The sequence below is a fragment of the Anolis sagrei genome, chromosome 6 (genome assembly GCF_037176765.1).
Source record: "Anolis sagrei isolate rAnoSag1 chromosome 6, rAnoSag1.mat, whole genome shotgun sequence".
In the NCBI taxonomy this organism is placed as follows: domain Eukaryota; kingdom Metazoa; phylum Chordata; class Lepidosauria; order Squamata; family Dactyloidae; genus Anolis; species Anolis sagrei.
Window position 1 is genome coordinate 18457267 of NC_090026.1, and position 144179 is coordinate 18601445.

Consider the following 144179-nt stretch of genomic DNA (forward strand, 5'->3'; position numbering starts at 1 on the left):
TTGGAATGCAATCTTCCTGCTTCTTGACAGGGGGTTTGGACTGGATGACCCACGAGGTCTCTTCCAACTCAATTATTCTATCCTTGGATGTGTAGTTTGCTGAGGCACTAGAGCTCTGTGGCTAATAAATAGCAAACCCAGTTCTATTAGGTCAAAAGAAATGTGACCAACCCAGGGTTACTGAGATGCAAGAGGGAAAGATTGGCATGTAGTTTGCAGAACTACAAGTGTATCTTTTAAAAGCATAATACAATGGGAAGCATGCTGTCTTGAACACATGCTCAGTGATTCCTAGGAACCATTGGAATATTGACTGAAAAGAACTGAACTGAAATTGGGGCTTGGAGGATGAATATGTTGTCTTACTTGATCCCCTAATAGCCGAGTGTTTTGAAAAATTACTTCTTTGGATTTTTAACTCCGGGAATGGTCCAATTAGCCATGTCTACCTACTATGTTGGCTGATGTAAGTGGGAATTGCTCTCCAAAAAAGTACCTTTTACATCAACTGCACAATCTTCCATTTTGCCTCCCTAAGACCTCAAAGGTCTACCTTTTATTCCCAAATCAGAAGTGACTCACTGGAAGGTTAATTCTGGCGTTGAAAAAGGCTATTTCGGACCAGTAAAAGGCCAAGGATACCCCTAAAATAGATCTTAAATAAATGGAGGGAGGAGGCAAGAGAAGTTGAAGGCCACTTTATTCGTCATCTGCAATATTCTGCATCTGGCATTATATCCTAGGCCCCCATCTACACTGACCATTTAATACAATGTCAAACTGGCTTTGAAGAAAGTGATTTCACTGTGCAGAGGATTACAGAGGAAATCCTGGATGTGATTTGAGGCCCGGATGGCGATTACACAAACCACAGAGCATGGATGTACATTAAGGACTAACTTTTGTGCGCTTTTGAAGGAGTTTGTTGTTGAGCCACTGCAGCTTGAAGTTAGATTTGAACTGCATTAAAGGATCAGTGTATATGGGGCCATGGTCAACTAGGACCTTGAATCTTATATATGTCTATATCTCCACCTGCAGACTTGGCACTGAAAAAATGTTGCTTTTTTTGTTGATTGTTGGTCTTTGCTTTTCAACCAGAAGGGGCAGAAATCATCGCAGGATGGCCTTCAATGTGAACAGAGCAGTCCTCTTGTCCCTGCAGAGCATTCATTGAAATATGGACCTTCTTCTCCTGCCAGACAGGAGTGACGGAGGTGGGCATCTTTGCCGGGTCCCCTTTGCCCTTTCCCAGTGGCTGCTGTCGGGCCACGGGGAGTGTTTCTTCGCACAACAGGTGTCACCTGTTGCCAGCCGTCCAGGGCCCGCGCTGGATTTCACTGACGCGGCGGATCAGGTTCTGACCAGGGTATTTAAAGTCAAACATGCTCCCTGCCCTGCCCTCTACGATGGGCCCTGCCCCTTGGCACCACCCTCGGCCCACCTTCTTCTGAAGCCCAGCCAGCACTGCAGATGGAGGGAAAGGTCTCATAGAATCATAGCATCATAGCTTTGGAAGAGATCCTCAAGGGCCATCCAGTCCAACCCCATTCTGCCATTCAGGAATATCCCATCAAGGCACTCCTGACAGATGGCCATTCAGCCGCTGCTTGAACACCTCAGGAGAAAGAGACTCCTCCACACTCCGAGGCTGCCTCTTCCACTACCAAACAGCTTATATCATCAGAAAGTTCTTCCAAATGTTTAGTTGCCATTGTTTTTCAATTTGCAATTTGTGTGCCCAAGTGTATGTACGTTTGTGTGGGTACGATGGACATAATGGTTTGACCAAATGAGCAACACTGACCTCTCATGGATGTGGGTGCAAAAGACATCCCCCCCCTCACCCAAATTCAGCAGTAGCATAAATTTGTGCGATGGACTAAAAAAGCCAATGAAGAGAGTGTGTGCCCTGGGGTAATCATGTGGTATGAATAATAATATTTATTATTATTATTTTATTTTTATACTCCACCTCCATCTCCCCTAAGGGACTCGGGGCAGCTTACAAAGGGACAAGCCCAGGGAGCACAAAGTTAAAAACAACACAATATGATAGCATCAAAACAAAACCAAATAAAAGCATATCATATAAGACATGAAAGGTATACACTTGTGTCAATTCCTGCTTTTCTCTTAAAATTGACACAAAAAGAGGCCAAGTGCTTAGCAAAATGACTCTTTAAGACAACAGCCCTCATAATCCCCAGCCAACAAGTTAGCTGGGGATTCTGAGAATTGAGGTCCTCAGAAAAGTTCTCCTATGCATGACTTTGTATTTTAAAGAGAAAGGTTGGGACAGGGGCATACTCTTCATCCGCAGTACAATGTGCTTGTGTTTTGTTCTGCACCCCAACATATAGGACTTGTGCATTTGTGTCCACCATTTAAACCACAGTGGCCAGTTCCTCTAAGGCTGAGGACATGTGTGTAGGACTTCCCCTTGCAGCATTTGTCAAGGTGGACAGTAAGGAATAGGGCCTCGTGATTCAGATCTAAAATGTCCTACTTATGCATGGTGAATACTTGTGCTTTTTCTTTGCCCTTGTCTGCCCCACAGCTGTGTCTCAGGTGAATGGTGCTGGATTCCCACTCCTTGGCTGTGAGATCAGACCAGGATTCCTTTGCTAGGAGCTCCAAAGGGTGCCTGGGCATGGGAGGAGGGGGATGAGCTCATAGGTCTTTCCCAGTCTCAGATTTCAGAGATTAATTCCAGGAGCAGCCGTGGGCCTGACGCTGCTGACAAAGATAGCACTTGTGCTCTGGGACAATGGAAACGAGGCACGTCCCAGAGAGACTACGAGACTTGTATTGAAGACTCCAAAGAAGCACAATGTCCTGGCTCCTAACCCTTAAAAGTTCCAGTATTTTACATACGGTAGATGCATGCTTTTTGACTTATGCTTTACCAAAAAAACAAAAACAAAACCACCTAGTTATACTACTCATCATTATTCTGATCATTCTGGAGATCATTGCTTGCTACTGTGACTGCAATCTAGAAAGGTTACACACTCTTTATTGAAATGATGCTGTTACTGCTGTGCCATTGGAAAATGCAGGGAAAGGCTCGCTGGTTCCCGCAAGAGGTCAATTCAGATATTGCTTCTTGAAAATTCTGAGAAAAACTGCAAGAAGTACTTCAAAGTGATAGAATCATAGAATCAGAAGAGACCTCATGGGCCATCCAGTCTATCCCCCTGCCAAACTGGAAAATCGCATTCAAAGCACCCCCAACAGATGGCCATCCAGCCTCTGTTACAAGCCTCCAAAGAAGGGGCTTCCACCACTTTCAAGCGGAGAGTTACATTGCTGAACAGCTCTCACAGTGAGCAAGTCCTTCCTAATGTTCAGACAAAATCTCATTCCCTGCGTCCTAGTCTCCAGAGCAGCAAAATAAAAATAAATAAATAAATAAATAAATAAATAAATGGCTGCTCCCTCCTCCCTATGACTTCCCCTCACATATTTATCCATGGCCCTCATCATGTCTCATCTCAGCCTTCTCTTCTGCAGGCTAAACATGCCCAGCTCTTGAGGCCACTTTTCATAGGGCTTGTTCTCCAGACCCTTGATCATTTTATTCACCCTCCTCTGGACATACTGTCAACATCTCCCCTAAATTGCAGTGCCTAGAATTGGACACAGTATTCAAGACGTAGTCGAATGGGGGTCCTTGATGAAGGCCTTACTGAAATCCAGATATACTACATTCATGGTGTTCCCTGTATCTACCAAGCTTGTAATTCTATTGAAAAGAGAGATCACATCAGTCTGGCATGACTTGTTTTTGATAAATCCATGTTGACTATTATCAATGACAGCATTCCTTTCTAAGTGTTCCTTAATTATCTTTTCCAGAATCTTGTCTGGTATTGACGTGAGGCTGACTGGATGGTAATTGTTTGGGTCATCCTTTTTTCCCTTCTTGAAGACAAGGACCACATTTGCCTTCCTCCAATATGCTGGAACTTGTCCCGTTCTCCAAGAACCCTCAAAGATGATTGCCAGTAGTTCCGAGATGACTTCTACTGGTACATTCAATACTCTTGAATGTAGTTGATCTTGGATGTAGTTGTTACTTCTTATGTGGCATCCACCTATGCGGCCCTTCCTTCTTCCATTCCCATTACTCAGACTGAGATAGTACATGTATTAATAATAAATACCATAACAGGCACACAATTCTTACCCTGTTCTTTTAAAAGTACCAAAAAGTAATTCCATTGTATCTTGTTATTGCAAACTAGAAGCCAAAGCCACTCATTAGAAAACCGTCTTCCACACAGCTATATAACCCAGAATATCAAGGCAGATAATCCACAATATCTGCTTTGAATTGAATTATCTGAGTCCACACTGACTCAGTTCAATGTGGATCCAGTTCAGTGTGATTTGAACTGTGAATCCAGTTCAATGTGGAAGGGTCCAAAGTTATTTCCTAGCTTACTTATGCTGCCTCACTTTTTCACACAGATACAAAGATCAACATAAAATATAAACATGTCCCAGATGTCGTGTAATGGAGACACCCCCAAATCCCAAAACATCCCAGTGATTTAAACACACACACAACAATACTGGCAGTGGTGTAGCCAAAATTTTGTCTCCCATTCAATTTTTTGTAACAATGTGTACTGGGAATGGTCTGTATTCACCAAGAAGTCTCCTTTGACATCAAAATATGTCTGACTTTACTATCATAATTAACTAGCTTTATTGCAGTGAAGAAAGGAATACATAGTTGCTACAAACAACATGATGTGAGGTCAGGAAATGAACATGAACAGTTTGGAAGAGGTTGTAATCTCAAAGGAATTTTGAAGTTGATCTTCAAGATGACCAGAACTTGCCAATAGATAGCAATGAACAGGAAATTATGACAGCAGCAGATGGGCTACTTTTAATGACCTTGGATATACTTAAGGACTTTAATCTTCAGGACAATTCTGCATTTAGACAAATTATCACTGTTTCAGGTGTTTCTGACTCCTCCAAACCCAGCTTCAGGGTCTCCATACATAGTTAGGAATGATCAGGCAAGAATTCCCGGGGACCAAGAACCATTTTAAACACTTGCATGTCACTGACTGGGATCCAGCCCATATGCTGCCCTTTGGTTGGCTGGGAGGGACTCACGCTCCAGCTCCCAGAGAAAGCGGCGCAGGCGAATAAGTTGGCGATGGAGGACGTCATCGGACACAGGCTCCGAAAGACGCAAGCGGAAACCATCACATGGAAGAATCAGTGGTGGATGATCTGTGAAGCTCTCAAATATATCACCTTGGAGAGAACAGACATTTTAGAAAGGAGAAGTGTGGATAGGCAAGCCCACCTAAATGTGCCGCACCCTTCTCACCACTCCTAGCTAGCTGCTCCCTGGCCACCTCCACCAAAACATAGCAAAGTCACCTTTTTGGAAGACAGCTTCCAGGAATCCTCTAACCAGTATGACAGCAGCTATCTTGTTGGGGAGGGGGGGGGGGGGAGGATTCTGGGAGTGTGATCCAAAACAATATCTACATATATTTATAAACTCTGGCTATACCTTTATCTATAGCTTTGGTTAATGCTTTTGGGAGGTGACTGTGGGAGAAGAGAATCTCTTTTAACACTCATCTATATCTGTAGCCCAATATTGGGAGAGGAATTTGGGAAACTAGAGAGTGACTCAGGTTGCAGTAGGAAGGGCGAGTTTCCAAGCATGGATATATGCAGTGGTGCAGAGAAAAGCTTCCCTTTGTACCCACTAAGTGGCTGCTGAAGGCCACAGAAACCCTGGGAGAAGTACGTGTCAAAAGGTGGCAAGTAAGCAGAGGGAGTGGCTGGAGAATCCTGTGTGTTGAGAATAAAATGGCATTTACTTACTGTGTGCAATCTCCTCTCTTTCCTGTTCTGGGGTTTGCCAGGAGTCAGGGGGCACTCGGCCCGGTCCCAGCTGGTAATTCCGAAGCACATGCTGGAGCTGGGCTGGAGTTAGAGCTGGATAATCATCTCTCAGTCGAGACCAGGTTGCCTGTGTATGGGCAGAAGACAGCCAACAAGTCTAATGGTTAGGTTATAGGAGACTCAGTTTCAATTGAGCATTTTAGAAGGAACTTCTTGACAGAGAGTTTCAGCAGTGGAATCAACTATCTAAACAGGAGATGGGCCTTTTGTCTCTGAACATCTTCGAAAAGAGTCTGTACAAGTACTTTCTGGGAATGATTTAACTGGAGATTCTGCACCAAGTACATATTTGGACTCAGTGGCCCATATTTATTATTTACAGTATTTATATACCGCTTTTTTTCACTCCTAGGGTGAGAATTTTTTCATTCTAAGATTCCATGACATTATAAGAAAGGTTTTGCCAAATTCATCACAAAGATGTGCCTTCTTGGCCATTCTGAGGTTTTTATTCAATTAATTTAACCCAGTGGTTCCCAACCTTTTTTTGACCAGGGACCACTTTGACCAGGGACAATTTCCAACATTAGTAAGAAAAGGGTTACAAATCAATTTTTGGTCAACTTTAGATTTGGTTTGGTTATTTGGGGTGCTGATTCAGAAAATTGCATTGGATAGACTACATCAGCTTTAGTTTCTGATATAGAGCATATGCCACCCATTAGTTGCCATCTGCTCACCCACAGAAAACCATATTCAATAAGCTTTGGCACTATAAGAGAGTTTTACGTGACCAGTTGCTCTCATTACAACGGTGTAGTAATGGTGAGGCCACAGACTATATGTTAGTTCTTGCTGACCAGTGGTGGTCCACGGACCACAGGTTAGGAACCACTGATTTAACCACTGAATTGACAGAAGACTTCAGCCTCAGTTACAAGTACAGAGCAGATACCCAATCTGCTGCAAGGCATAACCATTTATCCTATAGGCCTCACTTTCCAGCACCCGCCTAGTCAAACAATAGGCCATAATGTATTCTGAGCATTATGTGTAGAAAGCTGATTGCAGAAGAAATGAATTGATGTGGGTCCTTATAAACCCTATTGTGTACCAGGAAAAAAGGAATTCTGTCATGTCTTTAATTTATGAAAATTTGGATGTTTGAATATTTTTGATTTGCATAACAACATGCTGTGCAAAGAAAGACTCGCACACACTTTGAGAGGAAAGGGAGAGTGGAAAAAACACTTCCCTGCCCTGTCTCTTCAGGCAGCTGTTCACAGATGAAAGGTGACCCTTAGTCTGTGCACGTAAATTTTCCAAGCTTGACTTCAAAGATGGAGGAACTGCTCCTGGTGCCTCAGAGCTGAGGTTCAGTCTCCTCTTTCAAGGCCTGAAGATGGGTTTTACCTGAAGCAAGCCGGTTTTGGGGACACAGAGCAGGTTGGCTGTTGTGCTGAGCTTGCGGAAAAATTCAGCAGCAATGTCCCCAAGGCCCACCCCTTGCAGCCAGTCCAGCACCAGGTCGAGGTTGGTTCGGATCTGCACCGCCTTGGCCCACAGGAACAGGCCCTGAGAACCACCTGGGAAGAGAAAAAGGCGGGTTGAGAACAGCCCAGTGGGGGTACCTCTTAATCCCAACTCTTTGCTCATTCCTGTGGTCCTTCCCCACCCTCACCCACTCTGCAACTGTGGAATGAATGTGGGAGCCGCCCAAGTCAGGCCAGCCTCCTTATTTCCTGTCCTGCTTGGGGGCAGCCCTGAACTCTAGGACAGGCAGGAAACAGCCTGCTTCCCCCAGAGCCTATGGCAGAAAATAGGAGGAAACAGGGGGAGGGGAAGAAGACTGAAGGCAGATTTGTTCTTTTCACTGGTTAGGAGCAAAGAACAGAGCCTGAGTGAGATCTTGTTCTCTTTCAAGTCTCTCTGGGTCTTTTGGTGAGTCAGCTGGGAAGAAGGTCTTGTTCCAGTTTTTAATGAGAACACAATGACTGTATTAGTCTGGAATAGCCAGAGGCTGGAACAGGTATTTTTCTGGACCACAACACTCAGAATCCTCCAGCCAGCACAGCAGGTTTTTATCCCCAGAAGGGTCTTAAAAATGCTTTCTCAGAAGAGTGCCTTTCTCCTGCTTTTCATTTTACATCAGCAACAAAATTAACCTCAAAATAAGATTTTAGTCCCACACGGGTTGGAAATACGGCAATGCTGTTGGAGAGTTGCATTCCAAAAATTAAAATGTCCAGTCTCAGGATAAAAACACTCTCAGTTGTAGTGCATTTATCACAATTCATATAGAGATCTTTGTGCCCTTCCAGACAGGCCCTATATCCCAGGATCTGATCCCAGATTTTCTGTTTATCCCAGATATCTGGTAGTGCAGACTCATATAATCCAGTTTAAAGCAGAAATCCTGGGATATAGAGCCTGTCTGCAAGGGCCCACAGAGACCATGATCCTGGCTCCCTCCTGTTCTCCTCCACAATAATTTGATTCCCCTTTCCACATAAATCCAGAACAAAACTCATTCAAACAGCCTTTTCCTACAGACCCAAATCCCACACCAATCGGTTCTGCTACCTGCAACCCCTTTGCTGCTGCAGTCCTTTCCTTTGTATGACTCCCAGCTGTCCAAAAAGGGTAATCCTTCAAATAACTCTACCATTGCTATCCTGAATGCCTTAAAATGTCTCCCCAAATATCTGGGATGCCACCACTCTGACTTTCAGTCTATTTGTTACTGAGGTTCTGAGTCCAAATCCAGAACTCCTGAGGTCCAAATCCAGCTCCTCGAAGGTTTCATGATGGTTATTCCCATTTACTCATCATAGCATGGCTTTTCAGTTTTTTAGTGTGTTTTCCTCCTATTTTAACAACTTAATGTGCCTCTGACATGGCTTCATAGCTAATAACTGCTTTCTTCTAAATCTAAGTAATGATAAAGGGAAAGGTTTTCCCTGACATTAAGTCCAGTCGTGTCCAACTCTGGGACGGTGGTGCTCATCTCCATTTCTAAGCCAATCAGCCAATGTTGTCTGTAGACACCTCCTAGGATATGGGGCCAGCATGACTGCATAGAGCACCATTACCTATTGATCTACTCACATTTCCATGTTTTCGAACTGCTAGGGCTAACAGCGGGAGCTCATCCTGTCCCTGGATTTGAACCACCAACCTTTTGGTCAGCAAGTTCAGCAGCTCAGTAGTTTAAATCACTGTGCCAGCAGGAGGCCCTTTCTCAATCTAAAGTATACTGGTATTCCCTTGTTCCTTTGAACCCTGTACACCACTAGAAGGCATCTCCAAGACTGAATTTTGATGTTTCATACACATGCTTTTTAAAATGAAGACTTTCATCTCCTCACCCCAGTAAAATGAAGTTGCACATGTAGAAAAAAAATGACTAGATGTTCCCCTTGTTTACTCTTCTCTCTATTCCCTGCCCCTTTCCTTACAGTGTTTCTCCTCTGCAGAATATTGCACTGTAAGCTAATAAGAGAGGGTCTTCTGGACATTGTAAAGCACAATGCAGTAAAATGGCAGTGCACTATGTAAAATAGCAATAGGAATAGGAACACCCTCTTTCCATGATTTTTTAAAATGAAAGAGTATTTTGATCAGTTCTTCCCACTCCTCTATCACCCCAAGATATCTGGTGATTATTGTAAATCCCACCTCTCTCCATGAGGGTGTTAAAGAGCGAGGCATTGGAGAAGAAGAAAAGGTATCCAAAGGTCTGCGAGACGAGGTCTGGGTGCAGGTCACAGTCCCGGGTCAACTCAAGGGTGGCCTGGTATATGGCAAGAGTCCCACGGATCCCCTCAGGCATGCTGCTGATCTCAGGCACATGGGACAGGTCAGCCGTAGCTGTGAAGGGGTTGCTGTCTATCAAGGCAGGAAGGGCTGAGTAGAGAGTCTGTCAAGGGAAGAATGGTTTAGAAACACAGGCCAGTGCGGGCAGAGTAGAAGTCTAAGTTTGTCTTGGGATATGCTCACTCACCTTAGTGAGGTAGTATACAGACTGCTGGAATGTGGACATGATGACTTCATCCAAGACTGCCATTGCCTCATCACAGGTCTCCAAGTCACTGGAGAGCAATGCACTGTGGGAAACTCCTACAGGGATGAAAGAGTCTGAGGACATCAATATACTAGAAGTAGGCAAGTTGGTATCACAGGGCCCTGGAATATATGGCAGTCTGGACTCAGATAATCCACTTCAAAGCAGATATTGTGGGATTTTCTGCCTTGATATTCTGGGATTTATGGCTGTGTGGAAGGGCCCACACTTTCCTGGAAACTCCTGTTGTTAGACTGCAGTTGTTAACATCTCATCCTCACTATTGGCAATATCTGCTAGGAACTGCAGAACCTGGAGGACTATACTTTGCTCTTCCACAATTTAATTGATGCCTCTTCTGGGTGGTGGAATCTCATTCTCTGAAGGTTTTAAAGCAGTTAGACGGCCATCTCTCAGGGGTGCTTTGATTGTGTTTTCCTGCATGGCAGGGGATTGGGCAGGATGGTCCTTGTGGTCTCTTACAACCCTATGATTCCATTATTTTTCCTTACTCAGGAATCTGATACCTCCATTTTCTGCCCTTGCAATCCTCAGGAACCTTCATTGACTATTATTATTGCTCTGTTGGGATACTGCCCCTGCTCTTCTTCTGCACTCCACTCTGTCCCTAGCCTAGTGAACAGGACCCATGGCTTACCCTCCAAGTCCAGATCTTTCTCGATGTCCAGGACTCTCTTTTGCACTAAATTGAGCAATTCCATTGAGTTGGCCATCCATAGCATAAGAGGGCGCAAGTCAGCAGCCACCTCCTCGACACTGAGATTCCTCGACTCTCCTTTGTCCTGCTGGCTGCAAGGATGATCAGACAGAGAGCAAGGGAGATTAGCTGAGTGACAGGGGCTGCTCTCACCTGCCACCAAGAGACAGCTGGCTCTCAGTCAAACAACAACTGGGCAGCATATTTCAAATTCAAACCATTCCACAAATTTTCAGAGTTCACACCAAGTTCAGAGTTTCTCTGCATTTGTGAACTTTGTTTCCAAAGGGCAAAAACACATGGCTTCCCACTTTTGTCACTTGTGTGTCTGCAGCTGGCCTTCCCCATCAGCAGTGATGCTACTGAGAGAACATCACAGTTAGGCCTTGGACATTTTTACAGGCCTTTCAGGACTGTTTCAAGGTAAGATTGTTACCCTTTTCTGTAACTAGTTCAATTGCTAGTTTCAATAAGAACAAACATTCAATCACTTGCCGAGTGGTAAGTCAACACTTACATAAATTCAATACCTTCCTACATTACACAGATGGAAATAGTCTACATATGGCCAAGCAATATCAGACTGTGGTTCTGATGGCAAATGTTATCATTGAGCGAGAACACAAAAACTAAGAGGAGCTGCAACATATTGCTTTTGCCTGAGTATACTGGGAAGAGCAAGAACCCCCCTTTCCTCTCCCTTCTCCTGAGAGAACTGATTGTAAATTGCTTCTCCATATTATTATTTTTTTACCACACCAAAAAAAGCCATTCTTCTATCATTCCTAGTATATTAGGCCTTACGTACGTTTCCGATTGTCGATCTCCAATCTCTTTGATCTTCTCCTGGAAAGAAGAATATGAAAAAATAAAATGTAAATAATTATATTGAACCGGAAAGTAACACACTGTAGCTTCAGGTCTCTTCCATACCTGAAAACCATGGAAAGAAAAATCTAGTATTCCAGAGTTTTGGCCAGACTACGGAATCTGAGATTTGTAGTTCCAAAAAACAAACTTTTGAATAGCCTTTATCTTCTAAAAAATTTAGATCCTGACATCATACTCTTGGGTTTATGGTACACACAGTCTCAAAGAGAGAGTGTCTAATTCTGCTTTGTTGTAGAGGTAGAAATGTCAGAAATATTAAAAATTAACCAGGTATTTTTAATTACAAAAATGTGAGTCGAGCACTAAAAGGGTTAAACGGATACAATGACTCAGAGAAAGCTGCAGGTCGATATAAGCAGGTGTACTTGTAGCTTAAAAGCCCTCTGACTGTGAGAGGCTTCTGTGGAAGAAGGGCTTCAGTGTGTTAGTAGGCCTCAGTATGAGTAGGCTTTAATCTTAGTTCAACTCTCAGTCTGAGAGAGCCCTCAGTGTGAGAAGGCCTCTGTGGGAGAAAGGCCTCAGTGTGAGGTAGGCTTCAGTGTTAGTAGGCCTCAGTATGAGTAGGACTGGTGTGAGACACTTTGGTGAGAGAAGCCCCAACTTGAAGGCCATCGTGTGTGAAGGCTGCTGTGTGTAAAGGTACTGTATGAAGCTCCTGTGTAAGTTTGGTGTGAGAAGAGACTGCGAGAACAAAGTTATTTATCTGCATGAAACAGAAGCCCAGAGTGGAAGCACAGAAGAAGAATAAGGAACTTTGTTCATGTTATGAAAACCTTGTTCTTGTAAATAGTACAACCATATTATTTTGCTATAAAGAAAAGCCTCCAATGAAGAGATAACATTGGTCTGTGTGTTTTTGTTCTTTTGATCACTTTGGGCTGCTGGTGCTGGTCCACACTGCTGTTGATAAGTTACTCTGTTACACATTTATGGGGGGGGGGGGCTTTTGTTAATAAGCCCACTCGCCCAACATGAACTGCTTCTGTTATCTTCAAGCAGTTCACAAAGACTAGAAATCTGGTTCTTTTAAATTATATATACACACACAAACACACACACACTTTGATTAACCATAATCAGTAAAGTTATAGTACATTTTATAAAGGAAATGAAATATTAATTCCACCCACAATTCTATATCACATAAGACCCGTCGCAAACTAGGTTCCTGCGGGAGAAAACCTTGCTAGCACGTCCCTGACGTCACGAGACTCCACCTCTCGCCCCGTCCCTTTCTCCGCCCCTTTCTCCGTGCGAGAGTGGTTTTTCCTTTGCTAGGGCAGCATTGCCAGTGTACTCTCTCAGTTGGCAGAATTCAACTGAGAGAAAATGCGGGCAATGCTGCCCTAGCAAAGGAAAAACCACGCTGGCAAAGAGAAAGGGGCGGAGAAAGGGGTGGGGAGAGAGGTGCAGGCTCATGATGTCAGGGACGTGCTAGCAAGGTTTTCTCCCGCAGGAACCTAGTTTGTGGCGGCTCTAAGCCTACATTGTTCAATCAGAAGATTAGACATATCTTCTTTCGTTTGTATTCTTCTGTTCTGATATATTTTTTAAAGACATAACTGAAAGCATGAGGGGAGGAACAAGAGCACTGTTTTGCCCACAACCATAAAGTTTAGTGTCTTGTATTTATTTTTTAAAAAGACAGCACAAATGTCATTGTCAAATATCAAATTTATATCATGGACATGCATGCAGACTTTAATAGAGTGCATCGTAAGGGAATGTGGAGAGTAAGAGTTGTCCTAAAAGAAGGGAATGGTTCTGAATTGTTCTGAATCGGTATAAACATTATTTACCCAAACAGCCTCTTTGACCAGCTGAGCAATCCTGGCTATCAATCTGGGGAGATGTCCTGGTTCTAGTTCCCTGGCAGCATGCTCCAGACACAGCCCAAAGAGAAAAGCAGGGCCCAGCTTGCATCCAGGAGTCTCCTGAAGCCTCACAATTTCAGCCAAGAGAGCCTCCTGCTCTTGGGGCCGATAGCGCAGTTGAGGTTCTCGGCTCTTCAGATAGGCCCGAAACGCCTCTTGCCGTTCCTGCAGGGAACGGCCACAAGCCTGGCATGCCAAGGCCCCTACCAACCCTGGGGACACCCACGCTTTGGGCAACCAGGCAGGTGGCACGGCTGCAGCCCGTGGGTCCTTATACATGAAGAGGAAGTGCTGCCCCATCCCTAGCAAGTCTCCAGGGGCCAGCTCCACCTGGCGATGGAGTGGGGCACCATTGTGTGTGATGGATGCTCCACGGAAAGGCCGCACCATGGCAGAACCCCGGGGCTGGCTGGGATCTGCGGGGGGCACCGAAGACACCACGCAGCAATGGCGTGGCAGAATGTCTGGGGCACTCAGGAATGTGTCCACATAGTTGGATTGGTCTGAGGCCTGGCGGCGTTCAGGACGTCCAAATATGTGTCGCCGACGTGTCATCACATGGATCACAAACTCCTGTGAAGAGAGGAAGGAGAGATTTGAAGGAGGCAGAGAAGAAATGGTAAGCAATTGTGACAAGAAGTGTAAATATTAAATAATCTCTTCAGTGCATATGAGGACAAATAATATGTAGTTTTCTCCCCATTTTGTGTGTGTGTTTGTGATGGGAATACAGTATTTCTTTATAGCTCTCAGTCAGTATTTGCATGTCTTGAACTGTTTGTCAAGACCAGGTTTTTCTGTGTGTATGGAAAATGTTTGGGTATTTCACAAATAATAATACTATTGCACGCATAGAAAAATGTGGGCTTCTGGAAAGTGGTTTTCACATTAAAATGACCTTCCAATGTACATTTTTACACAGATTTACTTGTCTAAACACAGCATGGTAAGGAAGAAATAAGATATTCTGTGGTGTGGACCCTCTTTGAGGAGGCTCAGATTGAAAGCCATAAACAGTTTGGGACGTTGATACTTGAAGGACTGCTTCTCTCTATATAAGACTGAGATCAATTGGAGATCTGTGTCCCACTAGTGACAATACACTATATGGTGATGTGAGTGTGGACTTTTTCTGCTATGGCCCCCAATTTATGGAGTTCCCTTCCCTTGGAGGTCCACTTGGTGCAAACTGTCTTCTTTTAGGGACCAAGTTAAAATACAGCTTTTTGCTAACACCTGTGTAGTCTAATTTCTTTCCATTTTGATGTACATGTATATGATTTTGTTTTATTTTATTATACTTTTGCTTTTAAAAACTGTTTTGACTCATCTATATGATGTACCTTTGTCCTATTTATTTTATGTTTTTATTTTGATTGCTTTTTTGCATTGCCTCAGTTGAATGCTATTTTGAGATCTCACAGCAAAGGGAAGTACATAAATATTTCAAATTAAAATATAAATATTGTCACAGTGAACTGGCACAAGACTGAAACAGGAAAAAACTTGCCTGCTTTTCATTGTAGCCCAACAACTGTAAAAAATAAGGGTGTTCTGTTGGTGGCTGAATGAGGCACTGGGTGAGCTGCTCTAAACTGGCCACATCCACGGCCTCTTCTTCGGAGGCTGGAGGAGCTGATGTGCCATCCGCGGCTACTTTGAGCCGTGACTCCTCAGAGGGACTCCCTTCTGCGGGTTCTCCTACGGCCATGCTGAGCACACCTTTGCGGTCCTTGCGGCGTTTTATGCTGAGGTTCATCTCACTGATGCTGCGACGGAGGGAGAGGTTGTCTGCCCTCTCTTTGGGGGCTGCATGGCCTCCTGAAGCTGCCCGAGAGCGGCGGGATTGTTGCCGACGATTCTGGGAATTGCCACCTTTGGGAGATGGAGAGGAATAGAGAAGGAAAGTATTTAAATATAAGGTGAACTAGAGAAGAAACAGAAATTTTCATGTTAAAAAGTTATCTCAACCCTCTGTGATCATCAAATTCAGGTCATGGGAAAGGTTATACAATATTACGTAACGGCCACGGAAAGGCAGAGATGAAGGGACATATAGTGTTTGTACAAATGGAGGTCAGCTGTGACCAGCAGAGCTGTAGAATTTGAAGAGGCATGAATGGAGGGCGAAAGAGAGAAACATGCCAAGAGGAAAGTGTGTCAAGCCAACCCCAACCGGGACCGCCTTCCATCTGGAAACCAATGCCCTCACTGTGGGAGATGATGCAGATCAAGAATAGGGCTCTACAGTCACCTACGGACCCACTGCCAGGACACTACACTTGGAGGACCATCATCCTCGGACTACGAAGGATCGCCTAAGAAGATGAAGGTACAAGTGGATGGCTCCCAGAACTTACATAGGGAAAACTGCAATCCAAAACAACTTTCACCAGCTCTGTACTATAGAACAGTCACAGGATACTTTTGTGTTTGCATTTCTCAACCTTTGGGTCCCCGGGTGTTTTGGCCTACTACTCCCAGAAATCATAACCAGTTTATCAGCTATTCTGGGAATTGAAGGCCAAAACATCTGGGGACCCACAGGTTGAGAATCACTGCATTAGATCAAGGTAAGAATAATTCAGTTGCATTGTGCAAAAGATCATAGGCAAAAGATCATCATTCTCTCTCCATCCATGATCTTCTGAGACACCACATGGAAGTGATTAGTGTTCCCTAGTCTAGGGTAAGGAGAATAACAAGACTAATGTTTTTGTCCTTGGAGTACACCCCCCTTGTTCAAAGGTCGGTCTATCACCCCATCTCTCTATGAGTTCTTACAAATAATTCTGCTCCTTTATCTCACCCTGAGTTTTTAAATCATTTTATGTACAGGCGGCCCGCTCACTGTCATTATGTTTGGTTTACTGCTCTTTTTTGTATTTTGTTTATTTTAGTCATATGTTATGTATTTTACTGTGATGTTGTTTATTTTATTGTCACTTGTATCTTATTTTATTGTAATTTGTTGTTTGGGCTTGGCCTCATGTAAGCCGCCCCAAGTCCCCGTTGGGGAGATGGTGGCGGGGTATAAATAAAGATTATTATTATTATTATTATTATTATTATTATTATTATTCTAACAGATGCCCTCCATCCCCTCCTAAAAGTCCTTGAGACTATTCTGCAAGAAATTCTCATAGTCTCCAATTAATGGAGCTTCCTTTTCTCGCTTCACATACTCCTCCCTTTTCCAGGTCCTTGGCTGAAATGCCCAGTGGGAAAACTTCAACTGGAGCTTCAGCTTTGTGCATTATATCAGTAGGTGAGGGCATGGCTCAATGTTGGGATGTAATCGTGCTGGCATCCTGACATCATTGAATTGCCCAGAGCTAGGGCTTGGGGAAGTCTATCCACCTGTTGGCTAGATATCCACACACCTGCCCTATTGCTTGTCTGCAGCTTTTGGTATATCACCATATGCACCTCTGACTATAGATATTCAATTTCATAGCTTTCATGTGGAATTGCCACTGAAAGACCCATTTATTTATTTATTTACTGTATTTATACCCTGCCCTTCTCAACCCCGTAAGGGACTCAAGGCGGCTTATATATTACCTATATAACAATTAGATGCCAAAAAACAACCATAATAAAAGCATATGCATTAAATAATTTCTCCAAGTTCGTTATGCATTGGGCATGGAAAGACTTCAATTCTTGGTAACTCTTCCTCACTACCATAAAGACAAGAAGACTATCCTTCATTTTCTTCCCACTGCCCATGGAAGCAAAGCACCGGAAGATTTTTGGTATCTTTACAGTGGAACACCAGAACAGAATTTGGAAATTTCATTTTGAGACTATAGCTCCTAGCCATGCTGTCTTGGGGATTCTAGGAGTTGTGGTTGTAAAAAGTAACCTTTCTAAGTTCTGGACAAGATCTATCACGGGGTGGGGGGAAAGTCCCATTTGGGATATCTCAAGCACAACATACCTGCATCGTCATCCTCGCCTTCTATCATTCTCTCCACATCACATCGCCGCCGGATTTCAAAACGACGGGTGCAACCAGTCTTGGGTTTCCACACATCCTGCAGTACGAGGGGCCGTTCGGAGTCACCCACTGCTCGGAGGTGCTGGGCCTGCCAGGTGCCATCTGTGCTATGAACACTGCCGACAACATCACACAACACGTAGGCATCTTCAGCATTGGCCTGTGCCACACCATAGCGCTCCAGTGCCTCTCTCACCAGCTGGCGAGCGGTGGAGCGCACAGTGGCCAAGACACTCTTGTAATTGGCACCTGAGGAGATGTCTCCACCATAGATCTTCAGGATTCCTGGCACTTCTCCTTGGGATGGGGGCTCGACTCGGTCTTCAGGCAAAGGATCAATGAGGTCAGCCAGTTTCTTCTCACTGGCCCAGCGGCCTGCAGTTCCACTGGTTGGGCCTCCTGTTCCTCCTCTCTGGAAGAGTGTTGACAGCCTCTTATGTCGACTGGCCTTATTCTTGGTGGCTGGCCGCATCTCCACGGATTCACTGCCACGGCTGGCTGTATCTGAGGATGTTGACCTGTGAAGAAGACAGAAATGCTAGAAGAAGTAGGCTTGGTTGTTGTGAGTTTTCCAGCTGTGTGGCCATGTTCCAGAAGTATTCTCTCCTGACGTTTCACCCACATCTATGATAAGCATCTTCAGAGGTTGTGAGACTTCACAACCAGGCCATTAAAGCCTTTGACAGCACAGAAGTAGGCTTGATTTCAAACCAAAACTACAGTGCACCAATCAGAGTTCTATAAATGTGAAATTAACCATTCTCTGAAATATGTAAATAAGTTTAGAGAAATAAATCATAAATCTGTACAAAAAGGTCCCAATTTGACAAGAAAAGCTCCAATTTATTATGCTTGTCTTTTTTCTCACCCCCTTTTAAAAATGTCCTAGCTTTTCTCTGTCCCTTCAACTTTTCATCTTTGTTGCAAACTTACTTTAACTGAGTTCAAAGTGTAAAAATAGTTTGCATGCAGGAGCAGAGGAAAGGGTGAAATCATGGCCTTCCCAATAGACTCGGTCAACAGCAAATGGCTGGAGCTTCTCTTTGCTTGTGTGTTTCCTTATTAATAACTTTGGCTATCTTGACTACACTCTGATATTGCTTGGCCACATTATGTCCTGGTTGCCATCTGTGAAATGTTAAAAGCTTCAGCAATGAAGAAATAACTGAAATTCCCATCAAAGAGAAGAGAACCCTGGACGTATGTATTAAGGATGATAAAAATTAACAAGGACATTTAGTTCAAAAATATAAGTTTATCAAAAACTGAAAACAAGGCTTGACATGAAGCTAGTTGCTTGGGCTTCCAGGCGAAGAGAAGCACTTACTTGACCGACCCCACGCTTGGCCACCTGCGTCCCAGCTTGGCAAAATGTTTCTTTGGGGAGTTGATCCAAAGGCCAACAGGAAAGTGAAGCTTCCCAAAGCGGGGGCTCCCGTCCTTCCGCTCATCTGAAAACATGGCCACAGGGACCAAGAACCTTTGAGAGGAAAAGTGAAAGAGAGAACACAAAAGGTCAATTCTTAATAGATACTGATTCCAGGAATATCTGGGCTTCCATCTTCCATTCCATATACAGAAACTGTCAATGGAATGGAGGGGTGCCATCTTGGGTAGCAAAGGAAAGAGTCTCAACTGCTTAAGGCCCATGTTAATATATCCTTCACACTCTTATTTTGCTCAAGGTCCTTTCAAAATGTAGTTTATTACCTATAAAGCTCTATAGCTTCGCGTTCAACCTATCTTTGAGACTGCATCTCTTTCTATGAGCCAGCACGGGCACTAAGTTTTATCAGGGAGGCCCTACTCTTGGTCCCACCCCCATCTCAAGTACAGTTGGTGGAGACGAGAGAGAGGGTCTTCTTGGTGGTGGCCCCCCGGCTTTGGAATGCCCTCTCAAGGGAGATCAGACTAGCCCCCACTCTCCAAGCCTTCTGTACACAATTGAAGATATAGTTTTCAACAAGCCTTTGACCAAATGAATATATGCACTTTACAAGACTGATCACAGATTATTATTATTATTATTATTATTATTATTATTATTATTATTATTATTCCTTGTATTAAAATCCAAATCCCACCAATTTCCAAGGGAACCCTTGGAACTATCCCTTGCCCATTGTTCTTTATGTATTCTGTACAAAAGTACAGCATTCCTGCATTATAGACTTAAAAGTGAGATCAAAGCTAAATGTCTGCTCTGGCCACGAGGGGGTGAGTCAGAATCTCTGAGTCAAACCATGACGTCAACAGGAAAAAGATGAGATAAGAGTCAGGATAGCTGGAGCCTCACCTCAGAGAGGCACCCCTTCAATTCCTTGGTTCTTAAAGATGGAACATGATCAACAGGGTTGGATCTTTGTGTTCTTACTGATTAACGTACTCATGATCCAAAATTGGGAAGTCAAATATTCACTCCCATCACTGTCTATGAGAAGAAGAACCTAGTGGTTTAGCCATTCATGACACTTATTGTATGAGTGTCAACTCCAGGTCAATGTATTTTTGCCCACATGGTTAATTCATATTAACATACTAGGCCTAGTCAACATTCATATTCTATGCGTTTATAGCCCCACCCTCTTCTCTTCCTGCTCCCCCCCCCATCCCCTTGTTTTGCATTTAGATTTTAAAATTAATATTAATAATGCAATACAACGTTATCCTACACAGGTGGTAAACCAACTATCTTCAATATACTGTTTTGTAATGGTATGACCCCAAGCTACCCATTGAAGCAGAAATTCTTGCTTTGCCTTACATTGAGCTCAGAGCCAATTAGAAATTTATGTTTCCCTCCAAAAGGGTTTTGGTGTCTGTTCCTCCCATTCTACCAGCTTTCTGGTCCTTCTAGAATAGTTCTTTGAGGTGGTAGCACAGAATAGGAAGAGAAGGCAGGAAGGAATAAGCTTTCGATTCTGTGGAATGGGATCTAATGAATCTGCACACAGACAAGCAAAGAGCTAGGATTGCTGGGTTTATAAGAGGAAGCAAAAGACAAGATGAGAAGGATGGCTTAGACCAGATCTCCTTGAGTTGCCTTTGAGATGTGGGGAAGAGGGGTGAAAATACACACATATCCATGCCCATTTTACCACCTGTTTGATGTCCATTCCCAGTTTTGAATTCTGCGTATCAATCTACAGGATTATTGGTACATGCATACAGCTATAGGTTTAGCATTGTTACCTGCTCCAAAGGGAGTCCTAGCTGGTGCAGTCTCCAGATGTTACTCTCTCTCATGCATCCTACAGCCAGCCAGGCTCCATCTTCTTCTTCTCTAGGATACGGTGGCCAGTCTCTGCTAGGGCGTTCTTGTGTGCGCTGTGTGACTTAAGTCCGGCGATGACTGCGCACGGATTTCCTCTGGTCATTCACACACAGGAGGTGGGGCAGGAAAAGGAGATGGGGGGAGCAGGAAACTGGCTGGGAAGCAGGGCCTCTCCCAAGAACTGGGGGGGGGGGAATGGGACAGAAAGGCGAAGACATCTGAACTAATAGATGCAGGGCCAGGAAATCCCTGGCAGTAAAACTGAGATGGGGAAGGGGTGGATTTAAACAATTAGAAGTTGGTTCCTTGACACTTCATACTACAGTTGCCAAATACTTAGGCGTACAGACACAATAATTTGGCTGGCCTTGGAGGAACCATGGGAAAGACCTGCCTGGACTGACTCATCTTTCTGCTGTTGCCAACATTTGCCCTCAAAAAAACTTGCCAACATTCTTACTACTCTAGCAGAAGCTAGGTAATGGTGTTAACAAGCAGGTTCAGCATTCTTAACTTCTTATGCTAAAAACATTTATTTACTTATTTATTTAAAGCATTTATATTCTGCCCTTCTCACCCCAAAGGGGACTCAGGCCAGAGCACAACATATATACGGCAAACATTCAATGCCGGAACATAAAATAAACTATAAATATACATAAACACTAAAATCAGTTATCTCCACTTTAAAATCAATTGTTTAAAACCATCTCAGATCTTCCATACTGAATCTGATCAGAAGGGTAAAATTTGCTATCGTTGCCTTATTGCACTGTCCCAAAGGTTTGGTCCCATAGCCAAGTTTTTACCATCTTTCTGAAGGACAGGAGGTTGGGGGGGGGGGGGGGCTGATCTAATCTCACCAGGGAGGGAGTTCCATAGCTGTAGGGTGATCATTGAGAAGACCTTCTCCATCATCCCTGTCAATTATGCCTGTGATGGTGGCAGGACCGAGAGTGGGGCCTCCCTGGAAGATCTTAATCTCTGCGATGGTTCATAGAGGGAGATGCATTCAGATGGGTAGATTGCGCCGGGGCCATTTAGGGCTTCATAGGCCACAGCCAGGACTTTGAATTGGGCTTGGTAGCAAACCAGTGGACCTGACACAACATGGGAGTTGTGTGCTCCCTGTATGCCAACCCAGTTATTAACCTGGCTGCCTCTCGTTGGACTGTTTGAAGCTTCTGAACAGTCTTCAAAGGCAACCCCACATAGAACTCGTTGCAGTAGTATATCCTAGAGGTAACAAGAGCGTGGACTACCATGGCCGTCTGACTTTCCAAGGTACAGGTGCAACTGGCATACAAGTTTTAATAAAGCCCCCCTAGCCACCACCGCAACCTGAGGTTCCAGGCTCAGCAATGAGTCCAGGAGAACTTATGCTAAAAACATCAATTATTTTCAATCAGCTGGCAAGACTCTGTTCCAAAAAGCAGTACTTGAGGTGGCATACCTATGGCTGAATCCTATTCTTGTTAGTATCCGGTTCCTATTACTGGCTGAAAAGAGGCTATGCAGTAAAATGTGCCTATCTCGTGCCCATATTAGCTGGTGATACTGATATGATGAAAGAAATAGTTACAGCGTTGATCCTAGTGTGGACAATGATAGTGGATCTCTGTGGCAGGTTTGTAAAATTGTTAGGCATTCTAATAAACACAATTTATAGCATATTGATATCATTTCTACTATCATAGACAAATTAGTATTATTTGTAGTTTGAAAGAATTTAGATTCTCTGCACTGGAGCTTTCTAGCAGATAATTCTCACCAAATTATATGTGCCAAGATTTTGTCTGATAGAGGTGTGTCCATGGGCATAAAACTGCTATAAATGGATAATGTGTATACACCATAGAACAGGCATCTTTAAGCTGAGGCCCTCCAGCTGTTTGGACCTCCAACTCCAAGAATTCCTGGCCATTAAACAAGCTGGCTAGGTCTTCTGGGAGTTGGAGGGCCAAACAACTGCAGGGCAAAAGTTTGTGGATGCCTGCTCTAAAATGTTGTCCATCAGAGAGTTGTTTCACACTAGTCCCATTAGTGAGAATAAGGCTTGTTTTTCAATTGATTTTCGTCTATTGAATTGTACACTCAATGGAATCACAGCTGGCAGGCATAATGTACGGCCAACCAAACGGTCAGTTTCAGAATCCCCACATCAACTCCACATTTCCTAAACATCAACTCCAGATATCCCAAGTCAACCAGTTAATCAATTCCTTGGATGAACAGCTCAAAACCTTAGTTTAACATATACTGCATGTTGGTGATTCTATTCTAGGGTTTTCTTGGCAAGCAAGATGTATATTGGAGGCTGGCTATTGCCTGCCATGAAGTGAGAGAAAATAACTTGCTGAAAAGTCCCCCAGTGGGTTTCCATGACGGATTGTGGGTTTGAACCCTGCTTTCTTGGAGTCATAATCCAATATTCAAATCACTACAACATGCTGCCCCTTAAGATAATTATTATTTATCTTTAAACTAAACTCAGACTGGCTAGCCCTCAAACAGAAGAAAATCCTCGGTAAAGCCGTAGTGGGACACTCAGCAGCACTCGAGGTGGCAGTATGCACAGTAGTGTACTGCGGAGGTCAGGGAGTAGTAACCTTGTGCTTGCTGCCAGGCCTCTGAATACTACATGTGCATAACTGTATTTCCTACACCTGTTTCCTCAATCATTATTCTAGGAAGAGACTTGTTTTCCCTTTGCCACACTCTTCTTTATAGGCACACTTGCTCTTTTTCAGTTGTCCTTGCAGGGTGTGTTCAGTCACTTTCCCCGACCCCAGCCAGGATTTTAGGTGTGTACCTGCTCAGTACGTGAGCATTCATTTCCCTCACACCCTTGTGTTCTGTGCCAGCATCTTTGGGCGTGGGCAGGGGAGTTGTGTTTATGCCTTGACTTCACACCTTTTGTATTCATTACTTCGGGTGTCTACTGGGCGTGCATTTGCTACATCCATTTTTTTAAAAAAAAAAATCCAATAAACCCTTAGAGTTAAGGGAGCTTCACTGTTTTTATTGAATTGTTTCTTAACTGTGTTTAAATCCCTTATTTTTAATTTTTGAAATATATTATGAGTAGCTTATTTCAATTTTAATATTAACCTTTGTATGGTTTAGTTATATTACTTGTTTCTTTTATAATTCATTTTTATTTGAATGACTTAGACATAGACAAATAAAACAAATAGACAAATTTTAGCATTAATTAAGAAAATTATGTATACATGTATGTATGTGTGTGTGTGTATTAAACATAAAAAATATTTTTTTTACTTTTTTCTGTTTATTATATATAAAGGCTCATAGAAGAATAAAAAAAATTCTTGATAGTAAGGCATTAGGAAATAGGGAATGAAAATGTTGCATTTTTATATTTTCAGTAATAAATATTAGAAATGATTTTTCTCTTAATTTTCTTTACAATTTTTATTGGTAGGTTTTAAAAAATAAGTTCACAAACATATCTGAATAATTCAATCTGCTGAAACAATTCACAGCTTGGTTGATCAATCTAGACGGGGTTAGAATAGAATCATAGGGTTGTAATAATAGCCATTGTGAGGACTTTCCAAGGGTATCTCCATTTTAGATGAAGAGGACTGGGAGATTCATATTTTGCCAGCAAAAGTTCCCTGTGCACGCTGCTCATCCCAGCGCTTTACCTGCAGAAAGGGAAAGCAGACAGGAAGTTGGGCACCTTAAGAGAGGAAGCAAGACATATGGATCCACAGCAAAATAAATCACATTATATTCTTTTCCCTCCCACACAATCCCTATATAGTTGTGTGTCTTCAAGTTGTGTCTGGGGTTGACTACACAAGAAAAAGAAAACAGTGACTATCTTTATTTGGGTGCTGTAGGAACACATGACACATGATCATTTTAACAGTGAAAGAGCTTTTTAAAGGCTGTAATGTGTTGTTTTTTTTTTAATCTATAGTTTCAAGAGGGGGAGTATTTTTTTCAGTGTGTCTATCTGGATCAAGGTGGCATTGAGGAGTGGGGAGGTTCAAATCAGTGGATGGCAAACCACATTTTTTTTAAAAAAATGTCTAATTGGGGCCCTCATTGCTGAAAAGGCAAAACAAACAGTGCCTGTCTCTTTGGGGCCGGCAAAGCATTACCTCTGACTTCCCTGTCAAGCATCATCCCAGCAGAGCCCCACTTGGTCTGAAGTCAGGAGGTGCTGCCTAGCCATGAGATTGGGGGGCGGGGGGGGGGGGGGGAGCAATCCATATGTTATGCTGCATGCATCATTTGTAGCAAAACAGCATGTTCTTTACTCTAATATGAGTATGTGCTAACTAGATATACATAGGGGATAGTTTGAAACTTTGTTTTGGTTTTTCTTAAAACTTTATTTTATCCAAATTATTTTTAAATCTGGAATTATTTCAAATCCTTTTTTAAAATGCTTCCCTGATATCATGTTTGAGAGCAAGATAGACATATTCTAATAAATAAATAAATAAATAAATAGCTTCAGATTTCACATTTAATACCAGTGTGCTGCTTGACTCTTTTTGCAATGCTTGCTTAGGAATTCAAATGTCACGTACCCAAGAAATTGGACATAGGGACTTGTAAACCCTGTGGTACCACTCACATACTGCAGTGTCCTTTCCTTTGGCTTTCATAATCTTCACACATCGGTAATAATCTGTAAGGAAGAAGGAGAAGCGACGTCATAACATCTTTTGAAGTGCTGTCAGTGTCTGCCTAAACTGAGTCATTTAATATTTGTTTAATGTGCTTAATCTGCTTCATAGCTGTGTTTAATGAGCTTCTCAGTTATGGCATCTGTGTCGTGCATAGCCAGGAATACCCTTCTCTCTCTCCACTGAAAATCAAGCTAACCAAGAATACTTTCCAATATTTCACTCTTAATCTACCAAGGAAATATGGCTGAAGTAGAATGACATCTGACCCTATTTTGCTTTGGCTCCTGAGACACTGGTCCTACCCATGTTTACTCAGAAGTCCCATTATGTTCAACAGGACTTACTTCCAAGGAAGTATGATGGGAGCTCAAGATGAGAGCATTCAAGAATGACAAGGATGGTCAATTGGGTGTCCAGAAGTGTTCTGCCTACAGCTCCCATCATTCCAGCCTGTATCACTAATGATGAGAAGATATAGGTGCTGTGGTCCAGACACATTTGGAGGGCCACAGTTGCAATCCTGAAGTGACTCAAAATATAACCCTTGCTGTCAGGTTGCATCCTTCTTTCTTGAATGAAATAATTTAGTATTGCATTTAATTAGTTGTTTGTCAGGCATGCTGCAGATTCAGAGTTAAAGTAGAGTCTCGCTTATCCAACATAAATGGGCCGACAGAATGCTGGAGAAGCGAAAATGTTGTATAATAAGGAGGGATTAAGGAAAAGCCTATTAAGCGTCAAATTATGTTATGGTTTTACAAATTAAGCACCAAAACATCATGTTTTACAACAAAACGACAGAAAAAGTAGTTGAATATACGGTAAGTGTATGTAGTAATTACTGTATTTACGAATGTAGCACCAAAACATCGCAATGTATTGAAACAGCTGTGGATCTCGGCAGGAGGCAGACTGCATTGGAGAATACAGAACGCTGGATGAGCAAAGGTTGGATAAGCAAGACTCTATGTGTAAATAACATACAAAGCTGGAGGGAAAAATACTTAAGCTTGTATGATCATTGTTACCATTGTTATCATGTCCCTCCAAAATATAACAGAAACAGTTCAACATCACAAATAAAATTCATTCACTGCAATGCATCTATCCTCTTTTAAAACTCACCCAAATAATTCTGATAACAGTTACGAGTTTGGTTGGTGTTTGGAAAACGTGGGTCAAATGGAGCTGTGAGATAGTCGCCTTGTTTTTTCTTCAGCTTGGAGAAGTCTTCAGCTGCAAAAACTTTCTGCATTTCTGTGAGGCAGAGAAAGAAAACTCATTCAGAAGAACTGCCACAAAAAACCCCAGAACAATCCCAGCCACCCACTCTTGCTTTTTAGAAAATGTTGGAACTCTGTATCTGAGTGATATCTACCAATTTTTCTGGTGGAAAATTGCCCCAAAAGATATTACAAGATTAAGAAATGGCAATGCTTTTCTAGGCCAATCCAACCTGTATCTTTAGCTGAGCAGTTACAATATCTTCTTATCTACAAAACATTCAACCACGTTCAATGCTCCAGTGGGAAGGAATCCCACTAGAGCATTGAAGCACACCAAAATACCTGTGAGTTACCCTGAACCATGCTTTGACTTACAAGAAACACTGCTTGACTATCAGCAAAATTGGGTGCGAGAAATAATGTCATATGAAAGCTGCCTGGCACAACTGGGAATCATAAACTCCCTCCTGGGCACACATAAGACTACCAATGCCTCAAATCAAGAAACAGCTTTCTAAGATCTACAGAGATACTCGCAGGAACACCTCAGGAAGCAGTTCAAAAGTGGCTGCTTGAAACCCGGAACCTCAATCAGTGGCTGAGACCTGAGGAAAAAACTCCCTCCTGGGGACACATAAGACTGGGCGACTTGGAAGGTACTGAACAGACTGTGTTCTGGCATCACGAGATGCAGAGTCAAACTTAAGAAATGGGGCCACAAAGTGGAGTCCACAACATGCGAGTGTGGAGAAGAGCAGAACATTGTTTGGATACTTTATAAATACCAGAGATCTACAACAACAAAAACTGTGCCCTATTGAGATATTTGCCCCATCTGCCCAAGGATATTCAGACCATTTTATTCTCAGTGCTTAGATTACAGTATTGTGTTATTTCCCTATGAAATTGAGCACTACCTACTGAAGATAAGAGTTATCAGCATAATTGTGCATTCATATAGGTTCTGAATTTTCTTTGTAGTGAACACAGCTATTGTTTGTACAGGAATTTAAAGAGAAATACTCCCCCACCTCCAAATTATAACACACGGTTACAACATTTTCAACAAATTTTAGCCTTTGAGTCACCCTTGAAATGATATGGAAGTGAATTGAGAGATTATTAACAATGCAGTCTAGGAGCCCATCCAGACAGTTCCTTTATCCCAGGAGCTTCCGCAGCAAATAGGAGAGTGGCCAAGCGCCATTCCCTGTAAACGCTGAAGCAATTGCTACAAAAGGCAAAACATGTGAGCATTCCAGGTGTGGGAATATTGCAGTTTTTAACCAAATATGCGAATCTTCACATGTCTGTATGTCCCTGTAATCGGAAATCACAGGTTTTTTAACTGGGCTTGTTCCCAGGTTTTAGATGTTTGTTCCTGATTGGTTGGTTCCTAAAAGGGTGACACTTGAGTAGAAGGCAAAAACTTTGTTTTTGTTCCAGGTACTTCTTGACACGTGTGGAGGGCACATTTTCTGTGGCCAGGACGAAGTTGTGGCCCACGAGTCAATGTTGCACATCTTTTCACAAGAAGAGCGATCAGGAATAGCCACGTATAACCCAGGAACAGCACCCTGCTGTTTGATGCCACAAGTACACAACCAAATCTGTCTGGGCAGGTGACCAGTCAGCCAGGCTCTTAAAAGTGTCAATAATGGCAAAGTTCTGTTCCTGGCTTGAAAGTGTGTGCTCCTGTTTGAGAAGTGGTCCTAACCCATAAGCTTTGTGTGGCAGATACTTCATGAAAAATATGAACGGCACAGTTTCTCTGGCCAGGACCAAGAACAGAACTGTTGCAGTGATTTGCTGCAGTGATTCTCCGTATATCCACAGCTTGAGTCTTAAAAAAATCACTGAAATTTCCAGCAAAAGTCCTGCAGCAGCCATCTTGGGAGTCTCTAAATCTCGCAACAAAACATCAAGTTTGGACAACGGAGGCAGAAATTCCAGGACCAAACACTCTGTATGTGGACCTCTTCTGAATTCCCAGGATTTTTTGCCCTTGTTTAAAACTCGTGATTTAGTGCCGTCTGGAAGCGCCCTAATTCATTGTACATGAGTTAACTGCTACATGCCGGATAAATAGTGTCTTGTTGCTTGAGAGTTACTATCAAAATAGGCCTAACTAATACAGATTGGTTCAAGATTGAGAAAGGCGTACGACAGGGTTGTATACTCTCACCCAACCTATTCAACTTGTATGCAGAACACATCTTGATGAATGCAAGGCTGGGCAAAAATAGCTGAAAGAAACATTAGCAACCTTAGATATGCAGATGATACCACTTTGATGGAGGAGCTGAGGAGCCTTCTAATCAAGGTGAAAGAAGAAAGTGCAAAAGCTGGGTTGCAGTAAAACTTTAAAAAAACCCCAAGATTATGGCAACCGGACTGATTGATAACTGGCAAATAGAGGGAGAAAACGTGGAGGCAGTGACAGACTTCGTATTTCTAGGTGCAAAGATTATTGCAGATGCAGACTGCAGCCAGGAAATCAGAAGATGCTTACGGTACTTATTGAGAGGAGAGCAATGACCAATCTCGATAAAATAGTGAAGAGACATCACACTGGCAACAAAAATACGTACAGTTAAAGCTTTGTATTTCTAGGTACAAAGATTATTGCAGTTGCAGACTACAGCCAGGAAATCAGAAGATGCTTACTTCTTGGGAGGAGAGCAATTGCCAATCTTGATAAAATAGTGAAGAGTAGAGACATCACACTGGCAACAAAGATTTGCATAGTTAAAGCAATGGTATTCCCCAGTCACCTACGGGATGTGAGAGCTGGACCATAAGGAAGGCTGAGCGAAGGATGATAGATGCTTTTGAATTTTGGTGTTGGAAGAAAGTTCTGAGAGTGCCTTGGACCGCGAGAAGATCCAACCAGTCCATACTTCAGGAAATAAAGCCCGGCTGCTCATTGGAGGGAAGAATAGTAGAGGCCAAGATGAAGTATTTTGGCCACATCATGAGAAGACAGAAAAACTTAGAGAAGACAATGATGCTGGGGAAAATGGAAGGAAAAAGGAAGAGGGGCCGACCAAGGGCAAGATGGATGGATGGTATCCTTGAAGTGCCTGGCTTGATCTTGAAGGAGCTGGGGGTGGTGACGGCCGACAGGGAGCTCTGGCATGGACTGGTCCACGAGGTCACAAATGAACAACAACTAATACTATATCCCATGGTAGTCCATACCATAAACCAGGCTGGGCAAACTTGGGCCCTCTCAGTGTTTTGGACTTCAACTCCCACCATTCCTAACAGCCTCAGGCCCCTTCCTTTTCCCCCTCAGCCGCTTAAGCGGCTGAGGGGGGAAAGGAAAGGGCCTGAAGCTGTTAGGAATGATGGGAGTTGAAGTCCAAAACAGAGAGGGCCCAAGTTTGACTATGCCTACACGAATGTATGTGAGACCCTCTTCTGAATCCATAAATCATAGGATTTAATCAATTTGAGCCACACCCAGAACACTAACTCAAGGCTTTGAAAATGCCTCTGCAGCCAGCTCTGGAAGGGTTTTAAATGGCAGAAATGGCTGAGGTTTTCTTCAGAAGGATGTTTGGCTTCCTTTCACTCTTGTGTACTGCCATAGAATGGAACAGAAGTAAGGAAGATGAATGGGCAAAACACTCTAGCCAATCAGATACCAGTTGCTTATCTGGCACCTGCTCATTGGCCCAAGATTTGAAGCAACGGACAGAGACAAAATGGCCGCCATATTGTTACAACTTGAGGGCTCTTCCACACAGCCCTATATCCCAGAATATCAAGGCAGGAAATCCCACAATTTCTGCTTTGAACTGGGTTATCTGAGTCCACACTGCCATATATTACCGTTCAAAGCAGATATTGTGGGATTTCCTGCCTTGATATTCTGGGTTATATGGCTGTGTGGAAGGGCCCCTAGAGTATCCCTCATCCGAAATGTGTGGGCTTTGGGCCCTTCCATACAGTCCTATATCCCAGAATATCAAGGCAGAAGAAAAATCCCACAATATCTGAGTGTGGACTCAGATAACCCAGTTCAAAGCAGATATTGTGGGATTTCCTGCCTTGACATTCAGGGTTATATGGCTGTGTGGAAGGGCCCTGGGTATCCCTCATCTGAAATGTTTGGGCTTTGGGCCCTTCCATACAGCCCTATATCCCAGAATATCAAGGCAGAAAAAATCCCACAATATCTGAGTGTGGACTCAGCTAAACCAGTTCAAAGTAGATATTGTGGGATTTCCTGCCTTGATATTCTGGGTTATAGGGCTGTGTGGAAGGGCCCCGAGTTTCCCTCATTCAAAATGTGTGAGCTTTGGGCCCTTCCATACAGCCCTGTATTCCAGAATATCTAAGCAGGAAAAAAATCCCACAATATCTGAGTGTGGACTCAGATAACCCAGTTCAAAGCAGATATTGTGAGATTTTCTGCCTTGATATTCTGGGATATAGGGTTATGTGGAAGAGTCATTTTTGTAACAGACTTGAATTATTTATTAGATGACACTTCCAGGCATGGTCAAAAATCGAACCAGAAACTCCTGGGAACCAGTTTAGGTCATTCACATCTTGTCATGTAACTTTTTAGGCAGGTTGTAAGTATTTTGAAAGCTTAGAGAAGACAATTATGCTGGGGAAAATGGAAGAAAAAAGGAAGAGGGGCCGACCAAGGACAAGATCGATGGGCGGTATCCTTGAAGTGACTGGATTGGCCTTGAAGGAGCTGGGGGTGGTGACCACCAACAGGGAGCTCTGGCGTGGACTGATTCATGAAGTCATGAAGAGTCCGAAACGACTGAACGAATGAACAAGTATTTTGCAGCTCTGTACTGCCATCTTGAGGAAGACTGGAATACACTGGAAAAGTCTGTTGTGGAAAGAAACCCCATTGAAACAAAAAGAAATTCCATATGAATACCACAGTATTCTTCTTCATAACTTTGGGTGATGAATAATAAGACTGATCTTTAGGGCCCCTTCCAAACAGCTAAATAAAGTTCCACATTTTCTGCTTTGGTTTAGAATATATGGCAGTGTGGATTCAGGTAGTCCAGGGCCCTTCCACAGAGCCCTATATCCCAGAATATCAAGGCAGAAAATCCCACATTATCTGAGTGTGAATCAGATAACCCAGTTCAAAGCAGATAATGTGGGATTTTCTGCCTTGATATCCTGGGTTATATGGCTGTGTGGAAGGGCCCTGGGAGTCTGCTCTTGTTAGGTGAGAAGAACACACCATGTTGGCCTGTATAGGAAACAGAAAACTCTGGAATAAAAATGGAATTGCCACACCATTTCAATGTCTCAGCTTCCACACAACTGAATAAAATCCCACATTGTCTGTTTTGAACTGGTATATATGGCAGTGTGGACTCAGACAGGTCAGGGCCCTTCCACACAGCCGTATAGCCCAGAATTTCAAGGGAGGATAACCCAGTTCAAAGCAGATATTGTGGGATTTTCTGCCTTGATATTCTGGAATATCAGACTGTGTGGAAGGGCCCTTAGTTCCAAGCATTTATTGTGGGATTTTCTGCCTTGATATTCTGGGTTATATGGCTGTGTGGAAGGGCTCCTAGAAATGAAGTGCAAGTGGAGATATCACAAACGGAGTGACCAGAACACTGGTTATTGCTTTCCACCCATTAAGCCTTTCTCTTGACCCCACCACCTTCATAGGTGAGGCTGATAAGGCCATGAAAGAGGAACTTCTCGGGTCCCTTCCACACAGCCATATAACTCAGAATATCAAAGCAGAAAATCCCACAATATCTACTTTGAACTGGGTTATGAGTCCACACTGCTATATATCCCAGTTCAAAGTAGATAATGTGTGATTTTATTCAGTTGTGTGGAAGGAGCCTCAGTAGTTGCTCCTAAACTGTGGGAGTTTCTCCCAAAGGAAATCCCACTAGCTCCCTTTATGCTCCCTTTCCACTGACAGATTAAGACCTTTCTATTTACACAAGTCTTTGATTGATTTTAACTGTATAGCACAGCATTGTTTCAAATGTTGTGCTCTGTCCTTTTCTGTATTTTAAATGCAATGCATTTTATATAATAATTTTTATTGAAGGTTTTGATTTTTTATTTTAAAACTGGTTTTAACTATGTGTTTTTAACTGCATTGGCATTTAAGCAGGTTTTAAAAAAACTTTTGTATAGTACATTTCTTAATTAAATAGTTAATTTAAATGTTGTATTCTGCCATAAATCCTTTGACAGGGGAAAGATGGGATATAAATTGAATAAATAAATAAATAAATAAATAGTGTGAGATTCAATCAGACTATTTCCCATGGGGAGTTCCTCCAGATAGGGAAAACAAACAGAGGTTATGTTATTTGTTGCTATGTGTCTTTAAAAATATCCAAATGAAAACTTTGTTGTTCCAGATTATTTTCTGGAAATTCCTGTCACCAGCACATTTTATTCTCAGCTTAAATGGGTTTCTTTTTAAACCTGATACTGAGTAAAGGGAATCTTTCACCCTTGTCTTGCTCACTCTGCTCCTGTTCTGAGTCCTTTATTTATTGGAAGATGTGCTCATTATGTGGAGGGCTGTGGGGTCTGAGTTCATTAAAAAATAGCCTTGAAATAACTAAGTGATCAGGCATTTAGGTTATCTAACCACAAGTCTTTCCTGTTAATCATTATTTTCACATTTATGTGCATGCCATAAATTAGGATGTGAACAGTTTATGTAAATAAGTGTTATATTTTCTCTTTCTCCTTGGGTGGATATTTCATTGAAATGTTGTTGTTCTATCTCACACCTTACAGTTATGTTCCCTGTTGTGAGTAGGACATTTATCATGTGGCAGATAGATTTTAGAGTCCTTGTTACCCTTATAGTCAAATGTTAACAGTTGTTCTGTGGAATAGTTTGCATTAGTGACCTTGTCTGTTTCTTCTTCTTCTTTTTTTGCATGTATTTGACATTTGAGACCTGGAAAAGATATGGAAGCCGTGAACAGACTGGGGAGAGTGCATTTACCTGTTTCCCAACTGTATATTGATCATCGCTGTTACCAAGGAGGTAGTTTGGACTTGCACACTTTTTCTGTTTGTTGCCTCATGTTTATTTCATCTTCCACCAGGCCCTCCTTGGAGGAGGTGCAATCCTATCCAAGGAATCCTATATAGCCAATTATTGGGGATTTGAACAATGGCAGAGGGTCATCTTTGTAGAGTTTTTTGTTTAAGGACCCCATTCCACCATTGAATATGTGAGATACCAGACCCATTAAAAAAAAGAACTGTCAAGCTTCTCTATGTATACTATTTGCTGCACCATTTACCTCCACTAAAGCTTATGCTGCAGTAGGAATGTGTGTATTTGGTCCTAAACAAACTCTTGGAACTTCACCAAGGTCCAACATAGAACAGATCCTAAATACCACATCTACAAAGCTGGAAGTTCGTAACTTTCAGGTCACTTTTAAAAAATAAAAATGGGAGCGTGTGCTCTATGTGAAGCAGTAAAAAACAGGGTAGAGTACTCCATGCATCCTATCTGGATACTCACCCTTCCTGTGTGGCATGCATGGAGATTGGCGGTGGTGTCATTGTTGCCTGCACCACTGAGATTCCTAATGGGAAGATGCTGTGACATCATTTTATGTATCATTCTGGGGATACTTCCCTACAAGCAGAATCCAAAGCCTCCCTCCATGGATAAGTGCCATGTGGATATAACTAACTGACATAGAAATCCATTGAGTTTTGGTAACTGCAGACACATCTAATGTATTATTCTCCAACTAGATTTTTTTCTTTCAAATAGTAAACATTCATTTTGTCCTCTCAAGCTGAGAATGCATAAGTCAGGATGGTTGCTCCACTTTAACATTCTCATTCCTGCCCCAGCCCTGTGTAATTGGAGGATTAGTCGGCCACATGGACTACCAGTTGTCTTACCAGATAATCTGTGTAAGAATTGGAGTCTGAATGTGTTCATGTATTTTTGTCCATGTCCTGACCCCACTCACCACCATCTTACTCACTGCCAATGGTTGTTAATTACTATCAAGTTGGCTCTGAATTACAAGCACTCAATGAATGAGGGACTCCAGAACTTTCTGTTATTGACAACCTTGTTAAGATCTTGCAAACTCAGGTTTCCAGCTGCCTTGACAGACTGCAATAATCTATAATGCGGTCTTCTTATTTCCACTCTGCTGAGCATAGTCATCGTTCCCAATGTTATCTTATGCTATGTCCAAAATAAGAAAGTCTCAATTACTGTATATACTCGTGTAAAAGCCAACCTGAATATAAGCTAAGGCACCTAATTTTACCACAAAAAAAAACTGGGAAAATGTATTGACTTGAGTATAAGCCAAGGGTGGGAAATGCAGCAGCTACTGGTAAATTTCAAACTAAAATAGATACCAACAAAATCACATGAATTGAGGCATTAGTAGGTTAAATGTTTTTGAATATTTACATAAAACTGTAATTTAAGATAAGACTGTCTAACTCTGATTAAACTATTATTCTAACATTCTTCAATGTAATTGCATTTAGGTATCCTTTCAATAATAATAAAGTGAATAAGACAATAAATATAGTAGCAATAGTAGTAATAGTAGTAGTAGCAGTAGTAGTAGTAGAGTAAAATAATGGAACTGTAATAACAGTAATAACAGAGTAAAATAATAAATGTAATAATAATACAGTAAAATAATAAATGTAACAACAACAACAATAATAACAGAGTAAATTATAAATAACCTTGACTCAAGTATAAGCTGAGGGGGGCTTTTTCAGCTTAAAAAAGGGCTGAAAAACTCGGCTTATATTCAAGTATATACAATAATTCATGTTCCTTAGGGTTCTGCATTTTCTTCATCCCAACATCTGAAGAAGCCATCCTCCCTTTTGCTGGAATAACCAAAATATGCGTTGCATGTCTCAGAATTGGCTCTTGCTGATTAGAAGAACACTAAAACAAAAAATCAAAGGAGATGTTGACTCTCTGTTTTATGAACCATTCTAGAGAAACCAGTTACAGTCTGGTTCAGTGCAAAGAAGAGTACAGGCTAAATGAATAAATAAATAAGTGTAAAGCTTTATTGAGAAACTGTCTGACAGAAAAAGATCCTGAGATGTTGCCAGAGGCTCCTATTAGCCCACTGAACAAGACAAACAACAAACAGCAACCCTGAGAAACTTAACAGTGCAGCGTGTGTCTTGACCCTGGCATCATTGCGGTACTCCAGGCAGGATCAGGTTCACTCAACATCTCCAGAAACCATCCAATGCCTGTCCAGCTTCTAGAGCAAAACAGCTCCCCCTTGAGAATACTCTTAAGAAGCATCACAGCTTACGCAGAACAGCATTGTCAAGTCTGTGCCTGTTATTTCCAGATCTTCCAGTTCTTGTTCCCATGTTCCAACCCACAGAACCAGAAATGCATCAGAAAAACATACTCAAAACTGGGTGCCACAAGGACAGGGGAAGGCCATCGTTCTAATCAACCTAAAACTTTCCTCCTCTTTCAGAACTGACTGAAAGCCCCAGCTCTTGGTCTCTCGTGCTCCAAATAATCGAAAACCCCCTCCTCTCACCACTTTTTCACTTCCAACTGGTACTATAGCCCTTTAACAAGCCCTAAGCATTCTGAACTGTGGCGCCCACCCACCTGGGTAGTAAGAGGCAAGCTGCTACTGGTTTGCAACACAGGGAAGACTGATCAAATGCAGCAGGATTGGAAGGGGGAAGGACAGTCCATAACAGAGCAGGGACATTTATTATACAGGCACATCCTGTTTAAAAGCAATGGGAAGGGAAGGGTTTTTAAAAAATGGGGAGGTCAGGTGCACCAGCTGTAGATTTCCTGTGCAAAACAGATCCTGGTATCCAGATGGCTTTCCCCCACATCACTGGCTTGTGCACGTTTTACTTCAAACCCTGCAGACCCCAGAGACTTAACCAAGTTGAAGGGAAAGAGGGCAAGAGGCAGTGAAGGAAAGGTGAGGAGAAGACACCAATATCTGGCAAACGTGCCATTCCTTCCGAGGGGGAAGTCAAGCCATACCACCGAAAGCAGTACTCGTGCCCATCACCATTGCTGCTGCTACCTCAGGCCTGCACCTGCCAAACAATCAGGTGGCTTCGCTCAGCTCGACGGAGGCGTGGGTTCGGGAACAGAAGGTCACCATAGCGCTCATCTGTGTCATCCCCTAGGAGAGCACAGGAATACTGAGTCCAAATGAGGTAAAAAATGCCATTATCCCTGACAGTAGGACAAGAGCAGCCAAAAGGACCCCCAAGGCTGTTTTTGTGGCCCCTGAATCTCCAAGTCGGCCCTTTTCTGCCTCACAACAGAATCAATTGCTTTCCTTGGAAGTTTCTAAGAATGGTAATACTCCTTTGAAAAACACACTTGTTTTTCAAAACCAGAAGTGAATTTCTGGCCATTTAGGGCTTTCCATTTCATTTCATGTATTTTTAGCATCCCATGTAGTCCCCCAGATGGCTCAAGGAACAGAAATCTGGTCCTTGGACTCATACAGTTGCCCACTCCTCTGCTAATGGGATATCACAAACTCTCCCTCCATATATACCTGCAAAGCAGAGCCTAGACCCAAACCAGGGCAGCCCGGATGTTACATGTGTCCTTTCAACCCCATTTTAAATCCCCTGATATTCCCAATGACCCCCAATTTTAAAAAGTAGGGTGATTTTTGGCCCCTAAACACCCCTAATTCCACATTAATGTTGTACTTTAGGACTCCTTGCCACCCACTATCTTCAAAATCAGCTGTGCTTCAGCTAAGACTTAGAACCCAACTGACATAGAAGTAGAGTCCTACAGAGGCATCAATGTCCTTCAGAGATGGCTTTCCCTGCTATAAAGCAAAGGCCTTACCTATCCTGAGATTGATATACCCCTCTCCTCCGCTGAGCACCAAGCTGCAGTGTCTGCTTGGTTTCTCTTGGCTGTGCAGTTCTTTGGGGCTTTCAGAGGCAGATGGATTCACACATCCTACAGACAGCAAGACATCAGTCACAGTTTAATTTTTATATGTTATGAATCGCTTCCAACAAAACGGTATACATTATAAGATTTTCTGATCACAGGATGGCAGCTTTCATTCAGCAATTAAAATAACAAGTTTTCTATTCTTCCCTTGAACACTCATCTGCATTCCGCTCACATTCCGTTTAGACTATTGTAATATCTTATTCAAAGACCTTCCCTTAAAGATGATCTGGAACCTGCAACTCATTCACAATACTAAGATTTTAACATGTGTTTTGAGAGACCTAGATAGTGGTTTGGTTGTGAGTTCAATTCAAGGGGTTGAATTTTATCTCCATAACCAGGTCCCGTCTCTCATGTCAACTTGTCAGATGTTATTTTGACTTCAACTCACATATCTTTCACCCAAATTTGATTGGTGGCAACTATAGTTCTATCATATCAATTTTCCTGTGTATTAAAGAGTATCAATTTAGGCTCTTTTAAGAGCCATGGCTCTAAGTTCTCCTTCCTATATGTCAGAAATTCCATTCTTCTTCCAAAGGCTCAAGGAGGAGAACCCAGTCTTTCACGTAGGTTACCTGGGACTGAGACAAAAAAGCGGACAGCATCACGATGCCCATGGTAGCTGATCTGTGCTTGCTCCATGGCACAGTAGGGGATGCTGGTTGGGGAAGAAGGCTCTGAGCTTCCCACAAATTCTGGAAAGACAAAGAAATAAGGGAGAATTTCCATATTTAGCCAGCAGGTGACATCACTGAATACTTCTCCACAAACCATTATACATATGGGCTTACCTGAGACAAAGGGCAAAGAGATGATGGTGCCACCAGATGTGCCAACCCATAGCCGCCTCCCAAAAGCACCAAGTGCTGAGATGTTCAACGCTAAACTAAGGCTGTTAGGCCCTATGGGAGAAGGAAAAAAGAAAAAGAAAAATACACCAATAATTAACTTCATGTTGGGTGGAGGAATCCAGAATGGCCATCCAAAACAAACCCAAGCACTGAGCCGGAAAGGACTGTCAAGTACTAAGAGTCAGGTTATTTATGGCCAGGAAGCCCAGGGCTTGGTTACTGACTCACAAATTTGGGATTTTTTTGTTAACTGGTATTCTTCTTGATATTCTTTTCCATTCTCAGCTACTAATAATTTCTGGTGGCTAACATCTTATCTTGCCAATTCTTTCCCACAGTCTCTTTGGTCCCTACCAGGTCCTGCCCACTCACCAAGCATGCGGCTCATGAAAGGGCCCAGCTCCACTTCCTGCAAGGGCTGCCCAGTCTCCGCATGCAGGAGGCGCAGAGTGGAATCCAGCCGGACAGATACCCAGACGCCACCACCGGCTGCCACCATGTGCCGCACTTGGGTTTCTGGGTGTGAGGTCACCTCAAAATACCGCTGGGAGAAGATAAAACCAGAGGTTACAAAAGATTCAACCTATTCCCTTCTCATACACAAACAAATGCACAACTTCATGAAGTGGATAATAAATGATCCTCCTAAAGTTCTTGGATGGCAGCCCCTATCGGCTTCGTAGCCAGCATAACCAATGGTGAGGGATGACAGGAACTGAAGTCCACAGACTTTCTCCCATCCTCCAAATTGTTCTTAGCAATCTCCTGAGTTGCCTCAACTAAAACCAACCACTGCTGACTTATTGTTTCTTTGTTTAAAAGTAAAAACAGATCCCTTAGAGCTCTTTCTTCAAATGATCTCAACAGACCCACTCAGGAACTCCTCTTATAATTCTGCTCATCCAACAGTAGCACTCCGGATCTCAAATTTGTCATTTGTATAGCTTCTGCTTGCCACACTGAACTCAAGCTTTGGACACCCACCTGGAAGCGAGCTGTACGAGGGTCTAATACATAGACCCGGTTCCCATACCCGCACCACAGCCGGTCCAGCACAGGAATGGCACAACGGATGGAGCGCCGTGGCCTTCCCAGGTCAACCAGGCGTGGGGTACGCAGGTCCCAGTTCCGGACTAAGAAAAGACAGGGAATTTCATAAGACAGAGAGGAGCCAAACTACAGAAGAGAAAGAAGGGAAGAAGTACCCACTTACCTGGGTTCCGATGAAAAATAGCCAGAGATCCATCTCCTAATGTAGCTACTACTCGGCCCTGGGTGCAGCTGAAACAAAGACAACAGGGTTAAGCCAAGGGAAAGAAAGCCCAATCAGCACCAGATTGGGATAGAGTGCAACTTTCGCAAGGAGCACACATTAGGCTCCTGGCCTTTCAAGAGAAAGTTGAAGGGTTGCATACACACACAATACAGTGGACAGCGTCCTTCAGCTGCACCCGTCCCCTGCAGCGTCGGCAGTCAGTCTTCGCAGAGTGAATGTAGATACTGGGAGGGAAGAAAAGACAGCAAGGAATTTCCAACAGTGTAAATATCTGAGCTTTCCTGTCTAAACCTATGATAGCCCTAGCCCCTGGACTATCTATTTTACTGCTTTCATTGGCAATCATCATTTAAGGCCCAGCTGTCAAATTTCCCAATGACACTGAGCAGCCTTAGTACAGATTTAGTTGGAGGAGGTGATAGTATGAGTTGCCATACTGGGTGACATCAATTCTATTGATAATAGTAGGCCACAGAAGTGACAGAAAAAGTTACTGGCTACATAGTCCCATATGGTACTACTTGATGTTCACAAAAATAAGAAATGGCAGTCTGCTTTGAGAGGCTCAGTAAATCCAACAGACTGTGGGTGACCAACTCAGGAAAAGGCTCCTAAACTACAAAAGTTCACCTGCTCTTGTTTTTCCCCCACCATACACCAAGGTCACATTTACCGGCCTTCCTGGGTTCCAAACCAGATGGTGGGTTCAGTACCAATGGCCTCCATCTCCCGTGTTTCATCTTCACTGTCAGATCCGGGTGCCAGAGGATCATCAAGAATCTCAGGCTCTAGCTGTGGGCTCTCGCTGTCAGGGACATTAAGGCCTGCGAAGGACAGCCACAGAGAAAAGAAAACAATTTTGTCAGGGAACACAGCAGCAAGTGGAGACACTGCCTTGAAGTGCTCATGTTCTCACCAACCTTACCTGTGAATATGGTAGAACTGAAAAAGGCCTCTCCTGTGAATAGCAGGGTCTGGAAAGGCTTACTAAAAGTGATATAGTCTATCAGATAGTCTGGACCTAAGCTATATTGATCTTTATAAATCAAAATCAGCACTTTGTGCGTGGAATCAGACTGGCAGCCAATGGAATTGTTGGAACAAGGAAACTGTGTGATTCCCTGTAACCAGTCCCACTTAGTGCTCACCCTACAGCTCTCTGTACCAACTGAAGTTTCCAAACACTAATCAAAGACATCTTTAAGTAGAATGTGTAACCAGATTCGGCACCTCTAGGAATAAGTACAGTTGTTCTATACCTTTAAGTGCGGAAAAGCACTCTTGGGCACTGCAGAAAACTTGAGCTTCCAGATTCAAGACTGAGTTCAGAAGTACCATTTGTTTGAGGCTGAAAAAGTCCTGTTTGACAATCAGGAGAAATGACTGGATGGTCACTTCTGGTTTCTGTACAAGGCTCCTTGGGGCCCAGTAATAAATTCTGCACATATAAGTCCAGCACAAAATAAATGTATCATTTCCACAGAGCTGCCTATTATCATTATCATGATAGCTAAACTTTGTACTCTCCCCTCCAATTGTCAGTTCTGTGGCCGTACCTTATTTATCAGCCTTATTTGCATGCAGTTTATTACTGGAATGGAGTCCTTACCCATGAATGGAACAGGTGCCCTTTGCATATAGGAACATTTCTACAAGTCCAAGATCTTGTAGAATTTCATGTGACATGGCTGAAAAAGACCTTTGCAAGGGACCTTGGGCAGTGCTAACAATTCAAGCAGTCAGTGCTGAACAATTAGGCCAGTGATCTGGCTTGGTGGAAGACAGTGCCATCTCTCTTTCAGGAATACTTCTAAAATAATAATGGCACTTAGGAGAAGAAATGCACTACACCAAATAACTCACAACATTTGGAAAACATTTTCCCAGCAAACCAAAGACACTGTGAGATGAGGCAATAGAATATGCTACATGTTATTTATCTGAACATTTAAAGCAGGGATTGGGAAATTGTGGCCCTCCAAATGGTGTACAACTACCAGTTCCATAATTCTGAATGGAAAAAAGTTATAGTCCAAAGCATCTAGATCATGCATTTTCTCTCCCCCTCTCTCTTTTTAAGGAGTATCTGTGCATTTTGTTCTGTTCTTTGTTTTGATCTGTTTTCTGATCTTAAACAGATCAGAAAACAACCTTTCATTTTATGCTTCAGCAATGCAATCCTTGGCTTTGAAAAACCACAGACTTCACATTCAGTGTTAATTCTATGATTATATATGGTCTTGGAAGGAGTATTTTAAGAAGAAACATAGAGAATCAGATTCACAAGAAAATAGGTTCAAAATGTGCTTTTACGTACACTTCCATAAAATGCAAATAGAAGCTTGTAATGGAATATGGACAGTATGGAGCAGAGTTTGGACAAGTTATTTCTGAACTGCAGCTCCCATCACTCTGCTTTCTCCCAGTTATTACATTTACTAGCCTTGATGGGTAGAACTGCATATTCTAGGAGCTGCACTCAAAGCAAAACAACTTGTCCAAGCTCTGGAATCCCTCCCTTTCTATAATCCAAATGCAAGGAGGAAAACTGGCTGCTGTAAAGAAGCAAGAACTCTTGCCATAGAAAACCAGAATTTCACTCTAAAGTCCAAATTATCCTCCTGAGTGAAGCCCTAACGATTTTGCAAACGTCTTCCCTTAGTATGTCCCTCCCAGATGCCCTCTCATCCTTCCTTGTACTGACCAGGCACACAGGCGATGGAGAGAATGTGAACTCCAGGCAAGACAAAATGCTCCAGGAGTTGGTTTGAGTTCTGGGCATTGAAAAGAGTCACTTCACTTGCAGAGTGAGTTCCAGCAGCCACCCAGAGCTGTGAGCTGGCTGCGATGCACTGATGGGGGCTACCCTATAAGTGAGAGAAAATCAGGCGTCAAACTGAAAGCCAACCTAAATAACAGAGAGTCGTCACTAACCTATGCAAAACCGAAAGCTACATGAACCTCCCAGGGGGCAATGAGTTGTCCCTCCACATTCGCAACTTTGATTTTTGTGATTTTGATAATCCACAGTTTTGATTTAAAATATTCTCTCTAGAAATCTCTAGGACCTCTAGTATGATTCTATGGTCAATATTCATGCAGGAGGACCTAAGTGATTTTGAGAGATAATACCTCTCTAGGAATGTTTAGGTCCTTCAGTGCTATTCTATATTCAACTTGCAGCTGAAGTTGACAGTGGAGTCATGCAGAAATTCCTAGATATATGTTCACTCCGGAAAAAGTATACCTATCTCTATATTCACAGCTTTTCACTTTCACAGGGACTCTGTGCCTCTAACCCCAGAAACTGTGGAGGGCTGACTGCATTAAATCTAGGCTGAAACCCAATACTTACAGCCTCTGGCATTTCTTGAGACTCAGGTCCAAGTGATGCTGCAGCACACCAGAGCTACAAGGGAAGAGACACAAGTAAGCTTTTGAGACCTGCTGGTTCTTCCTATAAGCTTTTTGACAAGAATTCTACCATCCTCATTTCAGCTACAGTCAGAAGCTTTAGCAAGGTAAAAGTGGCAAATACACACACCGGAAGAGAATTAAAAGTGTGCCAGTTCAATTTTTAAAAAGATTTCCTCTTAACTCGTGGCCATATCTACATAGGAGCTGACCACAGTCACTCGTGTGTGATTCCCTGCATTCTTTTCAATGGGTTTTAAATTAGAGTGCCTCAAGTTTGGGGGTATGTGTGTGTATCCAATTGCTTTATTTACCCTCTGCCTTTCCTCCAAACCTGAAACTCAAGCAAGTTGGAAAAAGGAATGAGCACCCCTCTCCCAATTACTTGATATCTGGAGATATTGTGCTTTACTACCTTGGTGCTGGGGTCTTTCTGGTCCAACATCCGGAGCTGCACAAGTGTAGGGATGTTAGCGCCCCATGGAGATGGGTCTTGGCTCTGCAATGATAGGGGAACCAAATCTGACCATGTGGAAACTCACCTTGATAAGTTGCCAGTCACGTGAAGGATGATTTTTCATTATATGGTTGGAGGAAAACAAACACAGGTGGTCAAAGTCATTCCCTGGCTTGACCACATAGGATCAAATATATGCAGCCTTATTTTCCACATTGCCATTTTTATTCCATGATCAAATGATAGGGAGTACATACACAAATTAAATACATGCATGAAGAACATCACAGTAACTTCCTCTATCACCCTTCTCTGGCTCTAATCTCATAAAGCAAGGATGTGGGCAAGGGTGCTGACCTGGAGCTCAGGTGGCTGGCTCCAGCCATGGATCTGTGCCCGGCCGTGCTCCTGCCAGATGTGTGAGCGGATCTCCCGGTACAGTTCTCGCCGCTTCTGCTGTGGAGAGGTATCCGCTCTGCAGAAACAGAAAGATTGATAACTGGCGGCTCCATGCAACCATGGAAGCTAATCCTGCACACAACTAATGAACATCAACCTCAAATATTTTGGTACAATTTATTCAGAAGTGATGCCATCAAATTGTTGCCCAACGCTGACTATATTTCTGACCCTGACCTTGGAGAAGTCTTGCCAGTCAGTGGTGGGCTAGAGGGACAATTGGTCTGTCTCATTACCATAGTGCTTATTTTGTGCAGATAGAATGATTAGCATGTTTTCAATATATGTCAAGTGAGCAAAGAGAAGGGATGCAATTCTAAGCATCCCTAGTTTTTTTTACAAAATGTCAAGAGGATCACAATGAGCAGAAAGCTATCTACCCAAGATTCTAGAACAGCCTTTTCCGATGCATATTTCCATGTTCAATGAACTACATCATGAGCCAGGATTTGTGAGGATAGCGGGAAATGCAATCTAACCGATTGCAAAGGACCCCAGGTTCCATCTGGAGCAGACAATACCAAGCAGGATGAACTGCAGGGTACTTCTGGGACCACAGCAGTACATTTTAAATTGAATATTGATTATAAGAATCATGTACTCAGTTGATATGCTCTCCCATTCCTACATCTTCCTTCTGCAAAGTGCTGATGGTATCATCATAGACTCCTAAATTGGTGGGGACCACAAGGGTAATCTAGTCCAACTCTATGCCATGCAAGAATACATAACTAAAAGACTCCTAAAAGTTTCCCATCCAACTCCTATTTGAAGACCCCCAAAGAAGAGAGTCCACTAGCCTTTTTGGCAGTCCATTCTGTTCTTTAACAGTAAAGAGATTCTTCCTAATGTTTACGTGGTATATAACTTACTCGCCGGTGGGTGAGGTAGCTCGAGGGATATATCGCAAGGCTGGAGACAACTGTCCGCCGTTCCGCCCCAGTTCATTGCGGGCACCGGGACTAGATCGGGCTCTCCCTGGAGGCAGCGGAGAAGCGGGTGATCTCTCTGGAGAATCCGAGGGGCTGAACAAACGGTCAAAGCTGCAGGGGAAAGAGAAGTGAGGAGCACTTAGGGCTCTCGCCTTGGAAAGTATATACATGTTTAGCAATTTAAAAACCCTCAAAGATGTCTGTGCTGAAAGCAGTGGAGTTCTTTATGAACAGAATAAACCGTGTATTGTGTTGCTGATTTGTAAAGACCTTACATGGCACCTACATTTTCCAGAAAGACGACTTTTTCATCTGGACAGCTTGTTCCTCTCGTGAAGCCCTGGAAAGAAGAAAATGTTGTCTAAAGGCTGCCCGATGCCTCAACAATAACTCTTTTTCTTGTGGCCTTATCAGCCAATGTATAATTGTCAAGGTTATAAAATGGAAGTAGACAACCGTATATGTAGCCGTTTCTCTTCTAACACAGAGAAACACTGAGCAGGAGTGGGAATCATGGCCTAATCTAGGGTGGGCAAAGTGTGATTTGAAGGCTGCATGAGGTCCCCAGACCACAAAAATGCCACACATGCTCTCTAGTATAGGTAGAGTCATTATTTCCACATCCCACATCTCTTGGGCCTTATTAAGCCCAAGAGAGACCTTTTTTAAAAGTAGGAACTAAAGTTACTTCTCAATTTTCCATTTTTTTTAAAAGCTTCTCTTAGACCCAAAATGACCTAGGAGGGCCTAAAAGCACAGTGAAAATGCTTGCCATGGCCACTAAAAGGAATGTATTGTTGGGAGGGGTGGTTATTTGCAAGGATGGTGGTATTTCAAAAGACCTGAGCCCAGGGCCTGTCAGAACCTCAGTGCCACAGACCTGAGTAGCTCAGTGCGTCGAACAGCTTCTTGTAGTTCCATCAGTCTCTCTTTGTAGAGGTTGCGTTCCATCACCACCCGTGCCATCTCAGCTCGTGTGAACCTCTGAGGCCGTGATGAGCTTCCTTCAGCCTAAGGACAAAGATGGGGATGCTGCCTCATCAGCACATACACAAACATACCCTCACTTCCTTCAGAGTCAGGTCCAGAGTCCTGACTCCCACTTCTGTCCTGTCAGAAGTTTGGAGACTCTTCCTGGTCCCCATCGGCTCTCCACAGACCCCAACAACCCCAGCAGACATGACACATCCCAGGCATAGATGGCCTAGTTACCTCCCCCTCTTCACTGGAACGTCTTGTATCCTCAAACTCCTGTCGGATCCTGGAATTAGAAGAATGAATGGCTTGAATACATGCTCACAGATTGATAACAACTAAAACCGTATTAATTGCAAGCTGATATCCTGGGATGGGAATGAAGTTTCTTTCCCTTTTAACTGAGAGATCCCTAGTCTCATGATCAGCTCAACATGAATTGATTACATAAATAATGCTTAGGGGCAGCAGCTACCAAACAAATAGCTTGTTGCTCTGTATTGCTATTTAGAGATACTGCTCTCCTCTGCTTTACTGGAACCTATACAATCAGTACTTGCTGATTGTATAAATAACTGCAAGTACTGTGACTAGATCTTACCGGATGAGTTCTAACTCAGCCTCCTTCAGCTGGGCTTGGCAGCGGCTCAGGGCCCCCAATGTCCCCTCACGCTCCAACCGCAGTGACTCGCGCTCTTCGGTAAGCTCTTCCACACGGGCAATGAGGTGGCGACGAGCAGTATCCAAAGCGATCCTGGTGAAAGGATGAGGTAGTCACCAAGACCTGAGATCAACGGCATGCTCCCAAAGGACATCCAACTGAAACTAAGGCATGGCAGAGCAGCTACAATAGACTGGGAATGGCTAGATCCAGGTTTGTTTTAACTTTTTGCTAAGTCAAGTGCCTTTAAGTATAGCAAACAAAGTTCTTTCCCTCAATGATGTGGGGTGCTCCCATCACTTTAGGCCAGCGATTTCCAACCTTTTTCTAACCAGGGACCACTTGACCAGGGACCAATTTGACCAGGGACCACTTTGACCAGAGATCACTCTCCAACATTAGTACCAAAAGGGTTACGAATCAGTTTTTGGCCAACTTTAGATTTGGTTTGGTTATTTGGGGTACTGATTCAGAAAATTACATTGGATAGACCACATCAGCTCTAGTTTCAGATACAGAACATATGGCATCCAGCAGTCGCCATCTGCTTGCCCACAGAAAACCATATTCAATAAGCCCCAGCACTATAAGTGGGTTTCGCAAGAACAATCACTTTCATTGCAATGGTGTAGTAACGGTGAGGCCAAGGACCATATTTTAGTTCTTGCAAACCACTGGTGGTCCATGGACCACAGGTTGGGAACCACTGCTTTAGGCTAAGGAGGGAAGGCTTTATTCTTACCGTGTTTCTTGCAATTTAGCATTTTCTGCCATGACAGTTTCTAAGGCATCCCCTATAAAGACATACAAATAGAGACAGCACTTAACTGTTAGGGCACAGGGCCCGTTCCTAGCTCTACACAGACTGGGGAAATTAGGAACCAGGATTTACAGGAAATGACTGACATGAAGGAGTGAGACCAAGATTTTCACACTCTCTGGGAGGAAAAAATCCTAGTAGGAAATGAATGCAGAATGAGAGTGATTGAGAGGGTTTTCCCTACTCACCCTGCAAATCAGCACCGTCGTCCATATCACTGAGAAGTTCAGGGCTGAGGCCCGAGACCTCGGCGAAAAGGGAGACCGTGTTGCGCTCGAGGGTGGTACTCAAGGGGCTGAGAGACAGACAGACAAACAAACAAACAAATAGACAGACAAGAGTTCCCCCCTCCCACCACCCTCCAGGTGGCCACGCACACCCATGTCTGACACCACAGTAGACAGAAACCAATGGGGTGATATGGGATTGTGCACATGTGTGTTATCCAAGGAAAACAAGGAACGTAGTGGTGTAATCTTCAAAATATTACCCTCGTTCTTGATCTCATGACTGCTATGCTTTGAAAATTTCAGTCGTAGAAGGGACTATACGGAAAAAGTGAATACCTATCTGGCTACCATATTTAATGTTAGGTGTTTATCCAAAACAGCAAGTATGATAGCAAGAAGGGCGAAATCTCTTGATATAAGAGCACTCATAGAGTGAGTAGGACAGAAGAAACACCAGGAGATGGGATGGTCATGCTGAAGTTATGGAGAGAGGAAGGAAAGTTGAAAGGGTTTCCCTACCCTGCTAGAGAAGTGCCAGTGAGCAAGAAAGCAACAAGTGTTTTGACACTATGTGCTTCTTTCTCAGGGGCGTAATAATTGAACACATTCCTCTTACCTGCTTGTTTGTTGTGGGTCACATCCCAGTTCTGGAGTGGAGTTTACAAGATCATCCAAGTCAAAACACTGCTTTTGAGTAGGAGAGGCTAATGATGAAAGAAGGAATGGGGGCGTGGAAGAACATAACACTTAGCAATTCTGATGGATTATCAATGAGTACAGCGTCTACACCAAAGACCCCCAAACTAGGATCCGCAGGCTGGATGCAGCCCTCCAAAGTAATTTACCCACCCCCTGCCCTAAACTTTAGATTTAGGGTTGCCCTAAGTCTGAAACAACTTGAAGGAATACAACAACAACAATCCAAATTAACTTGACTATCACAGGCCCACATTTCCCACTAAAATACTGAAAAGTTGACATTGGTTAAAACTGCTCTTTATTTTAAATATTGCATTGTTCTTTCATGTTTTTTTTCCAATGCAAATAAGACATGTGCAGTATTCATAGGAATTTGTTCATGTTTTTTTTTTTTTCAAACTATAGCCCGGCCCGTCAATTCTCTGAACTGCCTGGAGGATAGTGAACAAGCCCTTGGCTTTAAAAGTTTGAGGACCCCTGGTCTAGACCGAAATAAGTAATAGTACAACTCTACTCTGCTTTGATTAGGCCATACCTGGAAAACTGTCCAGTTCTGAACATCATTCAGGAAGTATATTGGCAAACTGCAGTGTGCCCAGAAAAGGGCAACCAAAATTGTAAAAGGCCTGGAAGCTAAAATCTACGAGGGGGGCTTAAAGAGCTTGGTATGGTTAGCTTGGAGAAAAGAAGGCTAAGAAGGGCCGGGCTTTAGCACGGCGGGTTAAACCGCCAGCTGCAGAAAATCTTGCCAATTGAAAGGTCGGCAGATCAAGCCCGGGTTGGGGTGAGCTCCCAACCATCAGCCCAGCTTCTGCTCACCTAGCAGTTCGAAAACAGTAATGTGGGTAGATAAATAGGTACCACTTTGACAGGGAGGTAATAAAAGGCACCCATGTGGACATGTCAGCGATTCAATCAGGAGAGCATCTAAAGACGACAAAGCTCCTCAGCATGGAAAATGGAGTGACAGCACTCCCTCCCCCATGGGCAGAGTAGAGCACAGCCTCCAGATGCCAGAGATGGAAAAAGATGGGAAGACTTTACCTCTGTTTATGTACTGTCTGACTTTGTTAATTGTATAATGGCATTGAATGTTTGCCGTATATGTGTACGGCAAATCTGCCCTGAGTCCCCTTGGGGAGATAGGGTGGAATATAAATAAAATATATATGTATGTGTGTATATTGGTAAAGGTAAAGGTTTCCCCTGTCATTAATTCTAATTGTGTCAAACTCTGTGGGGTGGTGCTCATCTCCATTTCTAAGCCAAAGAGCCGGTGTTATCTGTAGACACCTCCAAAGTCATGTGGTTGGCATGACTGCATGGAGCACCATTACCTTCCTGCCAAGGCGGTGTCTATTGATCTGTTCACATTTGCATGTTTTCGAACTGCTAGGTAGGCAGAAGCTGGGACTAACTGTGGAAGCTCACCTTGCTCCCCGGATTCAAACCACCACCTTTTCAGCCAGCAAGTTCAGCAACTCAGTGGTTTAACCCGCTGTGCCACTGAACAATGTCATATTGACAACAGATTCAGTTTGTCTTCTGCTGCTCTAGAGATTAGGACACTAAGCAAAGAATTCAGACTACAGGAAAGGAGATGCCACCTAAACATTGGGAAGAACTTTCTGATGGCAAGAGCTGTTTGACAGTCTAGGAGTGTGTAGAGTCTCCTTCTTTTAAGGTTTTATAATAGAGGCCAGTTGGCAATCTATTAGGAGTGCTTTGATTGTGTATCCCTGCATAGCAGGGGCTGGATTATTTCACCCAGCCAGATTCTGCATTCCAACATATATGAAAGCTGCCAGGGGGAGGATGGTTATCTTAAGGCTTTCTCTATTTCATCAACTTAATCCTGTGGGAAGCTCCTTTTGCTGAGTAGTGCTGATGTTTATCAACAGTGAGCCGAAACCTTGGTCAATATTTTACTGCAAATCGGCCAGAAATCTATTAGTCAATCCCAATTTACCTCCTGCTCTAGTGTTGCCAAGCTGAATAGCAGTGTAGCTTAAATGTTAACAAGATCCTCGAGCACTGTGATATTCCACTAGGAATCCCCTCCTCCCTCACATCCTCAATCCACCTTTTATCTGCTACATCCCTCCCAAACACAATTATTTACTGGTGGAGAGAGGTGAAGCAGGGCAGCAGAGAAGCAGACTACATTATGTCTTCCTAGGTGTGTTACCTCCTAAAGCAGAGTTTCTCAACCTGGGGGTCGGGGCCCCGGGGGGGGGGGGTCGCAAGGAGGTGTCATAGAGGTCACCAAAGACCATCAGAAAACACTGTATTTGCTGTTTGTCATAGGGGTGCTGTGTGGAAAGTTTGGCCCAATTTTATTGTTGGTGGAGTTCAGAATGCTCTTTGATTGAAGGTGAACTATAAATCCCAGCTATCCCAGCAACTTCAACTCCCAAATGTCAAGGTCTATTTCCCCCAAATTACACCAGTGTTTACATTTGGGCATATTGAGTATTCAGGCCAAGTTTGGTCCAGATCCATCATTGTTTGAGTCCATAGTCGTCTCTGGATATAGGTGAACTACAACTCCAAAACTCAAGGTCAATGCCCACTAAACCTTTCTAGTATTTTCTGTTGGTCATTGGAGTTCTGTGTGCGAAGTTTGGTTCAATTCCATTATAGGTGGAGTTCAGAATGCTCTTTGATTGTAGGTGAACTATAAATCCCAGCAACTACAACTTCCAAATGAAAAATCAATCTCCCCCCAACCCCACAAGTATTCTAATTTGGGCGTATTAGGTATTTGTGCCAAATTTGATCCAGTGAATTAAAATACACGCTGTATATCAGATATTTACATGATGATTCATAACAAAATTACAGTTATGAAGTAGCAACAAAAATAATTTTATGGTTGGGGGTCACTACAACATGAGGAACTGTATTAAAGGGTCGCAGCATCAGGAAGGTTGAGAACCACTGTCCTAAAGTTAGGGAAGCAACCTTCTCCAGCGCTAGCATTATGTTTCAATATGTAATCAGTTCTGCTGCCCTGTCCTGAAAGATCTCAGCTAAAAACCTTGGGAATCTCTTAATCAATCAGAGGAGAGAATACTGGGAAAGACAGAGCAATGGTCCAATAAAGTATTAAAAGCGGTATTGAGTGTATTAAAAGTGTATTCTAGAAAGGAGGAGGAAGAGAGAAGAAAAGAGACATAGATGGGGAAAGAGAGGGAGGGAGGGAGTGGGAGAGGCTTGCTTTCCATACCATCTTTCTCAAGGTGCACTATTTCTTGCGCCAAGGGGAAAGAGTTCCTTTTTGTGTCGCTCTCAGGCACCTTTTCGGAACTAGGAAGCTCTTGAATCTCTCTAGGTTCCTGAGGAAAGGAGGGGAACAGGGAGGAAAAGATAAAAAGGCTACAGCCTGGTTTCCTTCAAAAAGGGGGATTCTGCTTTGCCTCCCTTGCTTTTTTTAGTGTTCATTCTAAATACCATATTATGTGAATTGGAGCATATTATTTGTTTTCACATTGTGTGTTAAGTTGTATTTTCATTCCCATCATATTAGCTAGTTTGTTATGGGGTTTTTTTTCCATTTGTGTTTTCTGGTCATGTTTTTTCTCTTTATGTACTATGTTGCATGTTTGGCTTTACCCTTGCCTTTTTGTGTGTCTACTGTGGGCTTTGGTATCCACTGGGGTTTGGTTCCAGGTTATTGATTTATCGTACAGAAGGGAACTGAGGGTATAGTTCTAATGTATTTAAAACAACACAGAGTTTTAAAAACTTGGCATTATACTAAATGTCCTTTGACTAGTAACTAGCCACTTGGAGTGCCTCTGGTGTTGCTATAAGAAGGTCTTCCATTGTGCATTGTACTATATATAAAAAGCTTATACCAAATGAGTTTCTGGAAAAAAAAATTCCCCTAATATTTTTGATTCATGGTTGGTTGAATCTGTGGATACAGAGAGCCCACTGTATATTGCAATCTTTTTCAGAAGATTTTTTTAATATATATTTCTCCTATTGACCATTGACACAGTTGTTTTGTATACTGAAGTATATTACTGACTCTAACTGTATCAGCTTTCTACTTTTTGAACATATGACTTATTTGCTTGATTTATATTTCATGAGTGCCTTTATCTGACTGGGATCCTTTTTGTAACAGCTCCCTTCAGCAGAAGCCTTGTTGACTGGAAGATTTTGGGGAGCAAAGTACCTTTTCTCAAGAATTAGCTTTGTAAATATGCAGCTTTTCCACCCACCACTGCTGCCATTTGTGAAGTGTCAAGAAACTGTGTCAGGCTTAGGCCTCCCCCCATAAACCATCCACTTACTTCTGGGGAATTCGGCATTTCAGGAGGCCCAGGGTCTGAGGTTTGTGACAGAAATGCAGGGGGCACTTGGAGTGGAAGGGGTTTCAACCTGTCCAGGAAAAAAAAACCATATGTGGAATATTTCATGACTACCTGGAAATATCCATCTTATGATGTTCTTATCCCTCCAACACTGACTTTTCACAGACATCTTTCTTTCCCATCCTAAAAGTCTTGGATGTTGCCAACATGACTATCTAAATAAGCAAACAACAATCAGGAAACACCTAAAGAAAGAGGGAGGTTTGCACAGGAATTACCTTCCAAAAGAGACCAGTGTTGTCATGTGCAAACAAGAAGAAGGCACTTGGGGAATCTCTATTGTTCTTAGGAGAACAGAATGAATATTGTGTTGTTGAATGCTTTCATGGCCGGAATCACTAGGTTGCTGTGAGTTTTCCGGGCTGCATGGCCATGTTTCCAGAAGCATTATCTCCTGATGTTTCACCCACATCTAGATCAGGCATCCTCAGAGGTTGTGAGGTCTATTGAAAACTAGGCAAGTGAGGTTTATATATCTGTGGAATAATGTCCAGGGTAGGAGAAAGGATTCTTGTCTGCTTAAAGCAAGTGTGAATGTTGCAAATGGCCACCTTGATTAGCATTGAATGGCCTTGCAGTTTTAAAGCCTCACTGGTTGCTGCCTGGGGGAATCCTTTGTTGGGAAGTGTTAGCTGACCCTGATTGATTCTTGTCTGGAATTCCCCTGCTTTTTGAGTAGTGCTCTGTATTTACTGTCCTGATTTTAGAGTTTTTAATACTGTTCTTTTTTATGGTCTCCACCTTTGTATTGAAATTGTCCACATGCTTGTGGATTTCAATGGTTTCTCCATGTAGTCTGACATGGTGGTTGTTAGAGTGGTCCAGCATTTCTGTGTTCTCAGATAATATGCTATGTCCAGGTTGGTTCTTCAAGTGCTCTGCTATGACTGACTTCTCCGGCTGAACTAGTTTGCAGTGCCTTTCATATGTTCCTTGATTCTTGTTTAAGCAAAGCTGCATTTGGTTGTCTGTATATAGACTTGTCCACAGCTGCATGGCATTAGGTAGACTCCTGCAGAGGTGAGAGGATCCCTCTTGTCCTTTGCTGAAGGTAGCATGTGTTGGATACTCTTTGTGGGTCTGTAGATAGGTTGTGTTTCTTCATCAGCTTCATTATGTGGTCAGTGGTTCCCATGATGTATGGTAAGAACTCTTTTCCTCTGGGTGGATCTTTGTCTTTACTCTCGTGGCTTGTTCTTGGCCTTGCAGCTCTTCTGATGTCCATTGGCCCATAGAGCCCAATTTATGTGGTTCAGTTCACCTTGGAGGAGGTGGGATTCACAGATTCTTTTTGCATGGTCAACCAGGGTTTTAATTGTGCTTCTTTTTTTTGACATGGGTGATGGTTGGAGTCTTTATATAGCAACACTCAAAAAACAGGGGAATTCCAGACAAAAACCAATCAGGGCCAGCTAACAACTCCCAACAAAGGATCCCCATGCAGCAACCAACTAGGTTTTGAAGCTGCAGGGCCATTCAATTCTAATCAAGTTGGCCAATAGCAACATTCACAACAGAAAAGAGTTCTTTCTCCCACCTTGGACATGTCACAGATATATAAACCCCTACTTGCCTAGTTTCCAGCAGACCTCACAACCTCTGAGGATGCCTGCCATAGATGTGGGTGAAACGTCAGAAGAGAATACCTCTGGAACATGGCCCGGAAAACTCACAGCCCGGAAAACTCACAGCAACCCAGAATAAATCTTATTTTATTTTAATGGCAAAATAAAAAAAAGAAAAGGGAAAAGGAAATTCTTTAACTGGGGCATTAAAACATTCCATTTTTTTACTTGTCTAGCTTCTCAAGACAGTCTGGGGTAGGGATCACTTTCTTCCCCAATGTGGGGCTTGGGATAATTACATTTTTGACAATTGCTCAAGGAGGCGATGTTGAGAATCTAGAGGCAGACAAACCTGGGATGCATAGCAACACCACAGCATTTCAGCACCTTGGACAAAAATATCCCTTCCTCTTGTGAGATGGGTGAGAGCAGAGAGCCTGGGGAAAGTTACAATGGGTCTCTAGTCATACTCCACAATTAAATCAGTTGGGTAATTCCACCCTGTGGATGCTGGGATATGTAGTTTCATGAAGTGCTCGGAATTCTCTAGTACACTCCCTTGAACTAAAGCTATTTGAAAAAGCATGTCACGAAACCACAGATCCCAAAATTCAATAGGATGGAACTATCACAATTTGCACATTCCTCCAACCAGTGTGGCCACTGAGCACTGACCATGTTGAGCTGGGGGGGGGGGGGAGGTTCTGAGAGTCGCAGTCCAAGAAAACGTAGCTTTTCCCAAGCTCTGGCAGTCAAGATGTAGTTTATTGACTGTACAGTCCATCTTCCATGTCCAATTGTCTTTTCCAACCCCCCCCCCCCCGCCCAACTGTCTTTTCCAAACCTTTTCGTTTCTGCAGACGAAGATCCAGTTTGACCCACAACAACTGAAGCCCTCTGCAGTTTCAGCTCCTTGTAGCTTTGCATCATCTGCATGAAACAGAGATGGAAGTGAAAATGCTATCCATCTTGGAAGGGACAAAAAAAAAGGGGGAAAGGAGATAACAATCTTGGAAAGGTTGTTCTTTGTCAAACTTACCTTGGAGTGGGTCTGGCTGAGATTGGAGAGCTCTTTCAGCAATGAAGATTTTTGCTCCTCCAGGCTGGCCACTAGGAAGAGAAGGATGATAGTAATAATTATGTATGTGTTTTTGCTATCTATTTAAATAAACCACTGAGCTGCTGAACTTGCTGGCCAAAAGGTCTGTGGTTTGAATCTGCAGAGCAGGGTGAGCTCCCACTGTTAGCCCCAGCTTCTGCCAACCAAGCAGTTTGAAAACATGCAAATGTGATTAGATCAATAGGCATCGCTCTGGCAGGAATGTAATGGCGCTCCATGCAGTCATGCCGGCCACATGACATTGGCGGTGTCTACGGACAACGCCAGCTCTTCGGTTTAGAAACGGACATGAGCACCACCTCCCAGAGTCGGACACAACAAGACTTAATGTTAGGGGAAACGTTTCCCCTTAAATAACTTAATCAACTGTAAGCTGCTCTGGCTTTTTTTTAAAACTTAAGGACAAGACATAAATACGTTCAATCAATAACAATAAATACATATATATTACAAGAAGGTGGACTCAAGTAAGAGAGGGCCCACCACAGATTGCTATCCTTTTGCTCTGTATTTTCCTCCTGTGAAGATTCATATATGTTTGTGTGTGCACATGGTTTCAAGTTTCCTGTTGATGTGAATTTGATACCCTTTTCTCAGGCAAGGAATACTCAGTGGTGGCTTTCCTTCCACTGAAACATAGCACAAATACACAGGCACAAATGTACCTCCAAGAGACCAAAAGATGCACAAGGAAGAGGTTTCTCCCACTCTGTGGGTGCATCTAAACCAGGCCTGGGCAAACTTTGGTACTCCCGGTGTTTTGGACTTCAACTTCCACAATTCCTAACAGCCGGTAGCCAGTCCAAAACACCGGGAGCACCAAAGTTTGCCCAGGTCTGATCTAAACTGTAGAATTAATGTAATTTGACATCACTTAAATTGCCATGTCTCAGTGCTATGGAATCCTGGGAGTTGTAATTTTACAAGGTTTGTCCTCTGTCAAAGAGTGTTGGTGCCTCACTAAACTACAAACAACATGATTCCATAGCATTGAGGCATGGCAATTAAAGTAAGGCCAAACCAACTTGACAGTCTCCATTAGGCTGAGCTGGGGAGTCTGAACGGAGTGAAATGCCTACAAGGTTAAATGGGCTCAGTGTAAATGAGCCTCACCTTGATCAGCGTAGCTCCTTGCTTTGCCATCCAAGGTGCGGGTCTGTCCTTCGAGCCGGTTCATAGCTGTCCCATGTGCCTTGCGCTCCTGCTCCATGGCATCTTCCAGCTCCATGAACCTCTGCAGGGAAAGAACCAAAGGACAACTGTTATTTCATAGCATTACTGGGACTAGAGGTTAATTTCCACTGGAGCCATGCCTTGCTCCCTCATAGCTATGCCTGTATCTGGATTGCTGTGAGTTTTCCGGGCTGAATGGCCATGTTCCAGAAGCATTCTCTCTTGACGTTTCACCCACATCTATGGCAGGCATCCTCAGAGCTTGAGAGGTCTGTTGGAAACTAGGTAAATGAGGTTTATATATCTGTGAAATGTTCAGGATGGGAGGGAAAAAAACTCTTGTCTGCTTGAGGCAAGTGTGAATGTTGCAATTGGCCACCTTGATTAGCATTTAATGGCCTTGCAGCTCCAAAGCCTGGCTGGTTGCTGCCTGGGAATGGAGAGAATGTCAGGAGAGAATGCTTGAATATAGCCTAGAAAACTCACAGCAATCCAATGATTTTGGCTATGAAAGCCTTGACAACACTTTGTCTGTATCCCTTCCAGCAATGCTTGGCGGTCAGCCTTGACCCCACTCCAGGTCATGCAACACATTACCACTAGGCAATCCCTCATTCAACGCAACCTGAACAAGAACCATAAACTCTCGCTTGTTTTGATATTGTTCAGGATGTAAGGAGAGCCAAAGGTGAAGGCAGTAGGTGGGAAATCTGTAGAAACGTTTATGTGGCTTTTTATGAGCAACTCACAGGATCTCATTGCTGGCTAAAAAGCTGTGGTCTATATAAAAATACTTCCCCAAGCTCTGGAAATGGAACAAAGTTTCTTTAAAATCTCCAGCAATGTTGTGCCCTTGCTCCTATCTCCTCTCCACAGTGCAAAGAAATGCAAGGACATCCACTGAAACCAGATGGAGTACAAGGTTTGAGACAAAACAAGTGCTGTTCTGCTCAAAGCAAACGCAATTTGGGGTCCGTGCCATGGGATACTACAACATCAGCTACTGGGAAGCATCTGTCATTACAGCAATTCAAAAACACAGTTCCAATTTTGAAAAATCCTTTATCAAAAGATAAGAAGAGTCCTGGCTGAGCTTATCAAAATCTTATTTATTCCAGTATTGCGTTTGCAGTGGCAAACAAAATGGCCCTGCGAGTTGGCCCAAAACACCTGGAGGAATAGAGTTTAGAAATCATTGGGGATGTATCTATACCAGGTATGGGCAAACCCAGCCCCAGATGTGGCCCCTTGGGCTCTTTTCTCAGGCCCTCCTCTCACACACCATCCTATCCTATTTATCCTATCTATCTATCCTATCTATCCTTTCTTCCTCCTTCCCTCCCTTCCTTATCTCCCTCCCTGCTTCCCTTCCATGTTTTCCCCTCCTTCCTTCCCTTTTGTCTTTCCTTCCATCTCTTTTTCATTCCTCCTTCCCTCTTTACATCTTTCTCCCTCCTTCCTCCCCCTTCCCTCTCTTTCCTTCCCCTTTGTCTTTCCTTTCTTCCCTCCTTTACCTCCCTTTCTCCCTCCCTTCCACACCTTTGTCCTTCCTTCCCTTTCCTCCTTCCTTCCTTTTGTCTTTCCTTCCTTCTTGCTTTCACTCATCCTTCCCTACTTTGCATCCCTTTCTTCCTCCCTCCCTCCCTCCATTCTACACTTTTGTCCTTCCTTCCCTCTTTCCTCCTTCCCCCCTTCCCTCTCTTTTTCTCCTACCTTCCTTCTCTTTTGTCTTTCCTTCATTCCTTTCTTTCTTTCCTCCCTTCTTCCTTCCCTCCCTCCATTCCCTTCTTTCTTTCAATGCTTGTCTTAATCCCTTTCTTCCTTCTCCTTTTCCAGCTTCCTTTCCTCCTGGGGAATGTTTACCTGGGAGAACCATGTCTCAAGATCCGAAAGGGTGTCCTATTGGGGGGGGGGGGGAGGGGGGTACTGCTGCTCTAGCTCTAGAGACCTGGGAACAAGGGAGCAATGGGTTCAAATGTCAGGGGAAGAGATTTGACTTCCTGAGAGCTATTGGAGAGTGGCATAGGTTGCCTCCAAGTGTAGTTGAGTCTCCTTCTCAAGAGGCTTTTCCGCAGAGGATGTCTATCAGGAGTGCTTTGATTGTGCCTTCTTGTATGGTAAAGGGTTAGACTGGATGGCTTTTGGGGGTCTTTTCCAAGAACTTCCTGAGTGTAAGAGCTATTGGAGAGTGGCATAGGCTGCCTCAGAGTGTGGTGGAGTCTCCTTCTCTGGAGGTTTTTCCACAGAGGCTGTCTATGGAGAGTGCTTTGATTGTGCCTTCATGTATGGCAGAGGGTTGGACTGGGTGGCCGTGGGGGTCTCTTCCAAGAACTTCCTGAGAGTAAGAACTGTCACTTCCAACAGACCTTCTCAACCTCTGAGGATGCTTGCCATAGATGCAGGCGAAACGTTAGGAGAAATGCCTCTAGAACATGGCTCTATAGCCCGAAAAAACCCACAAGAACCTAGTGATTCCAGCCATGAAAGCCTTCGACAATACATTGTCAGAAAATGGTGTAGGCTGCCTGGGAGTGTGGTGGAGTCTCCTTCTCTGGATACTTTTCCACAGAGGTTCTCTATCAGGGAGTGCTTTGATTGTGTCTTCCTACATGGTAGGAGGTTGGACTGGATGGCCTTTGGGGGTCTCTTCCAAGAACTTCCTGAGAGTAAGAGCTATTGGAGAGTGGCATAGGCTGCCTCAGAGTGTGGTGGAGTTTCCTTCTCTGGATACTTTTCCTCAGAGGTTGTCTATCAGGAGTGCTTTGATTGTGCCTTCCTGCATGGCAAAGGGTTGGACTGGATGGCCCTTGGTGATCTCTTCCAGCTCTAGGATTCTATATCAGGAGTAGGCAATACGGGGTTTCATGGATGTACTCTTTTGGGATCTTTCCTTCACTTTCTGCCTCTGAAAGAGAAGAGGAAGGGGAGGAAAGGGCAGGGAGGGGGCTTGGAAAGTTTGCCCATGCCTGGTTTAAGGCATTGAATAATTGCCATATGTAAACCGCCTTGAAGGAGCCCCCCCCCCCCCCGATGGTGCAGTGGGGTTAATGTGCTGAGCTGCTGAACTTGCTGACCAAAAGGTTGCAGGTTTGAATCCAGGGAGCGGTGTGAGCTCCCGCTGTTAGCCCCAGCTTCTGCCAACCTAGCAGTTTGAAAACATGAAAATGTGAGATCAATAAGTACCGCTCATCCTGAAGTCCAAAACACCTAGAGGGTGTTAAGCTTTTTGGGGATCCAAACGTTTCCTGTGTTTCCCTCACTTTCAGCCTCCGAAAGAGAAGAGGAAGGGGAGCCTGTAGGTTGTTGGGAATTGTGGGAGTTGAAGTCCAAAACACCTAGAAGGAGGGCCGAAGTTTGCAATGCTGGGTGCTCTTTCCCAGCATGCCATGCACACCCTCCCCCCCCCCCCCCCCGCAAAGTTAGAAAGTTTGTCCATATGTACACCGTGGAATAAAATCAATTTGACCTCACCTGGCACTTCAAAAATCAACTTAAAATCCGGTTTCTGCCTTTGGCAGAATTCTGGGTTTTGTAGTTTAGTGAGGCTGTTAAAGGCTCCTCCCTAAACTACAAATCCCAAAATTCTGCATTACACTAGAGAAAAAACCCCACTTAAAATCTGGTTTCTGCTTCCTGCAGAATTCTGGGATTTGTAGTTTAGTGGGGGCTTTTAAAGGCTCCTCCTTAAACTACAAACCCCAGAATTCTGCATTACACTAGAGAGAGAAAAAATCCACTTAAAATCCGGTTTCTGCCTCCTGCAGAATTCTGGGGTTTGTAGTTTAGTGGGGGTTAAAGGCTCCTCCCTAAACTACAAATCCCAGAATTCTGCTGAAAGCAGAAACTGGATTTTAAGTGGATTTTTTCTCTAGTGTGATGAGGCCCAAGTGTCAGGGCTTGGGCAAACTTCGGCCCTCCCTCTAGGTGTTTTGGACTTCAACTCCCACAATTCCCAACCGGCTGTTGGGAATTGTGGGAGTTGAAGTCCAAAACACCTAGAGGGAGGGCCGAAGTTTGCCCATGCCCTGGTGTACATGCATTGTCTCCCTGCTATGGAATGTCTGGGCAAAGGACAGCTCCCAGGATGCCACAGCAGTTGTAGCGGTGTCAAACCGCGCTAAGCGGGACGGTGCGGACGCACAAACCTCTTCGGCCCGCTTGCGCCCGGCCCGCTCTCGCTCGTACTGCTCGAGGAGGCGGAGCCGGTCGTCTCGCAGCCTCTCCAAGGCCTGGTCCCGCTCCCGGACTTGCCCGCAGGCGCCTTGCAGCGACTCCAGGACGGAGACCAGCTGGGGCAGGAGGCCCGAGACCGCCCCGGGCCCGTGGGCCGCCACCAGCCGCTCCAGCTCCCCGTAGAGGCCCCCGGCTAGGGCCGAGACCAGCTCCTCGTAGGGGGCCGGGTTGGGGTCCCCGTCGCCCCCGAAGGTCTCCTCCGGGTCGCCCATGGCTGCCCAACGCTCCGGCTCCACCTGTTGAACTGCCTCTGGCGCAAGCTCTCTCTCTCTCTCTCTCCCTCCTCCGTCCTTCTTACTGCCCTGGCCCTTTAAGGCTTCCGAGCGCACTCCTCCTTTGGGACACTCGCATCCGCATACTTCTCCAACCACTAGGCAACACTCCCCCTCTCGGAGTCTATACGCAGGGACTTCTTTTCTCTGCTCTGTCCCTTTAAGAAGAAAAGTGGTGGTCTTCCCCGGCCAGGAAGAGGTCACAATCCCCGGATGTCCCCGCTCCTCTAACTCTCTCTTAACTTCAGACCACTTTCCAAAGACCCAAGAGAGAGAGAGAGAGAGAGGAAAAGAAGGCGGGCTCAGAATCCTCAAGCCCGTCCAATAGCGAAAGAGGAGAGGCCCCACGACTGGCCAATAGGACGCCGAGTTGAGCCGTGCTAACCAATCGGGGCGCTTTCCCCCCAAAGACGAGGAAGGAGGAGGTTAGTATTAACTTTCTGGCGTCACATGATCGGGAAAGGTCACGTGACCTGCGAGAGCTTGGTGGGTCGTGTGGGACATGCACGTCTCAATGGTCTCTTGGTCACCCCCTCCCTTTTAAACATTGGATTTTCCTCCTCCTAACTGAATATTGCAACTTTCTTTCAGAGCCACTTGTTGCTGTCAAAGTAAACTAAAGCCTTCAGAGATTATAATGATATCAATAATAGCAAAATTAGGTCAATATCAATAACAATATAATAACAATATAATATTACGTTTTGTTGATATAATATAGTATTAATATTACTGTTCTTTACATAAATTGTTAATATGAATGATAGTAATATATTAATAATAATAAACTTTATTTAATACCCCGCCACCATGTCCCCAATGGGGACTCGGGGCGGCTTACATGAGGCCAAGCCCAACAGCATATTACAATAAAGTAATAATATAATAATAAATAATAAACTTTATTTCTACCCTGCCACAATCTCCCCGATGGGGACCTGGAGCGGCTTACATGGGGCCAAGCCCGGACAACATAATACAGCAATAAAACCAAAGCGTATACAACAGACAACAACAACATTATCAAAACGACATTTAAAATAATAATAAAATAAAATAAAAATTCCAATCGACACAATCATAATAGAGATGACAATGGGCGGGCCACATATTCCGAATAAAAAACAATTAAATAGGAGTGGGACATTTAAATGGAACTCATAAAACACACAGCGTTGTGGGACAGAACATCCTATTTGGAGAGCACGAACTCCATTAGCCGAAAAACTTTGAGGGGGTGTAAAATATGCTGTGCACCTACTCGCCAAAAGCGCAGAGGAAAGGCCAGGTTTTGAGGTTCTTTTTAAATTCTTTTTAAAAATAAAACCAAAACACAACATACATACAATATATGATTACAAAGACCATAAAGCAAAATCATACACAGTAAAATAAAATAACATAACAATGAGCGGGCCGCATGTGCAAGATAAAAACTAAGATTCTAAAAATACTAAAATCAAGATGAGATAGCGATGGAGCAGATTGTTTGTGGGGGAGAAAGGAACGGGGTCATAAATATAGATTGATATTGATATTACTATTAATATTAATATTAATTATAGTAATGTAATGATAGTAATATAGTAATATATAAATATTACTATATTAATGTACAGTACTACTATTCATAATATTAATATTATTCATACTTTTTTTGTTGTGTCAGGAGTGACTTGAGAAACTGCAAGTATCTTCTGGTTTGAGGGAATTGGCTGTCTGCAAGGACATTGCCCAGAGGACGCCCAGATGTTTTGATGTTTTGACCATCCTTGTGGGAGGCTTCTCTCATGTCCCCGCATGAGGAGCTGGAGCTGATAGAGGGAGCTCATCCGCCTCTCCACGGATTTGAACCTGCGACCTGTCGGTCTTCAGTCCTGCCGTCACATGAGTTTAACCCACTGCACCACCGGGGGGCTCCATTATTCATACATTAATAGCAATGATAGTATATTAATATTACTATTGTCATATATTAATACTATAGTATTGATATTACTATTGTTCATATTAATATTAATGATATTAATGTATTAATATTACTGTAGTAATATTATAATAGTAATATATATTAATATAGTAAAATATTACTATTACTATTATTCATAGTATTAATATTACTATTGTTCATAAATATATTAATAGTAATGATAGTCTATTAATATTACTATTGGTATTAATTAATAGTAATATCCTATTGATATTACTATTGTTCATATTAATATTAACCGCAAGAGGAATTGACGCCAAATTTGTCCACAACATACCTACTAACCCAAGGCGTGACGATCACTCAGAAAAAAACCCCAAAAAACACAGTGACAGGAACTTAAAATTCCCCAAAATCTAGAATATGCTACAGCACGTGCTTGCAAATGACTTGCCTGGTCCCTACAGGAAATTCCACCTGAACATTAGGAAGAACTTTATAACTGTGAGAGCTGTTCAGCAGTGGAACTCTCTGCCCCGGAGTGTGGTGGAGGCTCCTTCTTGGAGGTTTTTAAACAGAGGCTGGATGGCCATCTGCCAGGGGTACTTTGAATGTGATTTTCCTGCTTGGCTGATTGGGGTTGGACTGGATGGCCCACGAGGTCTCTTCCAGTTCTATGATTCTATGACTTGACAATCCACAGATTTTAGTTTTTGCAATAGGATCCTGGAACCAAACCCTAACGGATACCACGGTACTGCAATGTTTACTATATTTATTATCATTTAAAATTGGAAAAGCCACAACAGTTAAAGATATTGCTGTGTTGTCATGGCTTTCTTTGGTTGGAATGACAAAGGAAAAATACAGTGGGGGGAAAACCCAGTACAGTTATAATGAGATTTTCATCAGTTAAGGAACAGACACCAAAGAAAAAGAAAATGACAAAACAAGTAGAGTGGAAATCCTGCAGTGTTCAGAGCAGCATTTGTTTAAAATGTCAATGAGATAACTCTCTGGAGACTTGACTGAAATGCTTTAGTTCAAAAAGCTGCATAGATCAATATGCGGTGCATATGTGTGAGTTTGAAATGTCTTGATCTTCTTTTAAAACACTCACTCCTAGAAGTTGTAGGATTTTGAAATGGCAGAAAATTTGTATATTTCATGTATACCTCAGCTGTTAGGAAATGAGCAGTGGACCTTTTTGTAGACCTTTTTGTAGATACATTTACACTGTTGGAATTAATGCGGTTTGACACCACTTTACCGCCCTGTGGAATTACAGAATCATAAAGTTGGAAGAGACCACAAGGACCACCTGGTCCAACCCCCTGCCATGCTGGAAAATGACAATCGAAGCATTCCTGACAGATGTCCAGCCAGCCAGCCGGCCTCTGCTTTAAAACTTCCAAAGGATAATGGGATTTGTAGTTTTACAAGGGCTTTAACCTTATCTTCCAAAGAGTGCTGGTGCCTCACCAAACTACAACTTCCATTATTCCATAGCATTGAACCATGAGCAGTGAGCAGTGTAGATGCACCATAGGAGAGATATCGGAGACATGCTTTCTTCATTATTGATACCCAAAGGAGCTTTGGTAACGTTTGTGTCCCATGAGACGAGATGAAGAGTTCCCATATCAGTGCCGCTGTTCCTTATGGATCGGTGGCGCTGCTGATGTGAGCATTTAGCACATGATCCACGGCTGTGGTCTGAATGCTCTCTGTGTAGCGCTGGATCCAGCTCCAGGGAAGCAGCAGTCATGCCACTTGGGTAACATGAATCAGGCTTTTGTACTTTACTGTGGAGTTAAATACAGTGTAGTTACACTTCCTTGAAATTTCTGAACAGCTGCACAGTGGCAGAAATGAGAGGGAGAGGCTATATTTAGACAACATTTGAGGCTCATCTGCACTGTAGAATTCATGCAGTTTAAATGCCATGGCTCAATACTGTGGCATCCTGGGAGTTGTCATTTAGCAAGACCTTTATTCTCCTTTGCCAAAAAGTGTTGGCACCTCAACAAACGATAACTCCCCAGATTCCATAGCAATGAGCCATGGCAGTTAAAGTGGTGTCACAGTGCATTAATTCTACAGTGTAGATGCACTTTATGGGCAGACTGTAGCGTAATGTAGAATAAACCACGTGTAGTTCACGTTTGATCAGTCTCACTCTGCCTTGCCAGAGACAGAACATATGTCACGGAGGTGATCAATAAGAAACAAGTAGTTTACTCTTCGTAATTCAGAACAACATATGTACAATCATGTGATCAGTTGCATCAACTCACATAATGTCCTTTTGGAAATATTTTAAAATGGTCTTTCTTTGTCCATGTGGATAAACTCCTTCCAGCAGCTTATGAAGCAAGAACTCACTGCAAACACTGTCTCTCTCTTCTTCTCTGCAAGCACCTGCATAGCTCAAACCTGAAAAATGTAACAGTATCCAAAAGTCCCAGACTCAGCCAGCTCCTCCGGCATGGCCCAATCAATCAGCTTCGTTCACATTATTTTACAGTTGACACACACTGATTTCTTACATGATCCAACACGGAGGACAAAACAGGAAAGGGAAATGCAGACCCATCTGCTCACCAGCTTCTTCAAACATGTTATTAAAAGGTCTGAAAGTGATCCTCAAAGTAAAAATCATAAAAAAGTGGAAGCTGGTAAAAGAACAACAATAATCCCCGGAGGCATATCGGAAAGGGCTTTGAAGTGATCTCTAGAAGGTCCAAATATTTTTATTTACTTATGCATCATTTACCTGACCTGGGTTTTTATTTCACATGTCCGTATTATTAGTTCAGTATATTTTTCAAAAATTGCTGGAAAATTGAGAAAAACCGTTTTTTATGATGTGGAAATCAAGATGCATTCTTTCTCTCTTATTTCTAGCTCTGATATCATTTTTTTCTATTCAAAAGGCAATGCCCAGAAAACATCTGGTTTGTTTACTGTAAAAACAGAGTTGAGGAAATGTTCTGCAATATCATCTTTATCTGTATTTACTCAGATGTAAGTACCATTACATTTATTGGAATTTTGACCCTAGCTGAGCATGCTTAAAGTCGTCTTCCTGCGTTTACAAAAACAGTCTTTGGAAATCCACATGGCACAGTGAGCAGATCATTGTGAATACTCCTGAGTGTTTATGTCTGGGTGGGTGCATCTACACTGTAGAATTAATGCAGTTTGACTCCACTTTAACTGCCATGGCTGAATACTATGCAGCCCTGGGATCATAGAATCATAGAGTTGGAAGAGACCTCGTGGGCCATCTAGTCCAACTCCCTGCCAAGAAGCAGGAAATTCACATTCAAAGCACCCCCCACAGATGGCTATCCAACCTCTGTTGAAAAGCCTCCAAAGAAGAAGGTAGTTTATTGAATCACCAGCACACATTTGTTGAGAAGGCTAAAGACCTTATAAAACCACAACTCCCATCATTCCATATGAAAGGGTTAACAGAACTTAGAAGTGTTTAAGTGCTGAAATGCAAACCTAAAGAGAGGCTTGTCCCTCTCCTCTGGCCTGCAGAAGACCAAAAGCTAAGAGGAGATAATGAATCTGGAAGACACAAGATACTGTATTGTCAAGTTCGCCTAGGGAGTACTCAGGGTGGGTTAACACCCAAAATGCTTATCTGTAACAATAATGTGTGTGTTTACGTAGTTTGTAGAAGGTTAGCAGTGAAAGACACTGAAGTGGCAAAATATGAGAAAAACATGTTTTTGAATGGTTGATCCGATAAGAGAGGTGTGTGCCCATGACACAGTGAAAAGACATGTATATAAGGTGACTGAAATATCCAAATATCAGAGACAGCCTTTTTTGAAGACACTGGTTTGTCTTGGTTGTTTCTCCCTGTGTGGCCACACTTGAAATAAAGAGATTTCTGCTTTACCTTTGGAGACTAGACTCTCTTCATTTTGCTGCCCTCTGTGACGGACTCAGCAAGGACCCCAAGCAGGGGGTCCCCTACATTTCTGGAGGTTCCACCGAGATATAGCAGAGGTGCCGGTTTGATGAGATTCTAGAGGTTGTTGGCAACCCATTCCTGAAGGCGAAGGCTGCCCAATTGGGATGTATCAACAGAGGTCGAGAAGGGATCCCAAAACAACAGACCGATCCTTTTGTTCATCTTTGTTGGGTGCCCTCGTCAGCAGGAACGCTCCACTTGAGAGGAAAGTTGGAAATCTCATCCCCAGGAACGTCAGGGAACGCAAGTCATCGTGACCAGGCGAGTAGAGTTTTTCTTGGGGAAAGGGAAAGTCTAGACTAGTAAACAGGCGCCAGAAGGGTGGAAGGTTGGAAAGTATTGTCTGTTTGGGAGTGTGATACAACTGAATAGGCACCACCCTTAGGAAAATGGGGCAAAAAGGGAGTAAGAAATGCTCAAGCCCATTGGAATGTATGGTTAAGAATTTCTCTAAGTTTAGGCAACAGATGCCAGGATGTAACAATGCCCAGAAATTGCAATTTCTGTGTCAGGTGGAATGGCTGAAATTTAATTCAAATCCCAGATGGCCAGAAACCGGAACTTATGATTTGAAAATAGTAAGGCAATGCCTTCGTTACATAGCTGCCAACCATCTAGATTCAAGAATGTATGTAAGAATGAAGGAAAGGCAGGATGAATTGGATACAGAAAGGGACCATATGTGTCATAAGTACTTTTAAAAACATTAAATAGGTTCTTTTATTCCGCTTTTAGTGAGACAGGTTGCATTAGGCACTTTCAGGAAAAAAAATAGACACAGACTCCAGTACTTACATGCTCTGCTCCATGGGAAGGACAGAGGTAGTGTATTTAGAGAGTGTCAGATATGCTATGGGAAAGCATGATTCTGGACACTTTGGGGCTTCTTTCTCAAGGGAAGAGGAAGAAGTGCGCTTGTGGAGTCTTAGATTTTGTGCAGGAAGTCAGGTTCTGCTGTATGGAAAACAGAGGTCTGGTCCTTGGCATTGTGCTTAGGGAAAGAAGTTTTGGCATTTCAGTGTTTTGAAGTTATGGCATTATGGAAGTTATGGAACTGTGCATTGGCAGGCTGCAGGAAAGCAGGGTCTGGCCTTACAGGTGCTTCTCCAAGGAGGGAGAAAAGGATATGGTAATATTTGGATGCATGTGGATGAATGCGTGTACATGTGTATGAATGTTGACTGAAAATATAATTCCCCTTTGTTTGTTTGTTAACCAATGTAATTGTGAATCCAATGTAGTTGCATAGAATCTGTATGTCTGTATGTCCAATGTCATTCTTTGTCTAAATGTTTTCTGTAATCTTATATACCTTCTCACACTGGAAATTGCACTAAAAAGAACCTATGCTTTAAAATCATTGAAAAGTCATTCATGACATATGTAATTTTAGATTTTATTTAGTCTCACTCTTATTGATGATAGTTTTCATAAAGTGTTTGCAGTTTTGAGCAGAAGACCCTCATCCTTATTGATTACAGGCTAATGACAAACAGAAGTGGGTTCATCCGAACCAGGAAAAACTTGGAAAGCTGTGCAAGTTAATTAACAGTTTTCATAGAATCATAGAATCATAGAATCAAAGAGTTGGAAGAGACCACATGGGCCATCCAGTCCAACCCCCTGCCAAGAAGCAGGAATATTGCATTCAAATCACCCCTGACAGATGGCCATCCAGCCTCTGCTTAAAAGCCTCCAAAGAAGGAGCCTCCACCACACTCCGGGGCAGAGAGTTCCACTGCTGAACGGCTCTCACAGTCAGGAAGTTCTTCCTCATGTTCAGATGGAATCTCCTTTCTTGTAGTTTGAAGCCATTGTTCCGCGTCCTAGTCTCCAGGGAAGCAGAAAACAAGCTTGCTCCCTCCTCCCTGTGGCTTCCTCTCACATATTTATACATGGCTATCATATCCCCCTTTATTTGGTTTCTAAATAGGAATGCAACTGGCCACCAATTAAAAGGATGCAAAGCTTATGAAAAAAATTGCAATTGGACTATTAATTGGAACAGTAAATATATGTATTGTTTGTGTTTTATAGTTTTTAAGGAGTGCAATAATAATAATAATAATAATAATAATAATAATGGTGACTCATATTATTATCTGGTACCAGAACCTATTGGCAGTTGTTTTTCTAGAGGCCAGAGCTATTCAGCATCAGACCTTTTTGAAAAACAAAGCAAATGAGATATCAAAGTGCAGAATTTGCTAAGATTGGTTTACATGACTTGTAAAGAACAATTGCTCTAACACAAATGAAAGCAATATATGGTATAAAGTATAAGATTTATTGTATAAAGGGTATAAAAAAAATAAGGATGAAATGATGTTTCGAATCAGATCAACCAAGTGATAGAAGGAAAGACAGAGAATACAATGGATGGAAAATATTGAGCTTCAAATAGAGAAGTACAGCTTTGGTATATGGGATTTTTCAAATAGCAAATGTGATTTTATTTATTTATCGTGTCATCAGCAACCATTGTATTACAATTTTAACAGAGCAAAACAAACACAGAGATTAAAAAGAAAAAGAAAAGAAAGAAAGAAAGGGAAAAAAACCACACAGATTTTGCAAATTTGGTATTTGGTTAAATGTCCTTTGACCAGTATCTGGCCACTTGGAGTGCCTCTGGGGTTGCCGCAAGAAGGTCCTCCATCGTGCATGTGGCAGGGCTCAGGGTGCATTGCAGCAGGTGGTCAGTGGTTTGTTCTTCTCCGCACTCGCATGCTGAGGATTCCACCCTGTAGCCCCATTTCTTAAGATTGGCTCTGCATCTCGTGGTGCCAGAGCGCAATCTGTTCAGTGCCTTCCAAGTCGCCCAGTCTTCTGAGTGCCCAGGGGGGAGTCTCTCATCTGGTATCACCCATGAATTGAGGTGCTGGATTTGGGCCTGCCACTTTTTGACTCTCGCTTGCTGGGGTGTTCCAGCGAGTGTCTCTGTAGATCTAAGAAAACTATGTCTTGATTTAAGTCGTTGACGTGCTGGCTGATAGCCAAAAAGGGGATGAGCTGGAGATGTCTCTGCCTTGGTCCTTTCACTATTGGCTGCTACTTCCCGGTGGATGTCAGGTGGTGCAATACCGGCTAAGCAGTGTAATTTCTCCAGTGGTGTGGGTCGCAGACACCCTGTGATAATGCGGCATGTCTCATTAAGAGCCAAATCTACTGTTTTAGTGTGGAGAGATGTGTTCCACACTGGGCATGCATACTCAGCAGCAGAGTAGCATAGCGCAAGGGCAGATGTCTTCACTGTGTCTGGTTGTGATCCCCAGGTTGTGCCAGTCAGCTTTTGTATGATGTTGTTTCTAGCACCCACTTTTTGTTTGATGTTCAGGCAGTGCTTCTTGTAGGTCAGAGCACGGTCCAAAGTGACTCCCAGGTATTTGGGTGTGCTGCAATGCTCCAGTGGGATTCCTTCCCAGGTAATCCTCAGAGCTCGGGAAGCTTGTCTGTTCTTAAGGTGAAAGGCGCATGTCTGTGTTTTAGATGGATTAGGGATCAGTTGGTTTTCCCTGTAATAGGCAGTAAGAGCACCTAGAGCTTCGGAAAGCTTCTGTTCTACCATCTCAAAGCTCCCTGCTTGAGCAGTAATGGCACGATCATCAGCATAGATGAAACTTTCTGTCCCTTCTGGCAGTGGCTGGTCATTTGTGTAGATGTTAAACATGGATGGAGCAAGCACGCTCCCCTGAGGCAGGCCGTTCTTCTGTTTCCGCCATCTGCTTCTCTGGCCCTGGAACTCAACAAAGAAGCTCCTGTTTTGTAGCAGGTTTCCTATGAGGCGGGTGAGATGGTAATCCTGGTCGTCTCTGGTTGCTTCTGGGTTGAGAGAATCGGCCGTCTACGAAGACGTTGCCCAGGGGACGCCCGGATGTCTTGCAATCCTGCGAGGAGGCTTCTCTCATGTCCCCCAGCAAATGTTTGTGGGAACATTCAGGACTCATGGGATTACTGCCGGATTGCAATTAAGTATATTTGACCAGCTGAATCATCCTTGGTTGCTTTAATGAAAGATAAAAATGAAACCTTACAACTAATAAGTAAGTCTATGAGTTGTTTGACTATGGAAATAAATTTGAGATATTGGAAAGAAAAATGTTGATGTTAATAATGGGAGGACACTCAGAAGCCTTCCTAGAATTAACAAAATTACATTATTGGTTAAGAACAGATTATAAAGGATGAAGTAAGCTTGTCAAATGTTCTTGGGAAGATGATATACTAAGATTGGAACTGGAAACCTTGGGGAAAATGGTCAATATTGAAGAAAATTTGGTTTGTGATATAGTTCCTATGCCTATGCATGTGGGGAAATGGTTCTGGGTTCCATATTTGTTATCCAAGAAAACCATATGCACAAGGTCCAAATATACAAATTTGAATGAAACAATTGATATTGATAGATACAATAAATGGGATATGTATGTCCTTTAACAGTAAAACAAGTTGAACCATGTGCATTGGAAATGGCAGATGCAATCTGCAGGTTACAAAAGCTAAAGCCCAAAACCATGGTATATGACAATGGAATATAATGCCTATGTGTTATATCACCTAATGATTTATATTGGTCTGATGGGGAAACACAGAACACCACTGGTATGATATCTTCACTGGATACATCCAATAGTATGGATAGGGATACTTATATTGTTGCTAATCATTTGGATCTTATGGCCTCTTAGACGAATGAGAGGACTGACAAATCGATTACCTATATTTGAAAACAAGTTAACATGTTTAGAAACACAATTATGAACTATGATGTTTGATTAATCAAACAAGTTCAATATTAACCTAAACATATATACTCTACACTTAATCAAGTTTGATTATAAGTATAACCAACACTGAATTGCTTATCATGTATGGATCATGTATGTGATACGATAAATTAGCATTTATGTATCAAGGGGAGGAATATGTGAGGAATGAATGTTTGAATGCATGGAAAAGAGAAGAAACAGGCCTGAAGAAAAACCAACGTGGAGTTATGGTATGGGACGAACTTGGCAGTCGAAGCGAGGAGGCAGTAAGGCATAACTGAACAACAATGGACAATGAGGTGTGCGGCCGAGCATGTAAGGAGTGCAGGAGGTACCCAATAAGTCATGAGGCCTGGAATGTGAATGTCTTGAACTTTGGAGAGAACAAAGACATATTGTCCTTTAGTAAGAGGACAGAGCAACCTGACTGTTGAAATGAAGAAAAATGGATTTTGGCCTATAAATGCAGGGGACCCCTGACAATCTCCACGCTTCCTGAACTGCAGCAATAGAGCGTCCACGCTTCCTCAGAAAAGACTGATCATCTTCGCCGGAGGAGGCCTGTGTGTGCATGAGTATGAATGAATGTGTGTGTGCACGAGAGCTCTCCTTGATGTGATTCTGATATGATTCTATGACTTAGGCTGTAGCATCCTTATGCCATACCTGTGCCAAAAAGAAACTTGTGTGACTCTAAATACTACAGTTGCCGTTAGTACACATTTAGGACATTACCCCACCTGTGAGAAGATTATTGCTATGGTACAATCTATCTACTCCCCAACAGGTGAAAGTTGGTGGAATTGGCTAACCTCAGGGTTACCAGATTTCGGATGGCTAAAGGGATTATTCCTGGGTATTGTCCTGTTGATTATTGTATTTTTTATAATTGTGATGTGTTTTCCCATCATCATGAAGATGTGTTATAAGTTCACCACAAGTGCGGTTCCCAAATGCCAGGGTATCGTAAAAATGTTATAACTAGATATTGATCTTGCTTCAGCTTCTGTATGATCAGCTTTCGCAAAAAGAAAAGGGAGGAGTGAAAGGGTTAACAGAACTTAGAAGTGTTTAAGTGCTGAAATGCAAACCTAAAGAGAGGCTTGTCCCTCTCCTCTGGCCTGCAGAAGACCAAAAGCTAAGAGGAGATAATGAATCTGGAAGACACAAGATACTGTATTGTCAAGTTCGCCTAGGGAGTACTCAGGGTGGGTTAACACCCAAAATGCTTATCTGTAACAATAATGTGTGTGTTTACGTAGTTTGTAGAAGGTTAGCAGTGAAAGACACTGAAGTGGCAAAATATGAGAAAAACATGTTTTTGAATGGTTGATCCGATAAGAGAGGTGTGTGCCCATGACACAGTGAAAAGACATGTATATAAGGTGACTGAAATATCCAAATATCAGAGACAGCCTTTTTTGAAGACACTGGTTTGTCTTGGTTGTTTCTCCCTGTGTGGCCACACTTGAAATAAAGAGATTTCTGCTTTACCTTTGGAGACTAGACTCTCTTCATTTTGCTGCCCTCTGTGACGGACTCAGCAAGGACCCCAAGCAGGGGGTCCCCTACACATAGAATTGAGCCATGCCAGTTAAAGTGGTGCCAAACTGCATTAATTCTACAGTGTGGATGTACCCTTTATCATTCATCAGCACACTTTTGGTTTGCTATCAATGCAAAGGTGAGCGGGAAGAATTTTATTACACCAATAGGATTGAATAGAATCCCACTTCAGAGAGGTGTGTTTGTTTGTTCTTGTGTAGGAAGGAAAATTCTTAAAAGACAAGCTGCTCTTTTATGACCAGCTCAGTATGCTATGCAAAGGGAGAGGAGCAAAGAATTGGCAATACATAACTCCTGGTGTGAATCTACACTGTAAAATTAATGCGGGTTGACACTACTGGAACTGTCTTGGCTCAATGCTTTGGAATAATAGGAGTTGTAGTTTGGTGAGGCACCAACACTCTTTGGCAGAAAAAGCTAAAGATCTACCCAAGACTCCCACAAACCCAGAGCATAAAGCCATGGGAGTAAAGTATCAAACTGCATTAATTCTATAGTGTACACCAGTGTTTATCAACCTGAGGGTCAGAACCCCTGAGGGGAGCTGCGGGAGGATGTCAGAGGGGTCGCAAAAGACCATCAGAAAACACAGTATTTTATGTTGGTCATGGGGGTTCTGTGTGGGAAGTTTGGCCCAATTCTATCATTGGTGGAGTTCAGAATACTCTTTGATTGTAGGTGAATTATAAATCACAGAAACTACAACTCCCATATGTCAAGGTTTATTTTCCCCAAACTCCACCAGTGTTCACATTTGGGCATTTTGAGTATCCATGCCAAGTTTGGTCCAGATCCATCATTGTTTGAGTCCACAGTGCTCTCTGGATGTAGGTGAACTACAACTCCCAAACTCAAGGTCAATGCCCACCAAACTCTTTCAGTATTTTCTATTGGTCTTGGGTGTTCTGTGTACCAAGTTTGATTCAATTCCATCATTGGTGGAGTTCAGAATAGTCTTTGATTATAGGTGAACTATAAATCCCAGCAATTACAACTCCTTAATGATAAAATTGATCCCCCTACCCCACCACACTAGTATTCACATTTGGGCGTATTGGGTATTTGTGTCAAATTTGGTCCAGTGAATGAAAATATATCCTGCATATCAGATATTTACATTACGATTCAGAACAGTTGCAAAATTACAATCATAAAGTAGCAACGAAAATAATTTTATGGTTGGGGGTCACCACAACATGAGGAACTGTGTTAAGCGGTCACGGCATTAGGGAGGTTGAGAACCAGTGGTGTAGATGCACCCCTGGAATCATAGAGCTGCTAAATAGATGGAAAAGGAGGGATAGAAATCTGGAACCTGCCTAATTCTTCAGAAACAGGGGCAAGGATTCCAAATAGTGACAACAAAGAAGAGGGAAGACTCACAACATGTTAGGGATGAAGTTTGCCAAGGGCAGACTCTATATTCCATGGAAGGGATTTAATATTCTGAGTGAAAGGGACATGAAAGCCTGAATTCTTGTCTCGTGAGGTCAGGTCAGAGTTAATTCCTTTGATACCTGAGTTTTGATCCCTCCCCTTCTGAAACTGGTTGGACAGCTTTCCTGGGTCTCTTACCTGGGCCACTCCTTCTTTCTTTCTTTCCTGGACTTCAGCAGGCCTTTCCTTTCCTGGTATCCTATCCCTTCTTGCTCTTTCCTGGGTAGATTTTGCCCCCAATTGAACTTGCCCTCTAATAACGTCTTCTCTTTGTCCACTCTTTGCCCTGAGACTCTCCAAACAAGAAGCAAAGTTGAAGGGTCCCCTCCAGGACCCTTGGAGACCATGCGTTCCTCAGGATTGGGTCGCTGTCGACTGGCGCTGGCCTTTGCAGTGCTGATGGACGCTGCAGGCACTGGGGCGCTGCTGACGGGCATCTTTGCCAGGCTTCGGCTCCGAGGCCGGGACTTTGGGGATCTTCTGATCTACTCCGGAGCCGTTCTGGTGTTCCTGAGCCTGTTGGGCTGGATCATGTGGTATACGGGCAATATTGAGATCGCCCCTGAAGAACTGGCAAGGGATTATGGTGCCAAGGGAGGCACTCTGGCCCGACTTGCCAGAAAGATCTCCCGGACCTGGTCCCGACGCCAAGGTGGTGGACTGGCCATGCGTACGGTGCCAAGCAGCCGGGAAGCAGCCTAGAGGTAACATAAACACTATAGACTCTGAACATGGAAATGCTATCTTTTTGGATTACAACTTCCAGAATCCTCCAACCAGCATAGCCAGCATTAGAGATAATTGAGGTTTGGTTCTGGGAGCTGACATCCTAACATTAACTGCTCTTTCCCATGCTAGTTTTCTTGGGACTGTGTCTGTCTATAGCAGGCATTCTCAAGCTGTGGCCCTCCAGTTGTTTGGGATCCCAACTCCCAAAATTGCCAACATTGGGAACTGAGCCCCCAGTGGCGCAATGGGTTAAACCCTTGTGCTGGCAGGACTGAAGACCGACAGGTTGGAGGTTTGAATCCGGGGAGAGTGCAGACGAGCTCCCTCTGTCAGCTCCAGCTCCCCATGCAGGGACATGAGAGAAGCCTCCCACAAGGATGGTAAAACTTTAAAACATCTGGGCTTCCCCTGGGCAAAGTCCTTGCAGATGGCCAATTATCTCACACCAGAAGCAACTGCAATTTCTCAAATCAATCCTGACATGAAAAAAAGCAAAAACAAAATACAATTGAACAAGCTGTCTAGCGCTTCTGAGAATTGGAGGTTCAAACAGCTGGAGGGGCACAGATTGAGGATGCCTGGTCTATAGCCACTAGATTCAGCAATCTTTCAGCCAGCCATTGTAATGGCGTGTTCTGCTGTTGCTTTGTATGTCAGGGACATTAACAGGGATCGATATTTTACTCCGTACTGAAAAAGGCTCATTCTCCTGAGTTTTGCATATCACCGTGCTGTTAAAATACATCACAGTGTTATCATGCTATGTTTATATTACTTGGATATAAACATAGACACATGGAACCTGGTTGCCAGATGGCTATTAAGCAGAAATGGCCATTTCACGACCAGGTTATGCCTGTCTAAATCTCCCCCCCCCCCCATTATATTGAGGTGTATGTTTTAACTTGGATCCGCTACCTCTTTAGCATCATTTTTATCCACCTTGTCCTAAGGTGGTGCTTCCCAGTGGTGCAGTGGGTTAAACTGCTGATCTGCTGAACTTGTTGACTGAAAAGTCAGCAGTTCAAATCCAGGGAGCAGGGTGAGCTCCTGCTGTTAGCCCTAGCTTCTGCCAACCTAGCAGTTCAAAAACATGCAAATGTGAGTAGATAAATAGGAATTGCTCAGGCAGGAAGGTGGTCCATACAGTCATACCAGCTCTTGACCTTGGAGGCAGTTCAAAAACATGCAAATGTGAGTAGATAAAAGGAACCTCTCTGGCAGGAAGGTAATGGCACTCCATTCAGTCTTGCCGGCCCCATGACCTTGGAGGTGTCTATGGACAATGCCAGCTCTTCGGCTTAGAAATGGAGATGAGCACCACCCCCCAGAGTTGAACATGACAACTTAATGTCAAAAGGAAACCATTATCTTTACCGGCCCTACATTACTTAGTCTGTCCGTGTCCCCAAATCTACTTCAGTGGATGCTCTTGGGAATTCTTTTCTGCTTTACTGAATGGGCATTTGAAAACCTGGAGTTATTCTGGTAGAAGAACACAGTTGGATGTATAAGACGAAAAGCTACATTTTTTTAATTCTTGCATGCTGTTGTTGCAACATGCTGATGCTACCAGAATTCCCTCTCCTGCACAGCTTTTAAAGATAAAGGGCTCGATTTATAATAATTTTTCCCAAACGGCCTCTAGTTCAGTGGGAATTGGCTGTGCTTGCTGAGGACGGTGGGAATTGTAGACCCAACATAAACAAAAAAAGCACTATTCAGCTAGATGCACAGACTGGAAAACAACTTCCTTGATTTTCTAGCTAGCATTCAGTTAGGAATAGATAAGCATTTTTAAACATTAGTACAATTATAGAGCACTTTAACTGTTGAAAGCCACTGTCCATACTTTCTGGGGGTTAGGTTCTGGGTACTGTAATTTTAAAAATGATTTTTCAAGCTTTCATACATACATTTGGAATGCATGCATGACCTCCTCCTTCACTTAATCACTGAACTTATGATGCACCCACTAGCCCTGCCTGCCTCTACTTCCTTTGTTGTCACATCAAGAATTTCATGTGTCATTTGCAACCCTAGACCAGACAATGAGGATTCCTGGCTGTAGGGAATGGCCTTATGAATGAAATACATTTTTCACAGATGTGAGGAAGGAGAAAGAAGGGAGATGAAATCAAGAAAGGAAGGAGATATATAGTACAGAGGAGCATGGTCAGTAATCATGGTCCTTTTTCTTCCTTCCAACATGGGCCAAGCTTCTGACCATTCTTCCCCACATTGCCAATCCACCTGCCATCCACATCTCACTGCTTGCTTGACTTTATTAAGAAGGGTCTTTCATGCATAATGCTGATCCCTGCAAATAGAAACCCCTGATTGGTTGGCTCAAGATTCCTAACAAGAGTGTATACACACAGCATCCCCATCATAATCTTTACAACCATTTTAAAGGAAAAGGTAAAGGCTTTCCCTTGACATTGAGTCTAGTCGTGTCCAACTCTGGGGGGTGGTGCTCATCTCCATTTCTAAGCCGAAGAGCCGGCTTTGTCCATAGACACCTCCAAGGTCATGTGGCTGGCATGACGACATGAAGCGCCATTACTTTCCCACAGGATCAGTACTTATTTATCTACTCACATTTATATGTTTTCAAACTGCTAGGTTGGCAGAAGCTGGGGCTAACAGCGGGAGCTCACCCCCGCTCCCTGGATTCGATCCACCAGCCTTTCATTCAGCAAGCTCAGCAGCTCCGCATTTAACCCACTGCATCACTAATGCTACAACCATTTTACAAGGCAGTTATTCATGTTGCAGATGGCAGAAGGGAAGGGGGCATAAAGGTTGGGCCGAAACCAAGAGCAGAAGTAAGAGTGAAAGTGGGACTTCCCAATTTATATTTCAGTCCCTTCCCCACAATAGTTACCAGTTTTCACCATCACAGAACAAGCTGCAGATTTACATATTGCATGTGTATCTTCCTGCTGGTTGAGTACAATCTTCACTTTCAAGAAGTAAATCTCAATTCTGAAGAGGCTAAAAAAAAGTGTTTTATCACATTGCTCTGTTTCATTCCCTGAATATTAGGGTAGCTTCCAGTGCTCATAACCATCACTTGTTTTTCCACTGTTTGGAAAAGTCACTCTTCCTTGTTTTTCCATGACTGTGCCAGCATTTTTCCCCTTTTAACCTGGGAATTGGTTAAAATTAGAATAGGTTTCACTGTGGTGTTCAATTGCTAGGATAAAGAAGCCTTTTATGACCAATTGTGAATGAAAGTTGGCCATATGTGGACTGAAAGAAATCTACCTCTGGGCATAGTTAACCTTTCCTGTGCTGAAGGCTAAAAAGAAAGAATATCTTGTATCTCTCCTGGATGAAGCTTCTGCCACTAGCAGGATTCCCAGCTTTGCATGTTTGGTTATTTTTACAAAGTGGATCTGCTCCCCTTCCAGTCACTACAACTTTTCCAAACTGGTTTTAAATATATAAACATTTAAAAAGTCCCACTGGATCAGACAAAGTCCTGTCTAATCCTTTTCCATATTGGCCAATCGGCATAGATTCAAGGACTGCAACTTTGCTCTCTTTGACAGTGTTAGTTCCCTTCTCACGTTTGTCCCTCTTTTACTACCTCCATTAATCTTTTAACGCTGTTTCACTGCCTGAAACTAGAGACAGTGGATGTTGTTTCGTGGCTGACACAAAAGATCCTCCCCTCCTCCTTGGAGTTATTGTTTCTTCTGGGCATCCTTGCATCATATCCACCTTGTCGAACAACACCTGTCAAGGTGTGCTTGTGTCACAGTAAAGTGAAGTGTCAATATATCCTCCCTGACCTTGGCAAGGGGTTGGATTGGTTGGTCTCTTCTAACACAGGAGTCTATGATTCTATGAGGGGCATTCATGAAAGATTTCCCCTGACCCACTTCCTATGGACCGAGAACAATGATACTTGGCACAGTTATTAGTCCTTCTCTACCTAGGTGCCACCTAGGGACACACACTTCTCCCATCATTTTGAGCAACTGTAAACACCTCGCTTGTAGAAGTCGAGAGATTGCTCCAAAAGCCATGTTGTGACTTTGGAAATCAGAGTCTCATCATCTGAAAAATTCTTGCTCTTCGAAAAGAACTTCATTGTTGGAAAGAGGTGAAAGTCCGATGGTGCAAGGTCAGTGAATAAGGGGGATGCGGTAGAATTTCAAAGCCACAGGAGCATGCATCAATTTGGGCAACATGTGAGTTGTGAACTGGTGCATTGTCTTGCAAAAAGCAGGCACCTTTGGTGAGCATGCCACATCTCTTGGTTTTGATGGCCTCCCACAATTTCCACATCAGTGAAGCATAGTTTGCCCCAGTGAACATGGTACCCTTTGCTAGGAAATCCATCAATACTAATCCATGCTGGTCCCAAAATACTGTGAGCATGACCTTGTCTCCAGGAGTTGGGCACATACCTTCTTTGAAGGCGGTGATCTTCCATTGCATCGACTGGACTTTAGTCTCAGGATCATAGTGATGGACCTAGCTTTCATCCTGTGTGATCAGTCAGTTTAAAAAGTCCTCTTGGTTTCCATGGCACATTGTCAATAGAGCCTGAGGGCATTCGACTTGTTCCTGCTCCTGGAAAGGTGTGAGCAGCCAAGGGACCCAGCAAGCGGATACCTTATGCATGTGAAGATGGTCTTGGATTATTTTTTCCACTGACCCCACACTAATCTTGACATTTTGGGCTAGGTTTTAAAATTGTTTTATAATACTGTGTATACTGTTTTGTTGGAAACTGCCTTGAGTCGGCGATAGGCTGAGAAAGGCAGTATACAAATACAGTAAATAAATAAATAATTAAATCATGTCTCCTCTCAGCCTTCTCTTCTTCAGGGAGAAAACATGCCCACCTCTTTAAGCCACTCCTCATAGGGATTGTTCTTCAGACCCTTGATCATTTTAGTCGCCCTCCTCTGGGCACATTTCAGCTTGTCAATATCTCTTTCAATTGTGGTGCCCAGAATTGGACACAGTATGATTCCAGGTGTGGTCTGACCAAAGCAGAATAGTGGGGGTAGCATGGCTTCCCTGGATCTAGACACTATGCTCCTATTTATGCAGGCCAAAATCCCATTGGCTTTTTTAGCTGCACCATCACATGGTAAAGCTCCATGTTTAACTTGTTGTCCATGAGAACTCCAAGATCTTTTTCACACGTATTGCTCCTGAGCCAGTTATTCCTCATTCTGTATCCTTGCATTTTGTTTTTTCTGCCTGAGTGGAGTATCTTGCATTTGTCCCCATTGAACTTCATTTTGTTAGTTTTGGCCAAGCATCTCTCTAATCTGTTAAGATCATTTTGAATTCTGCTTCTGTCTTCTGGAGTATTGGTTATCTCTCTCAATTTGGTGTCTGCAAACTTGATGATCATGCCTTCTAACCCTTCATAGAAGGCACTCTCAGCAATAACTGGCTTTGTAGATGGAAATGTGGCTGCATTACCCAGTCATTGTGTTTCATTCAGCTTTATGAAGTACACATTGTTCAGACTTACGACAATTTATACTGGAATTAACAAAACTACACAGTTTTTCAAAACTCTATTATGTATTTGTCCAATTGATCTATCAAGAAGTGAACAGCTCCATATACCTTCCCTTCTAGGCTTTTTAAAAGGCTATTTTTAAACAATGTAGTTGCATGCAATTATATGGCAATTTATACACATAGTTGCAGGGCCCCATACTCCTTACCACTGGATTTAGGCTTCCTGGGTCTCAAGTGACAAGGGAAAGGAATGTCAGGGTGAAAGCACCATCTTGAAAATTATATGTGTACATAGATATTCCATTGACATTATGCTTCTTTTATATACTGTGTATAATAGTGCTTGATGTCAAAGCTATCCAGACTCTTTTCTGCAACATCAAAAGGTTCAGGTTCTAGGTCTGAGATAGAGACCTGGCAACCCCAACTGGGATTCCTTTTGTCTGCTGGTAAAGCTCCAGCCAGTACACTAGGTTTGTGTGTACAACAAAATGATTGTGGAAGAAAGAGAACTGCTTTTGGTGCTTCTTCTGCTAGTAAAAGTTATGCTATAGCATTGGCTGTGGTGGCTGAGGTTCATGGGAGTTTTGTTGTCCAAAAGCAACTGGAGGGGTGTAAGATCCCCATATCTTCTGTAGATGGCAACCTTCTTAAAGAGCCAGTTACACTGCTTGGGTGAAAAATAGTGACCCTGTGAGCGCTGAGCCCAACCCATCTTATCAAAAGGAAGTCTGTCATATCCCGTCATTTTTTGTCTTCTCCTCTTCCCCATTTCCCTGATATTAAGTCCAGTCATGTCTGACTCTGGGGTGTGGTGCTCATCTTCATTTCTAAGCTGAAGAGCCGGCGTTGTCCATAGACACCTCCTAGGTCATGTGGCCGGCATGACTACAAGGAGTGCCGTTATCTTCCTGCCCAAGCGGTACCTATTGATCTACTCATATTTGCATGTTTTTGAACTGCTAGATTGGCAGAAGCTGGGGCTAACAGCGGGTGCTCACGCCGCTCCCCGGATTCGAACCTGCGACCTTTTTGTCAACAAGTTCAGCAGCTCAGTACTTTAACCCACTGCGCCACCAGGGGCTCCTCTTCCCCATAGCTCAGTAATTCTCAATCTGGGGTCCCCAGATGTTGTTGGCCTACAACTCCCAGAAATCCCAGCCAGTTCACCAGCTGTTATGATTTCTGGAAGTTGAAGGCCAAAAACACCTGGGGACCCCAGGTTGAGAACCACTGTGCTGATATCAAACTGGAAGAATTTGGTGGTGCTATCGCCAGTTCCTGTCTTGCCTCAAGCCCACACCCCAATGTTATCTTTTGGAGAGTTTGGAAAAGTTTCTACTTCCCAGAATCCCCCAATTACCAAGGTGTTAGGAGCACAAAAAGCTGCCATGCTTTCCCATATATGCTTATATTATCAACTTAAGACTTGCAATTCCTCTCCAGGGTTTCAGGCAAGATATTCACCTTGTCCTAAATGGCGATTCTTGGCATTCCTTGCAGGTCTGAACTCTCTTCCAAGTATAAACCAGACCCAGCCTTGCTTAGCTACTGAAACTAGTTAAGCTATGATAGTTCACAGTGGCTTGATGAAATTTGGACTTAGGTTCAGAAAAAAAGTAACCTTTCCATGCTCTGTTCTTTTGAAAATGTGTTCATAGCAAGCTTGTGATTAACTTTTGGAATCTATGCTCTATCTGTAGGATGGATGGTTGAATGGACTTATCAGGATAAATGATGCTCATCTATGGGAACTGGACCTGAGCTGAGATCCACCACATTAGAAGAGGATGCTGAGACTCATTTCTTCACCTGTATGTTCAGAACAAAGTTGCCTTTCTTCCTCTGTACCTTTTGTAAAAACGTTGTTTAAAATGCTTTTCAATAATATTTCCACCCAAAAACAAAGGGCTCTGGTTTTCTTTTTGCTGCAATATGGGTTGCCCCATTTCCAGATCCTCACTCATATCTCTCCAAGCCATAGCAAGCCCAGCATTCTGCACAATGGCGTGAAAGCTGCATCTGTTGAATTCCTGCAGAGCCACACAAGACAATGCAGTGAAACGGACAAAGATAACTGAGAGTGGTGATGGGCAGGATCATCTTGGGTGAGGACTACTGGGTTCTCTGGTTCGTAGAGCCACAGATCCAGACATCCAGACCACATCAGTAAGTGAAGAGGAAGAAAACTAAACTCTTTTATTATTACATAAGTAGATATGTGGGGTTGCCACACTGGGGTGTTATGGTTTGGGTGCAGGGGGTGCTGGCCCTGAAGGTGAAGCTGCTGGCACATTAGAAGGACCACCTGGTGTTGATACGGATGGTGATGACATAGAGGGAGGAGGTGCTGTGGAGGCTGATGGTGGTGGGGCTGTTGGAGCTCCAGGTGGCAACGGAGATGTTGCTGGTGGCGGTGCTGTTGCTGGTGCCATTCCTGATGGGCTTCGTGCTGGTGGGCCTGGTGTTGGTGAGCCTGGTGCTGGTGGGCCTGGGGCTGCTGGACCTGTTGCTGCTGGGGCTGGTGGGCCTGGTGCTGCTGGTCCTGGGGCTCCTGGGCCCGGGGCTCCTGGGCCCGGGGCTGCTGGGCCTGGGCCTGCTGGGCCTGGAGTTGTTGGACCTGGGGCTGTTGCACCTGGGGCTGTAGCACCTGGGGCTGTTGCACCTGGGGCTGCTGTGCCTGGGGCAGCTGCGCCTGGGGCTGCTGCGCCTGGGGCTGCTGGACCTGGGGCTGAGGGGCCAGGGCCTGCAGGGCCTGCTGGGCCTGGGACTCCTGGTACCGGGGGTGCCAAAGAGGCTGCAGCTGGGCCCGATGGCATGCGTGGAACTGGTGCTGGTGCTGAGGGTGCCAAAGAGGTTGCAGCTGGGCCTGATGGCATGCGTGGAACCGTTGCTGGTGCCGGGGCTGCCAAAGAGGCTGCAGCTGGGCCTGATGGCATACGTGGAGCTGTTGGTGAGGCTAGAGCTGGTGCCCCGGCTGGGGTTGGCCCTGGCCCTGGCCCTGGCCGCGATGCTGGTGGGGGTGCTAGTGCTGGCACTGGTGGTGGTCCTGGCATCATTCCTGGCACTCCAAATGGTTGCGCTGGTCCAGGACCTGGTTGTAAGGTCATTTCCCGTTTCCATGGTGACCGATCCACTCCTTCTAGTGCCTCATGCGATCCTGGCATCCAGCTGGGTTGTCGGTAATAGCTTTCCTCGGGCCAAGAATACGCCATTGAGTCAGGCCTTCTGTAATCACCTTCTTCATCCAGGAGTCTTACTGTAAAATCGGCCATTTCACTCTCTCTACCGAGGGCCTCCCTCTCTCTTTCCTTCCTTACGTAGGCTTTAAATTTACTAGAAGAAGAAGAGAAGTGTGTCAGAAGGTGGGAAAGACTGTTCTTTTGCAAGGCAGACCTAGTGCCCAGCAGAGCTCAAAACAGTTACTTTTCGAACTACAATTCACAGAAATCCCTAGCCAGTGTTTGGGAGTTGCAATCCCCAACAATTACTTTCCCAAGTTCTGGTGTGGAGCAGAGTGAGAATTGCAGGAAGACCTGAAAACAGGAATAGGGTCGCTATAGGGCAGGGACAGAAGCTGTATGTCTTTCCAGATGTTTTTGAACTACCACTCACAGCAGTCCTTTCCAGCCCAGCCAATGGGGAGGAATGCCGGGAGTTGAAATTCTACCATGGCTGAAAGGCCACCAAATTCCCATTACTGCTACAAGGTGAGATGGATTTCCTTTCATTCGCTGCTCTGCTGACATAGATAACAATGAACAAAAGCAGATGGTTGCCCATCACCCCAAACGTCCGATGTTTCCACCCTTGAAAATACTCCATATTCTGTCTGCGCAATAACTGTGAAGGTCTTTACTTAAATGTTTAGGGTTGTTTTTAATCATTCTGAAATCTATCATTGAAGGCTTTCATGGCTGGAATCACTGAGTTTCTGTGAGTTTTCTGGGCTATATGGCCATGTTCCAGAAGCATTCTCTCCTGACGTTTTGCCTGCATCTACGGCAGGCATCCTCAGAGGTTGTGAGGACCTCATAACTTCTGAGGATGCCTGCTATAGATGCAAGCAAAACTTCAGGAGAGAATGCTTCTGGAAAATGGCTTACAGCCTGTAAAACTTACAGCAACCCATTCTGAAATCTGTCCAAGAGGATTACGGAGGTGGTTTTATGGCTGACACGAAATCAAGTCAGTCAGCACTAGGTACACCCTCATCCTACAAAGAGGTAGATTGGAAAATACTGGCAGATAGACCAGCCAACAACCACCATTAAAATACAACAGTTTCAAGGCAGAGCTATATTATTACACCCCTCAAGCCTCATCTCGGCAACAGGATATTACCCTTGGACCAGAACAATGGCAATGGCACATTTTAAACAGAATTACCACTGAAATAATGTATGAGTCTCTGCCCCAGCCCAGTATTTTTGAAGATTTTGGCTAACATATAAAGAGAAAAATGGGATGGCTCCTTGTTCTCATTGTTTTGCTTACCCAATAGTCACAGTGGACACATGGCCTAGAACCCTTGTCAGGGAAAAAAGTGCCTGTCCAAACAATCACTTTCTATACCTGCAACTTCATATTTTCACTCTTAATTTCTGCAGATGTTATTGTTGCAGATTTGATTGATATATGTCAGTTGTAGTCATAACTCATCTGGCAAGGGCCGGATTGGGGAAGGCTGCCTTAATGCTTCATGTATCACCAATAGGTTGGCTCTCAATGCTCATGATGATTATTATGATTATTATAGTCCGGGCCAGGCTGTAGCACAGCCGGTTAATCACCAGCAGCAATAGATCACTGCTGACTGGAAGGTGGCAAGTTTGAAGTCCGAGTCAGATTGAGCACCCAACTGTTAAGCCTAGCTGACTGTCCATCTAAGCAGTTTGAAAACAGCTGAGCTGTGAGTAGAGAAATTAGGGACCACTTAAAGTGGGGAAATATTTTACGACACCATAAATATGCTGGCAATCAAAGAACAAGGAGGAAATACCATCAAAATGACTTGGCGTCATAGTGGATGATACAACACCACCCTCCTGTGGCCGGAATCGAGCATAACCTCCAGGCGCCAAACTTGGAAATGCCAAAATACCTCTATCTGTCTGTCTTGTAAGTACAAAAACGGTGTGGAATGTTTGCTGTGTATGTGTGCATTGTGATCTGCCCTGAGTCTCCTTCAGAGGGAGAGGGACACAGGCATGTAGCCGGGGGGGGGGGGGCTCGAGGGGCTTCAGCCCCCCTCCCTCGAAATTCTCATGGTGGGTCCACGAGAAGGCCTTACTGGTTCATTATTTAAACTGTTATGTTTATTTATATCATGATCTGATCACCATACTCAATATATCCCATATGCATGGGGGTATTGGGGTAACGATACAAAAGGTTTGCTAGGGTAGACCCTCTTTCACTCAGACTCAGCGCCCCCCCCCCCCCGAATCAAACTCAGCCCTCCCCGAATCAAAATCCTGGCTACGGGCCTGGAGGGACGGAATATAAATACTCTAAATAAATAATTATTATTTTGAAAAAACACCTCATTCGGGGTCTAAAGGTTTTTCTTCTGCCAGAAGCTGACCATATAGTCACGTCTCCAGATATTGAAACATTTTTCAACATTGGTTATGGTGTCCAACTACATCTGGAGGTTTTGCACGATTCCCACTCTATGTTCAAGGTGGGGTTGAAAAAAGTATCCCAATGCCTGACACTGGATAAGTAACAGTAAACACACTCAAATATTACAAAAGGGGTTCACTGCAATAATAAAAACATTATTACAGTATTGTTTGTTTTGTGCATACAACAGAAAAATATACAATGCTAACTAGGATAAAATCAACAAGGGATGATTATTGAAGAAAATCTTAAAATATCCCTCAATGACACATAGGCCAGTAGGCCAGGGAGCAGGTAATTCTAGCCTTTGTGTAAGGCCCAAGCCAGTTTGAAGCTAAACAAACATATCAGTTTCTTGCCCTGTTCCATTCCGTGACAGGCCTCATTTTATTGTTTTTTTTTCCATTCTTTTTCAATTGCTTCCCAATCTCATCTCCTCAGTGGATTCACAGCTGTACTTTGAGTTTCTTTTGCCTGGCAAAACAACTCTTCTAGTCCGAATTCTTTCTCTATTGGCCTTCCTGTCTTGTTAACTCTGACAAAAAGATCTATCCAACTCAACATACTCTATGATCGAAGACACACATAATTAATGGTGATAGTAATCTGGTAGTCTGTCAAATTGGGTCACACCAGTAGAGAAATGAATTAGTAGTTTCGCTAGTTAAGTAAGGAGTGACTTCCAAGCTTTGACAACCACCTACCACAATAAGAAGATGAACGTACTGAAGATGACAATGGCGACAGCGAGTCCAGCAATGATCCCGGCATTCCGACGTTGTAGGGGACCTGTTTGGAAAAAGATTGTGAGTAACCAGTTACAGCAATGGATTCCGATGAGATCTCAGGAAATCCTCTGCAAAATGAATTTTGGTGGCTTCCCAAGTACCTGAAAAGGTTTTTTTTCCTGGACATCTTCTCCAAGCAGCAAAAACTCCTAGGAGCTGTAATTCAAAAAGTAATGCTTCCAAGTACTAAAAAGGTAAAGGTTTCCCCTTGACATTAAGTCTATTTGTGTCCGACTCCAGAGGGTGGTGCTCATCTCCATTTCTAAGCTGAAGAGCCAGCATTGGCCATGGACACCTCTAAGGTCATGTGGCCAACATGACTGCAAGGAATGCCATTGCCTTCCTGCAGAAGGTGTACCTACTGATCTACACACATTTGCATGTTTTCAAACTTCTAGGTTGGCAGAAATGGGGTCTAACAGCGGGAGCTCACCCCGCTCCATGGATTTGAACCAGCAACCTTTCAGTCAGCAAGTTCAGCAGCTCAGTAGTTTAACCCGCTGCGCCACCGCATTATATCTCAGTATCTCTCTTGGTGATTTTAGCTGTTGATAGTAGCAGCATCATTCTGGTCAGTACCCATCAGGAGTGTATGGGAGGAGGCATTTTAATTCCCCACAATATGGTAAAGCAAAATTCATTGCATAATAGTCTCACCCCCATTTTAGGGTGGCAAAATTAATATTTTTGTGTTTCTCATTATAGTTGCAGAGCCATTTGGGGCTGATTTCCCCTTCCTTCCTTCTCCAAAGGCAAGGCAGTTTAAAAACTACGAAACTGAGTACTTCGATCTCTGCTCTTCCCTCCTTCCTCAGAGACAAAGCAGTTTTTAAAAAAAACTGAAATGGGGGCCTCTGGAATTAGGATCTTCCCTTTTTCCTCCAAAAGGCTCCATTTCAGATTTAGTAAACTGCCTTGCTTAACAGGAAGGAGGGAGAAGGGATGAGTGGAGCTCCAGAGACCTTAATTAGTAGACTGAATGCTCCTACAACACAAACGGTTAGGGAAGGATTTGCTGTTCCTATTTTATCAATGATGTCACAGATACTGGTAATGTATCTGTGAGCCGGGCTTTAGCACAGCGCGTTAGACTGCCAGCTGCAGAAAATTGACAGTTTAAGCCCAGATTGGGGTGAGTTCCTAACCATCAGCCCAGCTTCTGCTCACCTAGCGGTTCAAAAACCGTGAGTAGATAAATAGGTACCACTTTGGTGGGGAGTTAATAAGATGTGCCCATGTGGACATGCCAGCGATTCGATCGGGAGAACATCTAAAGACAACAAAGCTCCTCAGCATGGAAAATTGAGCAACAGCACCCCCTCTCCCCTGCCGACTACCGGAGTCGAGCATAGCTTCCAGGTGCGGGAGATGGAAAAAGATGGGAAGGCTTTACCTCTGATTATGTACTATCTGTCTTTGTTAATGGTATAACAGTGTTGAATGTTTGCCATATACGTATACTGTAATCCACCTTGAGTCCCCATGGGGAGATAGGGTGGAATATAAATAAAGTATATTATATTTATGATATTACTATCCAATAAGTATCTATGATGTTTGCATAGCCATATTCCAAGTGTCTCCATCAAATACAAGTGCTCTACTCACAGGGGAAGACAAGACAATGTGTACCAACAACACAATGTGTATCGACAACACAGGCTCAGAACTGGGCTGATGGCCATTCCCCTCTCCCCCTCTCCCGCCCCCTTGATGGAGAAGGATATCGCTTGGTGAAGGGATCTCAAGATTTCCAAGGGAATTGTCAGCACTGTAGTCAAATGACAGCTCCCAGCATCCCTTTACATAGGTTTGTAGCACAGAGATACTCATTTCTTGGAAAATTCACTTCTTCAGACTACAGTTTCCCAATTGCCAAGTACTATGCTGGCTGGAAGATTCTTGGAGTTGCACTCATGTACACGCATACACACAGAAACGCCTTGTCCAATTTCTGTTCCATTGCAATAGGAACACTAAAAATATATAGTAGCCATGAAACAGAGAGGCTTCCTGTGAAGAAAGATATCTAGGCATTGTCAATCTTAGTCTTACCATCAATAGCATGGTGGTAGCAGGTAAGGTTGCTATAACAGCAGTTTTTCAGGTGGCACTGGTTGGGGTAGAACTGTTCAGCTGCACTTCCACAGATTTTCCTGTACGAGATGTCTTGGTGGCATGCTAAGAAAAATTGAGAATCTTTCACTTTCCTACAGTCTTTGTCAAAGGAAAGATTTGTATGATGATTTTTGTAACATTGGTCTGTCTGATACTAGGTTACAGTATTGGGCATTCAGACCAGTATAGCCAACTTTCAGCTTGCCCCAACTTGGTATCTCCCTATCCAATAGGAAACGCTCCAATAAAAATAAAAAGAATAAAATAATAAATGTAATAATAATAATAATAATAATAATAATAATAGATGTTGCAATCCCGGGTGACAGCAGGATTGAAGAGAAACAACTGTAAAAGATGACACAATATGAGGATTTAAAGATCGAACTGCAAAGACTCTGGCATAAACCAGTAAAGGTGCTCCCAGTAGTGATCGGCACACTGGGTGCAGTGCTTAAAGACCTTGGCCTGCACTTAAACACAATCGGCGCTGACAAGATTACCATCTGGCAGCTGCAAAAGGCCACCTTACTGGGATCTGCATGCATTATTCACTGACACACAGTCCTAGACACTTGGGAAGTGTCCGACTTGTGATCCAATACAACAGCAAGCAGAGTGTCTGCTGTGGACTCATCTTGTTGGATTTCAAATAATAATAATAGAGTAAAATCATAAATGTAATAATAACAATAATAAATAGAGTAAAACAATAAATGTAATAATAATAATAATAATAATAATACATTTATTATGTATTTATAACAGAATAAAATAATAAATAACCTTGACTCGAGTATAAGCCGAGGGGGGGACTTTTTCAGCCTAAAAAAGGGTCTGCAAAACTAGGCTTAGACTCACGTATATACAGTAAATAAATAACCACTACACTACACTAGGTCATTTAAATAACTACACATATTTAATTTACATCGCTCCAAGAAAAACAATGAATTAACAGATATTGTGATTCCTATTATTGCCTCCAGAGGGAGAACCTTGACATTGAGAAAGTGGGACTCTGTGGATGGGGAGAAGGAAGAGGAGGGAAAGAATGAATGGAACAGCCAGAAAAGGAAAGAAATTAAAAGTCACTCTATACTCACTAAGAGGCCTGAGGAAACTTCCCGTGGTACCTGGAGGAAGGAAAGGGGCAAAAAACAGGATTAAAGGGGGAAGCAGGGAGAGAGCCTGCTTGTCCCTACCCTCCTCATCCCACCACTATTTCTCAGGTGAGGTTTCTCCTCCACAGCATACCTTCTATGACTTTCACTAGGGAAAAAAGTAACACCAGACTAGGCTGGCTCATCTCTCTCTCGCTTTCGGGGTACCAGTTCCATGTGGGGCTGGCGCCCACAGTGGGCTCCCCACAGAAACCGCAGAGATGGGCAGACTCCTATTAACGTAAGGCGGTAGGGGTGAGCCTAGGGCATGAGGCTGCCCTGGGACATGAATGATGTCAGAACCTCCAAGAGATGTCATAGAACCTAGGAGTTCTAGATTATTAAAACACCTAGCAACCAGAAGTCGTAATCCATGATCTTCATGGTCTGGGACGCAGCTTGAAAAAGTAGGGGAATGGGGAAGGGCGATTGGTCTGCAGCGTTCAAAATCCCATAACTAGAATGGTCAGTGGCTGAAACATCCAGAGAACAGCTTGAAAGGTGACTTTTCAGATTACGAACACCATAGTTTTTACACTGGCTCTGACATCCTAGTTCTCCTAGTCACAAAAGTCACTTTTCCAGACTTTGTGTCCAGACTGATGGTAGCCAGCATGGTATAGTTGTTTCAGTTTTGGACTAGACCTCTGGGAACTAGGGTTCAATTCTCTGCTTGGCCATGGAAGCAGCCTTAGAAGAAGACAGCCTATCCCAGCCTTAGAAGAAAGACAATATCACCTTCCTTCTGAACAAATCAAGTTTCAATAGGTTCGCCGTAGGGTTGACATAAGTTGGAAATAAATAAATAATGACTTGGAGGCACACAAAAGTTATTTATGTGGGTGGATATGTGTGTTGGTCAGTGATTATCAGCAAGCAATCTGGTAAATAAAGAACATGTCCATCTAAACATTAGAAAGAAAAATGCTCCGGTAACAGACTAGAATGTTGAGCTCATCAATCAACAGGTGGGTTGGTCAATGCTTGGATTTTGCCCATTTCAGGTACCAACCCTACTTTGCTGCTGTAATCAATAAAATTTGTGGCCAACTTCTTTCCAACTCCTTATGTGTGGCATTTTTTTTTTTTTTTTTTTGTGGAGCAGTCTCACACATGCACCCTCAAAAGGTTTCTTTACCATAAAAACCATTTACAGTGGAACGCACTGTCTCAGAGAGTGGTGGGCTCTATTTCTCTGGAGGTCGTTAACCACTTTACATGGTCCTCTCTCGGGTAGGAGTTGGGCTAGATAGCCCTAGGTTTTGGAAAACACCTTTTGGAGATCATAACTTTTTAGAAAAGCACGACCTTTCAGAAAAGAGTGAAAAACTCTTTAGAATAGAATCTTCCCTTGTGGTATACAACCAGATGTAATTATATGCTGGGCAATTATTTCAGTTGTTGGACTGAATAACCTATAATCTCTGATCTCTTAGGAGAACAAGAAAATATGTGATCTGAGGTATGAAGCAGTCTGTAGTGATCATGTGGTCTGCAGCCCCTTTTATAACTTCTCGGGAACCATAGAATAAAGGAAGCTGCATACCAGAACACACATACAGGAAACAGTAAGCAGCAGGTTTATAAGTAAACATTACCAGAGAAGGTTTGAAGAAGGTTGCCATTTCCAACACTAGGTATTTGGGTGCAGCCTAATATCTTCCAGACATTACAGCACCCATAACCCCTGATCACTGGACACTCAGAAAATGCTATTCCATCTGTAAGTGTGGTTTGGAAAGGATTCTGTGGAAGAACCTCCAGTTTGAATCATGTTAATCATGAATGCAGAAAACAGTGAATATGGAAAGCATTTTCCATTGTGTCATACGCCTTGACTTAAGCTCATGGAAAAAGCGAGAGCATTATTGAGTGGATTGAGAACAAAAGGATATTTCAACAAAAAATTGCTCCAGGCACTGCCAGGCCATCAATGCTAATCAAGGTGGTCAGTTGAAACATTCACACCTAGCTCCAGCAGACAAGAGTCCTTTGTGTCACCCTAGTTATTCCACAGATATATAAACCCTTTTCCATTGTTCCAACAGACCTCACTACATCTGAGGATGCTTGCCATAGGTGCAGGCGAAACGTCAGGAGAGAATGCCTCTAGAACATGGCCATATAGCCTGAAAAAACCTACAACAACCCATATTTTAAGTTGATTTACCCAAATATGTGCTTTGATGCTTTCCTTGCTTTGATCTAAAATCCAGCCACTCTCTCTTCAGCTCAAATTTGGTATTTCTGGGATCGAGAGGAGACCATCTTTGCTTTCCACTGTAGCGGGAATCCATCTTACAGATTCACAGCCATGTGTGGTTCCGCTGTGCCTGGCGCCCAGCGGCGCGTAGAAGAACAATCTAATCAAGAGTTATTAAATGCAAATACATCCCCCTCCTTTCTCCTTGTCAGGTTCAGGCTGTAAAATCTGGAGCCTTCGTGTTTATTGGGAACTGAGGTCATGGCTGTGCTGCTCCTGGGGAAATGATGGGAACTAGCCGGTTTTTATCCTGCCACACCTTCAGATGCTCCCATGTTGTACCTACCTTGAATCAAATCTGTCCTCTCCAAAACCTAAAGAAGCATCTTGATCTATAGCATTGTAATTCGCTGTAATACATTCTGAACTCCATAGCAAATATAACCCTGGACCCATCAACACTGACATATTTTGACTGCATTGATATGGCAGTGTAGACTCATATAATTCAGTTCAATGCAATTAAACTGCGTTCTGAAACTGCATTGTATGTCTATGGATGTGGGGCCTCGGAAACAAGACCGGGCTTCAAACCCTTGTTCAGGCTTCACAGAGGGATAAATATAGCTTTCCATTTTGAGCTGCTACTCTGTACTTGCCTCTGTAAAATACTTCCACTAATTCAGTACACGGAGTTGTGAGATGAAGATGCAAAAGCATTTTGCACCTGCTGCTGCATTGTTGTAGTATCAACACATTTTAAGTTACATTTCCTTGAACCTTTTACATTTGGTTCTGTTTCTATCTTATTCATTTTGTTGACCATAGGAGTGATCAGCCAGAAACAACATGCTGAACCCACAAGGATGTTGGGAGTTGTGATCCAAAATAAATAGAAGTCACCAGCGTACAACAAATGGAAGGAACAGGGACTCTGGACAATTCCCTGAAAAAGTTAATCTTTGGACTACAACTCTCAGAATCCCCAACTTCCATGTTTCCTCACTATGCTGCCTGAATGGTTTCCTAATTTTGTGATCAGGAGGAGTGAATGCCATAAGGATGCTCCACAGCTTTAAAGAACTGCTTCTTCTTTTATAACCCTTTCAGATGCACAGTTCGAGCACTAGAGGTCGCCAATGCCTTGTTATGGAAAAGAAAGGAGAACATAACAGTGTAGCTAGATTGCAATTCCATTATTTACCTAAAGTTATCACATTATACAGTATGTAGGTACCTCCCATTTAAATTAGAAACATAGACTAGATAAATTTTGTCAACTCCGGTTTCATCTTCTAAGAGGGAAACTGAGATTTTCTGGATTTCCCCTTTTACAACTTGATAGCTAAAAAGGAATTATGGAGATGTGCCTGTTTATTCCAGGTTATTTGGCAGTCCCAGGTGGTGCAGCAGGTTAAAGTGCTGAGCTGCTGAACTTGCTGACCGAAAGGACAGCTGTTTGAATCTGGGGAGTGGGTTGAGCTCCCGTTGTTAGACCCAGCTTCTGCCAACCTAGCAGTTCGAAAACATGCAAATGTGAGTACATCAATACTTCTATGGGGAAGTAACAGTGCTCTATGCAATCATGCTAGCCACATGACCTTGGAGGCATCTATGGACAATGCCAGCTCTTTGGCTTAGAAATGGAAATGAGCACCATTTCCATTTCTAGACTCTATGTCAAGAGGAAGCCTTTACCTTTACTATCTGGCAGTGGGGACTCGTATATTCAAAATTTAAATCAGTTAATTCTGAGATAAAAGGCAGTGTGGAAGGGCCCTAAGTGAGCTTCGTCTAGAAACCTAACTATTTCCCATGGAGATTACCCCCCCCCCCCCCATGATGCAATGGATTAAACCCTTGTGCCGGCAGGACTGAAGACCGACAGGTCGGAGGTTTGAATCCGGGGAGAGTGCAGATGAGCTCCCTCTGTCAGCTCCAGCTCCCCGTGTGGGTACATGAGAGAAGCCTCCCACAAGGATGGTAAAACATCAATCATCCGGGCATCCCCTGGGCAACGTCTTTGCTGACAGCCAATTCTCTCACACCAGAAGTGACTTGCAGAAGTGTCACTCCTGTCACAAAAAGAACCCCTGTTTTCCAGGAAATCTAATTTGTTTCACATAAACAAAATGGAAGTTTGAGAGGCAGCTGTTTGTGATAGTGAGTCAGGGTGGGAGTCAAGTGATTGTTGTGGAGAGGAAAGATTTGGAGCAACAAGTAAAAGAAATACTGTCATACTTGAATTGTGCCGCAATTTTAGAAGGACAAAGTGTTGTCTCGTTTCACAGCGCTATTCATCATGTTGTATCATTTTAGTGAATTTATGCCTGTAAAGATTACAGAGCTGTTGCTCGTTTGCATATCCTAAATAACACCTGCTGGCGTAAATTGCAATGAGCTAAAAACAAACTCCCAAATTTAAAACGAAGCAGTATAGATTCCCAAAGGCCTACTGCAGTGTCTTGAATTTTAACAGTTTACCCGAAAACCTGGTTTCTGGAACTTTTTTCAACAAGGATTGAAGACTTTGGGAGTCAGGAGCATCCTTCTGGCTGTTACTAGATGTGGTAAGTATGTCTGTATCTTTATCCAGGTGTTAACCATCGTAAAAGCAAGGTGCAAAACATTGTTCCATAATCCTTCATTTTGTAAGAGAGATTTGGAAGAAAACATTGCAGTTTTCCTGGACATTTCTACAAGAAATCAATTGAATAAGCTTCATAAAATTTAGTAAGCCAGGACATATTCTTATGTAAATACAAAGAGTGTTACCTAAAGTTTATTAGAGCATTCAAGAAATCAGTTAATGCATGTGTGTCAACTGTAAAATAAAATGCATGAAGCTGATTGGCCAGGCTATTCCCAAGGTGATGGCTGAGCCTGGGACTTTTGGATACTGTTACATTTTCAGCCTTGAGCTATGCAAGTGCACGCAGTGAGAGAAGCAGAGAGAAACAGAAAGAGATAGAGTTTGGTGTGTGCTTTTGCTTCATGAGCTGCTGAATGAGTTTATCCACATGGACAAAGAAAGACCATTTTAAGTCTCTCAGGAAAGGACATTAAGTGAGTTAATATGACTGATCACATGATTGTACATATCTACGAAGAGAAAACTACTTGTTCTTTACTGTTTATCTGTGTGGCATATTTTCTTTCTCTGGCAAAGCAGTGTGTGGGCTGATCAAACGTGAACTACGCATGATTTTCATTTCATCACAAAATTAGGGCACTTTATGCATCATTATTTTTGTCTGCAGTCCTTACACTTATTTGGAAGTACAATTGAATGCAATGGGATTGATTTCTGCATATATGTATATAAGAATGTACTTTTTTAGTAAAAAAGTTCAATGGACCCAAACTCCCTATAAAGAGAAAACTAGTATAGTAGGAAGGAACGTTCTGACCGAGCTGAATGCCCATTCTGTATTTGCAGGGAATTTTAAACAGGAGAGCATTACAAAATATGGAGCCCCCGGTGGCGCAGTGGGTTAAACCCCTGTGCTGGCAGGACTGAAGACCGACAGGTTGCAGGTTCGAATCCAGGGAGAGGTGGATGAGCTCCCTCTATCAACTCCAGCTCCTCATGCGGGGACATGAGAGAAGCCGCCCAGAAGGATGATAAAAACATCAAATAATTCACGCTGCCAACTCAGCACTTTATTCCCCTGCTAGTGTATGTAGATCAGCCATATAATTTATTTATTTTATTTATTTACTATATTTATTTACTATATCAGCCCTCGGGCGACTCAGAGCGGTTAACAATAGCAAAATTCAATGCTCAAAAACATCATAAAACAGTTAAAAACAGTTAAGACAGTAGCGTAATAAACAATCAATATAAATCAATAAAACATCTCCTTAGTGTTCTCATAGTTAACAAGTGGTTTCCTTGGCAAAGGCCATTCTTTCTCGATACTGAACATCATAATATATGAAATCTGTCCATGTGGATTTAGAGATTGCATCTTGAACTGTTCTGATATAGAAGGCTCCAGGTTCTATCTCCCTGGATGGAGGATGAGAAAGACCTCCTACCTGAAACTCAGGAGGGCACTTTGGAGAGAACCTTAAGGGTCATCTTAGGGTCGCCATAAGTTAGAAATGAAGGCACACAACAATAACCCATTAGGTAAATTGGGAATTGGTTAACCAGCCAAACTCAAAGGGTGCTTAATCCTCATAGAGAAATGTATAGTACTGAAAAGACACAGATGTAGGGTCATGGGCTCATTAGCACCCCAAATGCACAAGCTTAGGAGTCTGGCTCCCTCTCAGGGAATCAAATCCTGGTCTCCTGCATGACAGGCGGGGATACTTACCACTATATGAATTTTCAGGGATGTTTCCAATGACCGTAAATCCCATATGTCCTGATTTACTGCTGTATGTGCCTGCTTTTGCAGAGGGCCTTTGTTTACAAAAATGTTGATGTGTAAAGAAAGCACTGTCAAAGACCAGAGTTGGAAAGATTGTTGTTGTTCATTCATTCAGTCGTTTCCGCTTCTTTGTGGCTTCATGGACCAGCCCATGCCAGAGCTCCCTGTCAGTCGTCACCACCCCCAGCTCCTTCAAGGTCGATCCAGTCACTTCAAGGATATCATCCATCCATCTTGCCCTTGGTCGGCCCCTTTTCCTTCCATTATCCCCAGCATAATTGTCTTCTCTAAGCTTTCCTTTCTTCTAATGATGTGGCCAAAGTACTTCATCTTGGCCTCTACTATTCTTCCCTCCAATGAGCAGTCAGGCTTTATTTCTTGAAGTATGGACTGGTTGGATCTTCTCGCTGTCCAAGGCACTCTCAGCATTTTCCTCCAACACCACAGTTCAAAAGCATCTATCTTTGCTCAGCCTTCCCTATGTACTCCCTAATACTTCCCTAATTTCCCAGCCACCTGAAGTATCGAGCTATAGATACACGTCAACTGAGTGTTCAAGGCCAGAGAACAGTAGACTATAGTTGTGCCATTGTTAAGGTCCCGCATGTGTCTTCATGTCTGTCAAAATCATAGAGAGCCAATGGAATTTGTATTAGCTAGCTTAGAGCAATGAAATGATTGATCTTTGAACAGCAATGAGGTTTTCAATTCTCTGTCAAAGTGATAAAAGCCTTGCAACCCCATTTGGGGGTGCGACAAAGCCTTTTCATGCACTTCTGTATGCATTTTGTTGTTATTGCTAGGCTCGCAATAAAACCTTTGTAGTAAGAATCCAACTTACGGCCTCCTCCTTGCACTGCTCCTTGGGCCTTTGAGAAGACTCCTAAGCTTGTGCACTGGGAGTGCTGGTGAGCCCATGCCCCTACATCTGTGTCCCTTCCGTACTACACTTAGGTCATGAAAATAAAATGCACAGATATTGGATGGGTTACATCTGGCTTGAAAATAGTACAGGTGAAAGGGTTCTTTGAAGACCACAAGCTGAACAGTGTGATATGTCAGCTAAAAATGCCAATGTTATTCTAGGCTGCATCAATAGGAGTATAGAATCTAGATCAATGGAAGTAGTAGTCCCATTCTAGTCTGCTTCGGCCTGCATAAATAGGAGCATTGTGTCTAGATCCAGGGAAGTCATGCTCCCCCTCTATTCTGCCTTGGTCAGACCACATCTGGAATACTGTGTCCAATTCTGGGCATTGCAACTGAAGGGAGATGTTGACAAGCTGGAAAGTGTCCAGAGGAGGGTGACTAAAATGATCAAGAGACTGGAGAACAAGCCCTATGAGGAGCAGCGTAAAGAGCTGGTCATGCTTAGCCTTCAGAAGAGAAGTCTGAGAGGAAACATGATGAGGGATATGTATCAAGATGTGAGGGGAAGTCATAGGAAGGAGGGAGCAAGCTTGTTTTCTGCTGCCCTGGAGACTAGGATGCGATGGAACAATGGCTAAAAACTACAGGAAAGGAGATTCCACCTGAACATGAGGAAGAACTTGCTAATGGTGAGAACTGTTCAGCAGTGGAACTCTCTGCTCTGGAGTGTGATGGAGGCTTTAAAACAGAGGCTGGATGGCCATCTGTCGGGGGTGCTTTGAATGTGATTTTCCTGCTTCTTTGCAGAATGGGGTTGGACTGGATGGCCCATGAGGTCTCTTCCAACTCAAGGATTCTATGATTCTATGACCTTCCCTGGAATATCATGTCCAGTTCTGGGTGCCACAATCCAAGAATACTGACAAGCTGGAATGTGTCCAAAGAAGGGCCACCAAATTGATCAAAAGTCTGGAAGCCAAGTTCAAAGAAGAACTTAGGTATCTAGGTATGTTTACTTTGGAGAAAAAAGGAAGGGGCAAACTTGTTTTCTGCTTCTTTAGGGACTAGGACACAATGGAGCAATGGATTCAAACTGCAGAAAAAGAGGTTCCACCTAGAGAGATATTCATCAGTGGAATATGCTGCCTCAAAGTGTGGTGGAGTCTCCTTCTCTGCAAATTCTGGAAGTGGAATGGCTATCTGTCAATAGCACTCTGATTGTGTGTTCCTGCATGGCAGGGGTTGGACTGGATGGCCTTTGTGGTCTCGTCCAACTCTATGATTCTATAACAGTTAATTGGAGTCTCTCCTTTTCTCGGTCTTGCTCTCCACTTCAGCTCCCATGCTCCCTCGCAGCAGGGCTTGTCTTCTTTGTCCCCGGTGAGCGTCATAGCCTCACGCCCTCCATTTGGGACAGACAGAGGCCACTACTGCGATGAAAACAGGAGGTCGCCGCCGCAATCGTCCTGTCTGAAAGTGACCACAATCCCACCAGGCCTCTCTAAGGAGAGCCACAGAAAGCAGGGAACTCCCTGTACAACAGGCAGCTGGCCCAGGCTGGGTGGGAAGAATGCAAACAAACCCTTTGTGGAGTGGGTGGTTGACAGACGCACTTCTAACCGAGGGGAGCGGAGCAGAACCAGAGTGCTACTTGTTGCAAAGCAGCTGGGCATTCGTCGAAAGTTAGTTGGAGAGGCCTGTGGCTTGACGTTGACCTGTATGGCAGGCACACATGCACATTTACGGTTTTGCATGGTCTAGTATCTTTTTTCTTCTTCAAATCATGCAGCTTGGTGGCCAAAAGGGAGGAAGGGAAAAAAGGGCAAGTCCAAGACTGCTTTGATGGGCCAGGAATGAAGAGGCCTGGAGCCAAGGTTCCTAGGTTCTCTGGAGAGTTACCCTGGCGGTGGTGGTGAGTGGGAAGCCACCGGAGAGAGTAGGATCAGAGCTCTGTCTGAAGGAGAGAGGGAGGGAAGAACGGTAGGGAGTGGGACAGGAATTGGCTCCTTTTCTTTGCAAGTAGGCTGCCTCCCAAACCTCAGACTGGGCAAGAGTTCAGAGCCAGCGAGGAATGGAACAGCAGAGGCTTAGCTTGTCTGATGGCCCCGGAGGTCTGGCTGGCCCACTCTGCCTGTCTTTCGGGGGAGCCTGGAGCCCTTTGTGGGGGGCATGCCTGGAAAAGCCCATGGGGGCAGCAGGTTCAAAGGAGGAATGTGCTGACAGGGGTCAGATTTTCCAAAAGGAACCTCCACAGAGCAAGAGATACACCTCTTTGTACACCATGGCTGCGTGAAGTGAATTTTTTCCAGACAGGAATTGTCCTCTTTCCCCCCATTTTCTCTAGTCTCCCCCAACTCTCCACATTCCAGGATTTCACTCAAGAAGTGGAAGGAAATAACTTCTGCATTATAAGGTCCAAATGCGTATCCTAGGGTGTATCTATGCCAGCAGTTCTCAGCCTTTCCAATGCCACGACCCCTTAATACAGTGGTTCTCAAGCTGGGGTCTCCAGATGTTGTTGGCCTTCAATTCCCAGAAATCCTAACAGCTGGTAAACTGGTTGGGATTTCTGGGAGATGTAGGCCAAAAACATCTGGGGACTCCAAGTTGAGAACCACTGCCTTAATAGTTCTTCATGTTGTAGTAACCACCAACCATAATATTATTTCCGTTGCTACTTCATAACTGTAATTTTGCTACTGTTATGAATCGTAATGTAAATATCTGATATGCAGGATGTGCACACTGGTGGAGTTTTGGGGAAAATAGACCTTGACATTTGGGAGTTGTAGTTGCTGGGATTTATAGTTCACCTAGAATCAAAGAGCATTCTGAACCCCACCAACAATAGAATTGGACCAAACTTCCCACACTCAATCCCCATGACCAACAGAAAACACTGTGTTTTGTGATGATCTTTGGTGATCCCTCTGACAACCCTTCCGACCCCCACTGATTTATGTTATAAAATTAATATAAGACCACTTAATTGCCATGGCTCAATGCTATAGAATCATGGGAGCTGAAATCGTGAAATAGGAAATATCAGTTTGTTGGGAGTACAAGAGCTCACAGGTCAGGTCATTTCCCTTCAGGTGCATCTTCACTGTACAATTAATGCAGTTTGACACTGTTTTAACTGCCATGACTCGATGCTATGGAATCCTAGAAGTTGTGGTTAAGTTTAAAATACAAGCTGGGATAGCACGCTTGAGAACTACGGCACAAGGACAAGCAAGTTGACAAAACTGTGGATGACCTATTGATGCCTCTCAGGTTTTTGTTCATTTTGTTTGTTTCATGTTATTTTTAGGCAACCTTTAAAGGTTAAAACCCTTCTTGTGTAAGATAGCTTGCAGCTCCTGGCAAGATACGGCAAGGAAGTTGGGGAATTCATCCTTATTTCTGCAGACTGTGTCAAAAGATTTCGCCTGCAGGAATTAGATTTGCAGCTAATCATGGAATTCAAGGTTTTCTATTTGAAAATATAACCCAGGGAGTTGTAGCATATTTGGCCTTTCAGATGTTATGGACTGTGCTGGGTGGAACTAAAGAGAATTTTGTAATACAATATCTGGAAAACAAAAGGATCTTCCCTTCTGATATTTTCATTGCTGTTGATTCCCCCCCCCCCCCGCCCCCAATTTAATGCTGTCCGAAGTTAGTTTAAACCGTAGCAGCCAGAAAACAAATTCCCACAAAAGTATGTGAAAGAAAGCCTTTAATAGTTTGTGAATCACAATCTAGGCCAACAGGGTCCAGGATTTGCTGTATAATTATTTGCACCACGAAACCACTTTCAATACCGGTTTGAAACTGCATTAAATGGTGAGTATAGATGGGCTTTCCCGGTGGCGCAGTGGGTTAAACCACTAAGTTGCTAAACTTGTTGACCAAAAGGTCGCAGGTTCGAATCCAGGAAGCGGCATGAGCTTCAGCTGTCAAGCCCAGCTTCTGCCAATGTAGCAGTTTGAAAACATTCAAATGTTAATAGGTCAATAGGTACCGCTCCGGCGAGAAAGTAACAGCACGCCATGCAGTCATGCTGGCCACATTACCATGGAGGTGTCTACGCACAATTCCGGCTCTTCAGCTTAGAAATGGAGATGAGCACCAACCCCCACAGTCGGACACAACTGGACTTAATGTCAGGGGAAAACTTTTACCTTTACTTTAGATGGGCCTTAGACAGATATTAGTAGTTTTTGAACACAAGGACATTCATTTAAGTTGTGATATATATGGGGATTTCACTTTCATTTATGTACAGAAGTGTGATGAAGACTTTGGGCCCTTCCACACAGCCACATAACCCAGAATATCAAGGCAGAATATCCCACAATATCTGTTTTGAACTGGGTTATCCAAGTCCACACTGCCATATATCCCAGTTCAAAGCAGAAAATGTGGGGTTTTATTCAGCTGTGTGAAACGGGCCTTTGTTTTGTAGGCTGCAATGACATCTAAAAGGTTTTAACCCCACTTTCCATTGGGTAGCATAGATATCTCTCTGAGATTTCAGGATCAACTGGAGGAAGGGATGTCTTGGCTCTTTGACATGAAATGGAGAATGGGCCATAGAGACATTCACGCAAAATGATCAGAAGGAGGAAGTCACCTTTTGGGGAAGTTACCCAATAACCCTTGGGCTCTTTTCACAATACTAATTTTGAGCAACTGCTGTGCTTATTTTGATCATTGAAAAGTTATTTTGAGCCACAGCTCCTAGAATCTTTAGGTAACATAGCCACTTCTTGTGGGATTCTGCTTGTAACTTTCAGGGCTCAAAACAGTAACTTTCCAACCTCTGTTTTCTGTGTATCTGAGTGAGTGAATGTCAAAAAAGAGAAATGAGTGACTGAATTGGTTGAGGACCTAGACTTTTGCATTTTTCTCTGCAATATACTGGTAGCAATAAAGCACTAGAATTAGTCCTAAATGACTGACGCCCTGCTCACAACCTTGGGTATATCCATACTGTACAATTACAGCAGTTTGATCTATCATGGTGCCATTTTACAGAATCCTGAGGTTTCTAATTTCGCTAGCGTATCTATCCGGTGTTGCCCAGGTTTGTATTTTGTTTGTAGATCTTTCTTCTCTTCCTCCCTTTTCCATATACATCTTGTCCCTCTCTGTTTTCTTACTTTCTTTTCTTCTTCCCCTGCTTTCCCTCATATAGCTTCCACTGTTTGCTTTGTTTTTTTAACTTTCTCTTTCTTCTGTCTTCCCTTGTTTTTCTTTCTTCCCTCTCATTTATTTCCCTTTTCCTTCTTTTTTCTTCCCTTTCCTTCCCTTATACCTTTCCTCCTTTCCTTTTTCTTTCCTTAATCCAGGCTTTTCTTGGAAGCCACCAAGGAGCCCTCGGTGGCGCAATGGGTCAAACCCTTGTGCTGACAGGACTGCTGACCAACAGGTCAGTGGTTCTAATCTGGGGAGAGCAGATTGAGCTCCCTCTATCAGCTCCAGCTCCCCATGCGGGGACATGAGAGAAGCCTCCCACAAGGATGGTAAAACATCAAACATCCGGGTGTCTCCTGGGCAACATCCTTGCAGATGGCCAATTGGCTCACACCAGAAGCGATTTGCAGTTTCTCAAGTCGTGCCTAACATGAAAAAAAACCCATGTTGTGGCTTTCTATGTACTGCCATCTTGTGGTTGCATATGAGCACTGCATACATAATACATATATACATACCTATAGGCCAATAGGTAATCCTTTCTATCTGTATACTGCCATACTTTTTGAAACCATGTTCACAAAACATGGTGATTTTTATGGTTGAAATTCCTCCATTATTTTAACTTGGCTAATGAAGGGTATGCGTGCTTGGTGTGGTCCAGATCCATTAAGCCATTTAGGAGTGTTTGTGGTACAAACAAACAAGCAAACATAGTTTTATAGGGAGAGATAATGCATTTGGAACCATCTGCAAAAGGCTTAAGTATTGTAGGCTTATTCTCACCAAACCTCAGATCCCAGTATCCGTAGGGTGGGAACATGACAGTCACAATGATCTCAAATTGCTTTGTGTACTGTGGATATGGCTTCCAAGTAAAAGAAAAGCAGCACAAACTCTGGGCATAAAAGGAGATCAGGATATGTGCATACGTGACCTTGGGAAAAGGAATGAATTTGTGGTGTTGGGTCTGTTTCAGGGGCTGGCCTTGTGGGTACAGCTATCCCTTGTTTTGAGACAGAAATTAATTCTTCCAAAGGTTTCTGTTTGAAATCCTAAACTGACTGAATATTTGTGGCGTTGAAATGTTAAAAAACTTGCCTCCGGCAATGCTGAATTCTGGATGGCTTTTGATGTGAGCAGTTCAGTTTATTCCTGGGGTGTGTATGGCATAACTCCACATCTTAATAATGCCCCATCTCAGGAAACCATTCCCTCCCTCCCCCATTTTATGGACTGTTGACTTCATGCAGTGCTGTGCTTATTTTCATCTGTCAAGAGGTGGAAGGGTCTTTTACCAGCCATCTGGCAGCGTCTCCTGCTGAATACCTCATCCTGCCAAAAGAATGGGCAGCCTTGCCACACACGCAGCAAGAAAAAGGGAGCCTCTCGCCATGGCTCTCTTTCGGCTCCGTCACCTGCTAGCTAAGAAGTTTTCCGTCTCAGTGCAAAAATGACATGGACTCTCTGGAACGACTCATCTGCCCCATGAGCGCAGCAACCTCAAGAGTCTAACCACCGTGCCCAAAAAGTGACCCCGCCCCTGGCACCCGGTCCCGGATTCTCCTGGAATGTCTAGACGCCAGTCCGGACAAGAAGCCAGCCTTCCCTTTCGCACGGGATTCCCTGTCGCACAGGAGCCAAACCAGGCTGGCAATGGGGACTTGGAACATGGCAGAAGGGGATGTCGTGTTTTGTTTTGTTTTGGCCTCTGTGCTAGGGGATTCCCTGAAGGCTATTATACGGTGAAAGAAATTAAGTCACATCCTTTGGGATTCGCTCAGAGGTCATGCACGCAGTTGGGCTTCCGACTGGTGGTTTCACAAGACTGTAGTACACATTGTAAGAGGATGCGGTTGTGTCAATAACAACAGCAACAACACGTAATACCATTGAGTACTCTGGTGCTTTACAGCCTGCACATGGACACTCTGCTTACATGAACACACAGAGGCATTTAACACGAGCAAAACGACACAGAGGGAAGTGGAGGCAAAGCTAAACAGAGAAAGATATGAAGTTGGGTTGTTGTAGGTTTTTCGGGCTATATGGCCATGTTCTAGAAGCATTCTCTCCTGCATCTATGGCAGGCATCCTCAGAGGTTGTGACCTCACATATTGCCCAAAAAACCTACAACAACCCAGTGATTCCAGCCATGGAAACCTTTGACAATACAGATATGAAGTTGTTTCAATAAGGCTCTGTTAGGCTTGATTAAGGCTTGGTTAGACTTGGGGTGCATCTACACCACACAGGTCAAACACAAGACCCATGGGCCAAATCAGGCCCATAACATTTTATGTGGGCCCCAAGACTTTCAATGCCAAGACAACATAGTTACATTTATACAACCTTACAATTACAGACGGCATTTGAAAGCAACCATAAGGCTGATGTGGCCCTCGGTGAAACTGAGTTTGACATCTCTGCACTACACGGTAGAATTAATGCACGTTGACACCACTTTAACTGCATGGTTCACCGGATGAGAAACTCCCTCTTGGGCACACAGAAGAGTGGACAACCTGGAAGGTGCTGAACAGGATGCATTCTGTGACCACGAGATGCAGAGCTAACCTTAAGAAATGGGGCTACGTAGTAGAGTCCATGACATGTGAGTGTGGAGAAAAGCAAACAACAGACCACTTACTACAATGCAACCTGAGCCCTGCTACATGCACAATGGAGGACCTTTTCATAGCCACTTCTGAGGCACTCCAAGTGGCCAGCTTCTGGACAAAGGACATTTAGCATAATGCAAAGATTTTTTAGCTTTGTGTTTTTAAATGCATTTTAACTGTACCTTCTGTACTGTATCATATCAACTTGCTTCTGATATGATAAATATTATAAATAAACTGTTATGGAATCATGAGAGTTAAAATTTGGTGTGGACCCAGCATTCTGATAGAGAAGACTAAAGATCTTGTAAAATGACAGCTCCAAAGATCCCATAGCATTGAGCCACAACAGTTAAAGTGGTGTCAAACTGCATTCATTCTACATTGTACATGCACCCTTAGTTATAGGCTTTGTTCTAGCTGGCTTTGGGAAACAGAACAGTTGAGAGAAAGAGGCAAGGCATAGTACTTGTGTGAAGATATTTGTGTGAAGTGGCTTCTCATGTTTTTTTAAAATATGCAAATAGAAAAAAGCATGGTAATCAATGCAGACAGAAATAACTGTACCCTTCCCTCCATCCCTTAAATTGTTGGGATGGGAAGGGGGGGGGGGGCAATTACTGTAATAATAATGGATTAAGGCATTTTAGTTCAGTCCCTTACAAGAATTTCAAGATATTTGAAAAAAAAGCTGTTGCATCAAATAGCATAACAATGCAAAAGCAAAGAAATCTTAGTTCCTTCTGTATTACGTAATTAAAACAGAGCTTGGAAACTTTTTAAAAAAAATATTACAACTCTCAGAATCCCCAATGGTGATGCTGGCAGGGGAATATGGGAAGTTGTAGCTTTATCACCACCACCACCACCATCATCCCATGTTCTGGACTTCTCCACTCAGTCCTCTTGGACATGTATACATTTACAACAGAGGACTGTTAGCAGTTGTACCTGTCATACGATTCTAATTGTGCTCTGATATCAGGTCATAAACTCTGGTCCCATATTCAACATGTGCCAAATTTATTTTTATAGTTTAGCTGGACTATTGTCAAACATAGGTTGTACATGGCCCAGCAATGCAACATTACAGCAAATGTTACTTTATACTGCATTAATCGAACCATAGTTTCCATAAAATAGTGAAGAGTAGAGACATCACATTGGCAACTTCTCCATAGTTGAAGCAATTCCCCATAGCAACCTATGGATGCAAGAGCTGGACCATAAGGAAGACTGAACGAAGGAAGATAGATGTTTTTGAACTGTGGTGTTGGAGGAAAATTCTGAGAGTGCCTTGGACCACAAGAAGATCAAACCAGTCCAAATGCCAAGAAATAATGGCTGACTGCTCACTGGAAGGGAAAGATATTAGAGTCAAAAATGAATACTTTGGCCACATAATGAGAAGACAGGAAAGCTTGGAGAAGATAATGATGCTGAGGAAAATGGAAGGAAAAAGGAAGAGGGGCAGGCCAAGGCAAGATGGATTGATGCTATCATATATATATATATATATATATAGAGAGAGAGAGAGAGAGAGAGAGAGAGAGAGAGACTAATTTTCAAAAAAAAGTTTAACAAAACACAAAATAGAATACAATAAGACAAAAACAGGCCAAAAAACAAAACAAAAAAAACCCCACACTCTGAAAAACTATATACAAATCTTCTTGGGTGACTTCCATTTTCTAAACCTTTGCAGACCTTCCAATTGTAGCTTAGTACTTTAAAATGTCTGATATTCTTCAGATTTATTTATAATTAGAATTAATTATCTTCCCTCTGTCCTATTTGTTAAATCAACTTAGAGTTATTATCCTTCTATTCATTTTTCTTAATTCTTAATATAATGCTCAAAGAGGGACCAATCTATTCGTCTGATTGGATTACCTGAGTTCTTTTTTAATAAAAAAAAGTCAATTTATCCATATTTTTGATCTCTGTCATTTTAATTCTCCATTGGTCAATTCCTGGTGTCTCCGTCTGCTTCCAAAGTCTTGAATAAACACATTCTAGTGGTGATTGTTAGGTATGTGAAGATGATATACTCATTTGAATTTAAAATCAGTTCATTATCCGTCATTATTATTATTATTATTATTAAACTTTATTTGTACCCCGCTAGCATCTCCCAAAGGGATTCGATGCGGCTTACAACAGGCCGGAACCCAGCACAACACAATACAACAATACAACAATACAAAACATAGCAAATAAAACAGTTAAAGCAGAAAACAGTGGCAATACACAATACAACAGGACATATTAAAAAGAAACTGAGCCGGCTGGAGTGGGGTACAGGGTTAAAAGTGCTGAAAAAGTGTCGGGGGATATGAGATTAAAGTAAAAGTGCGGTGTGCGTTGAGAATGGTCTTGACTCTACTAAAGTGCTTCTGGGCTTTGATAGTGGGGTTCCTAATCTGAGAAGGCACGTTGGAATAGCCAGGTTTTCAGGTTTTTTCTAAAAACCGCCAAGGTGGGGGCCTGTCTGAGATCTTTCGGGAGGGCATTCCAGAGGCGGGGGGCCACCACAGAGAAGGCCCTGTCCCGCGTCCCCACCAAACGCGCCTGAGAGGCGGGTGGAATCACGAGCAGGGCCTCTCCTGATGACCGGAGCGAGCGTGTGGGTTCGTAGACTGTGATGCGGTCTCGAAGGTAGGATGGTCCCAAACCGTTCAGGGCTTTGTAGGTAAGCACCTGCACCTTAAATTGGGCTCGGTAAATAAACGGCAGCCAGTGGAGCTCCTTGAACAGGAGGGTTGACCTCTCTCTGTAAGGGGCCCCAGTTAACATCCTGGCTGCTGCCCGTTGAACCAGTTGGAATTTCCGAGCCGTTTTCAAGGGCAGCCCTACGTAGAGCGCATTGCAGTAGTCCAATCTAGAGGTGACTAAGGCATGGACCACCCCGGCCAGATCAGCCTTCGCGAGGTACGGACGCAGCTGGCGCACAAGTCTCAGTTGTGCAAAAGCCCCCCCGGCCACCGCCGACGCCTGAGCCTCAAGCGTAAGCGATGAATCCAGGAGGACTCCCAAGCTGCGGACCTGTGGCTTCAGGGGGAGTGTAACCCCGTCCAACACAGGTTGCCACCCTATACCCCGGTCTGGTTTACGATCAACCAGGAGGACCTCTGTCTTGTCGGGATTGATCTTCAGCTTGTTCGTCCTCATCCAGATAGACACAGCGGCCAGGCACTCGTCTAGCACCCGAGAGGCCTCCTTGGAATTAGGTGGAAAAGAGTAGTAGAGTTGTGCGTCATCTGCGTAGAGATGGCACCCAACTCCAAAACTCCGGATGACCTCTCCCAACGGTTTCATGTAGATGTTGAAAAGCATGGGAGATAGAATAGAGCCTTGCGGGACCCCACAGGTCAAAGGCCAGGGGTCCGAGCAGGCATCTCCCAGCTTCACCATCTGGGTTCGTCCCTCCAGGAAGGACCGGAGCCACGATAGAACCGTGCCCCCAAGGCCCATCCCCGAGAGCCGACCCAGAAGGATACCATGATCGATGGTATCGAAAGCCGCTGAGATGTCCAAGAGGACCAGCAGGGTTACACTCCCCCGGTCCAGTCCTCTACGGAGGTCATCCACCAAGGCGACCAAGGCTGTCTCGGTGCCATGACCAGGCCTGAAACCAGACTGTGCCCGATCCAGGTAATTGATGTCATCCAGGAAGCTCTGGAGCTGGAGGGCAACCACCCGCTCCAGCACCTTACCCAAGAAAGGGAGGTTGGAAATCGGTCTGTAGTTGTTCAGCACCGTAGAGTCAAGGGATGACTTCTTCAGGAGTGGACGAACCACAGCCTGTTTCAAGCTGGATGGAAAGGTCCCTTGCTCCAACGATGCATTGATGATCAACACAAACCAATCAACCAACCCCTCCTTGGCAGATTTAATAAGCCAGGATGGGCAAGGGTCAAGAGCCGAGGTGGTCGCCCTCACCGCCCCAAGAACCTCCCCCACGGTCTCAGGAAGAACAAGCCGAAAAGAATCCCACAAACTTGGACAAGCAGATGCCTCGGTCACCTCCCCTGGCACTGCGATAGAATTGGAGTCAAGCTCAAGACGTATCTGGGCAACCTTGCCTGCAAAGTGGTGTGCGAAATCGCAACACCGAGCTGCTGGGTCGTCAGGGGTCTCCTCCACCACAGGTGGGTGAAGGAGCTCCCCAACAACCCGAAACAGTTCTGATGACCTATTTGTTGCAGACGCTATCCGGGCGGTCGTGAAAGATTCCCTGGCCGCCCGTATAGCCACGGAGTATGCCTTAAGAGAGGCCTTAGCCCGTGCTTGATCAGACACGTCCCGAGATTTCCTCCACTTGCGCTCTAGCCCCCTTCTCGTGTGCTTCATCACAACCAACTCCCCGGTAAACCAAGGAGACGGCCTGTCATGACGCAGCGAGATGGGGCGTTCGGGAGCGATCGTATTTATCACCCTGGACATCTCCTTGTTGTAAAGATCGACCAAGGCGTCAACAGGATCGCCAGATTCCATGGCAGGAAGAACCCCAAGATTCCTCAGGAAACCATCCGGATCCATCAGTCTCCTGGGGCGGACCATCTTAATTTGTCCTCCACCCCTGCGGAGGTTAGGGGTCGCAGCAAGCCTAAAGCTAACCAGATAATGATCTGACCATGACACTGGAAGGATGTTTTGTTCTTCCACTCTGATCATTCCACTGTCCGCTACAAAGACTAGGTCAAGAGTGTGTCCAGCCTGATGGGTGGGTCCTGATATAATTTGTGACAGTCCCATGGTCGTCATGGCGGCCATAAAGTCCTGAGCTGCGCCTGACAAGGAAGTCTCAGCATGAATGTTAAAATCTCCCAACACCACCAAGTGCTGGGAGATCAGGGCATATCTAATAGTAATATTTGGGCTTCCTAGGGAATTTCTTCTTGAATTTTTTTTACATTCATCATGAACCAGTCCTTGATGTGACTGGCTTGACCTTGAAGGAGCTGGGGTGGCCATGGCTGGCAGGGAGCTCTGGTGTGGACTGGTCCATGAGGTTACGAAGAGTCAAAAGTGACTGAACGAATAAACAGCAACAAAGTTTCCAAGTCAAGGGAAGTAATAGTTAATTTGTATTTTGCTGTGATCAGGCTTCATCTGGCAAACTGTGCCCCGTTTTAAGGATAGAGTGTTATAGTAGTCAGAGGACTGAACTATGACTCTGGAGACCAAGATTCATATCCCCATGAAGACATGGAAACCTATTAAGTGGCCCTGGGCAAGTCACATTCTGAACAAATCTTGCCAAGTAAACTCAAGAATAAATTGACCTCATAAGTCAGAACCAACTTAAGGTACACAGCAAGAAGATAGAGAGAATGAACTCAGAGAAGGGCAACAAGGATACATGAGGGATGGGGAATAAAATATATGTAGAAAGCCTAGTGAGGAGAACATTGTGGACTGACATGATCACACTCTTTAAATATTCCAAAGGCTGTCATAAAGAGGATGGTGTTGTTTGGTGCTTTTCTGCCATAGAAGATAAAATCAGGTCTGATAGTTCTAAGTTAAAAAGTTTGATTGAACATTAGACGGAACTTTGTGGTAGTGTTTGGCAGTAAAACCAAGTTGCCTAGAGACTTGATGGGCTCTTCTCGGGACATCATCAGAAATATGCCCTACTTGTATTGTCGAAGGCTTTCATGGATAGAATCACTGGGTTGTTGTAGGTTTTTTCGGGCTATCTGGCCATGTTCTAGAGCAGTGGTTCTCAACCTGGGGTCCCCAGATGTTTTTGCCTACAATTCCCAGAAATCTCAGCCAGGTTAGCAGATATTAGGATTTCTGGGAGTAGAAGGCCAAAAACATCTGGGGACGGACAGGTTGAGAACCACTGTTCTAGAGGCATTCTCTCCTGACGTTTTGCCTGCATCTATGGCAAGCATCCTCAGAGGTGGACCTCACAACCTCTGAGGATGCTTGCCATAGATGCAGGCGAAACATCAAGAGAGAATGCCTCTAGAACATGGCCATATAGCCCAAAAAAACCTACAACAACCCTATGTCCTACTTGTTGGGAATGCTCTTGCTGGAGAGCCTGCATGGAGTTGGAAGTTGGACTAGTGGCCACTAAGGCTCCCTTCAAGTCTATGATTCCATGAAATATTCCTAGAGATTAAAAAGAAGGAAACCTTTTGTAGAAATAAGTGTGCCTCTGTAGATACCTCGGCCACTTTGCATTTATGTCAAACTGTCCTTAAAGCTTTGTATACTTGGCTTTGAGTATCTTTAATGAGTGGGACTGTAAACTCGTACGTGTGTACCACACCCGGCTTGGGGTACAAAATGCTCTTGTTCTCCTGTTCCTTTCTTTCTCCCCACACCCTCCCTACTAAGTCAGTCTAAATCCCCAAAACAGCTCCATAGCCAAACCACACTACGGTCCTCTCCCCACATGCCTGTGTCACAAAAAGGTTGGATGGAGCCTAGGCCTCGGTTGCTGGGATTGGCAGTGGAAGACACTTCTTTGTGTGTGTGTTTTGAGGACTGCGTAGGCTTTTGAACAGAGATAGTCCAGATTGAGGGGTTGGGGGGCGGCTGAAAAGAGAAAGAGAGAGTTGTATGTCTGCACATTTCTTTAATCCTCAGTTACCCGGCTGCTGATTCAGCAAATTTTCCATGACCCGGGAATTCTTTCTAGCTAGGAACAGTATTTCTCTGTTTTTGATGCTTGGACTGTGCTCAAGACAAGAAGGAGAAGGGAGGGCAAAAAGATGAAGGATTCAGAGGCCTGCTGATGTGTTTGTGGGTCAGACTCGAAGGATGTTGGTAGAGCTGGGAAAAGCCCATGTTGCATGGCAGGATGTAGGCATGAATTGGAGCTTGAGTGAATCAATTAATATTAAGGACAGAACTCAGAACAGGCTAGGATTGAAATATATCTGATTAATAGAGATGGGTAGGAGAAGTGGGGGTGGTGATAGGGAAAATTCAGATGGAAGACATGATTGAAGGGCATCACTGAAAAATTTTACTGAATCATCCTGTTTCCCAGACAGAGCTTATGAGAGGTCACCTGTTGTTGCTTCCCAGCTTGTGCCCTCCCCGGAGGGTGCGCCCGGCCTGGATTCCCAGAGACGTTGACATACTGCACATTCCTGCTTTTACATCAGTGGCTTTCTACCTGACTGGCTTTCCTATCCCCTGCTCTGAAACCCTGACGCTCAGCTGCCTCCGGAACTGAAAGCGGATTCCACGCATTACGCAGAATGACTTGGTGGAATTCTGAAATCTGTCTCTTCTGGTTTCTAAATCTTGGCTTGGTTTCTGGCTTCACCTTGTGGCTCCACTGTTCTGGATGCAACTTGGCAGCTGGCTGCAGTTCAGCATGGAGAAATACATCATATCGCCTATTTCCACGCACATCATTTTGTCATACATTGAAGAAAACCCACACCATTCTTCTCTGTGCCCTAACAGTGTCCTAAACTCGGTGTGGCTGCTCTCCATTCCATTCCTCTATTACCATGGGATTTTAAAAGTGTATTATTATTATTATTATTATTATTATTGGACCACCCTATCTCCCCCCAGTGGTGCAGTGGGATAAAGTGCTGAGCTGCTGAATTTGCTGACTGAAAGGTCAGCAGTTCAAATCCAGGAAGTGGGGTGAGCTTTCACTGTTAGCCCCAGCTTCTGCCAACCTAGCAGTTTGAAAACATGCAGATGTGAGTAGATCAATCAGCACAACTTCGGTGGGAAGGTAACGGTGTTCCATGCAGTCTTGCCGGCCACATGACCTTGGAGGTGTCTACGGACAACGCTGGCTCTACGGCTTAGAAATGGAGATGACCACTAACCCCCAGAGTCAGACACGAGTAGATTTAATGTCAGGGGAAACCTTTACCTAGCTCCCCTGGGGACTCAGGGTGGTTTACACATACAAAGCAAAATATTAAATTCCAAAACATTACAGCAATAGTCATAATACGGAATAATAACAGCATTGTACTAATCAAATTAGATTAAATATCAAAATAAAAACATAAACAACTAATCACTAATCAAGTACATTTAAAAGCATGGTCAACAATAAAACAACTAACATAGTCAGCACAGTTAAAGGTTGGGTAAGCATTTGGCTGTTAGTTGTTCTTAACTGTACCATAATGGCCATGAATAACATATAGAAATCAGATGGGTTGAGTTGGGGAGAAAAACGGCTAATGATTCTTTCCTACCCTATTGCTTGTTTCTCACTGTTTACTTATCAGATATAAAACAGCACATGAATATATATATATATATATATATATATATATATATCAGTGTCAACCCCATAGCTGTTTTTTATTGTAGCTATCCAAACTGAGTCTAGTTACAAAAGTCCTACAATGCAGGTTTGAAATTTCTTTACAGACTGGTCACACCTCACCAATCCTCACAAATTGTAGTTATATTTAGAAATGCATTGTGATAGATCACATTTGGGTATCCTACTGTCATAAAACAGATGTCATGGATGTGCAGCCAATCACAATATGTACTACCACAACGAAACATTCCACAAAGGTTTGCTGATGAGTTTGCAAAACAACAATTAAACAAATAGAAAAAAAGTTAAATATATATATAACATAGAATTGGGAGCAGATCTCCAAAACACAAAACCAGATCTTTGAACACACAATTTTCAATAGTTTTCTACTCTAGTGGACATCTGTTTTACAGAAGGGAATTTATTTCCTGAAAACACCTATAAATACATCCCCCTACAATTAATTCCCCCCATTAATCGGAAGTTCATATACAGGAGTCTCTCGGATCCATTACCCAAATCAGTTCCTGCTCAATTAAGTCCTTATCTATTCATTCCCCGCTGCCAGCCAACTAATTACTGCTGCCACAATTTCTACCTTTCTCTCTCTCTTCACACCCCTTATCATCTAATGAATACTCTCCATTTAACCATTTAAACACACATAACCTCACACTCCATCCATCCATCACACATGTATGCTCCCACCCTCCCTCCCGCCCAATGAACAGCGCCATAAGTCATTTAAGAAAAATAAGATTAGAATATAGTAAACAATAACAAACCAAATCCTGTTTATTTGGGAAAATATATTGGCAATGGCACAATCCAAATTCATGCCAGTTTTCTGATTATGGGTGGATGTGCTGATTCTCAAAATATTGGGTTGTTGTAAGTTTTTCAGCCTGTATGACAAAGTTCCAGAAGCATTCTCTCCTGATGTTTCACCTACATCTATGCCAGGCATCCTCAGAGGTTGTGAGATCTCAAAATATTCTTTTCTGCACTGTATACATGTTTAAAACAATTAGTTAAATTCTACTGAAAGGTTATTTTGAAAAATCTTAAGGTGCATCTCACATGCATTTTGACACTACTGTCCATGGATACAACTGTAGTGGTTAAGGAGAGTTGGAAACCTTGCCTCACAACCCTTTACTCACATTTGTCTAACCGTAGTTGACCTGTCTGTCTTGATAGTGATCACCAAAGGTTAGGCAGTCATGTGTGTCAAATACTGATCCTTGTGGTTACAGCTCTGCTGTCCAGCCCCCAGGGAAGTCATAACTCTGTGGTCAGACATGCAAGCAGTCCCACCCCACCCCCCTCCATTTTCCTAGTAGCTCTGACGTGGCAGGAAGCATCAAGGGGGATGTTTAGATAGGACCAACGTCTGCCGTCAGCTGCACGCACCGTAATCTAGGCTCTTGTGTCATCGATACAGTGAGAAATGGGATTTACACTGAAGGGTGCATGGTCAGTGGGGAGAGGATGATGAAATGGAGCAGGGATGTCCAGGAAAATATGCGTGTAAACACACACACGAACATCACTCCAAATGCAAGCTCGCTTTTGACATTTGTACACAACTACCTACTCACAAATGCTCACACCTACACAAGTGTCACATAGGAAATATGCTATAAATAGACACAAATATACACAGGCAAAGATCGACACGCACACATATTGAATGCAAGAACGAAGCCTGGGTATGCATGGTCACATACCAAAAGGTACAACTATGTGCCATCCCACACAATTGTTTGTTCAAACAAGAAATGTGCAGCTGTTACTTCTGTTCTGCTTGGTTCACATGCTGTCCCTCTATGCTGTGCTTATGTGGCAGGAATATTTCTCTTGTTTTATATATTCAAAATGTAACAGCTTGCCGTGAGAAAAAAGCACATTATTTCACTAAATGTGTGAGCGAAATATTATAGGTGTCGGGCACCTGCTATACAAAACATGTATGGACTGAGCATCCATTATCTGGAATTCTAAAATCCAAAAATACTCCAAAATCCACAGTTGTATAATGGGTATGAGATATTATTATACCTTTGCTTTCTGGTGGTTCAGTGTACACAAACTTTGTTTCATGCACAGTGTGTATATATCCTGTTTTTATTGTTCACAGGAACAGCTTGTTTACTTGAAAGTAAGGGTCACGGTGTTCGATGACTGATCTCTGTTTCAAAGTATTGTGCAAATGAGGAAAAAGGGAAAACACTAGTGTTTGCAACCCAAAACATACACATTGATTAGTCATATTTCTAGGGTCATGTTTAGATGAAGTGGATTTAGACTCATACAAAATAAATTTCCCTTGTTCTCCTGTCCCATGCGGCTACTGTCAACTTTACGTTTTTTCTGCAAAGGGCCCTACAACTCTTTCGGGTGCTTCCAGACAGCACCAAAATACATGTTTTTAAATGGAGGCAAAAAAATCCCAGTACCTGACAGCAGGTGCACACACATACTGTTAGTCCCAGGAAATGGTCCCCCAGCTTCCTCACATCTTCCTTTGAAGCGGATCAAGATGGAGGGCAGATGGGGACATCCAGTGGAAGTTTTTTAAAAAATCACCCCATTATGTGCTGGACCTCATATGCACAAAAGGAAATAATGTAAACACAAGCAGATTTCTTATTTCCTCTTCACCAAATTGCTAATTCAAGTTCTGTTTTAAAAGAGAGTTCTAATTGCTTTCCACTTGTGCTTCCCTTGAGCCACCTGTGTGTCTTTGGGTCCATGTTTGGGGCTTTTATAGGGCACAAGAGCACTGGAGCAGTCCGCACAGGGGGAAGGGAAAGAAAGCACGTGCTTTCCATGACTGCAGGGATATAAAGTCATGAGACGGTGCACATTTTACCGGTAGAATTAGGTTTTAAGCACATCTTTTTAACACATGTTTTTCAGCTGTTAACCTGATTTTGTTGTTTAGCCAACCTCCTTTTACCCCGGTTATTTCTGGGTTTTTAGCCATGTGTAGAAGGGCCCTTAGAGTCAATTTTGAGGCATGGGGCTGCAGTGGGGAGAAGGAAGATTTTTTTTTTCATTAGTGAATACTATTGTATCAGTGGGAGATGTTAGAAATGGTTGGACGAATTAAGAGTTGCTCTATGCATTTCATACTCCATTAATCATCTTAAAGCTTTGAGGGCCTTATAAACTTAAATTGTAATTGCATTTTCATGTCTTGTAAACTTGTAAACCTCGTAAGGGGAGTAACATTAAAATATTGTAAATAAAGAACTGTAAATGCAGAAATATCTCCTATGCAGGAGGGATTTTATTAATGTGATTTCACTGTATATCCAGAAAAGCTTTTAAACCCCTGTGATAGATACCTGTTGGTATCAAGTTAAAGCTTCTGCAAAATGTTGTGCTTAAGGCTGTGTATGACAAATATTAAGAAACGTTTAACTGTTCCAAAAGTGTGCTGGGGGAGTTATTTACCAGGTTATGAAACTGCTGCTTTTGGTATTTAAAGCCCTAATTGTTTGAGACTGGTGTTGCTTCCATAGTTGGAAGAGACTACAAGGGCCATCCAGTCCAACTCCCTATTATGCAAAGAACACACAATCACTTCCAACAGATTGTCATCCAGCTTCTGTTTAAAAAACCTCAAAGCGATTCCACCACACTCTGAGCCAGTATATTCCACTGCTAAATAGCGATACTATCAGGAAATCCTTCATTCAGTTGCAAATTCTTTATTTCTTTATTTATTTATTTATTTGCAGTGTAAGTTTATTGCTCCATGTCCTAGTCTCTGAAGCAGCAGAAAACAAGCCTGCTCCATCTTCAAGGTGACATACTTTCAAAGTCTCTCTGATCTGCTCCGACCTGGACACCATGTTAACGGCAGTCTCTGAGGCTGTAACACGAGCACCTGCTTGTCTGGTTTTGATGAATTCATTTCAAGTGGTGCAGCTCAAGGATATGGATAAGATCCTTGGAGAAGCAAGGGCAGCCACATGCATCCTAGACCCCTGCCTATACTAGTTGATAAAGGAGGCCAGAGGTGGAGGGGTTGGCGGAGTGGGTGAAGGTGGTGGTTAATGCCTCCTTACAGGAAAGCAATATTCCAGACAGCTTAAAAGAAGCTGTAATAAAACTGCTGTTGAAAAAACCATCACTGGACCCCACTCAATTGAACAACTTTTGGCCAGTTTCCAATCTCCCTTTTGGGCAAAGTCATGGAACGTGTGATGGCCTTGCAACTCCAGCTGTTATTGGAGGAAATTGATTATCTGGATTCAGCACAGTCTGGCTTTAGGTTGGGACATGAAACTGAAACAGCCATGGCTGCCTTAATGGATGATCTGCATAGGGAACGTGACAGGGGGAGTGTGTCCCTGTTGGTTCTCCTGGACCTCTCAGCAGTCTTTGATACCGTAGGCCATTGTATCTTTCTGGGACACCTCATGGGAATGGGGTTTGGGGGCACTGTTTTGCAGTGGCTCCAGTCCTTCCTTGAGGATCATTCCCATAAGGTGTTGTTGGGGGACACCTGCTCGGTCCCACAGCCACTGCTCTGTGGAGTCTCACAGGGTTCAATATTGTCCCCCATGTTGTTTAACATCTACATGAAGCTGCTGGGAGAGATCATCCGGAATTTTGGAGTCCGATGTCATCTGTACGCAGATGATGTTCAACTCTATTATTCCTTTCCATCTGCTACTAAGGAGGCTGTTCAGGTCCTGAACCAGTGCTTGGCAGCTGTGATGGTCTGGATGAGGATGAACAAATTGAAATTGAATCCAGACAAGATAGAGGTACTCCTGGTCGGTCGTAAGGCCAAACAGCGTATAGGGTGACAGCCTGGGTTAAATAGGATTACACTCCTTCTGAAGACACAGGTTCACAGCTTGGGAATGATCCTGGACTCATCGCTGAACCTGGAATCCCAGGTTTTGGTGATGGCCAGGGGAGCTTTTGCACAATTAAAACTTGTGTGCCAGTTGCACCGGTACCTTGGGAAGTCCTCCTAATCCCCGCTCCTGTTTTTTTCTGTAAAATTCCTTTTTTTAAAAGCCACATTATAACATATGCCTGAGAAAATACTGAAGAAACTGTATGATTGTAAGAAGAGAAATTGTATTTCTCAATTTGGTACCCGGCATTGCAGCTACTGCCCTCAAAAGCAATGATTTGCCAGCATATAATGGACAATGCAATTGACAATGAATTGTCTCAAATGATACAGAATGAAAAGTATTGGATGGATAGTATATCTCATTGGGGTTGCTATACACAAAGCAACATGAATTCAAGTTTTGCGAATAGTGTAAGCTTTTATGCTCTGACATAATGAATGCTGTTCTAAAACAGAGGTTTTAGCCCCCGGTGGCGCAATGGGTTAAACTCTTGGGCTAGCAGGACTGCTGACCAAAAGGTCGGTGGTTCGAATCCAGGGAGCAGGGTTAGCTCCCAAAATCTGCCAGCTAGAGTCCATGCTAGAGTGTTTCTCCTACTCAGAATGCAGTATATGCAATATATATGTACTTATCTGGGTCTGTTTTTGATTATTAAAACCATTTCTGCTGGCTGCCACTTTAATCAGTGTTGGTGAGTAGAGAGACCTCTTAGATATTTTAAAAAGTTTGCATTACAATTTGATAATGTTCTGATTCTAGGTCTCTATAAGGCTGCAATATAATGTGTAAAAAGTATTATAGTTTTATCAGGATAGAGCTTGAAATGTTTCTCCCACCTTAAAAAATATGTTGTTGTTGATTGGCTTTTGCTTTATATTTTGTTTTTAATTATTTTATTGCAGGTTCTTTTGAGAACTGTTACTGATGAAACAGTAAGATATAAAATATTTTAAATAATCATTTCTGTTTACGAACCCACGTGATCTCTTCGATCCCTGCTCTCGCTCCCGCCCCCTTCGCAGGCACGATTGGTGGGGACGAGGGAGAGGGCCTTCTCTATGGTGGCCCCCCGACTCTGGAACTCACTCCCCAAGGATATCAGACAAGCCCCTACATTGGCAATCTTTAGGAGGAGCCTGAAAACGTGGCTGTTCCAGTGTGCCTTCCCTAAATAAAGGAAACAATGACCTGTTCTGACCAATTCCCTGCAAAATGTTATCAGAAGCATTTTAACTACCTGTTGGGTTGCTCTCCCTACATTATCCTTTAAAACCCTCCTGCTTAGATACATCCTACCTCTGTTCACACCCAGTGTTTATTTTACTTTAAAATTTTAATGTATTACATCTGGCCCGGCCATAAGGTGCTTATATGTGAGTTATATTAATTGTATTATTTTATTTGCTTACTGCTTTGTTGTTTTACTGATGTGTTGTTGGGCTTGGCCTCATGTAAGCCCCCCGTCCCCCATCCCCTTGGGGAGATGGTGGCGGGGTATAAATAAAGTTGTTATTATTATTATTATTATTATTATTATTATTATTATTATGATGAAGCATTGGATCTTGACTTTGAAACATGTTTTAGAAGTCAAGGCTCTCTTTGTTTCAATGATGTGCTTTTAGCTGCAGATGGTGGCGGAGTATAAACAAATTATTATTATTATTGTTGTTGTTCATTCGTTCAGTCGTCTCCGACTCTTCGTGACCTCATGGACCAGCCTACGCCAGAGCTCCCTGTCGGCCGTTACCACCCCCAGCTCCCTCAAGGTCAGTCCAGTCACTTCAAGGATGCCATCCATCCATCTTGCCCTTGGTCGGCCCCTCTTCCTTTTGCCTTCCACTTTCCCCAGCATCATTGTCTTCTCTAGGCTTTCCTGTCTCCTCATGATGTGGCCAAAGTACTTCAACTTTGTCTCTAGTATCTTTCCCTCCAGTGAGCAGTCGGGCTTTATTTCCTGGAGGATGGACTGGTTGGATCTTCTCGCAGTCCAAGGCACTCTCAGCACTTTCCTCCAACACCACAGCTCAAAAGCATCGATCTTCCTTCGCTCAGCCTTCCCTAAGGTCCAGCTCTCACATCCGTAGGTGACTACAGGGAATACCATGGCTTTGACTAGGCGGATCTTTGTTGCCAGTCTGATGTCTCTACTCTTGACTATTTTATCGAGACTGGACATTGCTCTCCTCCCAAGAAGTAAGCGTCTTCTGATTTCCTGGCTACAGTCTGCATCTGCAGTAATCTTTGCACCTAGAAATACAAAGTCTGTCACGGCCTCCACGGTTTCTCCCTCTATTTTCCAGTTGTCAATCATTCTTGTTGCCATAATCTTGGTTTTTTTGACGTTTAGCTGCAACCCGGCTTTTGCGCTTTCTTCTTTCACCTTGATTAGAAGGCTCCTCAGCTCCTCCTCGCTTTCGGCCATCAGAGTGGTGTCATCTGCATATCTGAGGTTGTTAATGTTTCTTCCAGCAATTTTCACCCCAGCTTTGCATTCATCCAGCCCCGCACATCGCATGATGTGTTCTGCATACAAGTTAAAAAGGTTGGGTGAGAGTATGCAGCCTTGCCGGACGCCTTTCCCAATCTTGAACCAGTCTGTTGTTCCGTGGTCAGTTCTGACTGTTGCTACTTGGTCCTTGTACAGATTCCTCAGGAGAGAGACAAGGTGGCTTGGTATGCCCATCCCACCAAGAACTTGCCACAATTTATTATGATCCACACAGTCAAAGGCTTTAGAATAGTCAATGAAGCAGAAGTAGATGTTTTTCTGAAACTCCCTGCCTTTCTCCATTATCCAGCGGATATTGGCAATCTGGTCTCTCGTTCCTCTACCTTTTCTAAACCCAGCTTGAGCATCTGGCAACTCTCGCTCCATGTATTGCTGGAGTCTTCCTTGCAGGATCTTGAGCATTACCTTACTGGCATGAGAAATAAGGGCCACTGTACGGAAGTTGGAGCAGTCTTTCGCATTTCCCTTTTTTGGTATGGGGATATAAGTTGATTTTTTCCAGTCTGATGGCCATTCTTGTGTTTTCCATATTTGCTGGCAAATGGCATGCATCACCTTGACAGCATCATCTTTTAAGATTTTAAACAGTTCAGCTGGGATCCCGTCGTCTCCTGCTGCCTTGTTGTTAGCAATGCTTTTTAAGGCCCATTCAACCTCACTCCTCAGGATGTCTGGTTCTAATTCATTCACCACACCGTCAAAACTATCCTCAATATTATTATCCTTCCTATACAGATCTTCTGTATAGTCTCGCCACCTTCTCTTGATCTCTTCAGCTTCTGTTAGGTCCCTGCCATCTTTGTTTTTTATCATACCAATTTTTGCCTGAAATTTACCTCCAATGTTTCTAATTTTCTGGAAGAGGTCTCTTGTCCTTCCTATTCTGTTGTCTTCTTCCACTTCCATGCATTGCTTATTTAAAAATAGTTCCTTATCTCTTCTGGCTAACCTCTGGAATTGCGCATTTAACTGGGCATATCTCCCCTTATCCCTGTTTCCTTTTGCTTTCCTCCTTTCTTGGGCTACTTCCAGTGTCTCAGCAGACAACCATTTTGCCTTCTTGGTTTTCTTTTTCTTTGGAACGTACTTTGTTGCCGCCTCCTGAACAATGTCGCGGACTTCTGTCCATAGTTCTTCTGGGACTCTGTTTACTAAATCTAGTCCTTCAAATCTGTTCTTCACTTCCACTGTATATTCGCTAGGAATGTTAGTGAGATCATATCTAACTGGTCTGTGTATTTTCCCTGATCTCTTTAGTTTTATTCTAAATTGGGCAATAAGAAGTTCGTGATCTGAGCTACAGTCAGCCCCAGGTCTTGTTTTCACCGACTGGATGGATGTCCGCCACCTTTGGCTGCAAAGGATGTAGTCAATCTGATTTCGGTGTTGACCATCTGGTGAAGTCCATGTGTAAAGCCGTCTTTTAGGTTGTTGGAAGAGAGTATTCGTTATACACAGCGAGTTTTCCTGGCAAAATTCTATCAGCCTGCGTCCCGCTTCATTTTGTTCTCCCAGCCCATGCTTGCCTGTGATCCCTGATGTCATTTGACTTCCCACCTTGGCATTCCAGTCTCCTGTAATGAAAATAATGTCTCTTTTTGGTGTATTATCCAGTAGTTCCTGCAGATCCTCATAGAACTGATCTACTTCTGCTTCTTCAGCAGCTGTGGTTGGGGCGTATATTTGGATCACTGTAATGTTGAAAGGCTTTCCTTGCACTCGAATTGAGATCATTCTGTCATTTTTTGGGTTGTATCCAAGCACCGCTTTAGCGAATTTCTTATTAATTATGAAGGCTACTCCATTTCTTCGATGTTCCTCTTGTCCGCAGTAGTAGATCTGGTGGTCATCTGATGTGAAGTGGCCCATTCCAGTCCATTTCAGTTCGCTGACCCCCAGAATGTCTATCTTTAGTCTTGACATCTCACCAATAACAACATCCAATTTGCCCTGGCTCATAGATCTTACATTCCAGGTTCCTATGGTGTGTTGATCTTTAGAGCATCGGATTCGTCGTTCACCTCCAGTACCGTCGGCCGCTAGCCTTCCTTTCGGCTTTGAGCTAGCTGCGTCATCACATCTGGGGCTAGTTGAACTTATCCTCTGCTCCTCCCCAGTAGCATTTTGGCCATCTTCCGACCTGGGAGTCCCATCTTCCAATGGCATACCGACATATCTCTGTTTGTACTGGTCCATTTAGTTTTCTTGGCAAGGATACTGGGGTGGTTTGCCGTTGCCTTCCCCAGGGATCACACTTGGTCTGACCTCTCTGCCACAACCGTCCCGTCTTGGGTGGCCCTTCACGGTTTCGCTCATGACATCATTGAGGTGCTCAAGCTCCAGCGCCCCGACAAGGCGGTGATCCTTTGCTGGAGATTAGAAAAAGAAACAGCCCCTGAGCAAGAGACAGGAAAGGGGGAAAGACCACAAAGTTTTAAAGAGGAGACGGTGGGATGAAGAGAATGCCCCCCCTTCACTTTCTCTGTTCTGCCCGACCTCTACAAAGGCGCTACCAGATCAAGAAAATAGTTTCTGAAATTCATTGTTCCTGTTATGGCTTTGACTTCCATAGCAACATTAAACTACCATGGCTGTGTCTGCAGCTAAAAGCACATCATTGAAACAAAGAGACCCTTGACTTCTAAAACATGTTTCAAAGTCAGGATTCAATGCTTAATAATAATAATAATAATAATTTTATACCCTGCCACCATCTGCAGCTAAAAGGACATCGTTGAAACAAAGAGAGCCTTGACTTCTAAAACATGTTTCAAAGTCAGGATTCAATGCTTCATAATAATAATAATAATAATAATAATAATAATAATAATTATTATTATTATTATTATTATTATTATTATGAAGCATTGAATCCTGACTTTGAAACATGTTTTAGAAGTCAAGGCTCTCTTTGTTTCAACGATGTCCTTTTAGCTGCAGATGGTGGCAGGGTATAAAATTATTATTATTATTATTATTAAGCATTGAATCCTGACTTTGAAACATGTTTTAGAAGTCAAGGGTCTCTTTGTTTCAATGATGTGCTTTTAGCTGCAGACACAGCCATGGTAGTTTAATGTTGCTATGGAAGTCAAAGCCATAACAGGAACAATGAATTTCAGAAACTATTTTCTTGATCTGGTAGCGCCTTTGTAGAGGTCGGGCAGAACAGAGAAAGTGAAGGGGGGGCATTCTCTTCATCCCACCGTCTCCTCTTTAAAACTTTGTGGTCTTTCCCCCTTTCCTGTCTCTTGCTCAGGGGCTGTTTCTTTTTCTAGGGCTTGATATTTTCATAGTGAGTCCATTTCCCTTCTGGGGGTCAGAGCCCGGGTGGGGGCAAATGACGCCGGGACGGAGACTCATTCGTAGTCTTTTTGCTGTGGCAGTGTCTGAGGAAAATGCAAACAATAAAGCCGACAGAGACGCTGACCACAATGACCTTTCGGCAGCCCAACCACAGAGCACACCAAGCAGGCAAAACCCACCGGCTTCATTCCCCTTCCCTGATATCTCCAGGCCAGGGGTTCCCTCTTCAGCCCCTCTTAACTGAATCCCCCTTATTTGTGATCCGGAGCCTTAGTTACCATTCCACTTTTCAACCTGACCTCAGAGTTGGCAGTTAGTTTCAAACGAATAAAGATAACAATCAAAAGTACACAAGCAAAGGGATACTGGATGTCGTATGTGAAGAAGCGGATCTGATATCATACACTCGGTGTTATAAACGCTCAGATTGGTATCATCTGCGCAAAAAGGAAATTTACATTAGCTAACCAGTTGAGTGGGCATATCTGCCTACGGATGGAGAGTTCTCATGTAATGCTAAACCATGGCTTGCTTACTCCCATCTTTTCCTCTGATGAAGCAGACTGGAAGCTTCCCTTTAATATAAACCACACTTCAGCATGGTGTCTGTATCCCTAAACTGTAGTTATTTGTAGATCTGGTTGTTCAAATACACTGGCTTCAACTGATGCAGTCAGGTACCATTAAAGGGCAAGATGGATGGATGGTATCCTTGAAGTGACTGGCTTGAAGGAGCTTTGAAGGAGCTGGGGGTGGCCACAGCTGGCAGGGAGCTCTGGCATGGGCTGGTCCATGAGATCACAAAACATCAGAAGCAACTGAATGAATAAACAACAACAAACCATTAAACGTTATTGAAGCCATTATTGACATCATTGTAAATACTTACTGATAGATACTGATCAGTGGCTCATCCTTGATCAGTGTGCAGGGGATAGCCGTGACTGGGACAACACTTCACAACATTCACACTTGCACAATCGTGCAGGTGTACCATCCCCAACCATAGACCAGGTGCGACAGGAACACATACAGGAGAACCATAGGCTCTTGGACGAATCTCAATGGATTGTCCTTGACGAATGCACCGGGGATGTCGAGGAGGACAACACTTTTCACATACACAATTCACACCAACAGGATCACTTTTCTGGAGACCTACACACTACATTGCACAAAAGGGGCCCTGTCATTCCCGAAAGTAAACAGGTCTTGGTAGTAGGCGACTCCCTCCTTAGAGGAACAGAAGCTGTCATTTCCAGACCAGATGGGATGGCTCGAGAAATATGCTGCCTACCAGGGGCAAAAATATACCATATCACTCAGAGGCTCACCAGGCTCCTCAAGCCCTATCACCGTCCTCCCCTCATGTTGATTCATGTAGGAACCAATGATACTGCAAGGCACACGTTTCAAAAGATCACAAATGATTTTCGAGCTCTAGGAGCAAAGCTAAAAGAATGTAATGTACAGGTGGTCTTTTCATCCCTCCTCCCTGTTGTAAGACACGGACCCACAAGAGCCAGAAAAATAGTACAGGTCAATGACTGGCTTAGAAAATGGTGTCAGGAGGAACGCTTTGGCTTCCTCGACCATGGCCTGCTTTTCCAGGAGGATGGCCTACTGGCAAGGGATGGGGTGCATCTCACACAAGTAGGAAAACACCTTTTTGCTCACAGACTCGCAAACCTCATTAGACGCACTTTAAACTAGGTCCACCGGGGGAGGGGGACAACAGCCTTGCGAACACTACTTTACCCATAATGTCTGGGAATCGCCAAAAGGCTAAACGGAGGGCTGCACAAACACAACAAGGACCAAGTACCAAAAGCACAATAATCCCAATTAAACAGCTCAAGGGAAGATCTCAGGGGCTCACATGTCTTTACACTAATGCACAGAGCATGGGAAATAAACAAGACGATCTCCAACTTTTAGCACAACACCACAAATATGATATCATAGGGATCACTGAAACCTGGTGGGATGACTCCTATCACTGGAATGTAGATATCGAGGGGTATAACCTCTTTCACAGAAACCGAACAAAGGGGAGAGGAGGCGGAGTAGCCTTATATGTCAAAAATTCTTATGCTGCAGAAGAGATTCAAGACAGCAATCTGGGAAACCAGCTTGAAATCATCTGGATAAGAATCAAGGGAACTGGGACTCAAAAAGATGTCGTTGTAGGCGTCTACTACAGACCCCCAAGCCAGGAGGAAGAACTTGATGAAGTCTTCTGCCAACAGTTGACCAAACAGGCACAGAGAAGAGATGTAGTAGTCATGGGCGATTTCAACTATCCCGATATTTGCTGGAAAACAAACTCGGCCAAGAGTACAAGGTCCAACAAATTCCTCGCTTGCCTTGCAGACAACTACATGGTCCAGAATGTAGAAGAGGCAACAAGGGGATTGGCTACTCTTGATCTCATCCTAACAAATGCGGAGGACCTGATCGATGCGGTCGAAGTGGTAGGATCCTTAGGGGCAAGCGACCATGTGCTCCTGCAATTTGAGGTACAAAGGAAGGCCGAAACTAAGACAAGTCAAACCCGCATTTTGGACTTTAGGAGAGCTGATTTCCAAAAAATGAAGGAAACGCTGAGCAGCATTCCGTGGACACAGATACTAAAAGACAAGGGAGTTACGGATGGATGGGAATTTCTCAAGAGTGAAATACTCAAGGCGCAATTGCAAACCGTGCCAACAAAGAGAAAAAATAGGACAAGTGCAAAGAAGCCAGAATGGATGTCCAAAGAACTTCTAACTGTGCTAAGACTCAAAAGAGACATGCACAAGAAGTGGAAAAAGGGAGAAATCACCAAAGAAGAATTCAAACAAATAGCCAACACCTGTAGGGAAAAGGTCCACAAGGCTAAAGCAAAAAACGAGCTCAGACTTGCCAGGGACATTAAAAACAATAAAAAGGGCTTCTATTCTTATGTCAGTAGAAAAAGGAAAAACAAGGAGGCGATAGGACCTCTTCGAGGAGAAGATGGGGCAATGCTGACAGGGGATAGGGAAAAGGCAGAACTACTTAATGCCTTCTTTGCCTCGGTCTTCTCACAAAAAGAGAGTCTTCAACCTCAGCAAGATGGAGTGGATGAGGGATTGGAGGACATCCAACCCCAAATTGGGAAAGAAGTCGTCCAGGAATACCTGGCCGCTCTTAATGAGTTCAAGTCCCCAGGGCCAGATCAACTACACCCCAGAGTATTGAAGGAACTAGCGGAAGTCATTTCGGAACCATTGGCAACCATCTTTGAGAGTTCTCGGAGAACGGGAGAAGTTCCAGCAGATTGGAGGAGGGCCAATGTGGTCCCAATCTTCAAGAAGGGAAAAAAGGATGACCCAAACAACTACCGTCCGGTCAGCCTCACGTCGATACCGGGCAAGATTCTGGAAAAGATTGTTAAGGAAGCGGTCTGCAAACACTTAGAAACAAATGCAGTCATCGCTAATAGTCAACATGGATTTATCAAAAACAAGTCATGCCAGACTAATCTGATCTCTTTCTTCGATAGAGCTACAAGCTGGGTAGATGTGGGGAATGCTGTGGATGTAGCGTACCTGGATTTCAGTAAGGCCTTCGACAAGGTCCCCCATGACCTTCTGGCAAGGAAACTAGTCCAATGTGGGCTAGGCAAAACTACGGTGAGGTGGATCTGTAATTGGTTAAGTGGACGAACACAGAGAGTGCTCACTAATGCTTCCTCTTAATCTTGGAAAGAAGTGACAAGTGGAGTGCCGCAGGGTTCCGTCCTGGGCCCGGTCCTGTTCAACATCTTTATTAATGACTTAGATGAAGGGCTAGAAGGCATGATCATCAAGTTTGCAGACGACACCAAATTGGGAGGGATAGCCAATACTCCAGAGGACAGGAGCAGAATTCAAAACGATCTTGACAGATTAGAGAGATGGGCCAAAACTAACAAAATGAAGTTCAACAGTGACAAATGCAAGATACTCCACTTTGGCAGAAAAAATGAAATGCAAAGATACAGAATGGGTGACGCCTGGCTCGAGAGCAGTACGTGTGAAAAAGATCTTGGAGTCCTCGTGGACAACAAGTTAAACATGAGCCAACAATGTGATGTGGCGGCAAAAAAAGCCAATGGGATTTTGGCCTGCATCAATAGGAGCATAGTGTCTAGATCTAAGGAAGTAATGCTACCCCTCTATTCTGCTTTGGTTAGACCGCATCTGGAATATTGTGTCCAATTCTGGGCACCACAATTCAAGAGAGATATTGACAAGCTGGAATGTGTCCAGAGGAGGGCGACTAAAATGATCAAGGGTCTGGAGAACAAGCCCTATGAGGAGCGGCTTAGGGAACTGGGCATGTTTAGCCTGAAAAAGAGAAGGCTGAGAGGAGATATGATAGCCATGTATAAATATGTGAGAGGAAGCCACAGGGAGGAGGGAGCAAGCTTGTTTTCTGCTTCCTTGGAGACTAGGACGCGGAACAATGGCTTCAAACTACAAGAGAGGAGATTCCATCTGAACATGAGGAAGAACTTCCTGACTGAGAGCCGTTCAGCAGTGGAACTCTCTGCCCCGGAGTGTGGTGGAGGCTCCTTCTTTGGAAGCTTTTAAGCAGAGGCTGGATGGCCATTTGTCAGGGGTGATTTGAATGCAATATTCCTGCTTCTTGGCAGGGGGTTGGACTGGATGGCCCATGAGGTCTCTTCCAACTCTTTGATTCTATGATTCTATGATACTAAAATTGACATCATATATACCATTATTGAAACTATTATAGATATGTGTATTGATACCATTCATCATACCATACTGATCTCATTATTGATACCATTATATTGGTATTGATATTGCTCACATTATTGATGCCATTAGTTACCAGTCATCATTATTGAAACCACTGTAAATTCTAATTGATAGACACTATTGTTGATATCATTAATCATACCAGTTTAAAGCTTCTATTTCAACAAACCATAGGAAAAATCATTCTCAACATTTCACATATGACAACCTGGACAATAAAGTCATACAACGTGAGTGTGGTCCATATGACAGAAATTATTAATGAACGGACAAGCTATACAAAGCTGAAACAATTTCCTGAACCTTGTGGGAAGGGCGAGAATCTGTCCTCTCCTCTCCTCGGTGTTTAGTTAATTTGAGTGCAGGTTACATTTTTACTTTGGACTCTGTTTGCAGTAATTGAAGTAAGTTGAGGAAGGCTATGGGGCATTTTTTTTAAAAGTTGAAAAAGTGGGACAACAGAGGAATTATCTGTACAGTTAGGATAAATAGTAATGAATAACCACAGTACAATTTGGACAATATAATCATCATCATCATCATCATCATCATCATCATCATCATCATCATCATTGTGATGGCGCGAGTAGCTCCACCTGTGTGTAGAACTTTAAAGTGCAAAGGTTTAAACTGTATAACATGCCCAAACTTGCTTATCTTGTAAATGTATAGTTGGATTGATTGGTTATTTGTAGCTGTCAATCAATGTTGTTTGCATCTGTTGAATTGCCTCCCCTGCTTAATTGTTTGGCTCCTCCCCTTCCTGGGGAAGAGGGCAGGGCTTTCTTTTCATTCCAACATCAAGCATCTCAGCAGATGGACGTGAAAAAGGACTTGGCTCTAAAAGCCCTTGGATAAGTTATATCTCATTACCAATTCTCAGGTTTTACCCTTGGGACTCATATGCCCAGTTCACTCTGGACAACATTGAGGAGACCCAAGCGCCCTCAAACTGGTCCTTTGGCATCAAAAGGAAGACCCTGTGCTTTCAACATAGGCCATTGGACTGGGGGTTGTGTTTGTTCCGACTTTCACAGCCATTGAGAAAGAGGGAACAGAGAAAACTTCTCAGCTGCAAAACTCTTTGGACCCAGGGCTTCAGAGACTGTAACTTATATTTTCCTTGTCCCTTTTGAAATATCAAGATTAATCCCCAGAAAGATAACTCTTTGTCAACAATAAATACCATTTCAAGTTATCAGTTGTGTCCTGGTCCTTGGGAGTTCCAGTTCCCTAAAGGAGGGCAAGAAGCAATCCCATGGGGAAAAGATGTCACGTCCATGTTTCTTTCACTAAGAGCTACAGCCCCAGGCGCGACGGCACAATCATCATCATGTAAATACTAATTGATATACACTATTATTGATATCATTTATCATACCAGTTTAAAGCTGCTATTTCAACAAATCATAGGGAACATAATCTCCAAAATTTCACATATGAAAACCTGGACAATAAAGCCGTACACCGTGAGTGTGGTCCATATAACATAAAGTATTAATGAACAGACAAGTTATATACATCATTTTTCTGTCCCGCTCTATCTCCCCATGGAGACTCAGGGCAGTTCACCACTAACAGCGGCAAACATTCAATGCCGTAAAGTGCAATCAGAAACATAAACAACCATAAAAATGGGGGGGGGGGGAAACATCTCAATTATGTCCCCACTGAAGGAGAGAAGCAACAAACCCAATGTTGTCACTATTTGTTCTCATAACATTAAACTAAGATTTAGTATTATTGCCATATGCAAACTCAATATAAAACTCAAAAATGTCTTAAGTGTAATGATATGAATAGGAATTGATGGTTCCTTCAGGAAAGTGGGTCATGAAGCCTTTCTCTTACTCAAATCACTCTCTCACACACAGAAAATAGATTTACACTTCACATCCATCAATGTCCTCTGTCCAGAAGGTATGCTCTTTCGCTTACTCAAGTAGTTATGCTCTCTTTCTTACTCAGATCACTTTTCTTCATGCACAAAATAAGTTTTACGCATCCATCAATGTCCTCCATACATAAGGAGGAAAAAGACACAAACTCTGTGCATCTGCAATCACATTTATAAATGTACTTAAACAGGAGAAGGAAGGGAATAAAATCATGGACATAGAAAGTACACAACTGAATACCAGAAAGTTCAGAGGCACATAAAGTGAGGCAACCTTACAACCATAAGGTAGATAGGTGCAATTTCATTGCCAGTATGCTATAAAATATACAGTTAGGTGTACTAAGTAACACACACGTATTGTGAGTAGGGGAAAGGGTCTTCATGGAATGGATAGCATAATTAAATGTGCAGTACCTGGAAGTGCTTATCACAGTACACATACAAAGAGTGAAGCAAATAACCACATACATATACACAGATACACAAACTGATCCTGTTATGCCATTATACATGCCATGTGAAAGTTTTGCCCAAGGAGGAAAAGCCGCAACCACACACACACAAGCAGCAAAGCAAAGAACCACACACATCCCCACACAAGACTATGTAGATTCATAAATTCCAGTTCCATGGTTATCCACTCCCAAACTTCTACCAGTGAAAACAGATGTGCAGCCAACCAAACCTCATGAAGGAAAGCATACACAAAATTACTTAAATCCACAAACCAACCCAGTTTTACAAAGCTGCAATGAAACATAATGCTGTCCTTTACATTTCAATGTACAGCTCATGCACACATACAAGAACTCACACATAGCTAACCTTAAACTCACAGCTTGGTTCCAAAATTTGTTTCACTTGGTTCACTGGGAAATCAATGGGACAAATTACACAACCCTTTGGTTTCAGTGGGAATGAAGTAGAACTAATGTATCAGTAAGTCTGGATTTTGCCCAATAAATTTAAAAACATTATAAACCACCCATCCATTAAGTTCTAGCCTACTTTACATGATTGCTGAAATAACGGTAGAGCACTTATATACAAAATCTATTCAAGAACATTGCCACATAAACCCATTTACTATAAAATGTGCACACATATATTTGAAAGGTAATTATAATACAAATATGCATTTCTGAAAGGTACTGTCAAATTATACCTCTTCCCCTACGGCAGTGGTTCTCAACCTGGGGTCCCCAGAAGTTTTTGGCCTTCTACTCCCAGAAATCCTAATAGCTGGTAATCTGGCTGGGGTTTCTGGGAGTTCTAGGCCAAAAACATCTGGGGACCCCAGGTTGAGAACCACTGCCCTACGGGCTCATCCAGACAGACCCATAATTCTGGATCTGTTGCGGTTTTACTGGAGGTGTCTATTTATTTATTTTTATTTATTTTGAACATTTTTACCCCGCCCTTCTCAACCCCTGGGGGGACTCAGGGCGGCTTACAATTCAATGCCGCATCATAAAATACAGAATAACAAATATAACAATTATACATGAACATTAATAAATAAAGATTAAAACAGTATACTTACACTCTGATTAGCTATTGCCCATCTGGTGGCTGTTTAGCTAGCCATCTACAAATGATTACTTCACTTAACTTATCCAAATCCTCTTCCATGCCATAGTCAAACATTATCAATTGTCCTTTAACCTGATTGCTCGAAGGGCTGGTCCCACAGCCACATTTAAACCTTTTTTCTAAAGGTGAGGAGGGATGTCAATGACCTAATTTCTCTGGGGAGCAAATTCCACAGGTGGGGAGCCACCACCGAGAAGGCCCTGTCCCTCATCCCTGCCAAGCGTGTTTGAGACAAAGGCGGGGCCGAGAGCAGGGCCTCCCCAGACGATCTTAAGCTCCGAGGTGGGATGTAGAAGGGCATACATTCGGACAGGTACGCTGGACCGGAGCCGTATAGGGTTTTATAGGTCAAGACCACTTTGAATTGTCTCAATGATGCCTCTGCTAAAACTAAATTAATTTGGATCAAAGCAGGGTTTTCCAGGAAAGTCCAGGTTTTTGGAGGGCAGTGGAGAGTCAAACCCACACCAAAGTGGGTTTTTAAACCCGCTTCGGCACAGATTTAAGTCCTGTCTGGAGGTGCCCTACATTTACTCAAACAGGGATGTAATATATTACTTCCAGAAGAGGCTCGGATCTGTTCTGGCAGATCCTGCAGAATATGGAAAACTGGGAACCGGTACAAACTGTGGCATTAAATTCCACCCTAACTAGGAATGGAAACAAAGGAAGCATAAGCATTATGTGATGGTAGAGTATAACAACTTTTCCAACTACTCTAAAGTTGCAAATTGGTCCCTACTTTCTCTTTGTGCAGGAAGTGGACTTTTCAATATAGCTTTTACACATTTTTGTTTGCATTGCATCACAGTATTTTGTATAATTGTCGTTTTATTTTTGAATGATTTATGCTGTGTATTGTTGAAGGCTTTCATGGCCGGAATCACTGGGTTGTTGTAGGTTTTTTCGGGCTATATGGCCATGGTCTAGAGAGGCATTCTCTCCTGACGTTTCACCTGCATCTATGGCAAGCATCCTCAGAGGTAGTGAGGTCTGTTGGAACTAGGAAAAAGGGTTTATATATCTATGGAATGACCAGGGTGAGACAAAGGACTCTTGTCTGCTGGAGCTAGGTGTGAATGTTTCAACTGACCACCTTGATTAGCCTATAATGGCCTGACAGTGCCTAGAGCAAACTTTGTTGAGAGGTAATTAGATGTCTTTGTTTGTTTCCTCTCTGTTGTTGTGCTGTTGCAATTTTAGAGTTTTTTAATACTGGTAGCCAGATTTTGTTCATTTTCATGGTTTCCTCCTTTCTGTTGAAATTGTCCACATTCTTGTGTATTTCAATGGCTTCTCTGTGTAGTCTGACATGGTGGTTGTTGGAGTGGTCCAGCATTTCTGTGTTCTCAAATAAGGTTGGTTCATTAGGTGCTCTGCTATGGCTGATTTCTCTGGCTGAAGTAGTCTGCAGTGCCTTTCATGTTCCTTGATTCGTGCTTGGGCACTGCGTTTGGTGGTCCCTATGTAGACTTGTCCACAGATATATAAATCCTTTTTCCTAGTTCCAACAGATCACAGATATATAAATCCTTTTTCCTGGTTCCAACAGACCTCTGAGGATGCTTGCCATAGATACAGGCGAAACGTCAGGAGAGAATGCCTCTAGACCATGGCCATATAGCCCGAAAAAACCTACAACAACCCAGATTTATGCTGTCTTGACAGATTTCAGAAAGGTAGTGTAGAAATAAACCAAAGAAATAACATTTTATGCAGAGATTTATCAGCTTTGCTTTAGAGACTGATAATTTTGCCGAAGGGAGGCATAACAATTTTTTAAACAAGGTTTCTAGTTTCAGTCTTGCTGAGGTGATAAGCCTGAAGTGCGTTGTGCCACTTTATAACACAGTGAAGCTGTGTATGGGTTTCTGCTCTGCAGTGCCTACACATACAGGCACATACCTATTCATATCAAATGGCAAATATGCCAGGAGCAAAGGTCTAGGCTAGACATATTTCTAATGCTGATGTTATGGAAGAGTAGTAAAATAAATGACTCACTCACCTACAGTCTGGAATGATTCTGCCCAAACATAATTGATATATCTAATTTGTAGGACTTAGTCAGATTGGGTTCAGTAACTCTTCTTTGTTGCCAGTCTTTATTGTTCCTTTTAGCAGCTTTTAAAACTTCAGTGGCTGGGACTCCTGTGGATAGGAAAAGATTCATTATCTTTTATTTTGGGATATAACATTCCTTTTAGCTACCTTTAAAGTTATGAAATTTTCTGGGCGTTTTACATCAAAGCCTTCAAGGATCTGAGATAGGTCCTGGTTTCTTTGGGGGATAGAAAATAGGCCGATTATCGTAGGCCTCCCACTTTTTGCAGAAGTTAGGGGTGTAAGACCCCTTAAAATGTGGGAAAACCGGACATTTAAAAATACTCATTTTAAACCTAAAAGTATGTACAGATCTTCCAGAAGATGACCATAGAATCACATTGGAGGTCCTACATATGCCTACAGAAATGTTCTCTCCAGGAATCTTTAGGTATCCTTTCTAGAATTGCTCTGGAGAACCAAGAGATTCCTAGAAATAACATATTTGGACCTATTTGATTTTTTGGCTCTGCGTAGTATTAATAGACTTATCCGCCATCTCCACATTTCAAATGAGTTTATTTTCTTCTTGTCCACTGTCCAGTTTTCACAGCTTATATAGAAATCAGAAATTGCATGGCACAGATGACTCTGACTTAATGTTATAGCTTTACATCTTATCAAGTGCCTTTGTGGTTCCCCTTCCAAGTAAGTGTCATCTGAGTTCTTGACTGCAACCTATATTTGGATTTATGGAAAAACCAAGACATTGAAAATCTTCAACCAGGGTCTTCATCATACACTTTTATGTATATAATCTATCATCATTATTTTAATTTTATTAGCATTCAATTGGACGTCTTTGTATTTTCTTCCTTAATTTTCATCAGTACTTGTCCCGGGTTTTTGCTATTCATTACTTGTAATATGAGATCATCCGCATGTCTTAAAATGGTTGTTCCTTCCCTTAATTTTCATACCTCTTCCTTAAAGTCTTATCTCTGATTTAATTTCAAGTTCCACATTTAAATAAAACAGGGCAGCAAGATTCAGTTTTCTCTGGTCCAGTTGCCAATTAGAAATAATTCTGATGCTTCTTATTCTGTTCCAACAGTGGCCTCTAATCTGGAATATGGTTACACATCAGAACAATCAAATGTGGTACACCAGTTTCTTCTAGAGCAGTGGTTCCCAACCTGTGGTCCGTGGACCACCAGTGGTCCGCAAGAACTAAAATATGGTCCATGGCCTCACCATTACTACCATGTTGCCTCAAAACCATGCGGCAGTGAGAGTGACTGATCTTGCAAAACTCCCTTATAGTGCCGAGGCAATGGGGTTGTTAGGAGGGGAGAGATTGACTACCCAAGAAAGATTACTACTCTAGATTATTAAATACAGTTTTCTGTGGGCAAGCAGATGGTGACTATTGGATGGCATATGTTCTTTATTAGAAACTGATGTGGTCTATCCATGCAATTTTCTGAATCAGCACCCCAAATAACCAAACAGAATCTAAAGTTGACCAAAAACTTGATTCATAACTCTTTTGGTACTAATGTTGGAGAGTGGTCCCTGATCAAAGTGGTCCCTGGTCACAAAAGGTTGGGAACCACTGTTCTAGAGTGATCAGTTGTGGTTTGAATTGTGTTGTTGTTGTTGTTGTTGTTGTGATTCACACCATCAAAGGCTTTGCACATGTTTATATTCTTCTGAAATTTTAGACAGTATAATAATGGAACTGAATGGATAACAAATAATTTAAACTCAAAGAATTTTCTGCATTGAAAATTTCTTGCATGGGTTGTTAAGAATCATTTTGCATACTACCTGTATATGTGCAGACACCGACCCTTGTGTGTGACCCACATTGTGTGTGCATGTGCATGTATTTGAGAGGAAACTTCTTTGCTGCATGCAACTCACTATTTTTTGCCGATGAGTCAAGCAGATGGTACGTGTGCCACTTTGCAGAGTCTCCCAGTCTGAAGAGCCTGTTGAAGGTGGAGAGAGAGCCCGCACATTCATATGACCTTTGCCAGGGCCTTCTCCCTTATGAAGGAGGAATGGGACCATTCCCAGTTGCTTAATCTGGGCATCCTGTTCTGACACTTCATTTAGTTGGAGTACAGTTGGAAAAGCCCCCATGGGCTTTAATCCAGAGACGGAGAGAAGATTTCCCCCATCACCTCATGCCCAAATATTTACCTATCCGGCTTGTGTTTTCCTTGGCGCTAGCCTTGCTCCTTGATATTCCATCTCAGGTTTTGCTGTTTTATATCTTCCATTCCCAGGCTGTTCCTTCAACCCAATATGCGCTCAAAAAGCCATACGGTATCTATGGTGTAAGGCGTTGCCGGCATAATTATATGCCTAGTAATAAGGGCTAGCAACCTTTCTAAAAGAAAGAAATCTGGGATGCTTGGAAAGCTGTATGTTATGCACAATCTGTGCTTTCCTTGAATGTGAGTGGGATCACTGGATCAATAAAATAATGGGGATTGGATTGTTCATAAAATGAGTTTGGTCAGTGTGATTAACTTCTATCCCTGAAATGTTAAAGAAATGATATAGTAACATCAAACTTTTTAATGTTAATTTTAATCAAATTGACTTATTTATGGCAATCTTACAGAGAAGAGAGCTCCAAGTCATTATGTCATCCAAAGCCCCATATGCTACAAACTGAGTCCTATGGCTTCGTTGAGTCTATTCATCTTTTCCTTCTGCCTTTCACTTTGACAGTCATTAGTGTTTTTTGTAGTGATTCTAGTGCAGTGGTTTCCAGCCTGTGGCTTGTGGACCACCAGTGGTCTGCAAATACTAAAATATGGTCCATGGCCTCACCATTACTACACCATTGTAATTAGAGTGACTGGTCTTATAGTGCCAAGGGTTTTCTGTGGGCAAGCAGCTGGTGACTACTGGATGACATATGTTCTGTATCACAAACTAGACCTGATGTGGTCTATCCAATGCAATTTTCTGAATCAGCACCCCAAATAACCAAACCACATCTAAAGTTGACCAAAAACTGATTTGTAACTCTTTTGGGTACTAGTGTTGGTCAAAGTGGTCTCTGGTCAAGTGGTCCCTGGTCAAAGAAAAAAAGGTTGGGAGCCATTGTTCTAGTAAGTCAAAACCTTGGAATGCATAAAACAATAATGATGGGTGCCATCATTGTGTCAAACTCCCAACCCCAATATTTGTGATTGGAAATTGGAATTCTCAGGAAAAGGGAATCGTTCATATACAGATTTCCTCCTAATTGCTGCACACTGCTACAAAAACCTGCCATTTTGAAGTTAGCTTCAGAAACAAATTACATATCCATCAAAATGCATTATATTGACAAAACTATATTCCTAATTCTCACTAGATCCAGTTTTCCTATTCCCAACTAGCCCTGTTTCTCCACTGGACATTTCAGTTGTAAACCAATTTTACGGATGAAGGCCTAAGTGGAAATATATATAATATTTGGAGATGTTAATGTAGCCAATCCAGTCTTTGCCAGTCTTCTATACTAATTGTTGTAAGCAATGTTTTTGAATCTAAAATTATTTAGCCACTTGTGTTCCCTCTATTTTATACTAATTTTATTTATGCAATGCTTTGACATGAAATAAAAATAAAAATACTAATGGTGACTTACAGGTCTAGTAAGTCTAGTAATTCAAAAAATCTTCGGTAAGATGTCACAAGGTACTCATAAGAGGAGTACCTTGTGACATCTTACCTAAGAGTTTTGAATTACTAGACCTGGAATGACTTGCCTAAGGCAACTATGGCATCCAAAGATTATGCTGAGCAACCAGAACTTCAGAAACAGCAATAAAAGTTAGGGGGAAATTACATTTAAGGAAAGTTTTTATGTAATTGTCCATTGGCTGAAGAATCTGAATGTAGATCCGAAGATCTCTGTATCTGTATTTTGCTGCTCTGGAGCTTTTCAGATACCTTCTTGGAACTCAAAGTCATGTCTAAAGATGAGAACCTAAACTGTGAAATTTAGATCCATACAAATGATATTTACATATCACATTTCAAGATTTCAGGAGCTACTTTACATTGAAAACATCTAGTCCAATACTATCAACTCTAAGTGGAGCTTCTGGCCAGGATTTTAGTCAAGATTCTTTCATAGACCTACCTGGAGATCCCTAGTATTCTGTAAGTAGCCTCTCGTGAAAACACTGACCAGGTTCCACTATATATATCTTCCAAAATCACACAAGATCAGGTGTCTTCCAGGTTGTATGATAGCTAGAAACACTATGGAAGAGAAAATGATTGTTTTGGTTGAGGACAAATACATACTCCTACCAATTTGGACACACAGGCTGAAATTGCAGGTAAGACGATGGCTTGCAGTGGGCTCTTTTTCCCTCACAAAGGAAGGAAAAGGTGAAGGGGAGCATGTGAGACATGAGTTTTGTCTCCGTCTCATACACAAGTGCGCTACTCGCTTGGGCGACCGGCCGGCTGATGGTAAAGTTCCGATTGCACACACGCTTACACATCCCCTCACGCCACCTCATTGCACACACACCTTGGCCTGGGGCTGTGTTTATGCCTGAGTCACAGTGGGGGAAACTGTATGTCTGGGGCCCGCCCGGCTGGAGGGATGGACAGACAGCCTTCCAATGGGCAAGCAGAGGCTCTCTCTGTGTGTGGACGTGTATTTGGGGTAAGGAAGGGTGATCCGAAATATCCAGGACCAGTTGTGTGGGTTTTGGCCCGAAGGTGGGCCAAAAGAAACTTGGTGCATAGGAGCCTAAAGCAAAAGTGTGACAAAGGAAGTTTTACAAAGTTTTAAAGAAAATTGACCCATAGTTGGTTCCGTCCTGGATCGGTCAGAAGATGATGCTAGATTTGCCAATGGTGACTGGCCTTGAACCCAGTATTCTGCATCCATAGCAAAGTACGTGGCTCCTTTGGGCCCCTCATGCAAAGCGATGCCGATTACAGGAAGCCTTGTCATAAAAGGGCTTCTTGGCTAAGCTGTTTCTCCAAAGAAGTTGGTCTGCTAAAACAGATTAATTTCACCCAGCAGGCCATGCTGGAAGGAGCCAAGGCTAGGAATGTTGGCAAAGGCCAGAGAAGTCCCTGACTCCTTTTTCATCAGAGGGCACTTAGGGGAAACAACACTCATTAGCCCCACACCTTGTGGTTACCGTGGACTCAGACAGTGCTTCCGTTTACAATACAGTACTGACGTGAGCTGGGATTTTAATTCCTTGGCCAAGATTCAGGATTTCCAAACTGTTTGTTTTGTAAACTGCAGCGAAGCGTTTGGTCATTCTTGCTGATCCATTGACATTTTCATGGAGCTTGGTTTGGGGCAGCCCCTGGAAAAGCCCATATTGCATCAATTCCATGTCTGCTTCCTTGCGAGAGGCTCTGCTTTGTTGTACAAAGACACTTAAAGGGTATCATCTATCATTTAGTGTCATGCAAAAGCCATGGGGAATTCTACAAACTCAGTAAGTTTCCCATCGCTTTTCTTCCTTCCAACGCTGCGGTTTCTTCCTGTGATATGATGCCTGTACAATACTGACTTGGAAGCTAATTGAAATGTTTACAGTAATGGCAAACGCCATATAATGCTGGTTTCTGCTTAGGAGCCCTTTCTCGATACATAGTTATAGCATAATGATTCCACTTTAAGTGCTATGTCTGAATCCTGGGACTTGTTCATTGAGACACAAGAGATCCCTGCCTGTGAATGATAAATTTATTCCCTAAAGACTAGAAATCACAGTATTTTGAAGGATGGAACTAAAGTGGAATCATAGCGTGAATTTTATAATGTGAAAGTAGCTGCAGAGCCCCAGAATTTGTGGTGCAGGTAGCATCCTATTACTACTTTTAATCCTATGTTCATAGCCAGTCCAAGGTCACATAATAAAATGTACCTTAAAATGTACACTTCTATATTGTACAGTACCATACAATGTCCTTCTGTGCAGACTTGGAAAATGTTGAGAGAACTGAGAATATCATAAAGATCAGAAAAATGTAGTCATGAAAATGTTCTTGGACTGCAGCTAGTTCTAGAACAGTGTTTCTCAACCTTCCTAATGCCATGACCCCTTAATACAGTTCCTCATTTTGTGGTGATCCCCAACCATAAAATTGTTTTTGTTGCAATTTCATAACTATAATTTTGCTACTATTCTGAATCATAATTCAAATATCTGATAAGTGGGATGTATTTTCATTCACTGGATCAAATGTGGCAGAAATATCCGACACACCCAAATTTGAATACTGATGGGGTAGTTGATGGGATTTATAGTTCACCTAAAATTAAAGAGTATTCTGAACTCCACCAACGATGGAATTCAACTAAACTTGGCACACAGAACTCCCATGAACAATAGAAAATACTGGAAGGGTTTGGTGGACATTGACCTTGAGTTTTGGAGTTGGAGTTCACCTACATTCAGAGAGGACTGTGGACTCAAACAATGATCTACTTGGACCAAACTTGGCACGAATCCTAAATATGCCCAAATGTGATCACTGGTGGAGTTTGGGGACAATAGACCTTGACATTTGGGAGTTGTAGTTGCTGGGATTTATAGTTCACCTACAATCAAAGAGCATTCTGAATTCTCCCATGACCAACAGAAAATACTGGAAGGGTTTGGTGGACATTGACCTTGAGTTTTGGAGTTGGAGTTCACCTACATTCAGAGAGGACTGTGGACTCAAACAATGATCTACTTGGATCAAACTTGGCACGAATCCTCAATATGCCCAAATGTGATCACTGGTGGAGTTTGGGGACAATAGACCTTGACATTTGGTAGTTGTAGTTGCTGGCATTTATAGTTCACCTATTATCAAAGAGCCCCTCGAACCCCACCAATGATAGAATTGGGCCAAACTTCCCACACAGAACGCCCATGACCCATAGAAAATACAGTGTTTTCTGATGGTCTTTGGCAACCCTCCTTACACCCTCTTGTGACCCCCCCAAGGGTCCCAACCCCCAAGTTGAGAAACACTGTTCTAGAACTACAGAGACCGTATAAGTCACAACTCTCATGCTCATTTTGGATAAATATGTTAATGTTTCTCTTGCTTGGCTTTAGGATACATATAAAACCTATGGCTAGAGATTTCCTACTTCTAATATAGTGGATATAATTGTTGGATTAGCAAGAGGAAGTAGCATTTAGGTATCTTGAGCCTAAATTATCTAGACTCGCAACATTAAAGCTAATGTCTTGCGTTGTATTCAGAAAAAAACAGGACAACCCAGACACTTGAGCATTAATGTAATTATGATTAGTAATTAATTATGGCTTAGTCGTTATGATGTTCTTTTAATTAACTTGTTGCCATTTTAATATTTCAGTATTATGAGTCAGATGTCATGATTTTATAAAGTGGTGAGAGATTTGGGACGGTGAAAAGGATCATCAGCAGGTCCGATCGTCACAAAGCCTGAGGAAAAAAGCATTCCGGCTATCCAGATTATGTTGACTTTTCCCGCACGCTTTTCTGTGAGGTAAATCTATCCTGTGAGTAGAGTTATAAATCCATTTTTGGCACCAAAACAAATAATTTAAACACATGGTGCAATTATTCCTGTCAAATCAAGTCACATGGAAGAGCAGCTCTGCGCTGATTTACGGATGAGAGATCGTTGTGGAATTGAAGAAATGCTTTGAATAAGGACTTCCGAATGTATCTCCCCCTACGCCCCATCTTGGGGACGAGAGACAGGGCCTTCTCGACGGTGGCCCCAGTGCAATTATGTCAACGGCTTCCCTCCTTTCCTTCAGGAAAAAATTGAAGACGTAGTTATGGGACCAGGCATTTGGATAGCAGGCTGACAATAAAAATGACGACAATGCTATGGAAAATGGACTATGGACAGGCTTCGGATTAAGTTGTTCATCGTAGAACTTGGACTTGACATGCCAACTAACTCAATTTGCACTATTTTGAATGGTTTTTAATCTAATTTTAATGTTTTACTTATTATGTAATTGTTGTTTTATCTGTTGTATATGTGGGGCATCGAATTGTTGCCGGCTGTAAGCTGCCCTGAGTCTCCCTTTGGGGGTAGAGAAGGGCGGGGTACAAATATTTGAAATAAATAAATAAATTCTGGTGAAACTTCTGAGGAATTTTAGGAAGAGGTAAAAGAATTTGGGAGAGATAAATAGCAAAACTTGGTGCGTCCTGAGGGAAAGTTGGCATCCTTCCCCTTTGAAGGGCCAAGTGGAATTCAAAGCAAGCTTTCCCTCAGGCTAAATCTGAGGGAATTTTGAGGGAAACTCTGAGGGGATTCATTCGTTTCCCCAGGACTTGCTTCCTGAAGATATCTACTATTTCCGTACTTCAATTGAATGACTAAGAGGCAGATGCTAATTGGTTCTTCCACCTCAGGCACTGACTTTTTTACGAGGTGTTCTTGTACGAAGAGAGAGACATCTGAGGTGAAGAATCCTTCTGTTATCCAGAATAGGAAGTCATTTTTGAATAACATTAGGTGTAATTCTGCGAGGTAAAATCAAGTCAGAAAAATGTTTTCTGTTTCATAGATTCACACAGCACCTCTGATGCCTACCGTGGAACAAAATTGCTTTCGATGCAAGGATAACAGTGGCTCACCTGGCTGAGGTAAATCTATGAAAGGCCACTGAGGGAAGGCCGAGAATGGGCCAATCGTAGAAATTGCTCCTTTTTTATTCTATACCCAAATTTTCCCAATTTGGGGGCACACGTGTGTGTATGAGAGACTTTTCTCTCTTTCCTCCCTGCTGCACACCTGCCCTTCCCCACCACCTCCCTGGCAGATCTGACCCATGTTTTCCGTTGCTTTCCTGCGTTGTTATGGAGAGGAGAGCGACGT

The 144179-nt window shown here is 43.2% G+C and overlaps 5 protein-coding genes across 5 annotated transcripts; 1 reads left to right on the forward strand and 4 right to left on the reverse strand.

Moving 5' to 3' along the window:
* Window positions 1-4683: 4683 nt before the first annotated feature.
* Window positions 4684-20896, reverse strand: RASIP1 (Ras interacting protein 1). Its single transcript, XM_060780372.2, has 12 exons — window positions 20631-20896; window positions 18766-18918; window positions 17379-17956; window positions 14946-15310; window positions 13361-14008; window positions 11479-11516; window positions 10611-10762; window positions 9893-10008; window positions 9568-9808; window positions 7303-7475; window positions 5869-6016; window positions 4684-5283 (listed from the first exon to the last, which is right to left on the reverse strand). Exons 2-12 carry the CDS (start codon window positions 18897-18899, stop codon window positions 5084-5086), a joined length of 2793 nt encoding a protein of 930 aa, XP_060636355.2. The 5' UTR covers window positions 18900-18918; window positions 20631-20896; the 3' UTR covers window positions 4684-5083.
* Window positions 20897-24159: 3263 nt separating this feature from the next.
* Window positions 24160-36734, reverse strand: COX6B2 (cytochrome c oxidase subunit 6B2). Its single transcript, XM_060783063.2, has 4 exons — window positions 36685-36734; window positions 26508-26639; window positions 25281-25381; window positions 24160-24383 (listed from the first exon to the last, which is right to left on the reverse strand). The coding sequence occupies exons 2-4, from the start codon at window positions 26635-26637 to the stop codon at window positions 24330-24332; spliced, it is 285 nt and encodes a 94-aa protein (XP_060639046.1). The 5' UTR covers window positions 26638-26639; window positions 36685-36734; the 3' UTR covers window positions 24160-24329.
* LOC132777859 (C-Jun-amino-terminal kinase-interacting protein 3-like) lies at window positions 35653-61404 on the reverse strand. Its single transcript, XM_060780374.2, has 27 exons — window positions 60758-61404; window positions 56553-56673; window positions 55359-55429; window positions 55164-55249; window positions 52674-52761; window positions 51599-51707; window positions 48287-48374; window positions 47629-47735; window positions 47363-47414; window positions 46561-46713; window positions 46197-46245; window positions 45865-45995; window positions 45271-45324; window positions 44925-45095; window positions 43951-44068; window positions 43552-43635; window positions 43078-43131; window positions 42427-42589; window positions 40396-40546; window positions 39866-39946; window positions 39660-39727; window positions 39431-39579; window positions 38819-38990; window positions 38387-38497; window positions 38171-38290; window positions 37476-37592; window positions 35653-36786 (listed from the first exon to the last, which is right to left on the reverse strand). Exons 1-27 carry the CDS (start codon window positions 61055-61057, stop codon window positions 36686-36688), a joined length of 3069 nt encoding a protein of 1022 aa, XP_060636357.2. The 5' UTR covers window positions 61058-61404; the 3' UTR covers window positions 35653-36685.
* A 13504-nt stretch (window positions 61405-74908) lies between these two features.
* TMEM238 (transmembrane protein 238) lies at window positions 74909-82932 on the forward strand. Its single transcript, XM_060780375.2, has 2 exons — window positions 74909-75514; window positions 82742-82932. Exon 1 carries the CDS (start codon window positions 75156-75158, stop codon window positions 75510-75512), a length of 357 nt encoding a protein of 118 aa, XP_060636358.1. The 5' UTR covers window positions 74909-75155; the 3' UTR covers window positions 75513-75514; window positions 82742-82932.
* Window positions 82933-83269: 337 nt separating this feature from the next.
* Window positions 83270-84244, reverse strand: LOC132779490 (salivary glue protein Sgs-3). Its single transcript, XM_060783175.2, has one exon. The coding sequence runs from the start codon at window positions 84159-84161 to the stop codon at window positions 83334-83336; it is 828 nt and encodes a 275-aa protein (XP_060639158.2). The 5' UTR covers window positions 84162-84244; the 3' UTR covers window positions 83270-83333.
* Window positions 84245-144179: the final 59935 nt, after the last annotated feature.

What these genes read in the sequence shown, in the direction of transcription:
- TMEM238 (XM_060780375.2), top strand. Translation starts at nt 75,156, where the DNA reads ATGCGTTCCTCAGGATTGGGTCGCTGTCGACTGGCGCTGGCCTTTGCA.
- LOC132777859 (XM_060780374.2), bottom strand. Translation starts at nt 61,057, where the DNA reads ATGGGCGACCCGGAGGAGACCTTCGGGGGCGACGGGGACCCCAACCCG. An exon ending in GCTAAATTGCAAGAAACACG is followed by an intron (nt 46,714 to 47,362) that starts GTAAGAATAAAG and finishes TCCTTTCACCAG; the next exon opens with GATCGCTTTGGATACTGCTC. An exon ending in TATTTTTCATCGGAACCCAG is followed by an intron (nt 39,580 to 39,659) that starts GTAAGTGGGTAC and finishes GTCTTTTCTTAG; the next exon opens with TCCGGAACTGGGACCTGCGT.
- COX6B2 (XM_060783063.2), bottom strand. Translation starts at nt 26,637, where the DNA reads ATGCAGAAAGTTTTTGCAGCTGAAGACTTCTCCAAGCTGAAGAAAAAA. An exon ending in CTGTTATCAGAATTATTTGG is followed by an intron (nt 25,382 to 26,507) that starts GTGAGTTTTAAA and finishes TCTTCCTTACAG; the next exon opens with ATTATTACCGATGTGTGAAG. An exon ending in CCCTATGTCCAATTTCTTGG is followed by an intron (nt 24,384 to 25,280) that starts GTACGTGACATT and finishes CCCTTTCTGCAG; the next exon opens with GTAAAGCGCTGGGATGAGCA.
- LOC132779490 (XM_060783175.2), bottom strand. Translation starts at nt 84,161, where the DNA reads ATGGAAACGGGAAATGACCTTACAACCAGGTCCTGGACCAGCGCAACC.
- RASIP1 (XM_060780372.2), bottom strand. Translation starts at nt 18,899, where the DNA reads ATGTTTTCAGATGAGCGGAAGGACGGGAGCCCCCGCTTTGGGAAGCTT. An exon ending in AGGCGAGGATGACGATGCAG is followed by an intron (nt 15,311 to 17,378) that starts GTATGTTGTGCT and finishes CATCTCCCAAAG; the next exon opens with GTGGCAATTCCCAGAATCGT. An exon ending in CCAAAACCGGCTTGCTTCAG is followed by an intron (nt 6,017 to 7,302) that starts GTAAAACCCATC and finishes GCCCATACACAG; the next exon opens with GCAACCTGGTCTCGACTGAG.